This window comes from Talpa occidentalis, unplaced genomic scaffold, assembly GCF_014898055.3.
Source record: "Talpa occidentalis isolate TD23 unplaced genomic scaffold, MPIMG_talOcc4v2.1 talOcc4.3, whole genome shotgun sequence".
NCBI lineage: Eukaryota > Metazoa > Chordata > Mammalia > Eulipotyphla > Talpidae > Talpa > Talpa occidentalis.
Window position 1 is genome coordinate 134,767,236 of NW_023603184.1, and position 144,179 is coordinate 134,911,414.

General features: G+C 40.8%; 1 long non-coding RNA gene across 1 annotated transcript; it reads right to left on the reverse strand.

The window, feature by feature from the left end:
* Positions 1–26,304: 26,304 nt before the first annotated feature.
* Positions 26,305–81,784, reverse strand: LOC119254836 (uncharacterized). The gene is made up of 4 exons (XR_005127375.2): positions 81,714–81,784; positions 30,248–30,406; positions 28,457–28,581; positions 26,305–26,485 (listed from the first exon to the last, which is right to left on the reverse strand). It is a non-coding gene; the product is annotated as an uncharacterized LOC119254836 (long non-coding RNA).
* Positions 81,785–144,179: the final 62,395 nt, after the last annotated feature.

The following is a 144,179-nucleotide window of genomic DNA, read 5'->3' on the forward strand; positions in this document are numbered from 1 at the left end:
ATCCATCAGTCAGCTGAGGAAAGGCTGGTTCTTCTGGATAAAGAAAAGGACAAAGGTGTTCACCTTGGTATACAACTTGTTTCATTCTGGAATTTAACAGTTGTTTTTTTCAGGGCATGAGAAAAATGCTATAAAAACCTGGTTTTTGATTATGCAGAAAGAGGGTTTTTGCCTGCTCAGGACAAAGCTGGGGAGAATTGTTGCTTCATTACATGTACCCTGCTGGTTTGTATGAAGGAGTTTTAAAAATAGGAAAACCAAAGAGTTTAGGAAATAATGGACATAACAGTTCAGCTCGCTGAAAGTAAATTGGAAAAAGATATTAATAAGGATTTTTTTTATGCAGGCCTGGCAAAAAAGTAAAAGCGTATGAGTGACTTCTTTATTTTTTAAGGCCTAACTTCTCTGACATTCATATAGAACACACCGATCTTCAGGAAAATTTTATTTTTTAGTATTATGTATACGATGGACTATGTGGAGGTGTAGGGGTGTTTTGGTGGTGGGAGAGCTATAGTGACTAACCCGAGGGGAGAAATCCCATACTGTCAAAAAATTAACAAGGATATAAAATAATAGTACTTCATTAAAATAAATAAAAAACCCTAAAATAAAATAAGGGATTATATAAAGTATATATTATTTCTGTCCTCAGCTATCACAATATGAGCATTTAGAATCATTTATCACTAATAGAAATTAGCTAAGAGCAAACATCTGTATCTTCCTGAGTTCACTTTTATAAAGTATATCAGAAAGCTTGAACACCTAGAGTTATGTCCTTTGGAAAGATAAAAAAAGATCATCATTATAAAATCATGAATGGAAATTAAGTCATTTGCATTATGTGGACCATAAGAAGAAAAATTTTGGAAATTGATGATTCTGAAAGAAATGACTGATGATAGTTTTTAAAATAAAGGACTGATCACAAAAATCTGCAAAGAGCTGATGAGACTCAGCAACAACAAAGAAAATAACCCAGTCAAAAAATGGGCAGAAGAGCTAAAAAGAAACTTCTCTGAAGAGGAAATGCAAATGGCCAACAGACATATGAAAAAATGTTCAACATCACTTGTAATCAGGGAAATGCAAATCAAAACTACCATGAGATACCATCTCACACCAGTGAGAATGGCACATATTAAAAAAACTAGCAACAACAAATGTTGGCGAGGATGTGGAGAAAAAGGAACTCTTGTGCACTGTTGGTGGGAGTGCAAACTGGTCCAACCACTATGGAGAGCTGTGTGGAGATTTCTGGACCTACTAAACATAGAGCTTCCATATGATCCAGCAATTCCACTCCTAGGTATTTACCCAAAGGACACAGAAACATCAATTCCAAAGAGCACCTGCACTCCTATGTTTATAGCAGCACTGTTTACAATAGCTAAGCTTTGGAAACAACCCAAATGCCCAAAAATAGATGACTGGATCAAGAAGATGTGGTACATATATACCATGGAATATTACTCAGCATTCAAAAAAGATAAACACATGCAATTTGCAGCAACATGGATGGCGCTGGAAGGGATCATGCTCAGCGAAATAAGCCAAAAAGAAAAAGAAAAATACCGGATGGTCTCACTCATAGCAGGAATCTAGAAAACTTAAATAAGGGACCAGGAAAATGAATATAAGAAAGTGAAAATCAAAATCAACAAAAAACTATGAACCAGAGACACTTTTTGGGGGGTGGGGGGCGGGAGGGAAAGGATTGGGGTCAGAATGGGGCGTTTGCAATTGTATGGGGGAATATAAAAATAAAATTTAATATTTAAAAAAAAAAAAATATATATATTTTTACATGATTAAGTACCTTTAAAAATTGGTCAAATCATTCAAAGAGTAAAATAGTCAAGTGCTTAAATATTGTGAAGACCCTATCTAAAGTCTAAGTAAATGTTCAGTCATCCCAACAGGAGCAAATCATAAAGAAAATTTATAAAGAAAATAAGAGATAGGTTAAATGTGTTCCTTATTTATGGTTTACTCACTGGAACTTCATTCATGGTTTCCTTACTGATTCTTACAGTCTACATATTTCTTTTTAATTTTTTCTTTTTATGTTTCCCCAGTTCACAATTCACACAAAACACCCATTGAAGCAGACAGAAAAATGATGTGACTATTTCAGAGCTCTTTGGGGATTCAAATAAATTTTTTACCATAAAACCTTACCACACGAAGAGCACAGAAGTGCTTGAAACTTGATGCAGGAAGAGGGGGAGGCGATTCTAATATGTTATAGGAGATCGGGGGCTTGTAGGGTTGATTCCATGAGCCTTCAACCTTGACACCCAGGCCAAGCACTATACCAGAAAAAAGCCCGCACTGGACATGGGTCTGGCTATGGCAGGGTGCTGGGGTCAGGGGGAGACACTTAGCAAAACTATACTAAGCTGTGGTTTCCTTATAAATTAACATGACATAGTACCACAAAGCTTGCTTAATTATATTATTGTGAAATCTGCATTCAAATAGAGTGAGGCAAACCCACAAGTTAAAGTGTTTTTAAAGTGGTTTAATAATCACTTATCAAACAGAACAGAGCACCCTTTGAGCAGTTGATGGTAACTCTGATCAACAAACACCCAAGGACACAACCAATCTTTTGTGCACAAACATAGGAAGTATCACTGTGGGAAGAGGGGGGAGTTTGGAGTGTGCTACCCCCAGAAAGATGCTTTTCTTCTTTAATTATGAAATCTGTTGGTAGTGTTATATGATATAATGTTCTTCAGAGATTCTTTAGGAAACTTGCCGTCAGTGAAGGATTTGCAAAGGTTAGAAGAGATAACACAAAGAGATTCAATCTCTTTTAAAAATTTAAAGGTATTAAATTTTTTAGATTTCCCTATTTTGTTTCCTCATTGAAGAACCAATGCCAAAAACACCAAACCCCACAAGGGCAGGTGGCCAATTGAAATAGATTTTTCTTCTCAATTTTCATATTCTGGATTCCTTGATGACTTGATTCCCTATCATTTCATCTACAGAGGTAAGGATGTTTGGCTAGAAATCAGGGCTTTCTGTAGAGTGTGGTGACAGAGGAAGACAAGTAGGGAAGAAGGAGGAAGTTCATATTATTGGTAAATTTCAATCTAGATATAAACTCATCTTACACTTGTCATTTGGACAAGACCATTGATTCTCATGAAGGACCCAGAACACATCTTCGAATCATTTATTTATCACAGTGTCACATGACTTCAGATGAGTATTAAGGACTACCTGCCAGGTGTTGGTTTTTAGCTCTTTCTTGGAATTCCTAATCTATTTCTTTAGCAACTACTATTTCTAGTACCTTTTCAACAATTATTCATGCATTTGTCTGTATATTCAGAACAGATTTTTTTTTTAGTTCCTGCCATATGTAAAAACCTCTGCCATTAGGAATACACACCAAAATCACTGGTTTCATGGTGTTTACATTTCCAGGTATTAGAACAGAAGCGCATCTCATGAAGCTGTAACATAGTAAGTGGAAGTGTTCTAACCAAGATTGGACCATGGTGTACCATGAACTTCTTGCACTGTGAGTAATTAATACTTATTAAAAGCACTTCACATGCGCCAGGTGCTGTGGAAAGTAATATCCATTTTCTTCTTCATTGAATAGAACCTTAAACTGACTCCTTTATACAATGCCTATTAAAACTTAACTAATTTGGGTTGGTCACTTGAGTTTATGGTAGGCTTTCTATATATTTTGGCCTAGAGATCACTTAAGAGGTGACAAGAAAAGATATCTATACTTAGGCCCTTAAAATGACTGGAATTGTTGTGGGAGAATTTTAATAAGTCATATAAGGGTAAGATCTCCATCTAGGTTCAAATCCCAGTTCTTTGCACTAACCTGTGCAAACTTCCTCATAAGTTGAAGTTAATTCATGTCTCTCAGTATTTTTGTGAGGATTAAATTTACTTGATGTAACAACTATTGATGACATGCCTATTGTGTTCTAAGCACTCAGGACATAGTAAGTACCAAGACACAGGAAGTCACTGGTCCCGTGTGCTGCTGCCTCTCCTTGCTCCTTTTCTTTGTCTTCTTTATTTGGGGAAGAGGGAGACCATCTGGGGATCAGTTGAATCACTGGTGGGTAGAAGACATGGTTCAGTTTTGTGTGAAAGCTTTAGGCTGTCTCCAGGTAACGTTTGACAAATTCGGATCTGATCTGGTGGACCCAGCTCTGAGCTAGGTGGGTGCTCACCACATGGAGAGCAGAGACTTCAGTTCAGAGTTCAGCTAGACCTATCTTTTCCTTGGAGGAACCATCATTGGAGTTTCCAGATCCTGGCTGAAAAGCCAAAACATCACCTTATATTCAAACGGTTCCTTGATAATCTTTTTTTTTTTTAAAGATTTATTTATTTATACAAGCACTGGGTACAGTCAGAAGCGCAGGAGGGTGAGAGAGAATTCACCAGAGCCAGAGTAGGAAACAAAGCAGGCAGACTGACTCAGAAATACACTGCTGAGGGGAGCAGTGGACGGCAGGAGAGGTCTGCACGCCATGTGGGACTCTCTCCAGTTGCTAGGAATCGAACCGGTGCTGCAGAGGCTGCGGGCAGCTTCGCAGCCCAGCGCTCAACCACTGCGCCACCGGGGAGGCCCGGTTCCTTGATAATCTTAATGTGTTTTTCCTTAAAAAGTCCTAAATATTAAAAATCACTAGGCTGGGCCTCCCTGGTGGTGCAGGGGATTAAGACGCAATCTATGAAGATAACCGCAGCCACTGCAGTACGAGTTTGATCCCCGGCCAGGGAACAACCCACATGGTGCAGCAGACCTCTCCTGACTCACCCGCTGCTCCCCTCAGCAGTGTATTTCAATCAGTCTGCCTGTTCTGTTCCCCACTCTGTCTCTGGTAAATCCTCTCACCCCCCCACACCTCTGGCTTGTACCCCAGTTATTGTATGAATAAATAAATAAATCTTAAAAAAATCACTAGGCTCACCTTGCCACTCCATTTTTCTCCTCCTCACCGTAATGACAATACTGCTCCAACCACTGAATAATGTTCAATATCACATCTATCTTTAAGAAAATCTTAAGCAGGAGAAAAGAAGTGGCAGCTGATTCTTAAATGAGATGGGTTGAGCCAAGCATTTTTTTTTTTCAAATGAGCTAGGGCACATGTAAATCTTGAAAAAAGTTAATGAATAAAACACAATACAGCCCAATTTCTATGTTATTAGAGAACAAAGTGAGATCATCCGTAACATACAGAAGTGACAGTAAAGATGACGCAGCTCGTACGGCTCAATGGCTTCTTCAATGAATGAACACCAGATGAATCCGTCACTTCCTTTATTTGTATTCCAAGTTTTTTATTTACCACTCAGCACCCTCTGTCTTAGCAGCTTTCAGTGCTCTGGGATAATGCTTTGCTGAAATCTCTCTGCAATTTTTTTTTTTAGAAACAAGAATGTTTCTAAAAAAATTTAGTTAAAGATAAAAGAAAAAGAGAGAATCAGAGGAGAGACAGAGACAGAGATACAGAGAACACATGTGCTTTGGGCTAAGAATCTGTTTAATTCCCTCCTGAATGTAATCTAATGATAATCAAGCTCTCACAAAAACGATCAAGTCTGGCAACTCAGGTAGTGTTGGTAAACATCTTTTTTTTTTCATTTTATATATTTTTTACATCATTTTTCATTTTTGCAAAATGTATGCATTTTCATCTTGGTTATATTCCCCATATAATTCCCACCCCCCTTATTTTGACCCTAATCCCTCTCCTCCCCCTACCCGCTCCCCCCATAGTGTGTCTCTGGTTTATAGTTGCTTGTTGAATTTGATTTTTACTTTATTATAATTAGTCTTTTTCCTGGTCATCTTTATTACTATTTCCAACAGAACCTAGAGGACAGGGTAAGGAACTGAAATGGAGAGCAAGTGGGTGATGTGACTTTCCTTTGAAATAACTAATCTGAATACAATGAAGTTAAACAGCTGCCCGTAGTTTCAGGTTTCTGGCTTTTATCTTTTTTTTTTTTTTTTTTTGGTGGGACCCTCGCCAGTGGCCAGGGATCGAACTGGTACTGCAGAGGCTGCGGGCAGCCTGGCAGCCCAGCACTCAACCGCTGCGCCACCAGGGGAGGCCCCTTTTATCAGTTTTTATAGTCCTGCTAGGGATGGGTGTGATTTAGAAATCTGATAGATTTGCAAATATAATTTTTACTTGTTAGTGTAAGGATTGAACATAGAAGCTTTGGATGGGAGAGCAGATGAGTAACTTTGAGATAGGAGTTGGGTTGTGCTTCTTCGCATTATTTTTTTGAAAGTGACTAAGGGAAAATGGATAGGCTGAATTTTTTATCTGTGCAAGTTTCAATGTGCTGTTTCAGGAAAAACTCTTTGGTTTACATCATATTCTCAGTCTTTTTCAGCAGCAATGAATCAAGGTGAATCCGAGAAATGTGAGTTGAATATTTCCAAGGAAACAGGCAAGAATCTGTGTCAGTGTTTTGTCGGGGGTTCTATATTGATGGTAATTGGAGCTGTGTTCTAGAATTCAGAGGAAGTCACTCTGCCCGGATCCCTTTCTGTGGCATTCCTATCCAATCCCATTTCCCCACCACTGACCCACCCTGCCAACCTCTCCATTTCCACAAGTGTCATTTCTTTTTCTCTGACGGCAGGCAGAGAAAAATATACAGATCAGTATATTACTGATCAGGGCCTATCACAAAGTTATCCAGCTCGAAATGCCAGTGGTGCTGAGGTTGAGGAACTCTATTTTAGAGATTTTTAAACTGTGCCTGCCTGGATCTTCAGTTTAGGCACTAAGGTCGCAAAGCATATGAGCCAATCTAAGTAATCATCATCCCTAGCATTCATTATTAGTATAGCACTCACTACATTGCAGGTGTTATTCTAAATATTTTGAATTGTCATATGTAGGGTAAAGAAAATATCAGGCTTTTCTGCCCTTCCGCCATCAGGATAGATGATGGATCCTTGTCCTGAATGCATGCCTGATGGCGGGCACCTGGAATAGGGTGTGGGCATAGGTAGATGGGATTCAGCTGAGTTAAGACTGTGCTTTTAAGGGCGGCGTCACGGGGACGTCAGCAGCAGCAGCAGCAGCAGCAGCAGCAGCAGCAGCAGCAGCAGCAGCAGCAGCAGCAGCAGCAGCAGCAGCAGCAGCAGTAGAAGCAGTAGAAGCCGAAGCCGAAGCCGAAGCCGAAGCCGAAGCCGAAGCCGAAGCCGAAGCCGAAGCCGAAAGAGAAGCCAAGAAGCAGCAGAGAGAACCCCAGAGAGCCCAGATAGAGTGAAGACTTGCCTCCCAGCCCCCCAGCCAGCACCCCTGCCTGCCATATGCCTGGTGAACCCCAATAAAAGACCTGCAAAAAAACCACTGAGGACTCTGACTTCTCCTTTACCCGGTCTGCATGGGATCAGAAAACCTGCACTGTGGCCAGTCCTGCCTCTTACATCATAATATTTCTATGAAGCAGATAGCAATAGACTCTGGTCAGGAATATAAAAACAATGCAAGTAGAGTACTTTAATATTCTGCTTCGCTGCAGAATGAAGAACGATTCTCTTATGTGAGGTGCTGGAGGGGCCACATATTCAGGCACTAGGCTGAAAACAATGGCTTTGTCTTTCTTATGCAGGACCTTGCCCTGTGACCTAAGTTGCCCAAATAGACACTGCGCAGGGATCCTCTTGGCCTCTTCGAGAGTAGAAACAAGGAGTTGTCCCCCTGACTTAGGGATTTTTTATCCCCATGGGCCTTAAAGTTAATAAAAACAGAATGAAAATGCATTGTGGTTTTAGTGGAATTATCATTGCTATTATATTTAACAATAGAAAAGAATTCATAATTTGTAATCATTTCCATTTTTCATGTTGAGAATTTTAGAGTTTAGGGGAAATATTTGCATTAATTTTTTTCCTGTAGACTAACATTGCCTTCTTCAAGTATAACTATAATTTATCACTAAATTAATAGTAAACAGGGGTGCTGTGAGTTCAATATAAACATTCAGTTATGTAACTGAATATTTCCACACATATAGTGGTTAAAAAGGTAATTTTGTCCTTCCAAGATGATGACTTTCAGAGTCAGAGGTGACAATTTACACAAACACCCCAGACCCTCCAAGACCTCCCCTTTGTGTCTCCCCACCCTCCTTAAGGTTGGAATCTTGTGTTATTTACCAAAAAAAAAGGCAACAGAGCATAATAGCTGTAAGTAGAGCATTCAACCTTTACAATTTTCCTGGACTGCAATTCTCAATACATCAGTGTTCCTTGGCAAGTTACTTATTTTCTTCTTTCTTTAGTTATCTCACCCGTAAGATGCAGCTAGCCATATCTGCTTCTTAGAAATATTATGACAATTCAAAATATTTAGAATAACACCTGCAATGTAGTGAGTGCTATATTAATAATGAATGTTAGTGATGATGATTACTTAGATTGGCTCATATGCTTTGGGAACTTAGTGCCTAAACTGAGGGCAGGCACAGTTTAAAAATCTCTAAAACAGAGTTCCTCAACCTCAGCACCACTGGCATTTCGAGCTGGATAACTTTGTGATAGGCCCTGATCTGTATATTATGGGACATTCAGTGACATCCTTGGCCCTTACATATTACCTGCCAATGCCTCCTCCCCCTAGTAATTGTTAGAGGTATCTCCATGAAAAGGGGGAGTACCACATTCCCTTGCCCCTCTTAATGATGGGCGGAGCTGAGGGACCAGGTGAAGCTATGTAACACAGGAGGCAGGTGGGCTCAGGGAGAGACAAGTGGAAAAGAAGGACTCTCTTGCTTCTCGGCTTTGAACTTGCACCAGGGACTTAGGAGACACGTGCAGAAGAGACATGTAGAGACACTTGGAAGACACATGTGAGTAAGAGACACTTGGGGAGGCTGTCAATGCCATTACCTTGATACATGTTTTAATTTTGCTCCTTTATTTTTTAAATTTATTTATTCATATGAGAACTGGGTTACAGGCAAGAGGTGGGGAGGGTGGGGGGGGGGCAAGAGGATTAACCAGAGACAGAGCCAGGAACAGAACAGGCAGGCTGACTGAAATACAATGCTGAGGGGAGCAGTGGGTGAGTCAGGAGAGGTCTGCTGCACCATGTGGGAAGCTCCTTGGCTGGCTGCGGATGGAACTCATGCTGCAGAGTCTGTGGATAGCTTCACTGTGCTGTGCTTAAGCCGTTGTACCACCGGGGAGGCCCTAATTTTGCTCCTTTTGTCCTGGCTTTCTGGGACCTGCTTCAGAGCCTCTTTCCAATAGTTCCCCACCAGAAGGTGCCTTAGATTTGTAGCAAGCTTTTGGGTCTTAGATGCTCTCCTTTGTGCTGACCCTGCTTGAGTCAGCATTTACACTTGAAGGGCAGGGTATTGGGGTATTTTATTGAGAAACTATTATCTGCTCTTCTCCTCTTTCTATGCACACTATCTTATTTAAGTTCTTTCACACTTAGAGTCTCTTTTGTCTTTGTGTGCGTGGATGACAGGAACACTTTAAAGGGTACAAATCTGGGGTTTCTGGGGTACCCCTTGGTCACATGTTAATAGCACAACAAACAAAAATGTGTCCAGACATGGTCAAATGTCACTTGGTAGAAGGAGGGGACAGCAAAAAAGATCATCCCCCTGCAAACCAAGACTAGACTATATTCAACAATACAAAGCACAGGTCTGAGAGCAGGTATTCTGTCAATGGAATTGTCCAAGGACTCAAACAGCATCTATTTCCCTTTTAAAATGTAAAGTTAACTGGAATCATTTAGTTACAATTTGAAAAAAAAAAAAAAAGAGTAAATGGAGGAAGGAAGGAAGGTAGGTAGGAAGGAAGGGGGAAGCTATTTTATGATACAAGAATTCTTTACCATTTAACAGAGATCAGTTCTGCTTGCCCTGTAAGCTATAGCACTTCCAGTTTTGTTAGCTAAAGCACAATAAATGAAACCTAGAAACTTTCTCTAAAAAACTATTTACAATAGCTAAGCTCTGGAAACAACCCAGATGCCCAAAAATAGATGACTGGATCAAGAAGATGTGGTACATATACACCATGGAATATTACTCAGCATTCAAAAAAGATAAACACATGCAATTTGCAGCAACATGGATGGTGCTGGAAGGGATCATGCTCAGCGAAATAAGCCAGAAAGAAAAGAAAAATACTGGACAGTCTCACTGTAAAGGCAGGACAGGACACGGGGCAGGTTTTCTGATCCCATGCAGACCGGGTAAAGGAGGAGTCAGAGTCCTCAGTGATTTTGCAGGTTTTTTATTGGGGTTCACCAGGCATATGGCATGCAGGGGTGCTGGCTGGGGGGCTGGGAGGCAAGTCTTCACTCTATCTGGGCTCTCTGGCATTCGTTCTGCCGCTTCTCGGCTTCTCTTTCGGCTTCTGCTTCGGCTTCTACTGCTGCTCCTGGCGTCCCCATGACGCCGCCCTTAAAAGCACAGTCTTAGCTCAGCTGAATTCCATCTACCTATGCCCACACCCTACTCCAGGTGCCCGCTATCAGGCATGCATTCAGGACAAGGAGCCATCATCTATCCTCATGGCGGAAGGGCAGGAAAGCCTGACATTTTCTTTACCCTACACTCACTCATAGCAGGAATCTAGAAAACCTAAATAAGGGACCAGAAAAAAGAATAACTATAAGAAAGAAAATATCAAAATTGACAAACAACTATGAACAAGAGACACACTATGGGGGCGGGCAGGGAAAGGAGGGATGGGGTCAAAATAAGGTGGTTGCAATTGTATGGGGAATATAAAAATAAAATTAAAAAAATAATAATAAAAACTTTTTCTTTAAAAGAATAAGGGAAATCCCTTTCAGTGGCTAATGATCTGTGATGCTTTCTTATGTATTACATGTGGGTTAACACAAGGACTTCCTTTTCTCACCTCTGAAATGAATTTTATCAGAGGGAAGAAAAGATGGATAAAAGGAACTGGAAAAAAATCTATGCACCCTCTTTATAAAAATTGATTTTATTGTTTATTTACATGCAGTACTTTGCTAGATGGGACATTCATTGTTATCATGCTCATTCCTTTTTATTCCTTTCACAAAACTCCACGTTTTCTTCTAGTCACAAAAAAACCAATTAAAACTAACCTCAGTAGGGCTCAGAATGATGATAATAAAGCTAACACAGCAGTTTGAAGACTGGGGAGGAGGAAGTACTGGTCAACCAAGTAATAATCAGACTGTAACATAGTCAAAAAAGTGCTTATTTGAAAATAAGGATCTTGATTCAATTCCACAACCAGGGGATGGTCCCAAATGTGTGGCAGGGAACAGGGAATTTTAAAATGGTCCAGCTGGCAAGGGGACTGAGCACATGTGGGGTCGCTAGTTTTGAAGATGTTGGATTGGTTTAAGTTAATGATTGGTCATCACAAGTCTTCAGACAAAAAGTTGCCCTTGGGGGCTTTTATAATAATCAGCAGATGGTCTCCTGTTTCTTTCATAGTCACTGAAAAGGAGAAAACAGACTTACTGAATCAAGTTATACTTAACAACTCACCCATTCTCACCATGGCAAGCTGGAATCTGTTTGATTCAAAGTAGGTTCCAAAAACTTATACTTAATCTCACCCGCAAAATGTAATTCTGATCCCAATATGGAATCATTAAGTCCTTGAAGCAAATATAAAACACATATGTATCATTAAATGTATTAAATGGTCCAGTCCAAATTCAGTGCTACAGTTAAGAACATCGACCTAACATCCAATAAATCAGTACAAATTTCCCCTTCACTTTCCTGGAAATTATGATCATAGTGAAAGCAAACCTCTTTGCAATCAGTTTTGTGCATTTCCTCATTGACAGTGCTACCCACATGTAGCAATGCCACCCCCCTCCCCAATTTGTCTCCTCTCTCCAAAACTCCCCTAGCACTCGACTTCCAATTCAACCCACGTAGTCCTCTCATCCTTCCTCTTTGCTAGTGTATTTTTCTTGTCACGGTAGTCCTCAGTGTTGTCTGTGTCTTCCCGGCTGTGAATCCATAACCTTCTAATATGGCCTCAGGAATCTTTTAAGTAAGAATGACTAAATGTCCACCATTTGTTAAAAAAAAAAAAAAAGGAGCAGAAACTGCGAATACTCTGTTAATATGTCTACACGTATAACAAATATGTAATATGTCACAAATTAAAGCGAGGGAGCTGTCTGAATTATTGAATACTGAAACATGGAACTAATCCTGGAGTGAAGTAAGTATGTGAAATATTTATCAAAATGAAGATAATTCTAATGAACTTCTCAGGAAGTGGCTTGGCTAACATATGTTCTATCTGTAATTTTATGACTATTTATTTGCACCAAGATAAAAATAAAAATCAAAGCGGCTAACTCTTCCATTCAATGCTCTGACTTCAATTTACTTGTAAAGCATCAGGAGATGCCAACCTTTAATTGATATCGTTTATACAGTGGCTTCCAAAATTGCATGAATGGTTATGTCCTGAAGGAGTTTAGATTGCGGTTCACCACTTTCAAGCCTTTAAAATATTCTCCCACATATGCTTTGTGCTTTGAAATATTTGTCATAAGAAAACAACTGCTTTACCACTGAAGATTTATAAGAATGATCAAAATTTGGAACAGTGACAACACCAAATACTATGGAAATGTGAAGCAACAGGAATTCATTGCTGATGGAATACAAAATGATACAGGCATTCCAAAAGATGATTTGGCAGTTTCTTATAAAACTAAGCACACTGTTAACATATGAGCAGAACTATTATATAGACAAAATTATAATATAAAGCCAGACAAAACCAGATGGGTTAACAATATACTCTCTATGCAGGATGGCTGTGTAGTCATCTAAAAATCAGAGATTCCATCACTGATTTTAAAAAAGGCACATTAATACAAATAACAAGTCAGAAGTGTCTGCTATTACCGTTTCAAACAAATGACTAGAATTAAGAGTGTCTTTACTTGAAGATTCATTTGACCTTGAAATGTTTTCCTTCTAGCTAGAAAAGTAGAGGCTTCAGGGTCCCAGTGCCTGAAGAAGAGTATGAATCAGAATCTACATGACCAGTCTACACACAGAGGTCGGCATTCTTCTACCTGAATGCTCAGTCAAACCAAACAAGCACAATTTACAGACACATTTGCATCATCAGACAACAAGGAGTCTCAAAGTCTGTTAATTGCATAACTATACATAGAGAAGGACACATTAAACTGATTAATCAAGTAAAATGGTTGGACCTCTGTCATATGATTTTTTCAGACACATAAATGGCATTTTTGGAGAAATCAGATTTTAAATACCAAGATAATAAAATCTCAAGTCAGCTTTCTAATAAAGACGTGAGAACATGAATTCATCTAACTATAGCAAAATTTCACATATTCATAAAGGAGATGATCCATGTGAAAATCTATAGAACATTAACCAAAAATTAAGTATTATTATTGTTTGAGGTTCTAATAAGTCAGAGCAATATTAAATATCCAGAGGAGATAAATCCACATACACAGAAAGGAGGGAGAGAGCCCCAGGGGCTACAGAGAGTGCTGCAGCCTGGTTAATGGGTATGTGGTGTCCTTTTGGCATGATGAAGATGTTTTGGAATTAGATAGAGATGAGGGTTGTTCAAAATTGTGAATATACTAAATGTTGCTGCACCGTACTCTTTAAAATGGTTAATTCTATATTGTTTGAATTTTACCTCAATCTAAAAAAATAAATTAGGACAACAGGTACCTGTCATATTTTAGAAAACTTTATATAAAATGTGTGGCATGTGTATACATACTGTAAATATATAAATAAAGAAGAGTCAGTGCTAGAAGGGCCAGTTGTTCAAAACTGTTTCATTCTCAAACATTTCAAACAGCAATGGAGACACCATCCAACTTAAAAGAGAGAATTTATGCTTGGACATATAATGTGATTGGGGAGTTTTTGGATCTAAGAATTCAACTATATAGCTAGAACTAAATTGGTACAATGTGACCCAGAAAAGTGAGGTGAAGTCGACAAAACAAAACAATTAGTTTAACTATCAGGAGATGCTGCCTAATGGTGAAGCTGACTGTAATCTTAAAAGAGCTGCCAACAGAAATTGTCCAAATCCCATAATTTGGATCATTAAAAATGGATTCGAGAAAAAGAAAAAGGATCTGGAACAAGGGATGGAAAAATTCTGAGCACTAATTTTACATTGGCAAGGGTGAGATGCAATGACATAATGGGTGTTTTAGTTTCTAGATCCAGTCTCCAATGGCTTTTGCTTTCTTATGCCTTGTACATAAAACCTTAGATTTGTTTTAGTCCTTTCTACTGAAGCGTATACTCATGGCAGGATTTGAATCATGAAGGGTGAAAAACACTTCAGGAAAAAAAAAAGAACACAAACCTTGAATTCAATGCTTAAACAAATCATGTTTATAAAACTACTAGGTATTTCTTTGGTTCTCTCATCTCAACATAAATAGATTCTATTTTTTAACTTTTTCCTCCCATCATTTTTAATAAAAAGCCCAAATAATGATGTTATATAGGACGCATGACATTTCAGGTCACACAAACATATGAAGCCACCACTCTCCCTATGGAGAGAAGCAGGAAAACCAACCTGGATAAACACACAGAGGGCAAAGAATGAGTCCCTGTGTCCATTCCCCCAGCCCCCAGAATACTTAGCTTAGGTTGCAGTAATGAGACAGAGAAACTGTCTCATTGCTTCCTCATTCAGATACTTCTGCCGTTGTTGGTTTCTGAAGATACTAATCAATCTAGAGCACAGTGAAGTCCTTATAAACTCTTTCCAAAGATTGCTGGAATAGGATGTGGACTGTGAATTTGCACTGGAGAGGAAGACTTAGTGATAATAATAGTATGCGCTAACACTTACTGAGTAATATCTGAGGCAGAGAGAGAGATTAGTGAAGTACTTTGCCCAGCGTTGTAGAGGTGGTTAGTTGTGATTCTGGGCTAGGTACCTGGCAGACTGGGCACCACCCCGCAGGCATTTCTACCTTCCAGAATACAGCAAACACATAGTATCTCTTCAGACCAAGAGGATCAGAAAAGGCTTCCTGGTAGAAGTTATACCTGACACAAATCGTGTAGGATAAATAGAAGTTCAAAGAGGTAAAAGTCTGGCCCAGACCAGGAATCATCATGAGCAAATGTTTCAAGCTATGACATAACATGGTAAATTTCATTGCTCTCAAGGTGTGCTGCTGTATTTTTGGACATTGAAGATAGAGAATAAATGGGTTTCAATTTATGAAGAAGTGTCAGGTCATAGATGACTTTTATTTGCACAATGAAGCTTCCATCTTATAAATGACAGAGAAAGATGCTGATAGAGTTTAAACAGAGGAAATTAAAATGGTTTTGGTAAATCCCCTTGATGACAGTATAGAGAATGTGAGGTTGAGGGAGGCATGATTGGAATTTAGAACATTTTGTGATTACTGTGGTAGTTATTGTCAAGGAAGGTATAAATGTGAATCATGACGCTGGAAAAGTGGGAAAAAATTCAAGTAACATTTAGGAGATAATTAGTGAAACTAAATGATATAAGCAATGAGCAAATATAATGAAAAGTTGTCAGATCTCTGATGATGGTAAATGGGATAAGAGTGCAAAAGAAGAGCTAAGGTTAGTTCTGTTTGGGATACAGAGGTTTGAGAGTCTTGTGGAACAGCTACCTGGAGCAGTTTGGCAAGTTCTGAGTCAATGAGTTTAAAAACCAAGGGAATATTCAGGGTTAGAGACACAGACTTGTGACTTATCTACATACCCATTTACTCACTGAGTAGTTGTTGAAAGAAGCATGCTTCTTCAAGAACATGGAGGGTCTATAAGTCATGATAAGGAATTCCAACTTTGCCTATAGTGATCAAGGGATGAGTGATGAGATTAAGCAGCAAGACAAATAGGCTCAAACTCAAATTTTAGAATGAACCCATTGACAAATACATAGAACTAGACAAGTAAGCAGAAAAGAGACCAGGAAAAGTACATAGACTCATGAGCAACCATTCTAGGAGAGAACTTCAGGGATCATCAACATCAACATAAGGAGTGGGCAAAGGAAGGAAAATCCCCAGATGTAACCAAACCAGAAAGATTGGAGAGGGTGCTACCTCCACTCTGAACTTTTGGGAGCAGATACCAAGGGCAAAGTTGTTAACAAATCAAATAAGCCCAGTGAGATAAATACTGAGACATGTCATTGGTGCCTAATAATAAAGATTTTCATGATGACTTTTGTCAGGCCACAATGAAGACGAGATCTACAAATAAGGAAGTGAATATAAACAACTCTTTAAAGCTTAGTTTTAATAGAAAGGACAGAGATCAAGGACCAAAGGGTATTTTCCTCAAGATGGCAAAGAGTGGAACATTTATATAGGCTGAGAAATAAGCATGAAAGAGTGGATAAAGGTAAATATAGAAGAATTATAAGGAAGCAGAAAAGGGGGCTGTTTTTGAGAAAGTTGACTTCTTGTCTGATAGCATCCTTATCCTCTTTTATGAGTATAAAAAAATTTTAGATTACTTGAGCTAAATGGGTTTAGTAGACATCAGACATATAGACATCAGACTTATCCTTGCTTTGGATTATAATTCCAAATATCTTCTTTAAAGTTCTCCTGTATGATTGCTAGATATTTGTGGCCTGCCTCTGTATAGAAGTGTTTGTGGGTTTGCTGGATATATTGCTAATCCATCTTCCAGACATTTTCCTTCTCAAAATCACTCCAAATCCACTCTGCTTGGCCACAACCTGCTTTCCACTACTTGAAACTTTGTTTTACATTAATTTTGCATGTAGTTACCAGAAAATACTAATATTGACTGCCAGCACCATGGAAGAATGTTTTATGAGAAAAACATTCAGAGAGGAAGAACCATACTTTCCCAAAGGCCCCACGAACTTCTTTCTGTGAAGATAAAGGGATTTCTGAGGGCAGGAAAACCTGTCTTCTATAGGTCCTGGAAAATCTGGATGTGGTGATGATGAGAATAGAAATGGTAGTCTTAGTAGTCACTTTGCTCAGGGAGGTTGTTATTTTGTCCATGAAGGAGAATAGAAAGGCTCAGAAGCAGTGTGGGATATGAAAAAAAAAAAAGAAAGAGACCTAATAAGGATTTATTTTTAAACAGGAGCCATTGTTAGACATGGACTGAATTCTTGGTGGCTTTAAAGAAACACAAATTCTATTAAAATTATTTTTGTTTCATTTGGTTTGCTTGGCAATATGGTTTTAACTGTTATATTAATGTGAGGCTTGGGTATGTGCAGCCTCAGGATTATTTAATAATTTTACCTCATAAAAATAAAAGAGCAAATTTGTCTTATTATTTCTTTAAAAAAAAAAAAAGCATGGATAGATGCTAGAGTCTCAATAATGGCCAACTTAGGAGTTAGAAAGTAAGAAACCACTGATCAAGTCTGAGAGGAGTTACTGAACTCTTGGGTTCTCTTCCAACATTGGAGATCAGCAATCCAAATTAAAAATACTAAGGTATCCAGGAAAACATGGGTCAATGAGAAACATAATGTCAATCTGGTGCAAAACAGTTGAATTTTCCAAGGGTGTTCCATGATGTGTGTCTATCTGGACTGGCACTTAACCATAGTCAATGAATGGAGACTAAGTAACAAGTTGTAGCTCCCAGGGCCTGGCAAGAGTGGGGAAAGGAAAAGTCTGCAGAAAAACAAGTAGTTAAAGACAGGGTTTTCTCCTAGAGGGAGCAGAAGGGAGGGATGCAGATAGGTCCATTCAGGGACAGGGCAAATACGCTAGTGATTAGAGAAGTCTGCCATCTCAATCCTTCTATCTCCTACGTAGATGTTGCTACAAACCTAGTTCCGATTGGTTTGGCAATTAGGTGGGGATACACAGACACTGAAATGTACGTGTCTCCCTGCTGTTTGTACCCTCCTATCCATGTGCCACGTCTTCACCTCTAAACAGCATCCTATTTGCAGAACTGCACACCAAATTCTGGATCTATGCCATCTCCTCTTGGACACAAACTATTGTTTTTTTTTTAATAATAAATTTTATTTTTATATTCCCCATAAAATTGCAACCCCCCCATTCTGACCCCAATCCCTCCCCTCCCGCCCCTTACCCCCAAAAAGTGTCTCTGGTTCATAGTTTTTTGTTGATTTTGATTTTCGCTTTCTTATAGTTATTCATTTTCCTGGTCCCTTATTTAAGTTTTCTAGATTCCTGCTATGAGTGAGACCATCCTGTATTTTTCTTTTTCTTTTTGGCTTATTTCGCTGAGCATGATCCCTTCCAGCGCCATCCATGTTGCTGCAAATTGCATGTGTTTATCTTTTTTGAATGCTGAGTAATATTCCATGGTATATATGTACCACATCTTCTTGATCCAGTCATCTATTTTTGGGCATTTGGGCTGTTTCCAAAGCTTAGCTATTGTAAATAGTGCTGCTATAAACATAGGGGTGCAGGTGCTCTTTGGAATTGATGTTTCTGTGTCCTTTGGGTAAATACCTAGGAGTGGAATTGCTGGATCATATGGAAGCTCTATGTTTAGTAGGTCCAGAAATCTCCACACAGCTCTCCATAGTGGTTGGACCAGTTTGCACTCCCACCAACAGTGCAGAAGAGTTCCTTTTTCTCCACACCCTCGCCAACACTTGTTGTTGCTAGTTTTTTTAATATGTGCCATTCTCACTGGTGTAAGATGGTATCTCATGGTAGTTTTGATTTGCATTTCCCTGATGACAAGTGATGTTGAACATTTTTTCATATGCCTGTTGGCCATTTGCATTTCCTCTTCAGAGAAGTTTCTTTTTAGCTCTTCTGCCCATTTTTTGACGGGATTATTTTCTTTGTTGTTGAGTCTCATCAGCTCTTTGCAGATTTTTGTGATCAGTCCTTTATCATTAGTGTTGGGTGCAAAAATGTTCTCCTAGTTGGTGGGGTTTCTCTTTGTTTTTGTTATTGTCTCTTTTGCTGTACAGAAGCTCTTTAATTTGATGTAGTCCCAGCTGTTTATCTTTGCCTTCACTATCACTGCTTTGGGTGATGTGTCTGTAAAAATGTCTTTGATGTGCAAATCACGTAGTGTTTCGCCTATATTTCCTTCTATGTATTTTATGGTTTCAGGTCTTATGTCTAGTTCTTTAATCCATTTTGAGTTGATTTTTGTGTATGGTGTGAGGTAGTGGTCAAGCTTCATTCTTTTGCATGTAGCGACCCAGTTTTCCCAGCACCATTTATTGAACAAACTTTCTTTGCTCCAATGCATAGTCTTTGCTCCTTTGTCAAAGATTAGTTGACCATAAATCTGTGGGTTTATTTCTGGATTTTCTATTCGATTCCATTGGTCTGTGTGTCTGTTCTTGTTCCAATACCATGCAGTTTTGATGATTATGGCTTTGTAGTATAGTTTGAAGTCTGGGAGTGTGATGCCTCCATTCCCTTCTTTTTTTTCAGGAGAGCTTTGGCTATTCGGGGTTTTTTGTGATTCCATATGAATTTCATCAATAATTGTTCTATTTCTTTGAAGAATGACATTGAAATTTTGATTGGAATAGCATTGAATCTGTAGATTGCTTTTGGTAGGATGGCCATTTTAATAATGTTATTCTTCCAATCCATGAGCAGGGGATGTCTTTCCATTTCTTTGTGTCTTCTTCTATTTCTTTTAACAGTGTTTTATAGTTTTCTTTGTATAGGTCCTTTACCTCTTTTCAAACTATTGTTTTTTATTCCCCATTGTTTTCCTCACGTTCCTGCCAGAAACCTGGTTAAGCCATAGAGGGAAAAAAAAAAAAAGAATCTCAAGACTGGTAGTCTGATATGTCTGTGGGTTAGTCCTCCCAAACAATACTGACATTTCAACAATTGTTCAACTGTTTTTGGTGCTAAATAGGGAATATGATGGGATAGTTTTTAAGCACAGGCAGAGTAAGTGGGATATCTGTTTCTTGAAACATTTGCTTTTCAGATATTTGTACTTCTTAATTAGAGTCATATTAGCTAAGTTGTTACTTGATTTGCTTATATGTAGATTGGGCCTATGGATTCACTCTTAAAATCTTTCTCTCTTTGTCTCCCTCTCTCCCTTCCTCCACTCCTTCTTCTTCCCCCTCCCCTTAGTATTTCTTTCTGTGAAATGTACCCCCTAGATATATGAAAGTGTTAAATTACTATATAGTTTCAGCATTCCCTTTTAGATTTCATAATAACAATTCTCTCAAATGTGTAAACTTGCTTTATTTTTGTATTTGGTCAAATTTTTATAAATATTTCATACTTGCTTAAAAAGAATAGGTATTCCCCCCATTGATGGTAGATCAAGTATGTTGCTTGTGTTTTCAAATCCTCTTGATCCCTTTCACTTTTTGCTCTTTGATAAATAAATTATTGAAAAGTATGGTGAAATCTCCTATTACAATGGATTTTGAAATTTATCCCTATATTTCTATTTTTGCTTTATATATTTTGAAGTTATATTATTAAGTACATACAGATCTATAACTTCAATTTCTTTCATGTGAACCTAGATCTCTAATCATTTTGTAGTTATCCTCTTAATTTGTAGTAATACTGTCTTATCTAATAATAATAATAGTAATAGTAATAATATATACCAGGTATATTTTTACATCATTTACCTAATATATTGTTTATTACTACATAATGACTTCACTCCAAATGTAATAGCTTAAAGCAACAGTTTGCATTTACTATCCTTTTAGATATTGAAAGACCTGCTTTCAGTATGACTAACCTGTGTGGTTGGATAGTTGCTGGTAGAACATTTTAGTTTCTCCATAGGTTGCTTGAATGTTCTCATAACATGGTAGTTGAATTCTCCCAGAGAAAGTGATTTAAAACAGAGGATCAAATAGAATAATACTTCATGATCTAATCTTAGAAACCACATAGTTCCAGTCCCACCACATTTTACTCAATAAATCAATCTAGATTGAAGAATAAAGGAATTAGACTCACCAAGTGAAAAGAAACATGTTAGTAATTTGCAGATGTATTTGATAACCACCATCACTGGTATATCTCTTCTTATTCTTTTACTTTCTATCTTGTTGCATTCTCATATTTTAGGCATGCCTTTCCTAAATAAATATAGCTAAATTTGTATTATAATTTCATAATCTTTATCACTTAGTTGGCTAATATAATCCATTGCTATTATTTACTATCTGGTTAATTTTAAATTAGGATTTATTTCTGCCATTTTATCTTGTACTTTCAATTTGCTTCACATTTTCCATATTTTGTTTTTCCTTTCCTTTCCATCTTTTCAAGTTATTTTCTTCCGGATTTCAAATCTTTCTTACTCTCATTGAAGTTGTGCATTTTATTGACATTCCCTTGCTAGCTACTCTATAAACCTGCATAGGAACATGTGTCTTCATTTCTAAGGAAAATCAATTATCTTTTTGTGAATCTATGTTCACTTGAACACTATGAGGTTTCCTTAAAGACTGGGTTTAAAGTGAAGTTTTCTAGAGATTTGTATTTGATTCTCTAGGACACTACCAGTGTCAGACCCCTTAGAACTTGGAAATTCAACATGCAAATCTACATTATTGATTAGCAATTCTCTGAATATACTTGTTTCCCTCTTGGTACAACATTTGATTGCTTGTTTGATTTTTACTTTTGTTTGATTTTGTTTTATTTTATTTCATCTTTTAATGAAAGGTGCTCTTTGGATGTAAGTAATTTAGGCAAGCTTTAGTCTTGTCTGTCTCTCATCCCAAAAAATAAACGACCTGTTACGATCTGTGGACTAACAGACATTGTCATTGCTTTCTTCTCCAGACTCATGACTTTTCGTAACCTTTCTTTTTTAATTTCTGAGAATTTCATTGCCAGTAATTCAAGTCTAACCCTTGTTTCAGTAATGGACTTTTACCTCCTAAACTACCCTTTCACAATTCCCTTAAACAATATGACTCCCTCTTGCAAGGCCCCATATTCTTTATTTCTACCCTATATGTGTGAAACTTTTATATTGTACATATATGTCCTGTCAAACTAAGTGATTTGAAACTCATTAATGGGTTCATAACTTACTATAAATCATGCAGAAAATGAAAAATTACCACTTAAAACCACATTTCCTTCTGAGGGGAATTAGCATCTATAAGAAGAAATATGAAGGATTCCTCCACACTTTTGTGGTTTGTGGAATAGAAAATTCAAGCAGAGTGGTGCGTTTGGGGCATGCACAAGTGGACTAGAAACCAAGCTTCACTCATATCTCAACAAATATTACATATCTCAACAAATATTACATAATGTAATATTGGGAATCAAGACTGAAAGGAGCAAAATCATTGTTCATAATAGAGCAAGAATTTGGAGTTCTTGAAAGCAACTTTGGAGGAAAGAGTGAGGAAAAGAAAAACAGAATGAAGCAGGGAAGGAATGCCAAGATGCCACCTAATCTGCCCTTGCTAATAACAAAATTCCTGGTGGAGGGATGGCTAGAAGCTATCTAAGAGTAGCAACATTGCATTTTAAGTTGCTTGCATTAAGAGAACTCCCCTATCTCAGCAAACTTTAGCTGAAACCCTTTATTTTTGGTTTCAGTGTGTGCATAAATCAAGGAAAGGGGCTGAATTTTATGCCTCATTTGAATCCTTTTGGAAGAGGGACAATTTGATCAGCATGGTGGAATGATTTTCCAAATAGAGCCTTGCCAGGATATTGAATCAGTAGAAGCAACATACTGGAATCAGTAGTAAGCATGAAAGCATAAGATACTTAAGAATTCACAAAATTTTGAAGAATCAGACATTTAAAAAATCCATCACAAAAATTTAATTCATGTCAAAAAATATATAAAGTTGAACACAATGACTATTCACATATATTCCAGCCAGTCTAAGAGACACATTATCAATATATTTGAAGTTCCATTTGTATTTTCTCCAATAACATCCACTCTAGACATAACTTCCATCTTAGGTTTGATTTTATCATCCCCAAGGCATTGGATTTTCCACAAATGGCAAAATATTGTTTCATTCAATCTTGTCTACATCTAAAGAGGAAAGGCAAATCTGACATGTGGGCTATAAACCTAATCCCTAAGTGCAACCCCAATGCTAAGAAGACTGTCATACAATATATGCAAATCATACACTAAACAAACACACACACCAACACATGCACACACACACACACACATACAACATTTATACATAAAAGTCAAGTATTTAGAGGCATACCAATATAATGTACATGGGCACCTCAAATATTTGTTCCCCACCTCTTAACTCTTCATTTTAACAAATATATACAAATCAATACATTCATTAAAATAGTTCTTCTTGGGGTTTAAAAACACTTAAATATGTAATATATTTTGTGATTTCCCTGAAAACCACTAAACCAATTTTCTTTTTGGCACTAAGCACCCAATTACAGCACTTAAAATTAAAAGTTCAAATTGCTTTGGGTTTTCTGCTCAGTTGCAATTAATTTTGAAACTCACATTCACTAGGACATGTTTTTCTCACATCTCAGCATCTACTAAACACCATTAAGTGCCATTATCCATTGTTGGAGATCATCTAAGACACTATTTTTTGTGTGTGAACACTGAATATTTTATTAGCAGATATCACATTTAGATTATTAGGCAGTAGCCCTGAAAACATGCAAAAGTCATTTATCTTCAAGTTTGTCCACTGTATATGGGGAAGAATACTAAATTCTCTTTCTTTTAAAAGATGCTGCCAGCAGCTAGTGAAAATATCTTAAGCACTGAAGCAGAAAATAGGCAGTATCCTTATCTAAGGAGCTTGTATTCTACGATTTCTGATAAAAACAGTGCTGTTTCTGAAGGTGATTTTCAAAGTTGGAGCTACAGGCATCCATAAAGAATTGGTGTGTCCAAATGAATCTTAAGATCCAAACTCCAGAGGAAAAGAAAACTTCCCCTTCACTGTCTCTGTGCAACACGATGACTTTCAGGAGTCTTAGAAACTTACCCCAGTGAGTAAAGAAGTACACACTTGGGGAGTTGTGGGGTGTGGAGTTACCACGCTCATTAAGGACCAAAGCTACTTTAAGTAGGCAACATCTTTTCAGAAGACACTCAGACCCCAGGGAGGAAATAAGGCACCTAATGAGGAGGGAGTCCATTCCATGGGTTTGGGTTTGAAGCCTCAGAATTTTAAAGGAGAAAAAGGGACTCTAATCCGGATTTTCAGCATGGGAAATTTTTAGGTGGTGAAGACAGGTACTGTGCACTAAAGCCTAAATGCTGTGTCAGGAGGAATGTAATAAACTGGCATAGCTGAAGTGAAAGGTGCTTGTAACAATGGAGCAGTGAGCAGGAGGGAGGACAGGAAAAGTAGGCTGGAGCAGAGACCTGGGACTTGAAGGCCAACTTTAAAGCAAATAGAGAATTTTTTTTCCTTTTGGTTAGGAGAGGAACAGGATGAAAATAGCATATTAGTGGAATACAGATAAACTGTTGTAGAAAGAAGATCCATAAGTCAGTTTTTCATATGCCTTTCTTACGTTTCCATTCTTGGAGAATGGTGTCAGCTCTTTATGATAAACTGGGCCTCAAATTCATCATCTTTAATTCCTCCTTAGAACTCCTGCTCCCCAACCTCGTCCTCACAATCTGATTTTCGGGCACTTTGCACTGTGCCTCACCACCCAGCAGAGAGCAGTCACTTAAGGAGAGACTGTTTAATAACTGAGTATATGAGTGAGAACAAATAGAACTGTGAACGAGAGAATATGCTTCTCATTTCCTTCCCTTCCTTTCCTTTCCCTTAGGTCCCTTCTCTAGCCTTTGCATTTGGTCTTTTTTTTTTTTCTTAATTTTTTTTTTTTTTTAAGATTTATTTATTTATTTATACAAGCACTGGGTACAGTCAAAGCGCGGGAGGGTGAGAAAATTCACCAGAGCCAGAGCGGGGAGCAGAGCAGGCAGAAGGACCGAAGTACACTCTGAGGGGAGCAGCGGGCGGCAGGAGAGGTCTGCGCGGCATGTGGGACCCTCCTCCGGTGGCCGGGGAGCAGCCGGGGATCGAACTGGCGCTGCAGAGGCTGCAGGCAGCTTCGCAACCCAGCACTCAACCGCTGCGCCACCGGGGAGGCCCTGTATTTGGTCTTTTATCCCCTCCAATTCATTCTTCGTATGACAACCAGAATAACCATGCTTGAGCACAATGACAATCATGGCACCACCATGATACAAACTAAAACTAAGACGTAAGAAGCCTATGAATTCTTACAGGAAAAGCAAAGCAATAACAGGACAAGGTTTTCTGAGCTACGGCTCCTCTTAACCTCATTTCTTGATACCTCCCTTTGCTTCCTCTGCTACAGTTGGTCAAATAACATCTTCCCTAACTGCATTGCTATTGTCTTGAGAGTATGTTTAAACATAAAGTGTTTACAAAGTCCCTAATATACTTAAGTTCTTAATAAGTACAAGTTGTGTTGCTGTTATAATTATTACTAATGTATATTATTATTCTTGTTTCTGGATATTTTTCTTCCTTATTTCCTAACTACTACTCCTGCCAACTACTTACCATCTCATCGCTTTCTGATAAAATCTACCTCTTGAATAAAGCCAAGTTCTAATGTTGCCCTCAAAGGCTGAGTCCCTTTCCTAATTGCCTCATCAGGGTCTCTCTTCTCTTCTATCTGCTCATACTTCTACACAGCTCATGAGGCATTTAAAACATTCTAGTGAACAGAGGCAACAAGGTGAGAGACTGCTTGTATACACATAAATTCTATGCAGGGCAAGATTCAGGCATTGTGAACCTACCTGGTAGCCTAGGGGTTAAGTCTTGGTGCTATCACCGCTATGGCTTGAGTTCGATCCCTCGCCAGGGAGCTGACCCATATATGCTGCAGCAGACCTCTCCTGTCTCGCCAGCTTCTCCCCTCAGTGGTGTATTTCAGTAGATCTGCCTCTTCTGCTCCCCACCTTGTCTCTGGGAAATCCTCTGTCACACACCTCCCCCCCCCACACACACCCTGCACCTCTGGCCTACACCCCAGTTCTTCTATGCACAAATAAATAAATCATAAAAAAAAATTCAGGCATCATAAAGTGTCTACTTGAAACTGATGCCACTGGTTCAAACAGCCATGAAGCCCACTCTGGATCATGGGCTCACCTCGCAGGGTGTCCAGGAAGGGGCCAGATAAAAACTGAATAAACAATACAGGCAACATTATTTCATAAGGAATAATGTTGAAGTCATCTGCTTCAGAGGAAGGAAAAGCTTTTCTCACCTGCAACTAATCTGCACTCACCTCAGAAGGAAACAAATAATGAGTGTGGTGAGATGTGCTTGCTTTTACATAATTCACCAGCAAATCAGATGAATCTGAGCTTCCCACATCAATGATGGAAAATTGAACCATCTCGCTCTCTCACCACACCAGTAGCTCTCAGGTCATCCGCATTTCCTTTGGCGCTAGGAAAGTTGAGGTAGAACCAAATAGTTTTTAAGCCAAACTTGAAGTCTGGAGTTTTATTTAAAAAAAAAAAAAAAAAGGTTTTTTTTTTCCTTGTTGGAAATGAAGGGGAACAGGATACAGAACCATAAGAGGAAGGCTGGGGGTGAGGAAGAGTTAGGACTGGGATGTGTTCCAGCTCCTGCAAGGCCCTCCCCACCCCACATGCATGGTCCCAGGGGACTATACGAGTCAATCAGAGGAAAGAAGAATTCCCACCCTGGTCTTCATCGCTCTGTGGTATCTATTCAACTGCTCAGTAAAAGAACTATAAGAATCTTCCTTAGCTTACTGAGTGTCTGGTCTGAGGAGGGGCAAAAGGAGTGGACAGACTCTAGCCTCTAGCCTCTGACCCTCCTCTGGGACTCCTGAGAAGTTGACCTGAGGCAGCATGTAAGGCCCACCCCATGAGAATTCTAAGTTGCCCCACATGCCACACAGAAGAACCAGTGAACAACACAAATCATGGGCTTCACTCTGAGAAGTCTTCCCTGAAAAGAGCTGGGGTAGATGATCAGTAGAGATGAAAAAAAAAAAAAAAAGTAACTTTTTAGCTTCACATTCCTCATACCCAGGTGGCCATACGTCTTGGGGTCTTCACTAGTAAATGTTTTTTGAGTTGAGTTGACGCTCGGCAGCCAGCAAAGAGCTAACCAGTTGAGAAAGGATTAGCTGGTGTCAGGAAGTATCCATGAAATACCTCTGAATGAACCTTTGGGAGTAAAAGCAGTTCTGGGTTTTTGCGTGATGATCCAGATTTCCATTTCATCTTCCCATTCCAGGAGAAAAAGGGTCAGTCTAAGTGGACTTCCTGTTGAATGTATTATGGTGCCTCATTCCTTTGGAATCACCTCAATTTCCAAACATGAGGGGATGGGAAATTCACCCAGTGAAGCAGAAACCTACACCTCCTGAAACTATCATAAATTTCTTAAGTCCCCTTAGAATTCACAACCAGAGTTTCTCCATGGGGTGGCCAAGCATGTCCTTGAAAATGAAGCTAGACACAAGAAGTTTGCTGAGTCCTTTTTTCCACCATATTTTGTATTCCTTGAAGACAAGATCCATGTTTTGGCGATGCCTACAATATCTGTATGTCATATATGCCTGATCATTTGGTTGGTGCTGCTAAGATTTTCTAAAGATATCTGTCAATATACTCAGGTAATCCTTTATGATCTCCACAGGAAGAGGTGTGAGGCTCATTCAGTAGCTTTCAGTTGAATAAGTAAAAAACTCTTCAACCCCAAATTATCCACCCCTTGATGCAGCTATAGGATTTAAAATTCAAATAATATTCACACTTTTCTGATCTGGTAAATGTAAAATATTTGTCCTAAATCACATAGCAAATTTCATTCAATTTAATTAATGAACATTTTTTTATCCCTCTCCACTTACAAAGAACATGTAAGATTTGAGGATGAGAGGACCACCTACAAATCTTGAGTTTATTTCCTAAAAAACCTAAGGTCTGGGCTGTGTATCCCTGCTGAGCAGTTGACTGAAGTCTGACTTCAGTCAGGTCAGCGTGTCTCCCCCATATGTAAAATGAAAGTAATAATAATCTTTACTCACAGGACTGCTCAAAGGATTAATTGAATGATGTCTGGACTTTGCACAGACTTTAACCCACGGTCAGGACTTGATGAATAGCACAACTATTACGGTTTACATGGTTCTGGTTTTAGCATTTGCTCTTTTTACCATAATGACTGTTGAAAAACTTTTCCTGAGATATTAGCAGTGATTAATTCTCTGGGTCAAATACTTTTAGCAGAGTAGTCAGTCAGTCATCTCTCTGGGTTCTCAGGAACATAAGACAGAGGACTTTTGACACTGTGGTATGACCTTGTAAGGGAAAAATGTCAGTGGAGGTTTATACACTGGTCATTAGGAAGCACCTGGGCATTGGGGCAGAGCAGACTCACCCAGAAAGAGCCAATGATAACCTGAGATATGATCTGTAGATTTCATTGCTCACTTGGGTTCAACAGTAATCACTCCAGAGCCAACATTATCATCCACGAATCTTCCTGTTCTTCTCCATGGAACTCTGCAGGTTTGAGAAGTGGAGAGAATTGCTTTGTATGGTTTCTTCCACTTTTTATGACTTAAAGGGAATTCTGTAGGAGTGAACGTTGAGGTCAAAACCTTTAAGATTTTAAGACATTGCTTTTCTTCAAATCCTTGAACAAATATTCACTCATTCATCATCTCATTCCCCCTGAGAATTGAGAAAGCAGAGCCCAAATAGAAGTCAGAATGTTCTAATCCCATCTATAAATTACAGTGCTCATGATATTTATTAACTGAAGGGTTTAAGACTTTAGGAAGCCTTTCTAAATGTGATCTCTCAATTCCTGTCATAGGATTTGCTCAAAATGTAGTTACAAAGAGGAAAAAAAATCTGCCACATTGTTATGATAAAGGAACCATCTTATAGATCAAAGGAGATAAGCAAGTTGGAAGAGGAAGAGGAGCGAAGGCAGGAGGACCCCAAGGAGGAGAAGCCCATTCTTATTCCAGATTTATTTACGTTCAATGAAAAAATGGTTGTCAACCACAAATATTTGAAAGTAAAACATTTCAAAGGGTCACACCCTGGAGGTGCGATTGCAACTGTGTGCAATTGAGTTGTGCAATTGAAATGGTTTCAAAACTCAGCAGTGAAACAGATTAGATAAAGTGAGGACAGAACAGAAAGTGGAAAGTTAGCAGTTAGCCAATGTCCATGTAGGATTGCTCGGATGTGTCTGGGCTCAGAACATTTTATAAAATGTGTCCTATGCATTTATACAGAAAAAGACATCATGCTCTTGGGGTGTCATTGTGGGCACCTCTCTAGGAATTCCCCAGCAGGTTCTCTGCCATGATGTGGCATCATGTCTTCTCGTTCCAAAAGACCCACACACCAGGTGCCTTGCCATCCTGCCTTACAAACTTTGTTTCACGATTTCTCTGTTGTCCTAGGCAGCCTAGCAATGGCCTGGGCCTCCAGATTTCATTCTTTTGTTCTATTCTTTCAATAACCCTCTCTCATTCTCAACTCCTTTCGTTTTTAGGATTTTGCTAATAACTACAGAAAAACAGAGTGGAAATAACAAACCTGGGGAGACATGTGGTTGACATGTCACAATGTGAAGACACATTGTCATTGTCCTGAGTTTAGTGATAACTCTTTTATTACAGGTCATGAAGTCCATGATGAGCCTCTGCTGGAAAACCAATAAAAACCTTTACCCTTACTTGACAGCAAAAGAAAGTTCAGGTCTCGGAGTAATAAAAGAATGGATAATGGCAAATTCATATATCTTTAAGGTTAATGAGCATAATTAAGGAAATTCCAGAGAGCTGCTCCCCAACTTAGGGTGTCTCTTTGGCTACTGGAGTTAAATCTTAGGCTGGAGATAATGATGATGGTGGTGGTAGTGGTTATGTAACCTATACTATGTTACACTGTTTCTCCAACTGGGTAGATGAGCACAAATGTAGTGTCCATGTTGTCTACTGGCTTACAAGATGATACTGTCCATCTTGTGATACACTGGACTTTAGGGAAGTTTCAGACATTCAGAATAGAGCCCCCAAACTGTCAAGGGAAAAGAAGATGTAACTTGAAGACTCCATGTCAAAAGAGAACCCTCTAGAAGGCTATACTATTCTCCCCAGTATCCTAATTTTCCCCTTTCTTGTCCCACATTTCACCCTTCAATCCCTACCTCATTTGGTGCTCCTGATTATATCCCAGTGTCCTTGGATTTCCAGTGACTGGTTCTTTTTACATATATTGCAAATTCTAGAGGCTCAGGCTGAAAGCCACTGGCTTTCATGTCTACTTCATCAGAGAGAGGGATGGGATCCAGGCTCAAAGAAGGGTTCTGTGATGGGAGAGACAGTAATGGGCAACAATGAGGTTGGATTTCTCCCAAGCCCAAAGTCATCCACAATTTATCAACATGAGGTATCATTTCCTAGTAAAGACTATGCTATTAACTCCACCTGAGAAATCCATATTTTTGCTGTTAACATGACTTAATTCTATGTGAAGGAAGTGATAATCTTTGCTTTATTATGCTGAGTCTGAAATAAGTCCCTCCATAATTTGGTTCTCCTAACAAAGTCTCTTCATACTGAGGAAAAATGAGTGATGTAAGCCCAAACCACATCCCTCTAACCTTGAGATTCCTTGCCTGACAAAAGTTACCTTTCACCAGTTGCAATGATAAGAAAGTACACATGAATTATCCTGCTTAGATCTAATCAAAAACACCCCCCCAAAGAAGGCATCTGCATTTCTAGAGAAAGGCACTAAATTCAGAGAAGTGTAGCCATTTGTTCAAAGGCACACAACTTTCCCTAGAGAAATCAGAGGCATCTGACCATGTTATCTCTGCTGTGTTCCATAACAGCATGTCCCTCTGCCCCTGTCAGGGGCATCAAAAGCAGATCATGACACTTCCCTGTAGAGCTAGTCTGTGTTCATGGCAGAGCCTTTCTCAGTATCTCCCCAGCAGCCACTGCGGTTGATCAGGATTGTTATATGAGGTAGTTATCTAGTTTGTTATCCTTATCTTAGGCCATTCTTCCACCAGATGATTTCAGCGGCAACACCACTTCTTCCTCCTAGTGGAGACACATCATCCTACGAAACTGAACAGACATATCTGAGAGAATGGTTTTCCTGGGGAAAATCCCCCAATATGGTAGCCAAAAAAAAAAAACAAAAAAAAAAAAACCCACACAAAACCACTTCTCTGCATCTTAGCAATAGTCTTGGCAATCTCCCTGCCAGATTTGGCAGCAGGCGCTTTCTAACTGAAGAGAAACTTATAGTAGGTCCCCTGTCCTTAACCAATTTTGGTTACACACACACACACTCCATTTCTTCTCCTCTGCTCACATTTTGCACGTAACATTCAGAGAGTAGGGAAGTCTTATTAAAGCCCCCTCCATGCCCACAATGACATCACTTTTATAGGATTCCAGTGAGGTCAGGAAGGGTCAATCCCCACTAGTCCTGCCTGACATAAAAAAACCTGAGGCCCAGGGAGGCAGGGGAGTCCAGTATCACCACACTAAATCCCCGAGTGAGGCCACAGTCAGACATGACTCCCAGCGCTGGCCAGCTGCTTCTTCCATAAGAGGCATGAGCTTGGACAGTCCAAAGCAGTCATCTATCTTCTCGTTTTCTCAGAAATATTAAAATATGACCCTCTTATTTGCTAATCCAAGAAAAAGTAAAAATCTGTCCTCTTCTGAATTGGAAGATAACATAGTTAAAACAAAGGTCAAAACATCCAAGATTTTCCTCCTTGATATTTTACAGTTCATGGATTTTTCTAGCAAAGTTAATTCCATATATTTCTCACTCACATATTTTAAAAGCTCATCAATACATTGTTTGTTTAACATTTACTTGATGCCCCCCCCCAAAAAAAAAAAATTTGAGTCTTTCTTAAGTAAGTTTCTGAAGCATTTTCCTCTTACAAACAGGAAGGCAAGTTTGGCCTGGGCTAAGTATCCTTGGATACCAAGCACTGGAATAATCTCACACATGGATGGCAAATAGGGATTAAATATGGCCATGTTGACTATTCCCACTCTGTGTTCCAGCTGCCATACCACACCACCTCACCTCTGTCCATCCACCCCAGCTCAGTGGTGGTGAGGGCCGGGAAGAAGGGTGAGCTCATGTGTCTACCCGGCATGTTACTCATAAACACCCTCATAATTCCCAGATGCGCTCATACTCTCCGTGGAATAATCAGCTCTGTCTCTTTTGAGCCAACACCCTAAAACTGCATTGATAGTGGCTAGTGACTTGACAAGGGGCAAGGAGACCCTATAAAACACCTCTAAGGCCAAAACTTTAGGTCCAAGGGGAGCAAACAAACCCTTTCAACTGACGCTGAAATCTTCTCACACCCCGAGTCCTTTCTCAGAAAAGCCTGAGAAACTCTCTCCTAGGCTGACTCAGGTAGAAGACCCCTCCCTTGTTAAAAAACAAAACAAAACAAAACAAAAACCTGTAAACCCCTTTTTAATAAGATGTTAATCAAGATCCAAAGCAGATGAGTGGGCAACGAACCAGCCTCGGATTGCCAAGTTCATTCTGAAAGTGGGATTCATTTCAGTTCTGGGGCAGATAAGGTTGTTTTGGAAGAGAATTTGGCCCATTGGAAAGAGTTTAATGATGTCTTCTTCTGAGTCTAGACAAGCTGATGGACCAGTCTAAAAAAAGTTTTTGTTTTTATGCCTCGAGAGATCTTTATCTACATCATAGGGTCTTTGGAACAAAGAAAGAGCGATTCCCCTTTCTCCATGGTTTGGCATCATTACTATTTTGAGAGATAATCAAGTTCTGATCACCCTCACGGAGGACTGCTGAGTTACACTCTCTCTATTTTTTAAAGAAATTTTGAACGAAAGGTTGTGGGGACTGGCGGGGGTAATGTGTGGTCCAGATCCTCTCGCCCACTCCCTTACTGGCTGTGAGAAAGCTGTGGGTCTGGGAATTGAGAGTGAGCTTTCTATAATTCCATCTAGTTTGAAACCAAATAGGATTTATTTCTGGAGAACAGACCACGAAGAGAGAACGGCTGAGGGGGTGGAGGCCTAAAAATCTGATAGGTCAGCAGTTGGCTCCAAAGGAGCTGAAGGAGCAAGGATTCCACAGCTTGTGAGCTTTCTCTTTCAAGTCTTTCTTTTGTTCTCTGCCATCAGGAAACAGAGTAGACGTTTGTCACCAGCAGCTCTTTGGAGACTTCAGTGTTCCTTCCTCCCAGGGTCCAAAGGGGACTTCAGAGACAAAAGAGTCACATTTTGCAAACCAGCGATATTTTTGTGCAGTGTTTATCAGGCAGGCTAGAGGCAGTGAAGGCAGATTTTGGGAAATAGTTTAAGCAGTTCATAAATCAGATGGAATTGAAAAGGATAGAGCTTCTTTTCTGAACGTCCTACTAACCTTTCTTTTATAATCACTGTACTGGGGCAAAACTGTTAATGTGTATAAGGACCAAGGGTCTCATGAAGTCAGGTTGCCTTGGGTCACTCCATGTAATTTGTTTTTTTCCTGGCCAAACCACGAAACAGAACTGCGTTCTGCTCCCTGTAACATTTATACTGATACCATCTCTTTTGATATTGTCAAGTGTGTTATGCCAGGCTGCATAGCATTACTGATAACAAAATACTTTGGAAAAATCTTGTGGGTTTATTTTTCTTTCTTTCTTTCTTCTATTTATTACACTCACCAAAGAGCAGCTGAAATCAGCTGGAGTTCTTGGCTGGCCAGCAAGTAAAAAGTGCTTTTCATATGAAATTTCTAAGAAGCCCTAGAAACATGATGCGAGGCATTTTTACCTCCTTTGCTTTTTATAAGGCTTTTAAAAATCATGTCTAGTATACTGATCAAAATGCAGTTTCATATAAGGAACCTAAAAATTTGCCTGAAAGTTTCTTTTAAATTTCATATATTATCAATTGTCAGAGTCAAAAGAGCAGGTATAGGTTTTGAGAGTTCTTTTTTGGTGGCCTGATCACCAAATTCAATATGTGTGTGGCTGTTTCCCATTCATCACCAAGCAATTCTGACTGTCTATCCAGACTCTACTGCAGAATGCATCTCAGTGAGGGCTGGGGTGGGGGGGGGGCACCACAGTGCAGTGAATGGAGCCATTTTCCCTATCCCCATCACATGCAGCTGCCTTGGATTGAAGTCCCAACATGCCCTGACCCAGACTTCCTGAATGGGGGCAGCTGGGCATGATCCGGATGAATATACAAATGGAGATGGCACAAGGAGAAACACTTAGAAGGAAAGACATGTGAAGAGACGCTTGGAGAAGAGACACTGTTAGGGGGAAAGGATGTCCTGAGCTAATCCCATACAGGCTTTGTGGACTCCACCCCCACTCCAGACTAAAGCCATCAGGACATTGGGAAAGACAAATCCCATCACCACCAAGGGGAAGGTGGCTGGGACCTGAGGGTGGAGTTGGGCAGCCAGGTTGGATATAAAAACCAAACACGTGGGCCTTGGGGGGCTCGCTATCGCTCGCCTCCTGGCTTCACCGCTCCTGGCTGGCGGCCAGCTCTCAGAGCACCATTTTGGGATTCCTGATCGGCGGATCGGGTAGGACTCATTTAAAACTTTGTCTCCCACTTTTCTCCCTGAGCTGTACATTTCCTCATTTCCCCTTCCCTTGTAAATAAACCTTTTATTAACCTTTCGCGTGTGCCTGCAGTAGAGCATTGATAACTCCTTTTAAGCGCGTGGGTGAGGACCCACAGTCAGGCACCCCGTTTTGTATCGGGGTTGCTCTACAACAACACGTGGGTGACAGACATGTGGGGAGGTGACCCTGGTCTTTGGCAGAGACAATGGCAGCTGTTATCTTCACCTTGTTTTGGATTATATGGTACATTTTGAATTTTGTCTCTCTCCTTCATCCTAGTTCTCTGGGACCAAATTAAACCCTTTCTTGTGGATCCCTGCCAGGTGACTTATACTTGTGGCAAGCTTTTGGGCCTCCACTGCGCCACTATGGGATGAGAATGTTTGGCTAGACAATTTACGGAGTTTTATTGGGAACCTGTCATTTAAAATCCTTTCTCCATTCTCTCACTCACCCTCTTCCTCTCCCTCCACCCCCAACAATTAAATATCTTTCATATTAAGTGTCTGATTTCCTTGCCTTTGTGCACAGGGATGGTCTAACAATTTTAATGCGTACACCCATTAACAGTTTGAGTTTCCTGGGTTTTTCTCAGTTGTGTGATTAATTTTTTCTACTTTTCTTGCAACAGCATCTTTTCCTTAAAATTTAGTCTTAGCAGATTGTCAACTATATAATGTGCCCTATTCTCCAGAAACAATGAAGATCACAAACTACCTGATATAGACTAGGGAAGATTGCAATTGACATATGCACATGTAAAAGAACAAAAAACCCAAAACCTGTCTTTGGCTAGAGATTTTTCATGGGAGGGACTCTGAAGGCTGGGTGAAAGTTGCTTTTGATATTTTATCTATAAACTTCTCTTTGTAAGGGCCTCGCCCAGGAAGATCTAATCTTATCTTGCTTTCCTGGAGAACGCAGAATTATATCTGTGTTCCTTTGTCCCCAACGCACACACCCACCCCCCCACCCTCCCTAACCTTTCTTGTCTTAGCTATTTAAGATGGCATCTGAAGCCATGTGGACTAGCGCTCAATCATACTGTCTCTCACCATTTATACAGGAGGTATCCATGTTATTATTAAATTTCTATATGGCTTTTTCTCTTATCAATCTGTCTGATGCTTATTTTTTGTTTGTTTGTTTTCCCAGCCTAGAAGAACTTGGAGGATGCAATGGGATGATTTCCTTTATGTCCCAACAAACATCACAGTCTATTGATAGTAGGAATTCTCAAAGTTTTTGAGATCCTTCTTGGACATGAAGCTAGCACATGTTCTGGTGTATGACAGACTGACACAGGACCACTGTTTACAAATCTGGATTCTCCATAGACCTGGTTGTTTGGGGTTGGTCTAGGGCATCAAGAAAAGATAACCCCTGCTTAACAATATCTTGCCTTGACCACTAGAGCCTTTGCTTCTGGGCAGGCACTGACTGGGGACTAGGCTGATCACATAATGACTTCTACTGTAGTTGTCCCAAACCTTACTGCTCCAGAAGCTTACCCTCATCTTGACTATGTCAACTTCTGAATGAACTTGACCTTTGGCTTGGTGAAACAGAATCAGTTGCTCAGAATATATTTTAAGTCAAATTTAATGTCTTACAGGCTTGTATGATTTATCTGGTCCTTGGGGACTCCTATTGAATGTACTAAAATGTCATACTGACATTTCACTTCAGACTTACAACCACCTACAACTGAAGCAGGATTTATCTCTGACAAGAGATTTTCTCCTATTAAAAATCCAAGTATGCAATGCCTTTACCTGCTGAATAATCTTCTGTGCTATAATGGGAGCAGTGGGGGTGGCAGAGGAGTGAGTGTAGGAAGGAGTCAAAGCTGAGTCCACACCCATGGGGAAAGAGAAATTATACCAGACAAGTTTAGTGGAGAATTTCTAATGAATCCATCATATCTTTAGTTTTTGTCCCTCGAGTTAGGAGAATAATTTAAATAGGAGAAACACAAAGGGAGGTTCAGAGGTGAGTCCTCTGAAACAGCAGCTGGGAGGATTCTGTAACGATTCTGGTTCGACCCCCACAATTCAGCCACCCTTACTCCCCAGCTTCCACTTAGCCATTATCAAATGTCACAAGATCCCTATTTCTGAAAATTTTGTAAGCTCCTGACATGGAAGGCCAAAAAAACCAATGAAGTTTAGGGCTACCTCTTATTCCACCCCAGGTTCTGACCCAGGTATTGGTTGGTAGGGGAAATGTTTATATTCCTGTCTTGCTTTAAGTGTGAGTTTTCCAACATGTATCCACTAGTGTTATATGGCACCATGGCTTGTCCACTAAAAAGACCATTCAGGGGGCCTCCCTGGTGGTGCAAAGGGTTAAGCACAGCACTGTAAAGCTATCCGTAATCACTGCAGCATGAGTTTGATCCCTGGCCAGGAAGGTGACCCACATGGCGCAGCAGACCTCTCCTGTCTCACCCACTGCTTCCTTCAGCAGTGTATTTCAGTAGATCTGCCTGTTCTGCTCCCCATTCTGTCTCTAGTGATTTCTCTCATTCCCACACCTCTGACCTGCACCCCAACTCTTTTTTTTTGTGTTCTTTTTTAATTTTTATATTCCCCATACAATTGCAACCCCCTGATTTTGACCCCACTCCCTCCTTTCCCCACCCCCCCAAAGTGTGGCTCTCGTTCATAGTAGTTTGTTGATTTTTACTTTTTCTTTCTTATAGTTATTCTTTTTCCTGGTCCCTTATTTAGGTTTTCTAGATTCCTGCTATGAGTGAGACCATCTGGTATTTTTCTTTTTCTTTCTGGCTTATTTCACTGAGCATGATCCCTTCCAGCGCCATCCATGTTGCTGCAAATTGCATGTGTTTATCTTTTTTGAATGCTGAGTAATATTCCATGGTGTATATGTACCACAGTTTCTTGATCCAGTCATCTGTTTTGGGGCATTTGGGTTGTTTCCAAAGCTTAGCTATTGTAAATTGTGCTGCTATAAACATAGGGTGCACCCCAACTCTTGCATACATAAATAAATCTTTTTTAAAAAAAATATTGAATAGGGGGATAGGGGGGCCATACCAGAGCAATGCCAGACTCCAAAAGTCACAGGGCAATAGCTATGCATGATAGCGTTAAGTCAGTAAAAAGTTTCTCTCTCTTCTCCTACCAACTCAGTTCTTGATGGCAAAGTCTCTAGAGATTGAGACTGCATCCTCACATGCCTGTGGGCACAAAACTACATTGAAGTGGGTAGAGTCAACACTGCTGATTGATCGGGGGTGCAGCACCAGGCCACATTGGAGGGGTAGGGAGGAGCAAAGAAGCTATTCTTCCTGTTCAAGACACATTATTCTCAAGCACTGGAAGACTTAGGAAAACACACACAGTGGCTCTGTACCAGGCCACTGCAGGAGAACAAATGTCACAACAAATTCATACAAATGTTCTGGTTTCCCAGAGCATTACAAAAAAAGTAAGGTTTATATTCTACTTAAGTGTGCAATAGCATTCTATCTAAAAAAATAAATAAAACTTCATTAAAAAATACCATGTTGCTAAAAAATGCTATCCATCTTTTATGACTTCAGTGAGTCCTCCTCTTTGCTGGTGGATGGTCTTTAAGGAACAGGCACTAAAGCAATGTGCAATAAAATGAGGTGAGCCTATAGTGTAGTGAGTAATTTTCTTTGAAATCAATGCCTAACTCAAGATCTCCGATATTCAGCGTTCCAGAGTGAAGTGTACAGAGTTCTGCATGGTTCTTGCTTCAAGAATAATCTACAAAGGAAGAGACACGAAGACACAGAGACAAGTTTGAATTGAATTGTTTTATTCCTAGCCTTTGTTCTAAGGGAGAAAGTTATGATAGGACTATAATAATGATCTTTCCATAAGTACATAATTCTTGCTATACATACATAAAAAGATAAGAAAAGAATAATTTCACTATCAAGATTTGGTGGCAAGTATCCTGATATCCTTCATTTTCAATGATTTTACAAAAGAAAAATGATTTAACATTTTGAAAATCAAGATCTGTTGAGTAAATTAGATAATAGGGCAGACAGCAGCTAGAAAGTGAAATAATTGCTGTTCCAGGGAACCACCAGATTTGTAAATAACACCTCCTGGAGGGATCCTGAGCTCTCAATCAGAAAACACTGTGGTTGTTGGTTTAGAATGAGCTTTTGCAAATCCAAAATATTTGAATGAGTTGTGTTGTGTTTTTTTTTTTTTTTTTTTTTTTTTTTTTTACTGAAACCTTAGTTGATAACAACTCAGTCTTTATGGTGCTTTAAAAAGGAATCTATTACAGAATCCTCTTAGAGCCCTCCTTCTGCCTCCTATGCCTTACATGGCATGGTGAGTCAGCGATGTTTTGTAATTCCAAAGCATTAGAGGCTGAAGGAAATTGTCTGTAACTACTCAGCACAGGCTCTGTAGCCTTCTGCCAAACACTGGGCTGCCAGCTGGCAAGTCCTGGTGCTCTTTAGTCCTCCAAAGAATCATGTATGTGTCCCTGAAGATAGACATAAGTTGTTTTGTTTCAACCTGAATCATCTGCAGGAATAAACGGCAAAATATTTCACCCCCTCTTAAGATGACTTGCAATATGAGCTAGGGGCAAAAAGGAAGTAGTTTCCCTCTTTATCTCTCCACTAAGAAAGTAGCGTGTAGTGCGGTTCCCAAAGCTTCTTAACCAATTCCACTCCTGTTCTGATCCACCACCACTCCTAACTCAGATTTTCTATCTGCTCTTTCTGGACAGAGGCTCATGTCCCAAAGCAGTGACTCATAGATTTGACCCATCCATCACTATTTTTGTTCCTAACACATCTATTATCATTTCCCAGTATCTTACTATCTTAAAATTCCAATATAATTTTTCATAGTTAAGAGGGCAGTGGTACAAATAAACCTAATAAAATCAAGAAAATGTTACTAAAATTTAACTAGAAGCTCAGAGTATAAAACCTATTGTGTCTTTGTTAAAAGGGAGGTTTGTATGCATACAAAAGACATTAAAGTCAGATTAGCATCAACCTAAGACTTCCCCTTCTTACTTTGAGGATTGCAAGAGAATGGAGAAAGGAAATCTCTCATCTTGTATGATACCAGTTAATCCAATGTCATGTCAATTTTATTTAATCCCACTCAAGATCACTCAGGGTACCACTTAGAATTATATTGCAAATCCTGCACTTTGGAAAAGAAGATACAGCAACAGATTAAAATACAAATTCTTTGGCTCCACCCACAGACTCTTCTGAGATATAGGTTTTAGGAATTTATTTTTTAACAAGTTTCCTGGTGGATACTTATATGCGTAAATATTTGAAAACTGTTAGATTTGTCGTTTGCAAGCATTTATTAGCCAAGGGATCTTTTTTCCCCAATAAAATCCTGATTAAAAAGCAGAGATGATTAGGATCCTTCTAATTGAATCAAGAAAGTGGACAGAGAGACAGAGGTACAACTCCTCTGGCCCCTGGTCGACCCCACCTCCACGGTACCCCCAGAGTTCTGCGGAACAGGGTGAGGGAACTTGTATTCTCTCTCCTTTCCTCTCTTCCTCTTGTGACCTCCACCCCCTCAATACACAGTCAAATATTGTCTGATATTTATTTGCCTTCAGATTGAGAAATCTATGTCTCCCATGTTACCTAGCAAGGACACATGAAAGCTGAATACAAATATATCAAATTGAATTGAATTGAATCTGACTCATTTCATTACCAAAATAAATACAAACACCCTAAGAGCTAAATGGTGAAAAAAAAATAGCTAATTAGCACATTTTAAATAGTAATCAAACAAATACAAAGAAATATGAAAATCTTATTTTTTATTTATTGAGCAAAGATGTTTCAGATGATGCTCAATGCAAATGAAGACATAAGACCAAGATTCCTATTCACTGGAAAGCTAATGAGAACACCTTTCTGGATGCACTTAAAAATATTTAAATATTTTTTCCTTTAATATAATATTTTACTTTCTATCAGTATATTATCAAAACAATCTGAAATTCCGGCAAATTTTGTAATAAAGATTTATTTAGTTCTGCATATAAGAACCTGGGTACAACCTGGAGGTTCAAGGGGGTGAGAGGATTCACCAGAGACAGAGTGGGGAGCAGAACAGGCAGACTGACTGAAATACACTGCTGAGGGGAGCAGCAGGCGAGACAGGAGAGGTCTGCTGCACCATGTGGGTAGCTCACTCGCTGCCCTGGGATCGAACTCGTGCTGCAGTGACTATGGATAGCTTCACAGCGCTGTGCTCAACCCCTTGTGCCACAAGGGAGTCCCAGGCAAATATTTTTACACAGTTCTGGAACTAGCTGGTAGTGATAGTTGTGAATATACTTAATACCACTGAATTACATACTTTGAAGTGGTTATTAGGATAAATTTATATTATGTGTATTCTACCACAGTAAAAAAAATTATGCACAAAAATATTCATTTTATCATTCTGTATGATAATGAGAATTTAAAACTGCTGAATCCCAACATTAGAGTTATTGCTACATTGTGGTTCTCTGAAAAATGCCTGAAGCAAAAGATAAGGAGGTGGGGAGAAAAGGGGAAAGTTGTTTTGGTGATAGGTATGGTGGCACCACACATCCGAAGAGTTTCCCTCAATGAAAAAATGATGAAAAATAGAAAATGCTAATGATATTAACTTACGTGGAAAATATAGGCTACGAAGTGACACTATTATCTCAACCATTTCCTCAAATATAGAAAATGTAGAAAGAAATGTCAAAAATTACTCTCATGTTGGATTCTAGGAAAGTAGTGGGATTAGTAACACTTTCTTTATACACTGAAAAGCTTTTCAACTTTTTCTAAAATTAGCATGTTATCTTAAAAATAAGCAGAAAAAAATGAAGTAAATTATTTCAAAATACACTATGGTCCATAGCTAACCTCCATTAAGACTCTACTAACTAATAAAATAGAAAATTCTAATCTCTAATTATAAATAATTTTAATTATTAATTAGGTATGCATGAAGATACAAAATAATAGCCAGCAAGAGTATAGTACAGGTGTTGTTTTATGCATTTAGCACGTATTAACTCAGAACACTTTAAGATGAATATTATTTTTACTTTCATTTACAGCTGACTTAAAGAAGCTTAGACAAGTGGGTTAGCCAGGACAGATAACACAGCAGGTGAAACTAGGATTTAAACACTGACATTTTGGCTCCAGAATTTATGATCTTAGTCACTCTATTAAACAAACTCTTGAAGAAGTTTTTTTAAGAATAATAACTGAGGGGCAAATCTGTTTTCCAATTTGTTGAAGCAAATTACTACAAACTTAGTGACTTAAACACAAAATTACTGTTTATAGACCTGGAAGTCAGAGTCTAAAATGGTTCTGCAAGGTTATATTCCATCTGGAGACTCCAGGGGAGAGTCTGGATTCTAGAGTCATGTCAACATTAATTGGCTAATGACTTCTTTCTCCTATCTTCAAAACCAGTAGCCTACCTTCTCTTCTCTCTGATCTCTACTTCTATTCATCTTCTCATCCTCCTGCCTGCCTCTTTTAAAAGAATTTGGTGGTTACATTAGGTCTCCCTGAATCCAGGATAATCTCCCAATCTCAAAATATTTCATTTAACACGATCTGCAATATGTTACCATATTAGGTAACATAGTCACAGATTCCCAGCACTGAGCAATGAATATCTCTGGGCCTACCACAGGAAGGATGGAGGAAGCAAATCCTTTTCTGGACAAGCAAATCTCTAAGAATAAGCCAAATTCAAATGGAAAGGAATTAGTCTCCCTTTCAACAGGAAGAAGAGCAAAAAGATTGATGGCATAATTAATCTTCCATGTTGTCTAAGCACATAATTTCAGCTAACAATGAGTGTGTGACAAACGCCATCTAAGTTGGAGATGTGGGAAGGGGTTAGTTCTAACATTAGAACATTCTTGTATTTAGTTCGGGAGATCACTTTAAAATCCCTCTGATTTAAATATTATGAGTCTTTCCTAGACATGCATTCTTTCATCTTTTCTTCAATTTTTCAGTGTCAGAATCCATGGAAACAACCATCACGATAAAAAATCATCCAAAGACACCAGTTTGTGTTTTATGTGTTTTACGTACAAGTTTGTCCTTAGAATCATGTCCTCTATCACAGACTCGTGTCCTCTGCACTGATGACTAGGTTAAAACCAATTTCCTCATCACTATACCTGAAAAGCAGTCTTTCATTTTTTTCTTCATCTTAATAAAATGCATAACTTATTGAGATTGTACTTGCTTTATGTTGTGTGTTTATGTTTTTTTTTTTAATTCAAGAACTGGGGTACAGGACAGAAGCGCGAGATGGTGAGAGAATTCACCAGAGACAGAGCAGGGAGCAGAACAGGCAGATGGACTGAAGACACTGCTGAGGGGAGCAGCAGGAGAGACAGGAGAGGTCTGCCCCACCATGTGGGTTGCTCCCTGGCCTGCCGGGAATTGAACTGGCCCTGCACAGGCTGCAGACATCTTCGCAGTGTGGTGTTCAACTGCTATGCTACCGGGGAGGCCCTATGTTGTGTGTTTATGAATGTGATTTTATATATGCATATATATAAGTGTATATATATATATCTCTTCTATTCCATCCTAATTCATTCAAACTTTTTGATTTACTGTAAGAAACAATATGGTAGAATGCTGGTGACATTATAAACATTTTCATCATTGAATTTCAAGAAATACAACAAGAATTACATAATTCTTACTCCCATGTACTTCAACTTTGGAGCGCATTCTCTGATAAGAATAATACTAAAAGCAATGGATTTCAGTTGAGTAGGTATATGTATGTACATGGGTGAATTGATTGAGTCAATAAATACATATTCTGTACCTCAAGCAGCAAGTAGCCTGGTGGGAGAGACAGACTTGATGGTATGCTGGGGTTTACATTGACTCCCAAGAATAGATTTTATGTATATCTTCTCAATCTCACTTCAGTGACATCAAATTAGTAGCTTGAAATCAGCTATGCTGAGAGAATTTACACCATGGAAATTGGCAACCTACAAATCTGGGCTTTTTGTTAAATATTTGTGAGTGCATCCCTGCAATACAAAAATATTGCTTACAGTGTGATAAGTGCTAAAACTAAACATATGCATAAGATGTAATGAGACCAGTAAGAGGAAAATTGAACCTACTTAGTAAGGTTGTGGCTAAGTGCAAGTGTCTTCTGCTCTGACTGCTGACAACTCAGCCCTGTTCCCAAACATGTTCTATCATACTACACTATTCATTTCTTTCAGAGCAGTTGTCACGATTTATTGTTTTACTTATTTTTGTTTATTTATATATGCCTCCTACTGCAATGTTATGGTCTTATCTATCTTGTATCCCTGGTAAGTAATAGGCACACAAAAATTAAAAAAAAATCAGTAGTAGATTTGCAGTAGAATCTTGAAGAGTGAGTTAGAGGTGGCCAGGTAATGAATTGGAACTCAAATGATCTGAGCACAAGAAAAAGGAATAGAAAGAATGCTGTAGTCAGGGAAAGATAGTGAGCACAGGAAATTTGAGGTCCTAATTAGGGAGTGTCCAGGGTGATGCTGAAAGACATTCTGGCCATGTGGAGCCCCTAAACCATACCATGTCAGACCCAGGGACTTGGGAGGTCACGAGTAAGCTCCTATTCAACAAAAAATCAGCTTATGGGGCCTCCCCAGTGGTGCAGTGCATTGAGCGCAGCACTGTGAAGCTGTCCACAACCTCTGCAGCACTGGTTCGATTCCTGGTCAGCCAGGGAGATACCCACATGGCGCGGCAGACCTCTCCTGTCGTACCCACTGCTCCCCTCAGCAGGATATTTCAGTCCTTCTGCCTGTTCTGCCCCCTGCTCTGTCTCTGGTGAATTCTCTCACCCTCCTGCGCCTCTGGCCTGTACCCCATCTCTTGTATGAATAAAATAAATAAATATTTTTTTAAAAATGAGTATATGCGTGGTTATAATTCCAACTGGGACAGAGTTGTTTTTAATTTAGAAAATAATAGACACTAACACCTCTCCTCAAGCTATTATGACTGATAAATTGAAGTTCTTTTGCTCCCTCCCATCAAAGGGGTCACCCCTGAAAAGAACCAGTGGATCTCTTCAAAATTAGAGTATTCACAGTGTGAAGCACTTGGTACCATTTAAACTGAAACAAAGAATAAGGTGAAAGGGACATGCTGGCTTCTACAATGTGCATTATTAAAATCCTTCTGTAGATAATAGTCATCCCTTGGCAATACTGCATATATTAGATATTCTCAGAAATGTATTAAGGGGATTTCCTCTATAAATGAGGAAGCAGAGGATTCAATTCCTAAGGATATAAGCCAATTTGATTACAGATATTAAGAAGTCACTCTACAGAGAGCTTTGGGATATTGCCTCCCCCACTTTCCTATCCTACTCACAGCATATTAGTTGAGGATAAAGACTCTCCAATGAGATGAAGAAAGGATTAGAGAGTCCAAATGACAGAGTGACTAATTCCACTGGGTGGAATTGAAGATTCCAGGAGAAGGTAATATTTGGTTGGCCTTTCAGATGAGTAGGACATCAATAGGCAAAGGAATAGCAAAGGGGAACTCAGACAGGAAGAGCTTTTGATCCAAGCCACAGAACCCTGAAGTCAGGGTGTATATATATTTAAGGGCTCATCGGACAGCCACACATAGAGCAACTTACACAACTCTGAATAGAACAACTGCCAATGGGTTTTTGCAAAACAGCATTCTAATTTTACTTTGGTTTTCATAATGACAAAATGATTCATTAGTTCCTATAAAACACAGCAATTTCAAAATGATAAAATACTGAGAACCCTTTCTTAATTATAAAAGTTTAAAAAAGGGAACTTGAACCAAATCCATTCTTTCTACTCAGCAAATATGTGACCACAAGAGCTTCCAGGCCACCCTGCACCCAGCACCCGTCCAGCCTTGTTTAAACAAGCTTAAAAATAAGATAAGAACATTTCTGCTTTATAGATTGAAGTCTCCTATGTTCACCATAGCTTATTTTATAAACTTGTTCTTCCCCCCAACCAAGTCCTCTTATACTTGTCAAATCACAAATTGCTAAAACTGATTTCCAAAGTTATATTCAAAGAAATAGTGTCTGGAATTTAAAAATTCATGTGGAAGAAGGTGCACAGAGATCAGAAGGGGAGAATATAATAAATCTACATTTATTTGCACTGGAGCAAATCTGTAGAACATAAAAAAAAGAGAAAATCTTACAACCAATAAAAAAGGAAATTAGTTGGAAGAGAGAATAGTAACAGGAAGGACTGTTGAGCAAAGATGCTGGTGAATATGTGTAATTATAAACATGGAATGAAAAAAATTGCAAGATTTAATTTGGAGAGTTGAAAAATAAAGTGGAGGTCCTCTCTGGTGGCATAGGGGTTAAGGTCTCAGCACTTTAACTCAGTATCAGCACAGGGGTTAAAGAACTCAGCCACTGCAGCCTGAGTTCGACACCCAGCCAGGGAGTTAACCTACATGGCGCAGCAGACCTCTCCTGTCTGGCCCGCTGCTCCCTTCAGCAGTGTTTTTCAGTCAATCCACTTCTCCTGTTCCCCACTCTGTCTCTGGTGAATACTCTCACCCCCCATATCTCTGGCGTATGCCCCAGTTCTTGTATGCATAAAGAAATAAATCTTTAAAAAAATAAAAATAGAGTGGAACTAAAATACTAGATGTGAAAAATATCACTATTTGCAGTCAAAAGTTACTAAAGTTTTTTATTGGTTAAGAGGATTAACTTTAAGCCATGTAACTTGAGTATGTATATCAAAAATGGATTGCCAACCACTAAAAAAATCATTAAAATAGAAGTCAAATACAAAACAATGTAAAACATCTAAACCCATATAAGAGAAAAGCCGAAATAAAGAAAAATTGATCAAGTCAATCAAAGGATGGAGAGGAAAGGAAAGTAAAAATATATAAAATTCATGTTTTTTTCTCTAAACTTTTATTGAGGTAACACTGATTTTTAGCACCCTATATGATTTAGGGACATAGGTTCACACCTCTACAGATACATGTAACCACACCACACCTCCCACCAAGCACTTATGACCAAAGGTACTAGGTCTTCTCCCCAGTTTGTTCCCACCCTCTTCCTTAGTAGTCTCAATTCCACATATTTCTAGGGTTTGTTTAGCTTTGTCTATTCCTATTTTTTGATTTTTTTTTTACATTCCACCTATGAGTGAAATAATCTAGTATTTGTCTATCTCTTTCTGATTTATTTCTCTTAGCATAATCCCCTTTAGTTCCATTGAAGTTGCTGCAAGTGGCAAGATTTCATCTTTTTTATAGCTGTGTAGTATTCCACTGTGTGTATATACCACATCTTCTTTATCCACTCATCTATCATTTGGCACTTTGGTGATTTATATAACTTATCTATTGTAAATAGTGCTGCAATGAACATAGGAATGCATATATCTTCTTGAATTAGTGTTTTTTGCATTTTTTTTGATAAATACCAAGGGGCTGAATTGAAGGATCATATGATATGTCTATTTTTAGTATTTTGAGGAATCTCCATACTGTTTTCCATAGTGAGTGGACCAATTTACAATCCCACCAACAGTAGGAGGGCTCCTTTCTCTCCGTACTGTCACTAACACTTGTTTCTGATTTTTTTACCTTTAAATCAAATATGTACTGTATCTATGAAATGTGACTAGAGCCATACCTGTAGGTTAAAAAAAAATTCCTTTACAGAAAAATATGAAGAGATCATAAAATAGGCTACTTAAGTAAAAATAAAAAATGTGATATGTTAACCACATATTAAGAGATAAAAGCCTCTATGATTGGATTTAAAATGAACAGACAAAATAATAATCAAGATGAATGCTTTTTCCAGGAATCATGCTAGAAAACAATGCTGAAAGGCAGAAATAAAGGGCTGGAACAATATATACCAGGAAAATTCTGGCAAGAGAAGGCTAGTACATTGATATGTACAGTAGAAAAAACAAATATTTTGAGAAATAAAGAAGATCATTACCTAAATATTAAAATGAAAAATTCTTCAGGAGCATTCCTTAATCCTGTGCATATTTCACCCATTTTTAGCTAAAAAAATATAAAACAATAGTTAAAATACAAAGAAAATTGATTAATATGCAACCACAATAGAATATTTTAATATATTTCTCAGAAATAGATCAAAGGACCAAAAGTTAATGAGTATATTGATGATTTGACCAACACAATGAATAGGACTGAACTAATGTAAATATCTGGAACTCTCCCTCAACAACTAGATTATAAACTTATTGTCAAGAACAGGTAAATGTTTAAATTGAGTAGGCAAGAAAACAAGTATGAGGAACTATCAAAGAATTGGTATCACAAGGAATACATTCTCTGACCACAATGCAGTCAAGAGTTAGTCCACAGGATCCAAAGCATTTGGAATACATGAAATTCTCGAAATAATTAATGGATCAAAGAACTCTAATGGAAATTTAATATGTAAAGAAATGCTTAATAATGAACACTGGGGGGGCCTCCCTGGTGGCACAAGGGGTTAAGTCTCAGCAAATCTGTCCATAACCACTGTAGCACGAGTTCGATCCCTGGCTAGGGAGTTACCCACATGGCACAGCAAACAGATCTCTCCTGTCTCGCCCACTGCTCCCCTCAGCAGTGTATTTCAGTAGATCCACCTGTTCTGCTCCCCACTGTCTCTGGTGAATCCTCTCACCCACCATACTTCTGGCCTACACCTCAGCTCTTGCATGCATAAATAAATAAATCTTTAAAAAAACTAATGAACACTGGGGCTTCAGGTGTATCTGTAACATGCATATACTATAAATAGATTAACTTTAAAGAAAGAGAAAGAAATCTGAAATGAATATAACAAAACAGTACTTTTTAAAATGTGGTGCCAGATACATGAAGTCTGGTTATGTTATTTTTTCTTCATGCATGAAATATTCTTGCTTATTTTTAACTTAAAAATAAGATATGTATTCTGGTTCACAGAAATGTTGTTTATACCTCAATCCATAGAGAAATGGGTGGGTTTGTTTGGTTTGGAGTTTGTTTTCTGTATGAGAGGCAGATCCCAGACAAAAGGCTCCATTCCTGAGCACAAGACATGCCCCAGGCTGGAGCACCTCTCTGTTCCTCATCTCCATGTCTCATCATCAGTAAGGACAAAGCCAGCTGCTCCCAGACTGGACTCTGAGGTCACCTTCAGATCTGTCAAAAATAATTCCTGCTGATGAGCAGAAAAGGCTGCAAAGCCCATCATTTGAAAAGCGAACATATTGCAAAAATCGCCCACGTACACTCAACCCTAAGGGTAGACCATGTGGTTGACCACATTTATACTGACCCCTCTGAAAAATATTTTATTAGATACTTCTGATATGAAAGCAAAATCTGTCTATGAGTTGGAGTTTTGGTAAATAGCCACCCCCTTTTTAAAGAATATATCTGAAAAAGTTGTCCTAAGTAAAACTGAGAACTCCCTCTGTGACTCAAATATTAGGCAACCTTCAGATCCTCCTTCCTGGTTCCCCCTGGGTCATTCCTGCTGTCAGAATTTTATACCATTATTGTCAAACTTGAGTAATGTATACCCTTTTTTTGGAGGAAAAATATTCTCACAAGTCCCTAATGTTGACAAATGACTTTCATTAGGAAGTTATTTGAATATATATACAAATGTAAAACTGGATATAAACTCATTATGCCAAACAACTATAACACCAAAACAAATTTACAAATTAGAAATAAAACTACCAACCAATACAGTTCAAATTAACAAGATTAATTTCATGTGACAATTTGTGGTGGTGTGCTAAAATTGCACAGCAATTAGGAGCAATTGGCTTATTAGGTTCAGCCAATGCAAGGCACTTGAGGCAGAATGGGAGGCAGCAGAAAGGAGCAAGACCACTATCTCTGTGCCTTCCTTTTCAGGATGCGAGACCAGCTCAAAGACCCTCCCTCCATGGTCCCAGCTCTGCTGGGAGCTCCCATCACAGTTACTGTCTATATCCAGAAGCCCTGATTTCCAGCCTCTACTAATGCTACCTTCCCTTGCTCTCAATGAGGAAGAGCGCTGGAGTGTTTAAAATTTCCCACAGAAACTCACACACTTATCTCGGGCCAGCAGGACATGGGAGGTTGAGTTTTTAAGGGTCCAGACCAGTTAGTGGTCCTCAACCCCACAAGAGTCACAGAAGGAACTTTTGAGAAATGCTGATGCCAGATGCCATCCCCAACATTTCAAAAGGAATATCTGGGGACTGGTCCCAAGCACAAGGGGTCTTTTTTTTTTTGAAATCTCCCCATATGATTCTAATGACCAGGCAAGACAGAGAGCCACTGGTCTAGACAGAGAATTAGGCGTTAACCCTAATATACATAATTATGTGTAAATATAAACTTAATATATGTAATTGTGTTATAGCAAGTGGTTATATATGACTGTATATAATGCTTTCATTGAGCTCAGCTCTTTCTATTATACAGAGGGGTCTTGTCCATTTTTCTTCCTCACTCTTTATTCTCTTGAATGACACTGACATAGTGATACCAAACCGATGATGAACTTGAGATTTTGTTTTGTTCGCCTTTGATAAAAGAAGAAACAGAAGGAAGAGAGCAAATTCTCTCAGTGTTGGCGAGGGCAGAGTGCTGATTATGCCAAACCTGGCAGAATCTCTGCAAGCCTGGATTTTATGCCCGTCACCCCAAAGTGACTTTCAAGAGACTATCAAATCGGTCTACCCATCAGTCATTCATTCTGGGCAACCACTTTTCCTGATGTCTCAGGCTGTTGCTATGTGATATCAGACACACCAGGTCTTTCTAGACCATGTAGAAATGCCCTGGTGCAGGTTCTGAAGAGGCCAAGGCTCTCACGTTGTTGAAATCTTGATCAGATACCACAGTGCAGCACATCTTATAAATGTAACTCCCGAGACAAACACCTAGCATGGAAGAGATGATGCCTAGTCAGGGGTCCCCTAAACATTTTTAATAGCACACCTAAAAGAAGTTTCAGCACACCTGAAAGAAGTTTACTGTCTTCCTCACAACCCCCTGCATCATATTACATGCTGCCTCCCTCTAGATGCTCAAACTTCACTGTAGAGATGACAGATCTTGTCTGCTGTGTGATGTGGCCTGACCCAAAGCTTTTGGGGTGTGAGTTGTCCCTGAACATAAATATTTCACCTGAAATTCTTACTGAGGAATGGACAGCAATCCATACAAAGTAAACAGCTAATTCTTCACCATCGCAAGTTCCTTCATGAAAGTCTAGGGAAGAGGGTTACAACCTACTGCTTCTCATCATCATCAGGGCCAGGCCTCTGGGGCATCCATGCTCCAGTCCAATGCTCTGAGTCACTCTTTGATCCCTTCATAAGCAGATCCATGACTGCTTTACTGGCCACGCTGAGCCAAACGGCAGCCTCTCAGGGATTCTGCTTAAGTGAGATGTTCTTCAAAATAAAGCACTGGGAAAACACTGGCCATAATTTCAAAGCAAATTTCCTCCCTACGACAAAGAGGTATGAGACAGTAAATGTTCTCAATGAGGCGTCGCTTATGAAAAGTTACCGTAGAGCAAGGCCTTTGGCAATGTATTGATTCTTCGAAAATAGACTCAGGAGGATTTCATCAGGGTCAGTGAAAGGAGGAAAGTTGCTGAAATGAGCAGGTGCAGGGATGCAAGTCATGGTCTGTCAAGATCACGCAGCTCTGTTCTGGGCTTGCAGCTGAGGGATCTCCTTACCCAAGATTATGCAGAAGTCTGGTGGCAGAACTGCAAACAGATGGCAAGCTCTGGCCCTTTCTCTAGCCTCTAGAATAATTTCTTCCTTAATGTCTTATCTCCACCCTCTTTTCTATCCATCTAAGACAAGAAGGTCAAAGCATTTCTTGTGTTTTCTTGTGTCTGATCCTCACTTCCCCTGGGGTGATTCTCTTTCCCCTCTTGTTCTCTTCCCAAAGGAGAAGGCCCAGTTTCCCAGCTGCTGGGGTCCTGTCTGTCTCAAAGAGTCCTTTTATCACTGCAATGGGGGTCGGCCAGTCTCCAAAAATAAAACTCAATTTGTTTGTTTGGTCCAGGAAAAATGAATTATGGTACAGTTCTCACTGTGGCGATATTCTCAGACAATTTTAACTGACTCCCAAGTTCTATTTTAAAACCATCATAACCACAGATGTGCAGAATTCTGGAGATGAATAGTGCTGCAGCGTTCATTCTAGTGTAGTTCTTTACCATTTGGGGGCTGTGAAACTCTCTTTTAGAAAATATGATGACTGCTGTGAAAATGCTCCCCGGGGGGAAAAAAAAATGTCATACAAAGTCCTATCACATGCAAAAGTCTGCATATAAAATTATGCACTAGCCCTGAGGTCAGCCACTGGGTCCCCAAGCTTTGCTTAACTGAGAAGGAAACTGAGTCACTAAGAGAAAAATAATGTGCCATGATCACAGAGCTATTTAGTTGAAAAACAGTTGTAGAAACCAGGTCTCCTCTTCCCAGCTCAGAGCCTCACTAGACATGTGTCAAGGGTGACCATGTCACTTGCCATATAAACCAGAACCTTTTTGCAAATGAAGAGGCGAACTATTGATAATTAGGCTAAAATGACAGATGTAAACTTCAGCCTTTGGGGCAAACCAGGACATATGGTCACTCCATCACACCTACAAGCCGAAAAATTCTTGAGCCTGAAGTTTTTTTATACCAGAAGGTCAAAGGAAAAAAAGAAAATGTGAGCTTGCAGTCAAGCCTCTAGATTTTCATTCTGCAGCACTTTGAAAACCCCAAGCATCTACCTTCTTATGAGTCTTCATTAAATACACATCACACATCTCATGGATGTGACATACAAAGGAAATTATCGTAATGCTTCATTATAACAAGATTGAGGATTTTCTTGAGATCTCTCAAGAGACATCTCAATCAATTTTAGTTTTATCAGCAACACAGTAGCAAACATCAGAACTTTCTGGTTGTTGCTGTTGGTAGAGTCAGTTTTACTCCAGGGGTTTGACAATTTCAGCCTGACTATGCAGAGAAAGGAGAAGGAAAATTGATTCCGTTGCAAAGATTCTCCCTTAAGGTCTAAATAATTCGTATCAGTCTCAACCTTCAGACATTATCGTGAGCAGTAAGCTTATTCCAAAGACTCCAAGCTTCCAGCATGTCCCTTCGTCAAACAAAGCTCCTCACCCCTCACTCATTGGCTGGCCTTCTTCCTGGGTCAGTTGCCTGTGCTCACTCATCTCCTTGTTCCTAGAATGTTAATTTCAAAACTTAAGGGAAAAAAAGCATCTGTTTTTCAACTTAGTGGTGGTTAAGTATCTCAGCAGAATCTCTAGTTGTGAATTACCTCACCAGTGATTACCTTGGGGTCCCAGACCTGGAGGTTTCTCTGGTTATATATTAAATTATGTAGGGAACTTTTCAAAAACGTCCAGGCATGGGCTCCACCCCCAGAGATTCTGATTCATTGATTGGGGTGGAGCACAGCCATGGCCATTTTTTCCAAATCTAGCTAGGTGAAGGGAATGTGATATGGGAATTGAGAGCTGAGTTCATAAGCCATACCTAGCAGCTTGCTCTAGGCAGCTTTCACAGGACTTTCGTCTTAGATAGGTTGGGACTTATACCTACAGGCACAAGAAATTTCCATGCCACGCTAGAACTTGACCCATTGTACAAGGAAATTTCAATGGAAGGTCTAAATTGCTAAAAAGAGCCCCTTGCTCACTCGATTTGGGGAAAATTCAGGTTACACAGAGTTCAACAAGTCCCTGTTATATATCTCCTCAAGTCCATCTTCTAGAACTGTGCGTTCTGTATCTACAAAAGGAAACTGCAGCAGGCAATGTTAAGAAAATGTATTCAACCATAGCACTCTTTCCAAGAGCTTCATGGAATTTGTATTAAATAAAGAGTTCAATAAAGCCAAGTGCAAATGCCTACCCATGCAGCTTGGCAGACCACCCACGCATCATCAGTGTGTGCTGACTCTGAACCAGGTCATTACACAGTAGTCATGGCAGCAAGCCACACTGGTACAGGCCAGGCCCACACTCGCAGAGGCCCTAGCTTTTGAGTAACAGGCAAAATCTCCTGCCACTGCATGTGCCTCTCCCGTGGGTAAATGGTGGAGTCACATGTGAGTGGTCTATAGACCGTACTATGAGACCATGAGGCCACCACACTTCTAGAAGAGAAGCTAGTCTCTGTACCACTCCTCTTGGAAAAGCCAGGAAAATGGCATTCTGGAAAAAGTCTTTAGAGGAAAGGAGCATGGCTTGCCTTTCTGTGCCTCGCTCTGAACTTTGAATTGGCTTAGTTGCCTTGCCGACACTCCTTGTTTAAGGCTTAAAATGGATCTTAACACATGGACTCAGCACTGAGAAGAAGACTAGAGTTCTCCCATTTTGAAGACAAATGAGACTTAGTTTACAAAGTAGATTTTTAGTTATATAGTCCTCTTTTACTTGATGTTTTTTATTAAAAAAATCTAGACTTTAGTGACAGCCTTCGCTCCAGCTGTGTGGGAAGAAACTGAGATGTATTCTGGACTCACGTGGAAGGGAGGCCTGGTGTCAAGTGAGGCCAGCAGATTGTGCCTGGTATGAAGTGTGGGGTGCATTCCCAGGTCACAACCTTGCCTATTCCTGGGGACTGGTCTTGATTCACAGGGGTAAGCCCCAATAGTAATATCTTTGCTTGGTGAGATGAACTAGGGCTGATTACTTGAGTTGACTAGTAAGTAAAGCTCGGGTAAAAGATCGTATCTCCAGGAATATGAATAGAAATAGCCACTGAGGGTCATGGAGTTGAGTCATAGTGTGTCCTGGAGTTCCTGGGGTTCTCCAGTTTGGATCCTTAGGGTGTTCCTACTTTTCATCTCCCTTAAAAACAAAAAACAGGGCCTCCCCGGTGGCGCAGCGGTTGGGCGCTGGGTTGCGAAGCTGCCCGCGGCCTCGGAGGCGCCGGTTCGATCCCCAGCTGCTCCCCGGCCACCGGAGGAGGGTCCCACATGGCGCGCAGACCTCTCCTGCCGCCCGCTGCTCCCCTCCCCTCAGCAGTGTGCTTTGGTCCTTCTGCCTGCTCTGCTCCCAGCTCTGGCTCTGGTGAGTTCTCTCACCCTCCCGCACTTCTGACTGTGCCCAGTGCATATATGGACAAAAACAAACAAACAAATAAATAAATAAAACATGCCTCTATTAAAAAAAAAAAAAAAACCAAAAACCTCAAATCTTTTCAGTAAATTTTTCTTTTATCTTAAACTAGATAAGGTCTTCCCTCTAGCCAAATGAATCTTCATTAATACATGGTATTGGTAGTCTTATTTGGGGAGACTCCCAGAGGCAAGGAAAATGTAGAGTCTCTGAATTAGAATGAGTAGGCTTCACAGTCCTCCCCACTGGCAGGTTGACCATAGAATAATAGCTCTAGGGTATCACCTACATGAAATAGAGGTCTACTCACTAAGATCAGAGCAAATCCCACAGGTCACACAGTCTGGGGAGAGTTAGCCTCGGGAGACATGAGCCATGATGGATACACAACCACCCACCAAAGAGAAGACAAAACAAATTGATAAGCAACTAACATAACTAGTAGTAAAAATAGGACAGGCCTGGCAGCTACACAGTTCTAACCAAGGTGCTAAAGTTCAGAGAAATGAACGCAAGCTTAGACAAGCTGAAACTCAAAACAAAAACAAATCCAGGGTGATGAGACAAAGACCCATTTGGGTCACAGGTCAGAGCAGAGGCTGAGATACCAGAACTGAAGCATCACATCAGAGCTGGGGAATTCACTGGTGTATGACCTGTGCTGCTGGGCTCCTAAATTTCCTGACAAGGGTTAAAGTCTATTTCTAGGGTTGAGTTGCAGGGCAAAGGAGAAAGATCATGCATAAGCAAGGAGGGATCTGGGGACAAGGTGGCTCCCTTGACTCCCTGGCCTTCCTCTCCACACTGACTCGGACGTGAGGCGCTCTGTTCAGCCCAAAGCTGCCCAACAGAAAGGGCAGCAGGGAAGGATGAGGCAAGTTAGGGAAAGGGGTACTGCCATCATCCTGTCACACTTGTCCCACACGTACAAGCATGTGGGGGTGGAGACGAGAAGAAGGAGAACTACATTTGTTTGTCTATTTCTTCATGGCAACTCACAACGCCAGCCAAAACAGATAAACATGAAGTGCGTGGAGGCGTTCCAAGCTTCCTGACTCAGAAATGTTACTAAATATGTTGATCAGAAGGAGGCAGAATCCTGAAGTTGAACCAAACAGCTCTTACACTCCTCGGCCTGTGCCTTCCAGGTGGATAACTCTCCCCAGGCTCCCCAAGGAATGCTTGCCCTATTGCTCAGTATTTTCTAAAATGAGCCGAATGGAAACCCAGTATTCACCTCTGCCAGGTCTCCCCAGCCCATTTATAACTGAAGATGCTTGGTCAAAATTTATGACAGATTGACAGACCAATTATCCTACTCCCATCCTCTCTCTCGTACTGGCTTCCATTACCCTATCCTCTTTACTACTCCTCAGTTACCCCTGTGACAGGACATGGCTGTTTTGGTTAGTCCAGTGCTTGTCAAGGGGCCAAAACCCACCCCCTGACTTCTGGAACAGCCCCGACGGAGAGGATGAAGCCTATACAGTGCCCTGGTCTGCATCCCGCCCTGACGTCCTAAGCAGCCATCTTGCGAACCTCTAAAAGGCAGCCCTGCTTGTGGGCTCTCTCTCTCCTTTTCAGCACAGCTTCTGGGGAAGACAGCCACCCCACTAAGCAGGTCTTCATTTCCCCCCAACGCTGAGTGGGGGGAGCCCACCCCCTCAGCAGAAGGAGGCCTCTCTGTCATACCCTGCCAGCTTCGACAGCTCCAATTCGACTTTGGGCCACTGATCAGTAACTGGACCTTTTCCATGTCCCTTGGCCCTGCTAGTTCCCCCTCTCCCTTCACCCTTGCAATAAATTGTTTTTCCTTTTTTTACTGCACCAAAGGCCCTTTTGTTTGCATTTGTGATGGAAGGGGCCAGTCCTGTGAAAGATATTCTGACCAAGTCACAGTTTTTAGACTCTTTGCCTGGTAACAATGGGACTCTCCCAGTAAAAGGATAAAACTATGATTTCTATGAGCTTCATGCTGCTAATGTGATGAGGCCAAAGTTCAGAAAGGAGGACCCAGACAGGTTGGGCCATCTGCAGAAAGAGAATCCGAATCTGAGTCTGAAATTGATCTGCTATGGTTTTTAGAAGTTATTGGTTCTGGTGTATATTCTCTTGAGACTGGCTTATTCAGCAGTTAGCAAAGAGGCGAGCAATTCTTTAATTTTTATTTTAACTTGGGGGTTACATTTTGTTCTTCCATATGTGCACATGTTCCACTCACCCTGCACCAAACACCCATGCTCATACCCATCTGCTTCCACATCTCCTCGGGGAAGGGTATTATTAATGAGTGTTTCTATGAGGGCCTCAGGATTTGGTTTATCAATATTTGAATCCCTAAATTTTAGTTGTGTTTCAAGGAACTGGTTAAAGGGCAGATAGAAAGGATGGAGGCATTTGTAAAATTGAGGGGATTCCTGTCAGATAGTTTCAGGGAGCTCAGTGTAAGGCTCAAAAAAAAAAAAAAAAAAAGATTTAGTCCCCAAATTTCACAAAGGAAATCAAAACTTCTTGCTTCTTTCTTTTTTAAATTAATTATCTTTACTGAATGTGGTCTTCATAATTTTTTTAATTTTCATTTGATAAAGTTATGAGTTGATAGAAGATAAAAATCAAGTCTTTCCATCCCTTCAACCTCTTCCTATTGCATTTTCATGCCTACGAACTAAATCGTTACAGCTTTCACCTTCAAATCTGCCATGACAGGAGCACCTTACTTGACTGAGGCTTCTATAACCAAAATACAATAGAATTGGTGACTTTAACAAGAGCTATTTATTCCTCATAGTTCTGGAGACTGGGAAGCCTAAGATCAAAGTTCCAGCCTGGCTGAGTTCTCAGGAACATTATTTGAGAGATGGCCATTTTCTTGCAGAAAGCAGAGAGAAGTTCTCTTGTGTCTCTTTTTAGAAGGACACTCATCCAATTTATCCATTTATGAGGGCTCCATCCTCATGACACAGTTACCTTCCAAAGGTTCCTCTTCCTAGTGCCAACACATTAGGGGTCGGGATTTCAATGAATTTAGAGGGAGAGATACAGACATTCAGTCCATAAAGAGGACTATCTGTGACTTTCACCCAACTTTCCTCCTACAAAGACCTTAGAACTGGGCCTCCTTGGTGGCACAGGGGTAAAAGACACAGCACTATCAAGCTATCTGCAGCCACTGCAGCACTAGTTTGATATTGGCCAGACAGGGAGCTGACCCACATGGCACAGCAGACCTTTCCTGTCTCACCAGCTGCTCCCCTTAGCAGTGTATTTCAGTGGATCTGCCTATTCTGCTCCCCAACTCTGTGTCTGGTGAATCCTCTCACTTTCCCCGCCCCCGCACCTCTGGCCTACAACCCAGTTCTTTTATGCATAAATAATAAATCTTAAAAAAATAATAAAATAAAATAATAAAGACCTTAGAACAGTGCCTGGCAATAGCAAGGTTGTTTAGGTATTTGCAATTCACAGTAGTATTTACATTAGTATCTGTTTCTTTACTGTAGAATTCCTCTTCCGTCAGTGGGCCAACTCCCTACCTTTCATCATCACCTAGGGGCTTGAGGTCTACAGAAGTGTATTCAGAATGCTTTGATTCAAATCATTGTTTCCATAATTGAGAAAGTTAAAAAAGGATTCTCCACTTTATGCAGCTCATGGAGAGGAAATTTAGGCTTAAACTGCCTCAACTGTTAATAACAAGATAGAGAAAACTCTGCAGACAGTCCTCACTCCTGTTACCTCTTACATTCCATCCATCTGCTGGCCTGATGGAGCTGACAAACCCCCATATTTCACTTTTCACTTCATTGCTTCACTCTTTCAACAGCTTCCCTGCTGATTCATTGGTCTCAAAGTCAACTTGTCAACATTTTGCCTTACTAACTCAGGAACATCAGGTATAAAAAGAAGGTAAGAGCTGACTATGTCTGCTTGCAATGACATTTCAAGAAATGCAACATAGCTCGGCAAGGAGACAAGACGGCATGTGTTCAAAGGCATGTTTTTATGCTATTATATATCATAGAACCACAGGCCCTACGAAAGAGGCCTTTTCCCACGTAGGATTATCTATTCTCAATAATCACTAAACACAAACAACTGTGAAAGACAACTGTTAACAATGGAACAAAGGGAAAGCAAAGCACAGGGGTATCCTACAATGTATTTTGAGCTTGCATTATCAAACTTTATTCATTCCTGTAAGTCCAGATCTCCCAAGCCGGTAAACACAATTAAGGTCATTTTCCTATTATTTATAATGACTTCAAGACTCCCTTTCCAGGGAATCCTCAAAGGTGCTGGTATTCTATGTGTGTTCCTGAGTTAATTAGTCTCTGCCTCCATGGTCTCAGGCCATCAACTCCTCTATGTCCACAGGCCATTTAGGCCAACTGCCAGTTGTCCTTTATTCTGCTAGAACTGCTGACCTGCCTCTGGCAAATGCTGCTATTCCCATGCCTGCCTTTCTTGGCTGGAAGGGAAGGGAAGAGAGACATAGGCTCCCCTCCCTGTCCCCTGTCAGGTGGTCAAAGATGCTTCTTTCATCCAGGTGAGACCAGGCTGACTTTAGCTTAAGGTCCTGAGATAAAAGAAGGGAATTGGAGCCTTGTTACTTGAAATTTGGTCTCTGCACATGCAGCCTTAGCTGCAGGGAATTTGAGGGCAATCCAGAATCTCAGGTCCCAGCCCAGTCCTCTGAAACACAATCTGCACTTTTAACGGAGCAATCTGTATGTATATTAAAGTTTGAGAAGTGTGAATTTCATCTGCATGATCCACTTTCCACCTTTTTCTACCCTATTCTCTGCTGGGATGCTGACTTCTATGGAAAGCACCTCACTCTCAGTGCGCTGGGAGTTGGTTCGGTTTGGCTAATGAGAAGCTAGACCGGACTCAAGCTGGCTGTGACCCTCCTTTGCTAACTGCCTTGAGGCCTGTCCTGTTCTCTCCAAGACCTGCTATTAAGGATTCAGTTTCCTTCCCCAGAAACTGCTTGCTTTCATGGATGGTTAGTAGTGAGTATTCATTTTCAGCCACTTTTATTTTTTTCCTGTGCCCCCAAAAGTGCAGGGGTCCAAGATTTGTACATTCCAAGATGCAGGTAGCTCATCCTAGAGAGCTGTCCATGTCACACACAAAGGGCTCCCCTCGTACAGTGTTTCCTCCAGCCTGGGGCCAGCATGTCCACCTTGGCCCCAATCTCCTGCAAAATAGCTCAAACAAGAACAGACTCTTGTTCCTAGGAACACACCTCAAACCTTGTTGTTGTTGTTTTTTAAGGTTTATTTATTTATGCATACAAGAACTGGAGTACAGGCCAGAGGTGCGAGGAGTGGGGGTGGGGGAGTGAAAGGAGTCATCAGAGACAGAGCGGGGAGCAGAACAGGCAGATTGACTGAAATATACTGCTGAGGGGAGCAGTAGGCGAGACAGGAGGGGTCTGCTATGCCATGTGGGTTACCTCCCTGTCTGGGGATCAAACTCGTGTTGCAGTAGCTGTGGATAGCTTCATAGTGCTAACATTCAACCCCTTGCACCACCAGAGAAGCCCCACAGCCAAAACTTTGAAATTTAGATGCAGGGTCTCCACTCTTGCCCACTTAACAATCCTTTTGTTACCAGGCAAAGGATCTAAAAACTGACACTGGGTCAGAACCTCCCTTGCCAGTACTGGGTCCTGTCATTTGCCACCACAAATGCAAACAAAGGGGGTTTTAGTGCATTAAAAAAAAAAAAAAAAGTTATTCCAACCAACAGAGAGAGAGAGAACTAACAGGGCAGAGGGAGCAAGAGAAGGTCCAGTTGCTAACTAATGGTGTGAAGTGGGGAGCAGCTGCAGGAGCTGGCAGGGTAAGCAGAGCCTGCCACTGCTGAGGTTGGGGGCGCCCCCTCACTGCTATAGGCCTGTCCCCAGTGGGGTGGCCACTTCCCACGGCAGCTTTCACTGAAAAGAGCAAGCAGGCCCACACGCATCATTCCTTTTTAAAGGCTCACAACCCTGACGGCTCAACTCTGCCCCCTTCTCAACTGCTCCTTGCTGAATTATTTTTATACTTTCTTGCCTTTAGAGACAGGGTTTTCTCTGACAGAAGTGCATTGCTTTTCCTCCTAGCAAACTCCTGCCCGACTCAAATGTCAGGTTCTCTGTAAAATATTACATATCTAGTATATGATCCTCTTTGCATCCTTATCTTGCTACCCATCTTTTTAAATTGGTAATGGATAGGTCATAAAATTTAAAATTATTTTAGTGTCATTTTTAATTATCTCATTGCTTACCAATAACCATATATGGTCTTACACTCTTCCATTTGGTGCACTTCCCACGTTTAATGGAAAGCTCTGATTTTGAGTTTTACCCTGCCTGAAATTTTTTATACATAAAAATAAGAAAGCATTGGGTCACATTGTCTTCGCAGGGTTCTTTTCTTTCTAAGTGGTACATAAAATAGTAATTTGTTGTATAATTGATGCTATCTTAAATTTGATGTATTGTATTACTATACACCTAAGTTGTATGTGTGTATAAAAATGTAGCTATCATGCCATTTATATCAGTAGCACAAATGGGTTAGCAAATTAATATCAAGAATCTTAGATAAGCTTATAAATGTGGCCTATTTATTTATGTTTTCCTCTGACAACTATTTTTGAAGAACATTTTACTGAGAGCAAACATCACTTTGCTGATTGCTAAGAATACTACATAGAGTGTAAGACACACTCAGTGCCACTCTTAGAAACTTCAGTTTATCTTGGATATAAGCAATAAAAGAAATAATTAAGATAGCATTCCATGACAGTTGTAATAGGAAAAATTAGGGGCACAATAGGAATATAGAGCAGAAACACTTAGCCAAGAAATCCCTGTGAAAGGAAATAATACTTTGGGCTTAATCTAAAATCTAACTGAAGTTAGTCAATAAATGTGTGTGTGTGTGTGTGTGCGCGCACACATGCATGCATGCAAGCCTGTATATGTATGTGAGTGTGATGAGTGCTGAGATAGTCATAATACCATATTTACTGGTGACTTAGTGAGCCTCTTTTGAAAAACTTACATTTATATATTGCAATCCTTTTTTTTGCTAAGAGAAAAAAAAATTAGGAACTCATACAGTAACACCCAGTTCTGTCATGAGATATCTAAACATTTCATGAGATATCTAAACATTTCCTGCAAATAAAAAGGCAGTCTATTCTGAGACACCAATAGCAAAATCAGACAGGTACAAGCAGGATAAGTCAAATATGAGGTGCTGTTGATCCTTCTTCTAGAAAATACTCTGACATGGAGATTTAATTTTGCTCTTCAGTTTGACATAACAGTGATGGTCACAGTCAGCTCCATCTAGAAGTATTTGGCCCAGCTGAATTTTAGTGAAAGGAAACGTTGGAGAGGTTTTTTTTTTTTGCAATGAACACTGCTCTCAGACAGTGAGTTGGCCACCCATGCGGTCGGCTGGCCAAGTCTTCCTTGTTTGAGCTCTTTAATCACACAAAGGGTCCCTGGAGACCCCGCTCAGGGGAACCCAGAGTGGGGGAGAAAAGTTAGACTGCTCTTGGCAGGCGCAGGGCGGGTCAGTTGGCTCAGACAAGTCTATTGGGTTTTCACATCTCAGGACCACCTCCTGTGCTTTTAGATTTCATCATTTTACTCTCATTTTCAGAGCTGCCTTGTAAAGTCATGGGAAACTTTCAGAAGCCACTGAAAAACTAAGAAAAAAAATTACAGTAGATGTGTTCACAGTAGTTGTGAAGTAGGTTCATTTCTTTAACATTTATCATGAATTTTCTTCTTCAAGTGGAAAGAGTCAACATTTATGAGCAGCAAAATCATTTATGAGAGCTGTGGATACATTATCTCATAATGGAAGTGCATTTTTATGAGTTTTGACCAAACAATTTAGTGATAACAAAATTACTGATCCAATCTGTCATGGATAAATAGACCTATGATTTAAAAAGCCTAAGAGCTAATTAAAACTACAAAAAACTATGACTTGCTAGTTATTACTGGCAGAATGCATATGACCTTTTTTTCCCTTTAATAATCATATAGGTATGGAAATAAAATACAAAGAGAAGGAATTAGGACACAGAGTACCACGAATTTCCTTGGAATATAATTCCTTGGGTTTAATTAAGGGAAAGAGAAAAGAGTTGATAATGGGAAGATGTGAGAACTGGAAGGAGTTTGGACTGCCCTCTGTCGCACTCTGCCTTGATCCCCAGTTCACTTTCCGAGGTTTTGGTTACTGGAAGTCAGTTGCAATCTGAAAGCATTACGTACAATAATATATTTACAGACCACTCTCACATTACTTTTATTACAGCATGTTGCTATAATGGTTCTATTTTATTACTCTTGTTGTTCATCTCTTACTGTTTAATTAACATATAAATTAAACTTAATCATAGGTATGTATACATGCATAGGAAAAACCATTACAGCGGGCCTCCGATATTTAATCTACTCCAGATGGAAAATACGTACTATGTAGTTAGAGCTATAATACGACATGATAGTTATATATCAACATGTATAGACTCTTTTTCTTGCCATTATTTCCTACATACAGTATAACAACTGTCTCCACAGTATTCACATTATAAGTAGTCTAGAGACGATTAAGGTTTCCAGAAGGATGTGTATAAGTTATGTGCAAATCCTGTGTCATTTATAGAATGGCTTTGAGCACCGTGGATTTTAGCGTGCATGAGGGCCCTAGAACCAGAGCTCCATAGATATCTAGGGATGAATCTTTCACTCTGGGATTTCAGGTATCCACTAGCAGTCTTGGGACATTCTTCTGTGGCCAAGAGGGGGCTATCATAATTTAAGAAATGTTGATGCAGGTTAGATTATGTTGAGTGATACAAAGATGAGGGAGAAAAATATGACAATACAATACAGCATATGAGAAGCAGATAAAAATCAAGTGAGAGCAGATGAAACAGTATTCAATTCTCAGGGGCCAGGTAGCATAAAACTCAGTAAGAAAATGAAGATGGTGTAATCAGGGAGATGTAAGTAGGTGAGAAGTCCACAGGAGGGGAAATAGAGAAAGTATGGAGCGGGAAAAGGAAGTGATTATCACCAACTGATGTTTCAAATCACAGAATAAAACATTTTAAATGGCCTACTTAGTAAGCCTCAGAGAAACATTTCAAATGGGGTTTGAATAGTGGGGGTTTCCTCATTATTCATTTATGTGAATTTGCATTGAACCTCCTCGTTTATAGCAGCAATTGCAAATGGTGTCCTGTTTGCCAAATATGACTGACTGGTAGGTGTTATTTGTCCTGCTAAGTCATTTTGTATTTGTACATTTATGGTTTCTTTTGCCAACATTTAAAAATTGGTACCATTCACTTTCTTTTTAAACAACAGATTTCTAGTTTCTCTTGAAAAATTAGAAGATCTATAAATGCTAGAATTATTAGCCCAGTTTGCCCCAGTCAGCACCAGTCCATTTATTTTTGTCACCTACCCCTGTAGATAGTTCAGTCTGTGACCTTCTCACCTACATTTTTTTAATAAACATCAGGTATTTTCAAGACTCCTGGTCAGATATAACGGGGGCCTAAAATGCACAAAATTATTGACTCTATGACTTTTTTTCTTACCAGCACTATCTTTTTTAAGGCAATTAAGACATTCTGTCAAAGTTATTTATTTTCCTATCCTTGTTCTACTAGATTCCCAACTCAACCCATGGGCAAAAATAATCTCAACCAGGGGCTTAGCTATTATTTCCTTCCCAGCATTTAATATAATCAGTAAGTGATTCAATGAACCTTCAAGCCACAGACAATTTCATTATAAGCATGCACTGGAGCAGAGGCCCAAAATCCAACCCATGGAAACTGATGAATCACTAGAACATAGTGCATCTGCTTTGTGGAAACTAAGTGCTTATGTTTCAGCCCACCTGATACAAAATTTGAAAACTGGAAAGGAAAATGTGTCTGCTAATTTGGCCGAATATGTCTAGATGGAAAATGAAACTCCAGGATAAGTACGAAGGGAGATCAAAACAAGCTATATATAGCAGAGTCAAAAAATTTACTCACTGCAACACAAATGATTGGAAGAAGAGGGTTGGCATGGGGGGTGGGGGGAGTCAGATTTCCATAGTAAATTATTGCTTTCAAATCCCCAGTCTTGCTGATTCAAAGGAACAAACCTGATTACTTTGCCTTGCATTGCATTGTCTATTGTAACTACCCTATACAATTGCTCAGTTCTGAGATGGTCCTTCACCGCAGTTCAATGTTGATGCTAACCACCAAAGTTAGTGTCAGACTCTACACTTTTAAGGACACTTGCACCACTGAGACTGCCCTCACTTCAAATATCAGAGACTAATTTGGGGTTTCCTAAGTGATCACATTTCTGACTGATTAGCTACAAATCCTGGGGGTTCCAATGACCCTTACTCAGGTTTGACAGTGCACTGGCATGACTTACAGAACACAGGAAAGTACTATATTTACAACTGGTTTTATTATAAAGGCTACAAATCAGGACCAGTCAAATGAAGAGACACATACTGTGAGATCAGGGAGGGTTCCATTCCAAATGCAGAGTGCCTAGGATATCTTCCCACATAGTCAAGGTGTGTCCTCAGCTCAGTAGATCAATGAGCTCAACAACTAGGAATTTCCACTGAGCTTTGGTGTCCAGAGTTTTTACTGTGGTTTCATTACATAGGCATAGTGGAACCATTGAACCCAGCCCCTTTCCCCAGAGATCAGGAGGTTAGGCTGACATCATGTGGCTCAAAGGACTTAACCCCTAATCACATGATTGGTCTTTCTGGCATGGCATGTCCTGGTCCTAAGTCATCTCAATAGCATCAGCTGTCTTGGGGCCCACCAAGAAACTCTCAATAGCATCAACTATTATGGTCCACTATAAACAGCAAAGATACTTCTAACATTGGGGAAATTCTAAGAACTTAGCTCTATTCCAGGAACCAAGAACAAAGACCAGATAAATTCTCTATCATACAACAAACAGACACACTACTGACATCCAGGTTAGCGCCATAATCTCCCACCTTAATGGCCCTGCATGCCATGGTTTTCCAGTCTAGACTCCAGGCCTACCCATCTACAACTTCTCTCAAACTTTTGTAACAACTCCCAACCTGGGGCTCTGAAACTAGAGGTTGCTTCTCTGCAAACACTGGCTATGTGTGAGATTCACCAAGGCCACATCAAGGCACCATCTTCAATGTGAAATGGAAACTTGGCTCTTGCAAATAGTGAATCTGGGGAAATATAAAACATCCACAAATTGTTTTAGTTCCTTCAAAAGATAAATGATTAAAGTAAAAACCATATTGTAGGCTTTAGAATATACAGATATAGAAAATAATGTACGTTAATTATTAATGCTTTGAAATAGGGAGAAATGACTCTAAAGCAGAGGGAGATTCCTGTATTACACAGGACTTTTCCAACAACACATACCTCACTCATCTTGATATTCTATCTCCCTCTCTCCAATATCCCCGCCTATTCCCATTCAAATGGTAATAAACCACTGACTTAGAATAGGAAAGAGCTGAAACTATTACAGATACTTTTTCTGCCCAAACTGCTTAATTCTGATAAAGCTGGAAACTATAACTCATTTCCATATTAAGAAATCTATTTTATAAACTTGACCCTGAATAGCGAATTCCTGTTGGAGCAGGGAATGGAACTAGGGTAGAGGAACTTTCCCTTTTATACTCAATATAAAACATTTTTCATATTTTCTTCTATTTTATTTTAAAAATATTTTAAACAAAGGTACTGAATCAAAATGTATTCCTCCTTTTTTTCTTTTTCGAACAAGGCTATAGCTTTAAGAAGAGTAATGAAAAAAAGACACTATCTAGGGCCTCCCCGGTGGCACAGCGGTTGAGCGCTGGGTTGCGAAGCTGCCCGCAGCCTCTGCAGCGCTGGTTCGATCCCTGGCTGCTCCCCGGCCACTGGAGGAGGGTCCCACATGGCACACAGACCTCTCCTGCCGCCCGCTGCTCCCCTCAGCAGTGTACCTCGGTCCTTCTGCCTGCTCTGCTCCCCGCTCTGGCTCTGGTGAATTCTCTCACCCTCCCGCGCTTCTGACTGTACCCAGTGCTTGTATAAATAAATAAATAAATCTTTAAAAAAGAATCTATGAATCTTTAAAAAAAAAAAAAAAGAAAGAAAGAAAAAAAGACACTATCTAGGTGACCCAATCAGTTGCCCTGAGACTCGGGTCCCCTGTATCCACAGGATAATATGTGGGGAACACAATCAGATTTTGATGCCACCTTGAGACTGATGGATGATAGTGCCGTGCCACCCACCTGCTCCCCAGACCCACAGAACTGCTTTCTCTGAATGATCTCAGCCCTTCCAAGTTCTGCTGCACCATTTAGCGCTCAATCACTCTCACACAAGCCCAGTTTATGTTCTAAGAATTCCTCTCTTGGTTCAAGTGTTTGATTTCTCAGCACACACTTTCCCATAGACACTGTGTTAAAAATTATGACTAAATCCTCAAAACTGCCCACAAAGGGCTCCTCAAAGTTTAATGTATTTGAAATATGTACTACAAATGCTACCATATTAACTATGCTTATCCAGCATTTATAACCGTGTTTATAAGGAAGAAATGCATTCCATTTTGCAATGAGAGAAGCCACAGTTACACAGGGAGAGGGGGTTGCTGAGAGGAGGCTCTGGCGACAGGACACCCGGTACATCTTAACTGTGTGGAGATGAGAAGCTACTGAGGAAGACATCTGTTGCCCATAATCCATTGTCTTTATATCTGGAAATGAGAGCTCAATATTACTTTGGGGAACCACCTCTTATAAACTGTGCATGTGGGTGGGGGGGCTTATGCCCCACCCCCATTGCTCCAGGTGGGTGCGTGACCCGAACAGCCTGGTCACAGCGATTGTTCCAAGATGGCCATGGTCAGTCTTCCTGCTTAGGTTGCACACTAGCCAGGGCTCGAGGCCTGTCCCAAGCGCTCCTGGACCTTCCAGGTGGCCTAGCACCAGACTAGGCACTAATGACACAGCCACGCCCAAGTAAGAGGAGAAGAAGCTGTTCTGAGCGGGTCCCAGGTGCTCGTTTTTTTGCAGTTTTAAGTGTTCTGTAACTTTCTCCCACAGTACATGTCATCAACTAAGGCTGTGTTTTTCCAGAAACCTGTTACCTTCTGGATATGGAATCCTACTCATTTTATCCATCTAAAATATTTGACCTTGGGGCTCCCTGGTGGCGCAAGTGGCTAAACACAGCACTGTGAAGCTATCCTCAGCCTCTGCAGCATGAATTCCATCCTGGTCAGCCAGGGAGCTACCCATATGGCGCAGCAGACCTCTCCTGTCTCTCCCGCTGCTCCCCTCAGCAGTGTATTTCAGTACATCTTCCTGTTCTGCTTACCACTCTGTCTCTGGTGAATCCTCTCACCACCTCCTCCCCGCCCCCTGCACCTCTGGCCTGTACCCCAGTTCTTGTATGCATAAATAAATAAATCTTTTTAAAAAATTAAAAAATAAAAATATTTTACCTTAAATTTTAAAATACGACTATGAATTAAAAACAACTTCATTTCCCTTAACTATCTCAGAGTATTTTATAATTCATTGATCACAAGAAATAACAATAATAATGCCTAGCCTCCTGACTCAGAGGCCAAAGGTCTCTCTTGAGAATTTGAAAGGTTAAAAGATAAATTTTGTGAGTGAATGTTGCAAAGTATTATACAAATATTATTATTACTGTTGTTGTTATTGCCACCATTTTTATTCTCACCATTTAAGAGACTAAGACATATGAAAAATAGATCAGGACTGATTGAAACCACATTCCACCTAAGCTATAGATTTCTCTGTACTTTAAGATGAATGAATAAATTAAACCCTATTACACACACATGCACACACGCACTCATACCACCTGCAAATGAATCTTAAGTATGATTATTTTTAATATAAATAAAATAAATGCTAATTATCCCTCTAGGGAAGTTATGAATTTTCTATAACCTGGCAATAGAACTTTTTAATAAGAATTTGAATTCATGTTATTGGTTAATAGCTTTGCATTAACCCATGAAATTATTGTCTATTCTAAAGATGGGGATTGGCGGGATGAGGGGAGGGAGTTGATTAAAACAATCATCTAGTCTCTCATATTCTTACTTGAATATCACTTTTAAAAATTGGTTGTGATTAGCTCAGCCTTGAGCTTGTTTGGCAGGAAACGCAGAGGCCAGCTACCAAAAGTTTTACTTCATTGGCAGAAGTCTGTTCCTCATTATCTCAAATATTCCCTTACCTTGAAGTTCAGCCACATTCTTTCAAACAGCATCTAGCCTGATGAGTGTAATGAGGTACTCCATCTGAGGGCCCCGGGGGGCGGGGGGGTGGTGCAGCAGGCTAGACAAAATAACCCAGTGATCCCTTGTCCCTGACTAGTGCCCTGGGCATCCTGTCTCGTTATCCAGGAGACAGGGCGGGAGACATTGACACACCAGCAGGTTAAAAACCTCAGCTGAGGGTTGCTTTAGGTGAGACCTTGTCTTCCTTCCAAAAATACATGTGGCATCTGGGCATCAGTATGATCAAACCATGCATACTTTCAAACCAACATCTCGCTTCCGTGTCCGTTTATTTGAAAAGTGAATCAAGTGTTCCAAGTCCAGCAATCCATAGCAGAAAATTTCTGAAAGCGCTAAAAGAATCAGATATCATCTATTGCATTGGACAAGGAGATTATAATGAAATGCTTAGCAAATGCCTAGCAAAAAAGCAACCAGGCTAGGGCAGAACTCCAGGAGGGAAAGTCAGGATGAAATCAATTTCACCTGTAAGTGGGGCATCAACTCTGGCTGTTTCCACTCTTCAGCTCAGTCCTCACCCCCTGGAATGAGGAGTGTGTTAAGAAGCTTTTTTCTATAATTCTGGCGGCAACACAACCAACTCTAGATCTTTCTTAATGAACCAAGAAACCTTAAGCAGACCCCTCCACCTGCTGGAGACAGTGTCTGAGGCACATGGACAGGTGGCTAAGTCGATGCCTACCTCTCTGTCTTGAAGATTTCACATCTGGAAAATTGTTTAATTAATGGAGTAAATAAAGTGTCCATGCCTGCAAAGGAAGCATGGCTTAGAATGTATTCCATTACTTCATGCTCCATCATTCAAAAATTAGTTTCACTTTTATTCTCTCATGGAATATTCACAGTAACCATGGGACAGACATGAAACAAATACTATTATATCACACATCAGGGAAGTTTAGCTCCAGCATTGTAGGGTAAAGAAAATATCAGGCTTTTCTGCCCTTCCGCCATCAGGATAGATGATGGATCCTTGTCCTGAATGCATGCCTGATGGTGGGCACCTGGAGTAGGGTGTGGGCATAGGTAGATGGGATTCAGCTGAGCTAAGACTGCTTTTAAGGGCGGTGTCACGGGGGGACGCCAGCAGCACCAGCACCAGCAGCAGCAGCCACCGCAGCCGAAGCCGAAGCCGAGAAGCAGCAGAACGAACGCTAGAGAGCCCAGATAGAGTGAGGACTTGCTGGGGGCTGGGAGGCCTGCCAGCCTCCCAGCCCCCCAGCCAGCACCCCTGCCTGCCATATGCCTGGTGAACCCCAAATAAAAAACCTGCAAAACTACTGAGGACTCTGACTCCTCCTTTACCCGGTCTGCATGGGATCAGAAAACCTGCACTGTGGTCCTGTCCTGCCCTTTACAAGCATGTTAACTAGTAATCACACAGCTAGTAAGTTATGTAGCTATTTAAATTCTCATGGAGTTGTTAGATAATTCACAGAAGAATGTATCTAAAATTGCTTGGCAGGCAGTAATAACACCATAAATAGCAGTTACACGCCGAGGTAATAGAGCATGGCAATTAAATCACAAGCTTAGAGCTTGGTACCCAGGTTTCAGCACTTATCAGCTGTGTGAGATTGAGAAAGTTTCTAAGCCATCTCAGCTTTCTCACCTGTGAAATAGGAATAAGAATGCCTACCTCTTACAGTCATTGTGAAGAGGAAGTAGAAAACCACGTGCAAAGCACATAGCACGTAACCCAAATCCTCCACCACCCTTCACCACCTCTCTAAATGAGAAATTTGGAAATAAAGCAAGATAATTTATGTGATGGCAGAATGAGATTATGATAGGAAACACTTGAAAAGAAAGAGGCAAAATAGAACAGATGAGAAACAGGAGCAGAATTGGTTGAGCGTAAACATCACTGCTTCATCATACTAACTTTCTGAATATTTGTGTGATGCTAAATCCATACAATCACAAATAAGGGCAACTTCAAATATAACAATACAATAGGCCAATGACTGTGTTGGATATGAGTAGACAAAAACCTATTTTCATTCCTAAAATTCCTGAGTTTTAGAATTGTTTCAAAGAAATTAGGAACTTGAGCAGGAGGCAAAGACAACAGAGAAATTAGAAACGCTATGAGGAGTCTTTGAGAGGCTCTGGGGAGAAAACGTGGGCAAGAAATTAAAGGTTGAAAAGGGAAAGCGACTCACAGAATGAGTAATGCTGAAGGGTCCTGAAGGGTCAGAAATATGAAATTAAACCCACTACCTCCTCTTCCTCTCCTGGCCACTATCTTGTATTAAAAGTAACTTGGACATCTTCCACCATGAAATTGTCTTCACTAAAAGCTCTGCTCTCTCTCTACCCCGCCTTGTCTCCCACATTGGTACATGGGACTCAGCAGTCTTTGTTTCTTTAACAAGCTTCAAAGAGGCAATGGTGACTTTCATGAACTCTCTGCAGGGGGACAGATGGCTTTGAGAGGTCATGGCTATTTTTAAGAACTGCAATTCTCCTGGTGGTATTATAATGTGTATTTCTCTCCAAGGTCTCCTGGCACCTTCAGAGAATGTTTCATATTAATTTAAAAATGACCCATTTGGGGAAGAGACAGCAAACTTCCTTGTCTGTGCTATTTCTAGAAAATCTTTCAAGAATGCAAGATAGATAGATTTAGTATATTAATAAATGACTGAAAACAGTTCTCTTTTTATAATATATCATGGCAAGCTTGTAAAAGATGGCATTGACATATATCACGCATATATGTTTATGAGTGTGCTTGCATTAGATTCAGGTACTTCTATGAAAAATCATAAAAGGCAAATATGAAAAATGAAGCAGATTTAATTGGTTGATGCTCCCGTATCCAAATGGGCAAAGGTGATATTTAGGTAATTAAATTATATTAAATAACATCTAAGTTTTCAAAGTAAAAGCAGGAGGTTCCTAAGTACATTTGCCAAAGGAGAGCTAGAGATACCGGCTGACTTGGGGATCCAGCACCATAAACACTGGGCCTCCCAAAGCGTGTCCCCTCAAAGAAGGAGGTGACCTGAACAGGTGCTGACATCCATGTCTGTGCTCTGAATCGGCCTACATGACACATGATCTGCCAACGACATCAGCCAATGTCTAAAATGACCTCAGAGCGGTAGGCAGACATGGGCATCCAGCAGAGGAACTGGGAGGGTAAATACAAGAAGACTGAATCATGTTAATGACAAACCCCAGAGTAATCCTTCATGAGCCACTGCTCCTTGGAGGACAGTGGGCTTTGGAACTACCTGATCCTTGTGAGAAGTGGCTATTCCACATTTCCTGTGAAGCCTAGTAAGTGACTCGATTTCTTCTGAAGAAGAGGTCTCACCTCATGGCTAAAAGTCTTTATTTCCCAGAGTGTCCCCTGACCACTTAGGCCAGTTTCTCTCAAAGAGAAGGGAGTTAGGGCCTCCCCTGGTGGCACAGCAGTTGAGCGCTGGGCTGCGAAGCTGCCCGCAGCCTCTGCAGCGCCGGTTGGATGGTCCCACATGGCGCGCAGACCTCTCCTGCCACGCCCGCTGCTCCCCTCAGCAGTGTATTTAATCAGTCTTCCTGTTCTGTTCCCCGCTCTGGCTCTGGTGAATTCTCTCACCCTCCTGTACTTCTGACCGTACCCAGTGCTTGTATAAATAAATTAATTAAAAAAAAGAGAGAGAGAGAGAGAGAGAGAAGGGAGTTGGTATAAGGATTCTCTAAGTCTCCCTTTCTCTTCTCACAGGAATTCGTAATCAGAAAATCTTGACTATGTCAACACCTAGTAACCGAGAAACCCTCCAGAAGTGAGTATCTCAGCCACTCCCACAAATGTTTGGCCTGGACTGCATGCTTTTGAGAATCAGCTGTTTCATCTGTTTACAAGTCGCTTTCTAAAAGGATTTTGCATTTTCAGAGGAAAAAGAACTCTTTGTCTGCTATGTTCCTAGCCGTCTTCAAGAGGCTGAAAATTGCAGCTCTTCAGTTCTTTCTTCGGTGGGTGAACAACACCCTTTTCTCTGGAGATAAAATGACCCAAGCCTGTTGTTTCTTTCTTTTTTTGCTTTTTAACTTATTGCTCTCAACAACCGTACATTCACAAGTCATTTGTACAATGTGTTAAGTATGCTAAAGGATCAGAGAGCTTCCCAGATCAGCTAGGGGTGCATTGACCCAGGTCTGTTGCCCCCCACTTCTTAAAATCTTTTAATCCAATTATCTTAATCTCTCTCTGAAAATATACATTTATCATGTAGATCTTAAATCTTACAGCCTCATAAGAGATATCATACTTGAGACTGTTAGTCTGTCAATACCATTGCTTTGTGTAACTCCAACGGCTCTGTGCAATGTTTCAAATTTTCCCAGAAAAGCAGGAGATATGAAAGGACAGAATGAGTGAGATTCAAAGTCACACCACTCCCCTTCATCAACACTTTGATCTACTTCTACATGGGTGCAGTGAGATCAATTCTAGAGCCCAGAGCCCAACTAGAAACTTGCTTGTAAAGTGAGCAGCCTCTCTACCTTTAGATATTTAACCCTTTCTCCCCGACTCACCACCCCCCACCCTCCTGCCCTCAGATTTTTGTTTCTGTTTGTTTAACAGACAAGAGGCCCTGGGATTAATCCTGGATGCTTCATTATGCAGCCTCATCTCCCAGAACTTGTAAGGCTCAGGGACAGGTGTTGCACAAATGAGGCTGATCCCAAAGGTCTGCTGGTCTGCTGGGAGAAGATGTGAAAACTCTGGAGGTCCTGTCCTTAGAAAGTCTGACCAGCATTCCCAAGCAGCAGGCAGGAAACAGCCAGAGGATAAGGCAGCATGGGAGTGGGGTGAGAGAGGGGAAGAGATTTCATGCTGTTATCCATGCATGGGAGACAGGCCAGTAAGGGCAAACCTTGCAGCAACACTGCAGAATCCAGAGGTCCCCAGGATTCAACATTCACAAGCTTCTGAGCATATCTTATCTTGCCTTCTAGATGGAAAACAGCAGAGCTAGTTCACATTCTAACTGTTTATTCTCAACATTCACTCCTTCATTCTACAACCAATAGGCGTGAAATACTTTCTCATAACAATATTCCTCCATGAAAACAGATAATACTAGGCTTATAGAATAATCTAAGTGATAGAAAAGTGTAGATTAGAAATGGCTTGTTTCTACTTTTTCCTCAGAAACCACACTAGCCATTTAGTAAAATGTTGAGGATTAGGAAAACTCAGTCCTGATTAAAGGAAATGTAAATATATAGAGATAGATGCTTTATTTAGTTGATTGCTGTGTAAGTTTGTATACCAATGATGAATTGGAATTAGAGGTGGGAAATTTCTCACATACTCATGAAATATTCTTCTACCCCTTGTAGCCCAACTTCCTACTTCTGGTAGGGCAGGTGTTTGATTAGTGTCCTCTGGACTTAGGGAAACGCTAGGAGGAATGTGAGCTGGTCTGATCATTCTTACCTCCTGTCAGAAGCGCTCTTATTGTCCCAAAACACATGGGCCTTTTAGAGTGACAAGTTCCCCTCCTCTCTTACTTTAATATTTTTACTTTCTTTCCTGTCCCCATGCTCCAACCTCCATTTTCATCTTCTCTTTTAGTAAAATAATTTTACTTGCATCTTTTTCCATAAGGATCTGTATTTCTCTTATGTTTTCATTCTCCTAATGTTTAACAGGGCAAGTGCAGTTGACCTTATCAAAAAATATAAGCCACTTGTGAAAATGGCTTCACCCGGGGTCAAATCCTGACCTGAGTTCACTTTGACACCATAAACCTGCCCTCAATCGAAATGTCACATCCAATATAGAAGCAATTGCCATGCTGTTGAGATGTTCCTGACACCATATAAATCCATTACTTCATGGAGATATTTAGCTTGATGTCTTCTTCCTTCTATGGATGAATTAACTGTGCCTCGCACTGGTCATCCTCACTCCAGAGCCCAAGCCAGCTATGACGACCTGGTCAACAACTTCAAAACCAAGTCCTCCTCCCTCTTGATTTATGGAGGTTTGGGTAATCTGTACCAGCAGAAAAATAAAGATCCATTAAAGGAAAAAGAACACTGGGGCAGATTTTCCTCTTCTCTTATACGACATTAAGAAATTGATGTTTTCATAGGTCAAAAGTGGTCAAGCATCAATAATTTGTATGGTTCGGTCCAATATATGAAACAACACACAATTCAATGAACAAACTCTACTGCACACAATCAGAGCTCTGCTACTTAAACATTAAACACCACTCATATGAAAATGCTTTTTATGGGTTACTTACCCATAAATAACCCACTTACCCCCAATGTCATCTATATTTTTCAATACTGAACAAGAGTGACAGATCCCCAGCTCTTCAACTAAGGAAATGAAAACACCACACCCAGGCAAGTGAGATTGATGGAAAAACATGTGAATGAAGAGTAGTTTTCTTATTTTGCTCCACCATCCAAAGGGCTGATTCAAGAGGGTGCTTCATTGCGGTTGATAACTCATCCAAACATGAACCTCAGAGGGGGCACCACCCTCCCACAGGGTTATGGGGGAGGACCTGGTCCAGAGAGACATGACTAATGTAAGGTCATTCAGGGGTTCCCAGGCTCAACAAGTCGTGAACCTCAAACCTACCAGTTGCTTCACCAGTAGATGCATTTCCTCTTTAAAAGACACAACCAAGGAACACAAAACCACAGGTCTTCACTGTCCCAATCACCCATGTAAGGGAGGAACACAGAAACTCTTTCAACAGCTCTAACTCCCTTTAGAAATTCTGGCTTTTGGTGGGCAACTTTTTATCAATCCATTTTTTTTAAAGACTGATTTTATTTATGCATACAAGAACTGGGGTATAGGCCAGAGGTGCAGGGAGTGAGAGGATTTACCAGACACAGAGTGGGAAGCAGAATAGGCAGATCTACTGAAATACACTGCTGAGGGGAGCAGCAGGAGAGACAGGAGGGTCTGCCGCACCATGTGGGTAGCTCCCTGGCCGGGGCTCAAACTCGTGCTGCAGTGACTGCTGGTAGCTTCGTAGTGCTGAGACTTAACCAGGGAGGCCCCCATTTCTTTTTTTTTTCCTTCAAAGACCACCTTCTCCTTTATATTCCTCAAAGTTTTTAATGAAAAAATCTATCTTATAAAACAACATATACTTGTGAGCACACGTATATGGTATTTGGGCTCTATCTCAAGAATAAGAATCAAGTAAAACTTAAAAACAAATGTCTGTCATGAATTAAAACTGTGGTTTAAAAGTCATGCCGATAAATCAAACTTTATTTAGTACATCCAGAGAAAATACTACTATATGGTTGTAATTGTATGGTATTATATCATTTTGATCCCATTATTTCTAGACATTTGCCCCAATATATGGTCTTTAAATCAAAATAATATTCAATTTCCTCTTAAAAGAAAATCCACCTAAAGGATGAGCATGAGCTCGAAAGACGCTACACATCATATCTGAAAAATTTGCACACGCGCTTGCTCCCATAGCTGCGGCACTATCCTCAAGAACTTTTGAAACCATTTCAAGAACATTTTCCAAAAGGAAAGGAAAACAAATGTGACTCGGTAGGTATAATCTAACCAAATCTCTCAGCTCTAAATAAGTGGAACAAAAGAACAGCAAACTTCACTGAATGCCAGTGACACCCAAACCTCGTTTCAGGCAATCATTTACAGACCCATTTTTACCAGACTTCCACTAGAAGCCTTTACAAGAAGAGAAAAATGTGTTCAAACTCCTCTACCCCTCCACTCTCCAAACCTCATTTCATTTAACAAATATTTACTGAGCACCAAGGCGATCCATAGCACAGGGCTAAATGTTGATGGAAATACAAAAACATAAGCGGCAACCATCAGCTTCCAGAAAACTAATCCCCATTAAGAGAAAAAGCACAAAATCATTAAGTCGGTGTCCCTCAGTGTGCTCCTAGAAACACACATTTTGATTTAATAGTTTTTTATGATAAACCAGTTCCACGGTCAGATCTGAAAACTGTGGGGTGGATCAAAGCTAAATAACTTTTTCTTTTGTAGATTCATGCATGCGACTGGCAAATGTGAATTTTGAAGCTCCGGGACAAGAATGCAAGAGGCGGCACTTCCTGGTCTGCTTGCTCATGAATCCATTCTTATGTGCTTCATCTTCCACCAAGCACTTGTGAGAAAACACTGGGCTCACAGAGCCAAAGCTGGGTTTCTCTTCTATTTACTTGGGAAGTTGAGAGGACAGAGATCGGGTGGAATGTTGGCGAGACTTCCAGGGAGACTGAATTCAAACTGAACTTTGAGCTGGACTTTGAGAGAATAAAATTTGGATAGACACAGAAGGGAGAAGCAAAGAAAGAGAAAAGACAGACTTTCTATGAGAGAAGACAGGAAAGCACCTGAGGTTAGAGCCAGACAGGAGGATGGTACATTTAAAAGCCCGAGAAAGCAACAGTGTGACTGGAAGGAAGGGCTGGTGTTGGGGAATGGCAGCATAAAAATTTAAAGGCTAGAAGGACAGATCAGATGGTAGCTACTTTTTCTACTTCTCCTAACAACCCTGAAAAATCTGCGATCACTTTAAGAAAAGGCAACAGAAACTTGGAGAAATTAAGAAATTCACCCAGGATCTCATAGCCAGGAAATAGCCTGCCTGGTACCGGAATCCATCCTTGATCACTGACTGTTCACTCCAAGCATGTCTCTCATGAGAGCAATTAAAAAACAGTTCGTATAGATATAAAGGCACACCCAATAACAGTAAAACAGCTCTATTACTATGAAAGAGCAGAAATCAATTGGGTAGGATTTTAAAAGCCAAAAAGGGGGAGGGAGAAGGTGTCTTTCTATGAGAGAATGCAGAGGTTTCCAAGTCTAGATTTCTCAGAAAGAGACCGACGTGAAGCTGGTGTTTTTGCAAGATAAGCTCAACAATGGCACTCAGGATGGATTAAGGGAGGAAGGAAACAGAATCTGGGATGCCATCTGGAGGTTGTTTCTGCGATTGAACTTAAAGAGGCGACCAGCGGGACAAGCTTGGAGATGTAGGAAGTGAAGGGGGAGGAACGGATTTATGTGTATGTGGAGCCTGCCATGCCCCACTTGGTGACTAAGCGCAGGGAGTAGAGGAAAGGGGAGAGTCCAGGAAGTGTTTTCCACTTCTTTCCTGACTCTCTTCACCCCCAAGTGAAGGTGCAAATAATGAGTTATTGAAATGGCCACTGAGCAGAGGTGGGTGATCTTGGCTTCCAGCAGGGTTCCAGGATGCACAGCAGGGCTGGATTAACACCGACACACACTTGTGCTTCTTCCAGAGGTGTTGATAAAAACCATAACCTCTGTTCTTCAAAGACTCCAGAACTTTCTTTCACAGGGGGATCTTTATTCTCAAATTTGCTTGTGAACCCCTTATTCAAGGAGAATGTCGAGGTTTTAGTCTAAGTAGAATGACCTTGAACTAGTTCCTTCAACTTTTTCAGCTTTAGTCTCTCGTCCTCAAAATGGAAAATATGATTTCAGAAGTTCATTCAAGGCAGTAAATTCTATAATTCTTATAATCAGCACCAAATGACAGGTCTTTGGCTAGAACTAAATGTCTTTGGAAAAAACTTTTCTGGCCCTTGCCATCTTTCTTTTTTAACAGACTTGTGCGTATGTGAACTCTCAGAGTCTTGACACACAAATCCAGTCTTTACTGCAACGTCTGAGGCTCTTAGGCCACTGGGAATGATTAGGTTGTGACCAACAGCTACATTTCCTTCTTGCACAAAGGGAGCTTTGCAAAGTACTTCAGACATCTCCTAGATGAACCAGCCTTTATAAGAAGTCAAAACACTTGGCTTTCATGTAAATATGTGAGCAAAATGAGACCCAACACATAGTAAATACCTAAATCTTCATGATTATGTCTCCATTCCTTTTATTAGTAACAACCTGCCCATGAGTACTGATTACACTAAAGGAATATAAATTCTCCATGTATGTCATATAAGCATTGGAAAGTTCTGATCAAGTGGCATTGCTTTGTTTTCTGAGTTTACTTTTCTGCTCCTTTTAGAACTACAAGACCATGATTCAGGGTTGGATACAAACAGAATTCTTTGAGACCCCACTCTGAAGTTTATTTTTATATCCAAAATCCTACCAGCATTTCCAAACTTCTTCACCAATGCATGCCTTCACAAGATGTTCAAATAAAAGGTTAAAAAGCCTGAGATCAAGGAAACTATAAAATAACTCTAATAGGTCAGAGACCTCGGCTGGGGAGTCTGCAGGATGTGCATGGAGTGAGTACTGCCAGAGTAATGGAGCTAGATGGACATTTCTCTGGCTGTTTCCTCATGTCAGCCCAGCAAGTTGCTGCTTTGTGTCAACTGCATGAGTTGACTCCCACAGGAGTCTGCTCAGATAGAAAACAGACAGTGCCCAGGCCAGGTGAGAGCTGCCTCACACTCTTCTCTCCCTGGAGATGAGAATGGGACCGTGGCCAAAATGGGAACTGGAGGATGGGGGTGACCGGGAGCCAATTGATTTTAAAACAGTCAGTAATACTGGCGTCCATCTGTCAAAGTGGAATTCATGACTAGCACTAAGTGATGGCAAGTGCTATTAGGGGAGGTGGAGTAAGAATGCACTGGAAGGATCCTGGTATTTAAAACTGATTTCACCCAGAGCAGGTCCCAAGACAATAATTTGAGTACAAGTCCTGAAGTGAAAGGAGATCCTTGGAGGCACCAGAAGGAAAACAGGAAAGGTTGGGGGGGAGGTGTTGAGGGGGAAGGAAAGTATAGCACATATAGTACCAAGCACAAGGTGGGCAGCACCTGCTCCTATTACAAAGTACTGAGACTGTGGGTACATGAGGCTCAATCCCGCAGGTTACATCTGGGACAGAGGGTGGATAACATCTCAGCATTGTTCCACTCAAGGATAAGGAAATAGGGATTTGTGTCCTCTAACACCCTTTTAGCATTGATGAGGGCTGCTCCACAGACATTAACTCCCTGGCTTGCCCTGCCTGTCCTCTTGCAGCCCTAGAGAGTCCTCAGGCTATCACTTGCTTGTGGTGGAAGATAAGAATAGAAAAGTTAAAAAATCAAGAAGATGTGGTACATATATACCATGGAATATTACTCAGCATTCAAAAAAGATAAACACATGCAATTTGCAGCAACATGGATGGCACTGGAAGGGATCATGCTCAGCGAAATAAGCCAAAAAGAAAAAGAAAAATACTGGATGGTCTCACTCATAGCAGGAATCTAGAAAACTTAAATAAGGGACCAGGAAAATTAATATAAGAAAGTGAAAATCAAAATCAACAAAAAACTATGAACCAGAGACACTTTTTGGGGGGGGGGGGCGGGAGGGGAAGGATTGGGGTCAGAATGGGGCATTTGCAATTGTATGGGGGAATATAAAAATAAAATTTAATATTAAAAAAAAATAAAATAAAATGAATTTTCAAATAAAAAAAAAAAAAAAAGAATGGAAAGTTGGAAGGGAGGTGCCACAAGACTAGACAGCAGCTCACACAATGCTGGGAGCTGGAGGTGGGGGTAGAAGTGATTAACATAGTCACTAAACCAGCTATAGGACCTAAAAATCCTTAGGCATGAAGGCACAGAGCCAGCAAAGTGTCAGATGCTGTTAGTGTCCTAGGGCACAGCCCAGAGGTAAAGATATGGAGATTGAGGGCTTATAGATTCTCAGATCCATCCCCTTCAAATTCTACAGTTATCCAAAATCAGCAGCAAACAGACAGCTCCAAAAGGAATGAATCCCTCCCAAAAAGAAGATTCTATCAGTGCAGTCTCTGCACTGGCCCAGGCAGCAGCCCTTCTGCCCACCTGTGCCTATGCAGGTGCTTCTCTTCCCCAACTCTGTCCCTCCACAGGGCAGCAGCTTCCTACCTGCCCTGTGACCTGTACCAGGCCAAGACTTCTCATCACTGACCTCCCTCAGTGGAGGCGGCTCTCTTCAAGGCCACCCACAGGCAACTGTTACAGGACAGGGAGAGGGGCAGCCCAGACCCAGCAAACCTGCCTGCTCTAAATGGGTTCTGCCATCCGCACATCAACACAAAACATATGCAACTTTAATGGGAAGGAACTTTAATACAATTAGGAAACAATACAGGAAAGGCAAGGAATCTAGTTTCTAAATCAAGCACCCAAAGTTCCCGTCCCCTCGTGTGTAAAAGTCCACCCAAGCAGGATTGGCCCAGAGCAAGGCCCCAAAACCTGCCACCAGTCTAAAGCATCTTCCAGTGGGGACCCACAGAAAAGGATCAGAAACAAGAGGGAAAAGAGCAAAATCAAAATCAAGACAAAAACCGCCATTGTCACCTCCCCATGGGTCTGTCACCCACATCTGTGTCACCCAGTCCATGACCAAAAGGCAAGCGCAGTTTCTCACGTGTCTCTCGGCTCCATGTGCCTCCTCCAGGTCTCCTCCTGGCTCTTCACCCTGCTTCCTTCCTTCCTCAGTCTTCTCTGCAGCTTCTTCTCTCCCTGCTCAGCTCCACCCTCCTTTAGGGTGGGGCAGGAAACCTGGAACCTACCCCCTTTCTGGGGACCACCCTGTTACAATCCCCCCTGAGGCCTTTTTCCCCTATTTTTCTTAGAAACAATTTTTGTAGGTAGCAAACCATTGAAGTATACAATATTACAAGGTGAAAATTACCATTGGCAATTCCTATACATATCAGATACTGAGAGGTTTTATACACATTTTAGAAAACCAGTGTTAACATTTTTGTACATGTCAAAGTTTTACCATTTTCTAAGTGACGATATTTTTCTTTTAGTTTTACTTTACTAGGTAAACCAAATAGGACAAATTCATCTAATGCCTTTCCCAGGAGGAAAGGGAGAAATTGTGGAGTGTCTCAGGAGCTCTGCTGAGGTTCCACAAAATTTCCTTAGATCAACCAAATGACAAGCTACCAAATTTTTACTTGAATTTATATTTTTGGGAAGCTTTGCCATAAACAACAGAAAACCACAGCAACAACAATATTTCATCTTTATGAAGGTACCGGTTTAGTTTAGTGGTACAAAGTTGACAATCAAACCTTAACCTTTAGTTTTTTGGTGTTTTTTTTTTTTTTGTAACTGGAGACTCTTTTTTTAATGTCTATAGGCATGAGGCTTACCAATTTTTTAACCTCTCGAGGCCAAGACCAGGACACAAGGAAAAGACATGCAGACATACAACATGTAGACAGAGAGCTCTTTAGTTTTTTATTTATTATGCTGGGTATATTTTATGCAACTGCAGTTTTACTCCATAGGCTCAGACAAAAATCTCAAACTCCAAAAAATCGTGGAGTGTTGCTGGCAGAAATCACAGTTTCCAGCTATCATCCTACAAACCTAAGACTTTGGAAATAGGAAAAAAATTTTACTAATCACAAGAGTTATATGACCTTGTTTATCACTTTAGGGTTTTCAGTGTTCAAGACTTTTTATTAGAAGCCAATCCTGGGGTATCCTGTACAGCAGCTGAAAGAGCAAAATCAACAGTTAACTTTTAGGCAAAAGTCATCTCTTGTTAGCCACCAAGCAGGCAATCCTTGGGTTTTCTGGAACAGAACCTGAAAAAGCAAAATCAAAATATTAGCAATTAACTTTCAATTAAAAGGAGTCATGTCATTACTTCTGTTAGCAACTCTGGAACAGAAGCTGAAAGAGCAGATTCAACATCAAAGCACGGATTACACTTCCCCCACACTAGGGAGGGACAGCAACAACACAGGTATGAAAACCTGGTACAGTTACATGATGAACCATAGAGTGCTTTTCACAACAGACCTTCCTCAGTAGGAAGCAGAAACTTAGAAGCTTGTCTTACACCAGCAATTAAATCCAGAATTCAAATGGCAAACATGCCCAAAACAAATTGTGCAGACAAAATTTACAGCAGCAAATCCTTTCAGACTCAGACAAAATCTTTTTAATTTTTCTGATCCAGACTTTGCAAAAATTTAAGTTATCTCCAAGAATCCATCAAGGCTACCAGCAATTACTAGTTACTGCTTAAGGCTACTCTTTCCTTAACACCCAGGCATACATTCGCTAATTTAAACACCACTGTTCCACAGTTGGCTTGCAAAACCCCTCAGGCAGAGGTCAGGAAGTAGTCCAAGAAAAAGCAACATATCACTGAAGAGTCATTATTGCCTTTAGAAATGCTAATGAGATAGCAGACATCACAAAAAGAAAAAAAAAGGTCCAAAGTCCTAGCAACAAGAACATCTGAATTTTATAAGAGCCTGCCAAGTGGCATCAGACGCCATATTTGATCTGGCCACATGGTCCAATGTACTACCTAATATTTTGAGTAAAACTCTTGCACAGAACAATTTCCACAAATCAAATCTCTTAGCAAGTCACTACAAACAAACTACACACAGACACACAGAATCTTCACAAAGCCCAAACCAGTTTTTTAACAGCAAATCTACATATGAAACAAACACACTAGAGAAACCAAAAATCACATCTGTGGGGCTGACTAACCACAGATGGCTCTGTCCTAAATCTGTACAGGGCAGGGAGAGGGACAGCCCAGACCCCGCAAACCTGCCTACTCTAAGTAGGTTCTGCCATCCGCCACATCAACACAAAATATATGAGACTTTAATGGGAAGAAACTTTAATACAATTAGGAAACAATACAGGAAAGGCAAAGAATCTAGTTTCTAAATTGAGCACCCAAAGTTACCAGTGCCCTCATGGGTAAAACTCCATCCAAATGGGATTGGCCCAGAGCAAGGCCCCAAAGCCTGCCACCAGTCTAAAGCATCTTAGAGAGGGGACCCAAAGAAAAGGATCAGAAACTGTAACAGGATTGTCCCCAGGAAAGGGGTAGGTTCCAGGTTTCCTGTCCCACCCAAAAGGAGGGTGGAGCTGAGCAGAGAGAGAAGAAGCTTCAGAGGAGACTGAAAAGGAAGGAAGCAGGGTGGAGAGCCAGGAGGAGACCTGGAGGAGGCACATGGAGAGAGAGACATGTGAAGAAACTGCGCTTGCCTTTTGGTCGTGGACTGGGTGACACAGACGTGGGTGAGAGACCCGTGGGGAGGTGACAATGGCAATTTTTGCCTTGATTTTGATTTTGCTCTTTTCCTTCCAGACTTGTCTGGTTGTTTTGATCCTTTTCTGTGGGTCCCCACTGGAAAATGCTTTAGACTTGTGACAGGCTTTGGGGTCTTGCTCTGGGCCAATTCTGCTTGGGCGGACTTTTGCCACGAGGGGATGGGTACCTTTGGGGGCTTGATTTAGAAACTAGATTCTTTGCCTTTCTGTATTGTTTCCTAATTGTATTAAAGTCCCTTCTCATTAAAGTCTCATATGTTTTGTGTTGATGTGGCGGACGGCAGAACCCATTTAGAGCAGGCAGGTTTGCGGGGTCTGGGCTGCTCCTCTTCCTGCCCTGTAACAAAACAACCAGACAAGTCTTTACTGATGTGGTTATGATGTGCCATCCTCCCCACCACAGCAGTAGGCCGTTTAAAGACCCTTCCTGTTTCCAGGCCTGCCTGTCTCCCACCTTTCCTATACAAAAAATCCTGTAGGCAATTGTGTGACCATTATGTAAATATAAACCAAATGCACATTCAGCTACATGCTTAATTAAATGCACTATTGTGTTCTTACAAGGCTCTTTTGTAAAAGTAAATCTACAAATCAGAAAGAATCTTTTGCCACACCCTCCATTCAATTCTGATGTAATGGACCATGAACACAGTAAGAAAAAATTGTCAGGATAAATTAAGTGACACACAAACACAAACAATAACATCAAAAACCAAGATACAGGTTGTATAAGGTTTGCTGCCACTTGTATAAAGAGAAGACTAAAGATCAGGAGATGGATGGATGGACAGACCAATAGGTAGGTAGATACACAGAAATATATAGGGGCATTCAACTATACGTGTTTAGATAGATTATCTCTAAAAGATGCATAAGAAATTAGATAGAAGAATTACCTCTGGGGGAGGAAAATGAAAAATAATGTGGGAGGGAGGCTTTTCATCATTTACCACTGTAAATTATTTGAATTGTTACCATGCATATGTTCTATTTTTTCCTTCATATTGTGTGAGGTAAATGGAAGGCAAAGGAATAGTAGTTTCAGTCTATATCTTCTGCTCCTGTCAGACTTTCTCCATCCAGACCTCTAATGAATATTTATTCCAAATATTTTCAGACTGCACCTGGTAAAAGCTTTCTTTATTCCTGCCATGTCTTCAAATTTTGCCCAACTCAACTCTCACTTGCTTCCAGAAATTTTCAGCTAGTAATTCCAGGCCAATTCGACCACCACCCACCACCATGATGAAATCCTACAACCTTTATTTATTTCACTGCAAGTACTCTGAATCCGGACATTAGGGTCAAGGCTACTGTTTGTGTTCCCTGTGTTATGTGCCCCAGGTACAGGCACCATGGAAAAAAATCATTCTAGAGCAATACCTATCGCTTATAAAAACTGAAGCTTGAGGCATCTTAGGTTAAAGTGGGCAACTTTCAATATCTGAAGAAGAATATTTTCTAGGGCAACATAAACCATATAAAGTGCCTTCTTAGTAATTTCCTTCTCCAGTTTGTCAGTGACATTTTGCAAAATATTATCCTTTGCACTTTAATAGAATAACTGCAGATCCAGGGCATTTTACCAAGTAATAAAAATAAGAGAACTACAGTCCAGGGAAGGGGGAGAGGTTGGATGGATTTGTACATAACAGCACAGCATTTGGCCCAGAGTAAACCATCAGCAGTGTTTATTGAATCTAACATAATGACAAGAACGTCAAAAAGAATATGAGAAAATGAGTTGAAAAATAAAGAAATAATCTCTTAAAAGAAACTGGCTAAACATATGAGGATGTCCCCTGCTTTTTCTGACTTCAAAAGTTAAAACAGGGTTCTATTTTTATATTGGGTTCTAGTTTCTAGGGTTCTAGTTTTATACTGATGATGTACCCTTGCTCTTACCAGTCCAAAATCCACTCTGGTCAGCAGTGGGAACTCGGGTGCAAGGCAGAAATAAACAGAATGGCCAGTGAGGTACAATGATGTAGTTAGTGATAGGGAGTGGATCAAAATAGGGCATGGAAAATCTTAGGGTATGGCAAGTCTTTTCATTCCATTTAAAACATACTCTAGAATTCAGTCCAGTTGAATAGACACCTCATTCTCAAATTAAAAAGGAAAAATTAAATAACAGAAATTCTATCCTCTCCTTCATTCCTTGAGCCCAGATCAATTCTAAATTGTGACTCAGAGAAGAAAAAGTAAAGTCACTAAATAAGAACCAGGAATGAGTAGATGGGTAGGAAATTAGAGACGAAATCTTTTTTCAGACTCAAGAGATATCCCTAAAATGCCCTTTGAGCTGTTCCCGCTTATCATAATAAAAGCAACAACAAAAGACAACACTAAAAATTCACACATTGAGCATATACTATGTTCTAGGCTCTGTGACAATTGCTTCATATGTGAATGCTGACTGAGCCTTCAACCACTAAGTCTAATAGGTACCAGGACCTCACTTACAGCCGAGAGAATTAAGCATCAGAGAGGCTCAGGAACTTACTTAAGGTTAAGTTTATTTAGCTATAAAGTGGTGAAGCAGGATTCAAACACAGGCTTAAAGATTTCAGAATATACTTTCACCGTCATGGGGGTACTTCCTTACAACTGTCTCAGACAGGGGTCACTTGGATTCTTCCATTGACCCCAACATATTTGCATGGAAACTCCTTTCTTAGGTAGTCAGGGGTCTTCTTGAGTTTAAGAGTTCTAAGGATCACAGGGAGATGTCCTCTTAAGGCCTCTGATGACATGGTTTGAGGTAGAACAGATATTATAACTACCCAACCACTAACTGGATGGTCAACATGAAAGATATCTTGGAGACGAGCATCTATGTCTTCTTGCGTATGAAAACAGGAAGGCCAGCTGGGGAGTGTCAGGTTGAGCGCATCTGTCAAGTGTTCAAAGCACCCCTCACAACAGGGTTTCCCCAGCCCAGGGCAATTAACCTGGCAACAGATTCACTTTTAGAAAACTCTCTAGACTTAGGACTTGGATTTTATTTAGGTAACAAGATTCTCTGATCCAGAGTCTCCCCTGATGGTTTTGGGATCTCCTCCCATATACTCTTTATTCCTTGCGACTGAACCTCTGATGGGGCGCTTCATTGGAAAGTGTTTATCCTACTAGCCTAAAACCAAGCCATTAGTAACCTGCACATTCCCAAGCTAGGATATAGGGAGGGTTTTGTGTTTAAAAATAAAGACATACCCCCCCCCATGGGAAGGAGAAAACTTTCATTTCCAAAGAAGGGGTTAGGAGGAAAGAAAAAAGAGAAAGAAGGATTCATAGGAAAAACATAACCACTGGTTGTACTTCCCTCCCAGTAGCCTGATTACACTGATGTGAGCAAGATGAGAGCAAAACTCCAACCCCCCAAAATCTATCTACATGCACCTCTGTGCTCTCATAGCCCAACTAGCTGCCTCCCTTCACAGTACTTACTGCAATCTGTTATGTGACTATATCTTTCTATTTGACTGCACAGAGACTGAGCAAAATAGACACTCAGTAAATGTTGTGGAACAGATGAATAATTGTGCAAATTCACAAGATACCTCAATGGGAGAGCAGCAAAATTTTACTTAAATTTCTGACCTCTTGCATAGAATCATTCCTTTAATTGCCATACCACACTTTCATTGATGTTCATGCCTTCTGTATGAACATTTAGTCATCCAGCCAGCCATCGAGCCATCCAGCCAGCCAGCCAGCCATCCAATCCATCTATCCATGCATATTGAATAAATATTTTGAGTGCCTACCACATATGCAAGGCACTGTGCTAGGCACCAGGAAACTAAGGACAAGCAAAAGCATGCCAAACTGAGGATATAACAGCAAGCTCTCCTACTATATTTTTCACAAAGATGAAAGAAAAAAGTGGAAGAATTCAGGGAGATGTTGAATAACGAATAATAACCGCCAGAGGGAGGACAAGAGATAAGCTCAAGGGAGACGTCAGTGGCCTTCTAAGGTGATTAGAAAGGAAGGGCACTGCCAAGACACAGGAAGAAGCCCCAGGAAAGACTCTGGAAGGCAGAGTTATAAAGTAGTCACTAAGCAGCGAGAACACCGAAGTCTGCCAACTCACTTCCATATTGCCGAGGGCAAGGGAACAGGGTGCCTTCCTCGCCTATGTACTCTCTGAAAAAGTCCAGCTGTTCTCTGGACAGCAGAACTCCAGCCTCGGGAATGGACCTGCGCATTGCAGGCTGTTTAATAAAACATGTAGAGTTAGAAAATAAGCAAAAAGCTCAAGAACCCCCTACTGTCTCTGTGCTCAGCAGAGAACTGCTGCTCCATTCATAGGAAGCTATTATCCACAGTGCTGACACGCACCCCTAAACTCCACAGATGTCACCCATTTTGATTTTGTGATGCTCTTCTAATGGGCTCTCTCTCCTTGTGGATATTTGCTCTGATTTCCTACCAGAATGTTAAGTGACAGTCAGAGATTCTTCATAAAAGACTAAGACCTGAAGAACCACTCCTGCTCTAAAACTTACTCTCCATTAAAATGAGCTTGGGTTGACCCATATAACTTTTGTGTAATCACGTACCCTATCTGACCTCCCAAGTTTCAAGCAAAATTGTTTCTTTGTATTCTCTTTGTTTACCACTTAATTTAAATGGAGCGAATACCAATTGGATGGTTCTAATTATCAAAGCATATTTTGAACCCAAATTCTTTTTTTTTAAAGATTTATTTATTTATACAAGCACTGGGGTACAAGCCAGAGGCACGGGAGGGTGAGAAGATTCGCCACAGACAGAGCAGGGAACAGAACAGGCAGAAGGACCAAAATACACTGCTGAGGGGAGCAGCGGGTGAGACAGGAGAGGTCTGCTGCGCCATGTGGGCCTCTCCCTGGCAGGCTGGGAATTGAACTGGCACTGAGGAGGCTGCAGACAGCTTTACAGCACTGCACCTCCACCTGCTGCACCATCAGGATGGCCCTGAACCAAAATTCTTATAATAGGATTCTGAGTGGGTAGAAAGAACAAGAGTGAATGGCAAGGAGGTTGATATTTGGGGTATTTCAAAATGTGCTCCTGGTGTGTAGGTGTCTAGATGTAAGTATGACTTGGTATGGATTTGATCCTTAAGTCTTTTTTTCTTTTTTTTTTAAAGATTTATTTATTTATTTTATACAAGAACCGGGGTATAGGCCAGATGTGCGGGAGGGTGAGAGGATTCACCAGAGACAGAGCGGAGAACAGAACAGGCAGACTGACGAAATACAGAGGCTGTGGACAGATTCACAGCGCGGAGCTCAACTGCCTGTGCCACCAGGGGAGGCCCTGATCCTTAAGTCTTAATTAAACAACTTGTTTATGAAAGTGCTCCCTGAAAACTCTTCCAGAGAAAAGAAACAAAGCAGTAGCTGCTTTGACTTTTAGATGTTTGATCAACTCTTTCTGGATCAATCAAGTCACAGGTGAAAAATTGTGATAATAAGACCCACTATGTGCCTATAATAAAGGGTTATATATAATGAATTTTTATCCTATTTGTTTATTTAATAGCCACGTCATTTTGAGTCAAAACCTCCTGGGTAAGTTAGACTACATAAAGATTCCTTGAGACACGTTTAGAGGACAGAAAAGGATTTAAAACTTGAAAATTTAACCTAAAATCTATGTTTTGATTTAGATTTAAAAATTTTATTTTATTTATTTATTTTTTAAAGATTTATTTATTTATTTATGCAAACACTGGGTATAGTCATTCACCAGAGCCAGAGCGGGGAGCAGAGCAGGCAGAAGGACCGAAGTACGCTGCTGAGGGGAGCAGCGGGTGGCAGGAGAGGTTTGCACACCATGTGGGACCCTCCTCCAGTGGCCGGGGAGCAGCTGGGGATTGAACCGGCGACACAGAGGCTGTGGGCAGCTTCGCAACCCAGCGCTCAACCGCTGCGCCAGCGGGGAGGCCCTAGATTTAAAAATTTTAAAACCCAAAACACAACATTCCCACATGGCACTAATTTGCAAAGGACAAACATTCGCAGTTTGACCATAGTTTCTACCATTTCTTATTGTCTCCACCTGTTACATTTTTTCCTTGACCTTCCAAGTCTCTATTGTCACTGGAATTTAAATCTCCTAGTTGTGTTGCTAAACTCCATTCCAATGATGACATTTTAAAACTCCATGGAATATTTTATACATAATATATGTAGGGTAAGGAAAAAGTGTCAGGTTTTTCTGCCCTCCCGCCATTAGGATAGATGAGGGAACCCTGTGGTCCTGAATGCATGCCTGATGGCGGGCACCTGAAGTGGGTCCACCTGGGCTGAGAGACGGTTTATAAGGGCGGCGTCACAGGGACGCCAGCAGAAACCAAGAACAAGCGGAAGCTGGGAGAAGAAGACGAGAAGCAGAGAGAACACCACAGAGAGCCCAGATACAGTGAGGATTTGCTGGGGGCTGAGAGGACTGCCAGCCTCCCAGCCCCCCAGCACCCCTGCCAGCCATATGCCTGGTAAATCCCAATAAAAGACCTGCAAAGGCCACTGAGGACTCTGACTCCTCCTTTACCTGGTCTGCTGGATCAGAAAACCTGCTCAGTGTCCTGTCCTGCCCTTTACAATATATATGACTTGATAGGAGAAAGACAGACAACTATTTACCAGTGACCTAGAAATGTAGTGGAGAAATACTGTAGGTCAGTATTTAGAAAATACAGAAAAAAGCATTAGTGATACAAAAATTTCCGAACAAGTTAGTAATCAGCCTAGAACTCCCCAACACACATTTGTTTAAGTTCATTATAAGGCTTGCCTAAGGATTTCCCTTTTTAAAAATGTTGCGGGGGGCCTCCCCTGGTGGCACAGCAGTTGAGCGCTGGGCTGCGAAGCTGCAGGCAGCCTCTGCAGCGCCGGTTCAATCCCCAGCCCCCAGCGAGAGTCCCACATGGTGCGCAGACCTCTCCTGCTGCACCTGCTGCTCCCCTCAGCAGTGTATTTCGTTGATCTGCCTGCTCTGCTCCCCGCTCTGGCTCTGGTGAATTCTCTCACCCTCCCGCGCTTCTGACTGTACCCAGTGCTTGTATGAATAAATAAATAAATCTTTAAAAAAAAAATGTTGCGGGGGAAGAAATGGGAGGGGGATATTTTGTTCAACTATTCTGTTATAATAGTTAACATTCCTGAAATAAAATTAAATATATGGAGATGGGTGTAGGGTAAGGAAAAATGTCAGGCTTTTCTGCCCTCCCACCATCAGGATAGATGATGGATCCTTGTCCTGAATGCATGCCTGATGGCGGGCACCTGGAGTAGGGTGTGGGCATAGGTAGAAGGGATTCATTCACCTGGGCTAAGACTGGGCCTTTAAGGGCGGCGTCACGGGGACGCCAGCAGCAGCAGAAGCTGAAAGAGAAGCCGAAGAGAAGCCAAGAGAGAAGCAAAGAAGCAGAAGCAGAGAACGCCAGTGAGCCCAGATAGAATGAAGACTCGCTGGGGGCTGGGAGGCCTGCCAGCCTCCCGGCCCCCCTGCCTGCTGTGTGCCTGGTAATCCCAATAAAAGCCTGCAAAACCACTGAGGACTCTGACTCCTCCTTTACCCGGTCTGCATGGGATCAGAAAACCTGCACTGTGTCCAGTCCTGCCCTTTACAATGGGGGAAGCTGCTAGTTTATATTATATCATTTTTTAATGGGGATGAACTGGGTACAGCCAATTCTAGTTTAATAGCTTTAAAAACAAAAAAAAGAGAAGAAACATTTTCAATGTGAATTGAGGGAAGTGGGGCAAACCAGAGGAAGATGGGTTAGGGTAAGTAATTGTTAAGCTTTTCTGCCCTCCCGCCATTAGTATTGATGATGGATCCTTGTGGTCCTGAAAGCATGCCTGATGGTGGGCACCTGGAGTGGGGTGTGGGCATAGGTAGGTGGGTACACCTGGGCTGAGAGACTGGTCTTATAAAGGTGGCATCACAGGGATAAAGGTAGCATCATGGGGATGCCAGCAGAGCAAAAGAGAGAAGGAGAACAAGCAAAAGAGCAGCAGAGAACCAGCAGAGAAGCAGAGGCCACGAGAGAACGCTGCAGGGCCCAGTTAGAGCAAAGACTCGCTGGGGCCTGGGAAGACTGCCAGCCTCCTGGCCCCCTGGAACCTCTGCCTGCCATGTACCTGGTAAAATCCCAATAAAACTCTGAAAAAGCCATGGAGGGCTCCAGGGCTCCTTCTTTACCCGTCTGCATAGGGTCATAGAGATCCTACACTGTGCCACTGTGCCACTACACTACAGGAAAGTATGGCAAACAGGGGAAGATAGTGTCCAGAGTCATATAGGCAAAATCTGTCACCAAGGGCAGTGGACCTGACACTATTTCAAAACCCAAACCCTAGTGGCGCAAAGGGTTAAGCATAGCACTGTGAAGCTATCCTCAGCCTCTGCAGCACGAGTTCAATCCCTAGCCAGGGAGCTGACCCACATGGTGCAGCAGACCTCTCCTGTCTCCCCTGCAGCTCCTCTCAGCAGTGTATTTCATCAGTCTGCCTGTTCTGTTCCCCGCTCTGTCTCTGGTGAATCCTCTCACCCTCCCGCGTATGTTGTCTGTACCCCGGTTCTTGTGTAAATGAATAACTAAATTTAAAAAAAAAAAAGAAGAGGAATATAACAAAGGAATAATCTTTCTTTTTCCATGGTATCCAAGCTCTGCCCTACAACAGAATGTATTACATCTTCAGAGTCAGGAAGACAGAGAAAGTAAAATACTCTGTTTTCTGTGGCTTCCAAATGGGGTTATGATGTGATGGTTGGAGGGAGGCTTAGGGAACTTTCTCATTCTCTCTTCGGCCAAATAAAAGTAGCCTAATTCCTTTCCAGGCACAGATACCATCTTTCCTGATGTCCGTCTGGTGTGGATCTTAGATCCAAAGAAGTGAGAGCAATTATTCTGTGAATTGCCTGGTTTCATCATGCACAAACTTGGAGCAACACAAATTCAAAATGGATTTGCCTGGAGCTGCACATAGGAGAACCCAGAGCAAAGGTAACTAAAGACACTACATCACATTCTCACTGTGTTCTCATGGAGCTGAAATTCAAAAATAACCACAATTTTTAATTTTTATTTTTTTAAAGATTTATTTATTTATACAAGAACTGGGGTAGAGGTCAGATTCATGGGAGGGTGAGAGGATTCACCAGAGACAGAGCGGGGAACAGAACAGGCAGACTGACGAAATACACTGCTGAGGGGAGCAGCGGGCAAGACAGAAGAGGTCTGCCGAGCCATTTGGGACCCTCGCCAGGTGATCAGGATCAAACCTGCGCTGCAGAGGCTGCAAACAGCTTCACTGCGTGGTGCTCAACTGCCTGCACCACCAGGGAGGCCCATCCCAGTAATTTTTAAGTTAAAGGAGACTATGGAAATTATAAAAAAAAAAAACCCTTTATTCATTAGAAGGCACTAAATATAAAATTGAAAAGACAGCTCACAAACTGGGAGATGCATAACTGACAAAGGAGTAGTATCCATAATATATAGTGAATCCCTAAAAATTAATAAGACTGAGTCAAACAATCTAACAGAACATCAGGCAAAAGATGTAAACAGACCTTTCACTTAAGTAGAAAGCACAAATGACCATAAATATTTGTTTGAAACTTGACCTCATTTGCAATTAGGGAAATACAAACCACTTTGGAAATATTTTGGCATCATCTTCAGAAGTTGAGGATGTGCATAACTTTCCATCAGACAAGTCCACTCCTTGGTATGTATCCTAAAATTATGGCTGCACATGCACCGGGAGAAAATTATAAGAACAACAAAGTAAATCAAAGTAGCCAAAGACACGGCACACGATCTAAATGTCCATTGACAAGAAAGCAAAGAGATGTGATGTGTTTAGGCAACTGAACACAAAACAGTCCTGCAATTTACAAGTACAGACATCAATGTGAATAAATCTGTGGAACATAATGCTGAGCAGAAAAACCAAGTTCCAGGAGAATATTGTATCTATAAGGCTCAAAACTTTGTGAAACAAAATATGTTCATATGTTAAAATGCTAAAGAAAAGCAAGGAAATCATAAATACAAAATTCAGAAGACTCTGACAAAGGGTAGGGGAATTTGTAACCAGAAGAGGGTTTCAGATTGGTCACTGATTTCTCTGTCTTTATGTAGGTTGTGAGAACACAGGATATTTTGTGTCTTTGAACTTCACATATATACCATCTATACTGACATATACATGATGCATTCTAAATTTTTTTTCCTTATGCTACTATGGCAGACAGTTATTTGCTTATCCAATCTCCATCCTCCCTCTTCCTCCTTGCTAAAAGAACCTCTGTTGTGCTTGGCACAGCTCCCCAGCAACAGACCATCTGTGATCAAAAGTGCTTCTTACCTTTCCAGCTTCTATTTCAGTGACGGGTGACTATGTCGTCACCAGGAAGTTCTGCAGGCGAGTCAGCAGCTGGGGGTCTCCTAGAAAGTTTTTATTTTTTTAGTCGGGGACAGATGTTCTTGGCACGACCTTTCTCCTTGTTCTGGACTTCCATGGCTGCCTAACAACCCACCCCAAACTTAGTGGTGGAAAACAACTGTCACTTTAGTGGGCTTGCAAATTAATTCTGTGGGCCAGGAATTTCTTTTTTTTTTTTTCCTGTTTATTTTTATTTATTTATGCATACAAGAACTGAGGGCTAGGCCAGAGGTGCAGGGACTGGGCGGTGGTGGGCAGTTGAGAGGATTCACCAGAGTCAGAGTGGGGAGCAGAAGAGGTGGATCTACTGGAATAGGGAATCAGGGGTGAGCCAGGAGAGGTCTGATGTGCCATGTGGGTTAGCTCCCAACTGGAGATTAAACTTAAGCCACAGTGGCTGGCAATAGCTTCGTAGAACTGAGACTTTAACCTCTGCACCACCAGGGAGGCCCAGGGTCAGGAATGTCTATGGAGCTTCATTGCAATGGCTTGTCTTCTCTCACAAAGTCTAAAGCCTTATCTACGGATGTTTCCAAGGTGGAGGTATTGGAATCATCTGACAGCTTCTTGGGCTTAGTTAGGACTGCTAACTGCAGCCCCGAGAACAGGCTTCCCATACAGCTTGGGCTTCTCACAACAAGCTCGGCGTTTTTAAGGGAGAAAATCAAAAGAAGAGTTTCAAGAGGATCATCCTGAGGAGAAGGGTTCCAAGAGAAGCAGGCAGAAGTTGCCTGGTATTTTTTTGATCTAGCCTCAGAACGTTACTCCTGCCATGTTGTTTTGGTTAAAGTAGCCAAAACTCACTCACAGTTAGAAGTTGGTTGGCCCCACTTCTCAATGGCAGATGTATCAAAACTTGGAGGCCATGTTTTAAAACCAGCACACTATCAACTTTTCTTTTTTTTTTTTTTAAAGATTTATTTTTTATTTATAAAAGAGCTGGGGTACAGGCCAGAAGTGCGGGAGGGCGAGAGGATTCACCAGAGACAGAGGGGGGAACAGAACAGGCAGACTGACAAAATACACTGCTGAGGGGAGCAGCAGGGGTGACAGGAGAGGTCTGTTCGTCATGTGGGTTGCTCTGAGGCTGGCAGGGATTGAACTGGCGCTGCAGAGGTTGCGGACAGCTCCACAGCACTGTGCTCAACTGCCTGCACCACCAGGTAGGCCCCACACTATCAACTTTTCTTTTGACTAAAGGACCTGCTGACAGGAGCCGCAACAGCCTTTTTACAATCCTGAGGGGAAAAAAAAACAAGATAATCACAGAGACACAATACGTCCTGGCAACAATGAGCTAACAAGCCCATCAGAAAACCGTCACCTCCAGACTGTAGATGATGTGAGAAAAATTAACTCCTGTTTGTTTAAAACATTTTTAAATTCTTATATATTTGCAGGCACAAGCATTTTTAATCAGTATGTTATCTTTCCCAGCAATAGACTCAGAATGATAGTAATAGATCTCAATTTGGAGTAAGCTGAGAGATAGTGTTCAGAAAATTCTACATAGAATATAAATTTCTATATAGTTTAGTATACAAAGCTATATGCAAGTGTTTTGGTCTTCCATTGGTATATTTGAGTTTTCATCAGCTCTGACTAAGCCTCAGAGAATTTTAGAGTGAAGCACATTTGTAACTAGTTGACATAAATTTTGTGTATAAAACTGACATGAAAATGCATTATCCTTAAAAATTGGTGGCACACTTAATGGTAGCACAAAGCACTTTATGGTCTTCAGCTGCACAATTGAAATAGATGATTTACACTCTTACTCCTGTTCAAGGTCAACCCTCAGTAGTATAGGAAATGAAGATATTTAACTCTTCCAAGAAATTGTACCCTTGGAAAACGAAGTCTGGAAGAGACATTAGGGGTTCCAGAAGAAGAAAAGTCAAGTCCTCTTCCATGTGGAAATTTGAGGAGAAGCACGTAGGCCTATTCCACCTACAGGGAGACCCATTTCTGCCCTGGTGTCTAGATGAGGAAACTAAGGCATAGAGAACCCTCATCCCACTCCATACACCAGTCCACTCTAAGAATTGTTTCCTGAAATCACCAATCTGAGTTTACTGTAGCATCTAGTTAACACATAGACTGTGCACATTTCCTGTTACAACATGAGCTCATTTTTTATGGAAATGAAGTTCAGGAAATGATACTTCTCACCTTTCAGAGAATATTACCCCAGGGTCTGTCTCCCAGCTCTAGATGCTGTGTCTGACAGGACTCACTATAGAATTGCTATAGAGTTGAAGTTGAATCCAACTCTAATATATGCCACTTGCCTCTGAGACAAACAGAATGCTTTGAGCTTGGTGGTCAACTAAAGAAAATGCAGGAATTGTTCTCAGAACAGCTTCTCCTTCCCAGCAGAGACTGCAATTCATTATCCCCTCGGACATGTCAGCGTGTGCTCAGACCTCACACCACAGCATCCTCCTGTGGGTGGAGGAGTTTCCCATATTGACTTAGTGAGGCCAGTTTTTCAGATTGTGCCAGATCCTCAGGAAGACACAGCTCCGAACATGTGGATTCTGTCCTGGCTGCCTTCCTTCCCAGCGTGTAGTGCCACAAGCATCCTGCTTGTAGGGGACCTTCAGCATTGAGTCACTACGGAAACCCTCCTTCCCTGTCTCCAAGACTCCCAGCCACCCCCACAGGTCTTCCCAGCCCAAAGGGGACCTCACATTCTGTAAATTTACTACAGGCTTTAAAAGTCCTTCAGAAAGGGCCTCCCCTGGTGGTGCAGCGGTTGAGCGCTGGGTTGCGAGGCTGCCCGCAGCCTCTGCAGCGCCAGTTCGATCCCCGGCCACTGGCAAGGGTCCCACAAAAAAAAAAAAAAAAGAAGTCCTTCAGAAGTCCCAGTCTGCAGGTCCTCAACTCAACTCAACTCCCTCCTGTGTGTACCAGCGCTTTGTAATACACTGGGCTCTGTAAATCCTCGGGTGGTTGTTCTGAGCATTGTAACAAAATAGAATGACCTCAACATAAGGCAAATTCTTGTTTTTGCAAGTAAATAGGGAAACAAAATTGGAGTTTTTCTAAAGCTTCCAGTTTCCTCAAATTTTCCATTTGGATGGTATGCATTAAGCCCATCCTTAGTGACCCCGGCTAGTCATTATCATTACTAATGACAAAATGTAGCAGATGTTTATTTGGATAATGATGCTGACTCAGTCGTCTAGAGGGAACACTCATAGGGAGGAAGGAATTGCAGTCAACACTGCAATCAGCTGCTAGCCCTGAGAGAGGCAGAGCCGGGCTCACTGGAGAAATGTCACCAGCTCCATTTTAAGGTCATGGTGTGTGTGTGTGTGCACCTGGGTGCAAGTGCTGTGTGTGCATATGGGCACAAACATACAACTTAGAAGAAACAGAATTTATTTTGTAATGCATTGTTTTGCTGTTTTTCTAGCAAATGTAAACCAGTCATATTCTAAGAAAGCCAAAGCATCCACTGACATGCAGCAGGCCATGAAAAAGGCTAGAGAAGTCAGCATGGGCAGCTGTTATTGCTTCCAGAACCAGCTTCCCATTGCAATCTCTAAAAGAGTTCTCCAAAGATAACCAAAGCACTCCATCCACCCCTAGCTCACAAATGCTCAAAGTAGACTCGTAGGTGAAAGTTCAAGGAAAGAGGTTTCTTAGTTTCTAATTCCTGCCATCTGGTCTGACTCTTACTCCAGGGAAAAGTAGGCTGGCAGGTGACAGCTTAGAGCATGGCTGGTCTTTACAAATGCCACCCAATCCTCTTCTGCATAATTGGTGTCTGGATTTGCATGAATTTGCATAAATTATGCATCATTGGAATCCTTTTGGTGCCTGTTTAGGATTAAAATAAATTTGCTATTTTTAAGGTGTCAATTCCAGGTGACTTTTTTCTCTCTTTTTATATGGCTGTGTTGTCTATGCACCCTCAGACTTCATCAGTCATGTCTCTCTACCAGCCCCCCCCCCATGGTAAATGCTCTGTTGAAGCAAAGTCATTAATTTCATAAATATGTGTTAAATAAATGAATGAAGGCCCCAAGTATCAATCAAAGAAAACAGCAACACCTGCAAACCCACAGCATGTCTGACACCCACCGGTCAGTGGAAGGGGGAGGCTGGTAGCCCTGAGGCCATTGGTGCCTCTATTTCTAAGGGCACAGAGTGATTTGAACACACTTAGCTGTGTGCTGTGCATCTGTCTCTTCCTTGAGGACGGGCGGAAGAGAATGTGAAGGAGCTGCAAGTGGGATAAAGGCAAAGTCGGAATTTGCCCACACAGGGCCTGGCCCCTTTTCCAGTTCTTAGAGGGCGTAGCTGATAGTGTCTCATGTGGAGACTGCTCTTCCTCTGACAACTTTGCTCTCTTCTGTCTGAAGGCTTCTGGGAAGAAGCAGTGTGAGTTTTCTCAAATCCACAGTTAAATGAGAACTTTGTGCCTACAGGAGCTTCTTCTTTCTCCAACTCTGGTGCTGGGATCTCTAAAGGGCTCTCAGGTCACGAGGCCTTTGATTCTCTCCCTGACTGGACATCAGCTCCCTTCAGAGAGGGTGAGGTCTAGGGGGTCATATTAAACAGGTCTGAGTGGATTCCAGACATCCAGACCTGGGGGTTTAAAAGTCACCTCCAGTTAATACCGATGGACAGCAGAGCTGAGAACTCCTGACACCTCTTTGGTTTTTCTGTGAAGGAAATTTAGTTTAGAGAGAAGAGACTTAGTGGAAAGCCAAGCCCCAGAACCAGAACTCTCTCATTTCAAGAGATTCACCTAAGGTAGGATGAGAAGAAACGAGGTCTGTTTTTAAGGAGGTGGCATCTGGTGAGAATGGGATCCTTTTGAGGGCAAGCTGAACTTTGTTCCAAAGAATCTGAAACTAGGTGCCCCGGAAGCCATTAAGGCAATGGATCCATCTAGCAACACAGAATCCCGCTCAGCAGACACTCCCCACTACTCCAACCTTGTCTGGCTTCTCTGCTCAGGTTTCTGGTAAATTCCAGAGGTGATTTCTAGGGATAAGAAATGGATGCTAGGGCCTCCCCTGGTGGCGCAGCGGTTGAGCTCTGGGCTGTGAAGCTGCCTGCAGCCTCTGCAGCGCCGGTTCCATCCCTGGCTGCCAGCGAGGGTCCCACATGGCGCGCAGACCTCTCCTGCCACCCGCTGCTCCCCCTCAGCAGTGTATTTCGTCAGTCTGCCTGTTCTGTTCCCCGCTCTGGCTCTGGTGGATTCTCTCACCCTCCCACACTTCTGACTGTACCCAGTGTGTGTATAAATAAATAAATAAATCTTCAAAAAAAAAAAAAAATCGATGCTTCTTAATCTTATGCTTCTAGGAAGCCAAACACTTTCCCAGGGGTCATAGAACCTGAGTCCAAAGTCATCAAGGATTTCTATTCAGCCTGATAAAAAAGCCTATTAAAAATGTTAAGAGTTTATTTGAGCAAAACTTGATTCAAATGAGGCAGCATCAAACCAGAAGTGGTTAGGAGAATACTGTCAGCCGGGGCCAAGGGAAGGACTTAAATAGAGAAAGTGTGTGCAGAAGTAAAGAATGGAAATCACTTGATTGGCTGTAGTTTCAAGCCTACTGGGCTGTTTGTGACTGGTTGTCCTTTACATTTTGATTTTGAAACCTTAAGGTATTTAAAGGTATTTATAGGCTTATACGGGGGTTACTTATGGCTTTAAAGTCACATTAGTTTCATGGCCTCCTTGTTTAATTAACTTAACAAGCCAATAGCAGTTTGGCCCTCCTTGAGACATTTCCTGGCTTCCCTGTGCCATATGTTCTTTGCAGGAAAAAAGTACTACAGCCCTAATCCCAGGCCCTTGGAGTTCTCAAAACTCAGGGTGTCATCAGAATGCCAGACTGTGATGGTCAAGAATCCTCCCAGTTGCCCTTAACTCTCTGTGTTCCCCCAAATGAACGCTATAAAAATGTACCTCAGAGTCAATGCTAACCTAAAGGTGCATCCCAGCTGAAGACCTGGCTGGATCAAGCCTGGACTCTCAATCCCACACTGAGATAATGTGCTGTGTCCACACTGCATAGCTTCCTTTACAGTGTGTAACACTTGGGGCTTTGTGGGCTTCCCAATCTACTTTGCAAAAAATATATATATTAAAAAAAATACACAATGAGCACCTATTTTGCATGATGCTTCTCCTGTGTTGTCTCATCTCATGATCACAAATTACATAAGGCAGATGTCTCCATCCCTCACTGAAGAAGAAATTCCTCCAGGTAACTCAGGAAGCAGCAGTGCCAGGATTTGAGCTCATGTCTGTTCAACCGCAAAGGTTCTGTTCATTCCATTAATTATGCAACCTTCCCAAAACAGCAGGTGGGGTGTGAGCCGCCCTCCCCTGCTCTAGAATGGCAGGGCCCTAGTCTGTTTCAAAGGGCAAACTTAGCCTCAAAACCCTGAGGAATCCAGGAACGGAGGGAAGGTGAAGTGCATCTCCCCAGCTCCACAAAGCTTTTTCTGAACTCCCCTGATGCTAAAGGCAGCTCTGTGAGGCAACTTAAATGCACACATTTCCAGGAAGAACATTCCTTAGTTAAAACCTGCTGTTTTGATTTCCAAACAGCTCCGTAGTTAACTTCCTACAGCAAGCAGATGCTTTTAAAGAACTGGCCTTGCAAGCCGAGGGGGCTGGGAACAGAGTTCCCTTCTCCTGAAGGCTCAGTCTGGTTTTGTTGTTTTTGTTTTGTTCTCCATGTTCTTTCGTTGTTTTTCTGAGTCTGAAGGATGCAAAATCACCGTGAGATATTTAGCTGTCTTCCCAATAACGTTGCCACAGATTTGAAATACACCGTACTCATGTGTCTTTAGTGTGAGAAGGAGCCATTTAACTTTTCCTGGAGAGATGTCACACTTAATACCAGCCCACATGCCAACGGGAGTCTCCCATTTGTTTTGTTTTCTACTGGTCCTTTTCTAGGCAACTGAAAATGTTATATACCAGTGGAGAGTTTGAATGAGAGAAGACATGTTTCTCCTCAGTGTGGCAACTCAGAGACTTTATTTGGAATATTTTGCCCCTCAAAATCCCTGGCACTGCTGCCCTGGCACTTTCCACGCACAAACTCAGTGAATCTTCACCTCTGTCCTGTAAGGTAATAGAATGTTTCTCACCAATGAGGAAGCCGGTGCTGAGTGGGCTTACACCATTTGTCCTAGTCTTAAGGCTGCGAGGACCAGCACAAACTGTACAATCACTCTTCTGCCCCTCGCTTGTTACCACCTCAAGACAGTGGAAAACTGAATCCATCAGGAATGGAATTTTGCTTTTTGGCTCACTGTCAGATTAACTGCATTGCAGACCCAGTAAGAGGTTCTCACAGCAAAGTGTGATAAGCTGAGAGTGGTCCTAAGTCCCAGCTGCCTCCAGCATCATTTCTGAGCAATAAAGACTCACAGCGCTGGGCTGGCTCACCGACCCCACCGCCTCTCTAGCAGAGCAGAGGAGGTGATGACAAATGGGGAGCCCAGGGCTTTTTGATTTACTCCAAACTCTCCAGAAAGACACACATGTGCTAATCAACTTCCAGCTTCTCAAGACTTCTCTTTTCTTTGGTGCAGGTCACATCCGCCCCTTCCTGCCTTGGGTTGAGCTGATGTTCTCTGAAGGAAAAATCTGAATATTTATGGATAAGGCCATAGCAGTGTTTTTTCCCCCCTCACAACCAAAAGCAGTTCCTCCATTAATCTCTCCCACGGCCTGTTACAGGGATAGACGCTAAATACTCTCCCTTCAAGCTGGGCTTTTTTTTTTCTCACCCAGTAGAATACAGAAATCCCAGGAGAATACCATCAGCCATCCCTTAAAATAGAAAGCAATGACCAAAATGTCACATTCCCACAAGTAATCACCAACCCCTGTCATTTTCACTATAGCCCATCTCCAAAGAGAAATGATTCACTGGTCATTGCGCCCTGAGACCCGATCTGAGGCAAAATGGGGTAATTTAGAATCTCTTTTTAGTGCTTATGAGAGTTGCTTTTACAATTAAAATAATACAATTTTACAATATTTTATAAATGAAATTAGAAAATTAAAACATGAAATTCAAATGTTTAATTATGAGAATTTTTAAAAGTTGAATCCAGATGTGAGATGGTTCTTGAGGAAATTTGTGGGAACCCTAATCTCAAATTCCCTGGAATCCATCCTTTGCTGTGCTATTTTTCTGGTCTTCTTCTTCCCAAATATGCATGTTTTCCAGATTAAAACTCTTCCTAGTTATATTGGCAGGAATCGTTGCACTAAAGCATATAGCTATATTGAATGCCAATATCAGCATCAGAGTTGACAGAGGATGGGGGAAAAAAAATCAATAGGGCTGGTAAGTCTTCCAAAGCTCATTTATAATTCTTTTCTTGACTTTCAATTTGTTCATTTGAATGTAGAGGAAGTGGACTAGATGATACCTGGAGCTCCTTCTCATGTTGGTGACTTAATGCTAATCATAGACAGTACTTCAAAAGCTCTAAGTAGAGCCTTTTAGAAATTTTTTTAATAATTTAGGTTAAATAATTTTATCATATCAACATAATTAAAATAGAATGGATCTGGGGCCTCCCTTGGTGGTGCAAGGGGTTAAGATGCAACCTATGAAGGTATCCACAGCCACTGCAGCACAGTTTTGATCCCCAGCCAGGGAGCTGACCCACATGACACAGCAGACCTCTCCTGTCTCACCCACTGCTCCCCTCAACAGTGTTTCAGTCAATCTGCCTGTTCTGTTACCCACTCAGTCTCTGGTGAATCCACTTACTCCCGCATCTCTGGCCTGCACCCCAGCTCTAGTATGCATAAATAAAATCTTTAAAGAATATATTAAAAAAAATAGAATGGATCATTTTTCTTTTTGCTAAAATATTAAGCCAGTTTTGTTGAAATGAATGTACAGATTTCTTGCCTTTTCTTTCTTCCTTTCTTTTATTCTAGATATGTTTGCTAACCTAGAAAAGTTAAATAATAAAAAAGCTTGTCTCTACCAATATAATCCTTGTCAGTTTACTTACTTTCTTTATGTGCATTGTGACCAGAAAATTGACGGCAGGAAGACCAGCTTTCCTGGTCTTCCATGTAAATTATCGTCTCTTCTGTTGAAGCCAAGCCATCTCCACCTAGTAGAGACTGCGACTTAGATACTGAGCAGCAAATGAGTTCAGAGCTCCCCACTTGTGTCATCCCTGGTTTGGCTTAACACCAAGTCACACATGGGAAGCTTAAGTTACACCATACCCTGAGTTTGTGTGTGCAAACAAATCTCCAGCCTGGTTTGCTGTGTCACTTAGCATCATCCAAAGATCCTAGCTACTACATCCCTATTTCAAACATTATTTTTTTTTTTTTAATTTTCTAGAGGCATGTCTTATTTATTTATCTATTTGTTTGTTTGGTTTATACATGCACTGGGCATAGTCAGAAGCCGGGAGGGTGAGAGAATTCACCAGAGCCAGAGCGGGGAGCAGAGCAGGCAGAAGGACCGAAGTACACCGCTGAGGGGAGCAGCGGGCGGCAGGAGAGGTCTGCGCGCCATGTGGGACCCTCCTCTGGTGGCCGGGGAGCAGCCGGGGATCGAACCGGCGCCGCAGAGGCCCGGGCAGCTTCGCAACCCAGCGCTCAACCGCTGCGCCACCTGGGAGGCCTGAAACATTATTTTGAGAGCCCACAGTACACACATCAGAATCTTAGTGCCCATAATGCAATAATGCATTTGCTTCCAGGAAAGCCAGAGGATACTGATGTGCTGATAGTCTCACAATCACCAACATGCCACTGGAGTCTGCAACACACACTCTGGTCTTCTTCAGGAGTCACATGTTCAGTGCATTAAGAAAGCCAAAGGCAACATTCAGCAGCATATTAAGGCAAGGCAGTAACTACAAAGGTGTTAGCAGGGTTTGCAGAGAAATTGTGTGGTGTAGAGGAATGCTACCTTTCTTTTGTAGAGCCGACTTGCTGTCAAATGTGTCTAACAACTCCCTGCACTTAAAAGGAAAAAAAAGAGAAAATTTGTGGAAGACCTCATTACATTTAGTGACAGTAAAAAAAGATCCTGCAATGATTCATCCCCACCACTATGATACTTAAAAGCTTGAATAATAGCCCATAAAATAAGCTGAGTAACTAACTCACGCCACTTGTATGTGTGTTCCTGAGGAACAGGCAAGTCACAGATTTCTAGTTCTCTCTTCCATAAGCTTGGAGAGAACCTGTGGCCCACAGGAATGGATGGGGTACAACAGCATCATCAATAGCCCCTTAGTGGGGTTTTTCGCAGGCCTTCGCTAGATTTCTGCCAGAAATTACCCTGAGATGCAAAGCTCCTACTTTCCCTCCTTATTCTTCTAAGTCCTTTTTTCCTTAATTATTTATTCCTCTTTGCTCTCCCTCTGGTTTTCTTCTAATGCCTCAATAAGGATGCTGCTAGCTGCTTTCTTTCCAATGACCCATAAAACCCTATCCTGGTGTCTGGTCATACTTCCCTGGCTCCTACCCAGTTACCAAAACTACCTTCCACCTGGCATAGAAGGGCCTGCTCCTGGCAAGTGAACCCCCAACTTTCCCTTTTTGTGATCCAAAGCTGACCCTCACCCCAAGCATCCAGCCCCACTCCCCTGGAAAGTTTTCCTGCTAATAGTGGTTTTAAGTTAAGTCACAACTTTTCTTTTTCCAGGAAGAGGCAACTGGAGAGAGGGAGGATTAAATACAATTGCAATCAGGCTTTGGATTCTTTGGGCCCAGGCAACAGGTCACATTTTAATACCTGTGACTGAAATTGAATTATAAAACTTGGTGAAGACTGCAAGTGTTTTGCTTTACAATTCACAAATAGGCTGAGTGTTCAGCTTCCTGTTTAGGAGAAAATGATTCTAACACTTGTTAAAATGATGAGTAAGGAAGACTACACTCAGGACGATTGTGAGGTGTCAGGACTATCACAATAGCAGAGAGAAACAGGGCCTTCTTGGTGGTGCAAGGGGTTAAGTCTCAGCACTATGAAGCTATCAGCAGTTACTACAGCATGAGTTCAATCCCTGGTCAGGGAGCTGACCCACATAGAGCAGACTGGGGCTCCCCTCAGCAGTGTATTTCAGTAGAATCGCCAGTTCTGCTCCCTATTCTGTCTCTGGTGAATCTTTTCAACTCCCACCCCCACACCTCTGGTCTACACACCAGCTCTTGTATGCATAAATAAAGAAAATAAATCTTAAAAAAAAAAAGAAGTAGAAGAAGAGAGAAACACAGAATGGCAGTGGAGGTGGATTTGTGGCCAGTGAGCAAAAAAATCATGCCCCTTAAAACAGTGCCAAGTGTTTAGTTTTTAAGATGCTTTCACAATGAATTAAAATATATCAGCGAGAAAAGGACAGAGTAGGATGATAAGATCACTTACTCCCCTTCAAAACAGCAATGTCTGTTCCTTTGGGAGCCAGTGAATAGAAATGTGCTATTCTCTTGCCTTCCAACAGATGCAACACCTGGAAAATTCAGGGCTCCGGGTTGAGCAGTTTTCTTCTAGTTGTAATCTGAAACTCAAGGTAAAATTCCCAAATGAAGAAAAGGCCTACCAGAATATGATCCCATTGGAAAAGAAGGCACAATATTCTTCCAAAGCTCTTGTAGCAAACTTAAATTGTGCAAGAGAGTAGTCAGGAGTTTTACTATCTTCCCTACCTGCTTGTGACCGCCAGGCCTTGCATCTCAGCTTAGATCCAGCACATAAACCTTTACCAGATCTATAAGTTATCTAATTCCCCCACATTTTGCCACAATATTTTCCTCTTAGTTTTAAGAAATAACTTGCAAATAAGTTGGAAGAATTTTCTATTTTCAAGAGCTAGAACTTCAGTTTAAACTGTAAGAAGGGCAAATTTGGGGGATGGTCCTCTGCACAAATTCATTTATCCATTTGATATGAAAGGATGAAAAGAGTAGGGAAAATAAGCTCTTCAGTATATTTTTGGCATTCATTTAGTCACATTAACAGTGCCCCAGAGGCAAATGTGGCCAAATCTAAAAGGTTTACTGTATGTTCTAAAGTTAAACTTAATTCAAGTTACTTTTATGCCCCGCGGGTGTGCAGCCAACGTTCTACATCCAAAAGCTGGTTCAAGGGAAAGAAATGCAAGAAATGGAAACTGTCCAATGAAGAGGTTAACGACACTGAGGAAGGGTGGTAAAACCACACGAATATTAATTGGGCCAAATCAAACCTTGGCCCTTCATTAAAACAAAAATAGTTTTAAGCTTCAGGAGAAAATAAAGGAGGTTACTCTCCCCAAACTATTTGTCATCTCATTCCTCTCTCCTGGTTCTCAGGCTTGCAAGACTCTATAAAGAGAAACTGCACTTCCAATATTTCTTGATTAAACATCCCAATGCAAGAAAAATGAATGACCTAATGCAGAGCTACGCTATACGAAGAGCCATTCTCCTCCCCAAGAGCTTAGAAGTAGCTTTGTCATTTCCTTCCACACACTCCAGCAGCCATGGCTGGATAAAGAGTTTTGAGCCCTGAGTCTTTAGCCATATGGAGAAGTCTTTTCTCAATTTTGTCATTTCTGCTTCTCACTTAATGCTTTTCCTTCCTTTCCTATTCTTTCATTTCCCTGTGCACCTCCTAAAGAAATTTATTTACAAATCCATTAACTAACTTCCTTTGCAGTATTACATGTTGAACTGCAAATGAAAGGCAAAGCTGTATAGAGGTGATGTTGAACGACACTTGAAAATACTTGAAGGGCTAGGATGACATTTTCAGAGTTCTGGTACTCACCTCTATGCTAGTTTAAAAACACTAACCGGACTGTATGTTGAAAACTCCTGGAGAAAGTGTCTATGGATTTGTATAATGAAAACCTGGTTTAACTCATTTTCATTTTATTACTTTCACTCTCAAAAGGAGAAATGGTCACTAATTTTGTTATACTCTATTTTGAAGATATGTTTATGTGCCTTGCACTAGAATTTGAACCCAGAAAGCATCTATTTAAAGCACAATTATTTACAATGCAAAAGTATTAACAGCTTCACAAAAGGGGTCATCACTGGTTTCATTTAGAGTAGTCAAGTTTTTCAATATAATTAAAATCACCTGATTATATATTAATATTTACACATGTCTTCACATTTTAAAATTTACAACTATGTTCTTTGTCTATGTAGAAAGATTATAAATTTCAGTATTAATTTTCTTCCCATTATACTTTGAACAGTCTATTGTTAATTACAATATTACGAATTGTTATATCCTGTTCAAAATATGTATCTCAAATATATTTCTTTAATCATTACTAATTTTTTTAATAAGTCATTCATCAACTAAATACTTACTAAATACGCTTCAGGGTTTTTATCCTGCACAGCCAATGGCTAATACCACTTTATACCCCATCCTGTGTGCTGGGCAACATAGGACCTGCTGGTTCATTTAATTAAAGCTTGAACTTCAGGGGCCTCCCATGTAGTGCAGCAAGTTGGGTGCAGCACTGTGGAGCTGTCAGCAGCCTCTGTCTGAAGCCTCTGCAATGCGGGTTCGATTCCTGGCCGGCCAGGGAGATAACCACATGGCGTGGCAGACCTCTCCTGTCTCGCCCACTGCTCCCCTCAGCATTGTTTTCTGTCGTCTGCCTATTCTGCTCCCCACTCTGTCTCTGGTGAATCCTTTCACCCTCTCGCACCTCTGTCCTATACCCCAGTTCTTGTTAAGTAAATAAATCTTAAAAATTTTTTTTTAAATAAATAAATATAGCTTGAACTTCAGAAAAAATCTCTAGTGGGCATCTTCGGGACAGTAAGTCCTGCAATGAATACAACTGCATCTCAAATTAGTGGGAAAGATGAATTTTTAAGTAAGTGGTATTGGCATAGTCAGAAAAACATATTTTTAAAAGAAGAAAAAATGGGCCTATTTCTCAGACTGTAAAGTGGGACAAATACCAAGTGGATCAAAAATTTCATAAGCTGAAACCGTGCAATGATGAGATGAAAGCATGAGCAATTTCAAAAGAAAATAATGCACATGTCCATACAAAGACATGTACACAAAAGTTCATATGAATCTATATTAACTTTCTATCATTGCATTAACAATTCCCACAAATTTAACTGTTAAAAAACTACAGACATTTGGGACTCCCCTGTTGGCGCAGCGGTTGAGCCCTGGGCTGCGAGGCTGCCTGCAGCCTCTGCAGTGCTGTTTCGTTCCCTGGCTGCCAGCCAGGGTCCCACACCAAAAAAAAAAAAAAAAAAAAAACCCCAAAAAACTATTATCTCATAGTTTCCATGGGTCAGGAGTCCAGGTATGTCTCAGGGACTCAGGATCTTCACGAAGTGGCAATCTAGATGCTGGCCATACTGTTCTGGAACTCAAATATTTTCTAAGCTCACATGGCTGTTGACAGAATTTAACTTCATGTGATTATAGGACCAGGGCCCCTATTTTCTTGCTGAGCTGCTTTCAGCTCCTTAAGGCTGTGAGTCATTCCTAGCTATTTGGCTTTATTATAATGTGACAACTTCCTTACTCAAAGTTAGCAGGATTATCTCTCTCCAGTTTGCTAAAGTGTCTTTTATAAAACACATTGACAGATATGACTGTTCCCCCAAAAAACTGAAAGAAAGAAATTTGAGAAATTGCTTTAGTACATGAGAGTGGGAAATTTTTCCATAATAACTACTCAAAATCCAGAAGCAAAAAGAGAAAGTGCTGATTGAACAATGATGCAAAAAATAGAGAAAAAATCCTTAATATGTGAAAAGAATCATAAAGTTTGTAAATAAAGACAAAAGACAAACTAAGAAAAATACATGCAAGTGATATCACAAGAATAAATATTCTTAACATGTGAAGGGCTTACAAAATTTGAGAAGACCTGTGTCTTTTCTTCCATATATTGTTAAAAGAAACTACAAACAGTACAGAAGCAAAAATTTAAAAATGTAAGTGACCTATGAAAAGCTCAATATTGTTAGTAAGAGAAGTGTAATTTCAAACTTCACTGAGCTAGTAGTTTTCAATTGTCAGATTGTGGAAAACAAAATGTTTGACAACATACACTTTTGAGAAGGCTGTAGGGAAATAGGCACTTTTACCGAGCTGGTGAGAGAACAAAAGTATACATCTTTCTTGCAGGAAAATTTGCTGATATCTTCCGTAGAGGCCTTGCCAGTTATTGATCCCAAAGATTTTTACTAATCTTACCCAAAGATAAATTGGTAAAAATACAAAAGATGCACAAAGTCATTCATGGCAACATAACTTATAATAATAAAGGATTTGGAAGTACCCCAGATGTTAATAATAGAGGACTAATCAAGCTATAGCCATACAATGGAGTACAAGGCAGCTGTAAAAAAGGAATAATTACCTCTGCACACTTATGGGGTGATCTCTGGATAAATGAATATTTAAGAAGACAATTGTTTAAAAGGTCTGTATTATTGAAAAGAGGAGCATGTATCTGTAAGTACTTGCTCATTCAGAAATATTGGAAGGATTAACATAATTCTGGTTTAGATGGTTACCTATGAGAAAAGAATGAAGCAAGACCTCTTTGAATTTACCTTGACTTGTAGATTTGAAATTGGCACAATATAAATATTATGTTTAATGATTATTGAACATAATAAAATGTAATACTAAAATTTGAAAGCAAAATTAATCATTAGATGAAATGATTTATCAGGTAAGGTATGTGCACTACCACCTAGAGAAATGATTCTAAATGGCTTTGAAAGGATATAAACCGACTCTCCATTCCTATTAAGACATACTATGAGAATGAAAAAGACTGAAAACAAATCTTCAACTGCCTTCAGTGATCAAATCCATAATGTTAATGGTAGGTATTATTATCCTGAGCCCCTTTTATGTATTATGTGACTAAACAAATGAGTAATTGTATTATATAAAAAAATAAGATTTTTGACATGAGTGGAGCTAGTACTATCATCACAAATTCACAAGTATTTTTAATACATACTCCATAATTCTATCTTCTAAAAGGTCTAGGAATAATGACTCACCCAAGAACAATGAACAGCTCTAGGTCCCATACTACTGTTTCTAGAAATAATTTCCATCTTAAGGGCTTATGTTTCCCTGGGAAAATGGCTGATGCCTAGTCTGAGAAAATAAATGTAGGGGATGAGTCTGGAATATCTTGAAATATCATGCTCGAAGAACACAGAAGACAACTTGACTAGGTTCTTAGTGGTCAAAGATGGCACCTTCCACACAGCATGGCAGGTGATGAGTATCATTACAAACCATTGAGGTATCGAAGGCATCCTCACCCAGACAATCCCATGCTCACTAGAATTGCTCTCTTTTAAACAAAACAATCAAAAACTGCCATGTCATTTCTATGTCCAGAAATCTCCCATTTGGCACTGTGTTGCCACAGAACAATATCCCAAAGACTTACCATGGAACTCCAGGCCCGTGACCACACACAATCCAGTCGCTAGCCTCTGGATCTGAGTTGCCTTCTCACCCTTTCACAGTATGGGGTCTTTGTGTGTGTCTACAATGCCCTTTCCTCCTCCCCAGCTTTCCCAAGCCTCCAAAGTCAGTTTCACTGATGCTCCCTCAAAACACTCTCTCAGAGCAGAATTAGGTGCCTGCTGTGTGCTCTCCAGGTCCCTGAATCATACTCACATGGTGTTTATTGTTATTCCAGATTTCGCTGTGCCCCCTGTGGAACACAGGGCTCATTGCATAACCTTGCGATGATCTTTTTACCAGTTACTCTGTCACTTTAAGGTAGAGACCAAGAGTTACTCATCTCAATTCCTGGTCTTGCCATTGCTTAGCAAGTGCAAGGGCATTCATTTATAGGTGTTGGGTTGGGTGGAAGAGTCAGGGGGAAAAGGGGGCAAGAAATGAAAGCTGGCGGTTGGACCTGGTGGTTTCATTTGCAATTCCAATTTGAAAACTCCAATAATTGTAAACATACTAAAATTCAAAAATAGTAATAATTTGAATTCACTTTTATTTACAAACAGAAGGTAGGTAGGGAGGAGGGTGAGGTGAAAGTAACTGGAAAGCAGAGAACAGTGGAAAGTAGCTATGGTAGAAAATTGTAAAAGTCACCTTTGTGGCTTTGTCTTCCTTCCTCCCTTAGCCCAACCATAGCCCCCACAAAATATGCATTTCCCCCAACCCCTCTGCGGTCAGGTGCACAGTGAGTCAACACTATGATTACATCAATATTAGGAAAGTGTATGAAAATGCACAAAGACAGGAAGGAAAACACAAAGGTGAACTTTTTCTCTTAGAACAGTACAAATTATAATTTATTTACTCTTTTATTATTTCCTTTAATATTGTGATTAAAAATAGTGTTCTTAGACTGGACAATAGACATTCTAACAATAGCTCTTACCTGAAAATGGTAAAGCAGCTGATACACAAATTAGCACTAAGGGTTAAGTGATTGACAAAAGATTTTTGAGCCTGTTCTTTCCAGAATGCTGCTTAAACGGGAATAGTAGCTCTCTTACTAGATTTCATGATGATAGTAAAACTACTTGGGTTAAGGCTTTTTCCAAAAACCCTTCAAAATCTCTAGGGAAATGCTTACTCTCTAGTTTTGCAGGAAAATAAAATACACTTTTTCCCCCTGCATATTTCAGTCACTAGCTACAGTAAGTTTTTTGTTGGAAACAATATAAAATGGAAACTTTCCTTCAAAGGAAATGACTGTAATGTTTTGACTTTACTATTAATTTGATCCCTTTTGTAAAGAAAGCACATGAGTTCTGAGTCACAGCTGGATGCTGTAGACATTAAAGCAACAACGTATAAATAATTGTCCACAGCTTGGACCATTGTTCAAATCCACACTAATTCCTCTCTAGGAAATCCTCTGACTGAAAATAAATAAATCAATAAATAATTCTATTAAATTTTGCAGTTCCTCTTTAAGGAATATAGTTTATTATACAATAGGACAAACTTGCATATTTAAGAATTGAAAGTTATCTGCAAAGGTGACTTGTCTACTGTCAGCAAATAGCTCCGCAAAATTAGAATATCTTTTGTAAAGAAACATCTAAAGGAGCTTATCTTACCCCAAACTGCAAACTAGAAAGCAGCTCTAAAAGTATTCTTTGTACTCAATGTCACCCTTCGGGTCTCCAACTTGCCCACCAAGCCACTTACGTACAAGCACAGATAGTACTCAGCACAACTGCAGGGAGATTGGAAAAGTGTTCCGGCCTGAAAAATGTATTCCTGCCCACATAACCAGCCCACCAAATCCATCACATATCTGGGCAAGTGATCAGAAGAGAGCGGGAGAGAAAAAAAAAGAGAAAAAAAAAAACAACTTCCCCACTGACTTCCTAAAAGGACTAGAATTTGACTGTAGAAACTACTTTGGCCTAACCCACTGCTTCTCAGCTTGTCATCCAAGAATCCCTGATGGGAGAAGGAAGTGAAAATAAATCCCAGGGTGGCTACAGACCTAGGCCAGTGTAGTTAACCAAAAGTAAAACTTTACTGTTTCCGCATATCTTATTTTTAAGATATGGGGAATTTGGGGTTCTACTATAATAGAAAGCACTCTGTTGGAATATGAAAATAGTGTGGGTTTTCCCCCCAAAAAAATTTTTTAAGTAAATTTAAAGGTCTGGGAAAAATGTGTTGTGCATATCCTGTGAAATTTTCCCTAAACACAGGCCAGATTGGGAGGCCTGGAGGTCATTAAGGCATTTAAGAGCCCAGTTAGATAAAATGGAAATAGGTTCTTGGGAAGGAATGTATATTTGGGGTTGATTCTTATCAGCTTGGTATGACCTGATTTATGAGAACTGGCCAGTCTTCTGAGAAGTCCCTGAAGTAATGAACCCAAACAGAGTAAGTTTATGCAGAGAGGTGTGGGAAAACAGCTAAGAAGCCTGGACCCCACCCACGGGCATGGGCCAGATGAAAGGGGAAGGGAGAGCTGCGCTGGTGAGAAGCAGCAGCTAAGAGTTTGATGAAACAGACATGAAGGGGAGAAAGGGTCTGCAAGTGGGATGGAAGACGGGGGGAGAAAGGCTCCCCACACCTTCTGTTTATCAAGAGCACCCCGACCCATCACCGGGAGTGAAAACTTAAACATGTGCTTAAAGCATCATCGCGGGCGTGGACTGGACAGTGGCTGGTGGAGGTTCCTTCTCAGGGTTCTCTGGAGCCCATGAAGGAAGGAACAAGAGATCAGGAGGCACAGACTCCTCAGCCATCGTGCAGTCACATTTTCTCTTGGCCATTCCCATCACTGATCTCCAGAAGCCACTGATCTCCAGAAGCCACTTCCTGGGCAGCAACCTGCAAATTGTCAGGTAATGGGTATGAAGGAAGGAAAGAAACCACACAGATGCCATTTGTTTCAATTATAAACTAGAATAAAGGGACACAGAGTAGAGTCCCCTGAGTCAACAGTGATTTACCCTAAACCTACCCCTGAGCCCTAACCCAATCCCTACCCCTACCCTTTAACAGAGTCAACCCCAGACTCTGGACAAGTCAGTGTCAGGACTATGAGTGAAGGGATGATGCCTGGACCTCAACTTACAGACGCCTCTCAGATATGCAACACACGCACAAGCCAAAGACCGCGAGGACTAAATAAACAAGAAGCAATATTTAAAGACCTGAGATCTCCCAGGAGTTGTATCGAATCGCACACTGACTCACTCTGAACAGCTATGCCATCCATCTTTCTAGGTATGGCAGGAAAGATGTATCTGTCCTCTCCTATCCACATCCCCTGAATGTCTCCATATTTAGGAGAAGGCTTTTCTTACAAGGAGATCCTCCCTGACTTTAGGAATAGCTCCACTTAGCTTTTCTAAATTGAATTATAATCTTCTTGAAAGCAAGGGCCACAGTGTTTACTTTGGTGTCTCCTGAAGAGAGAATCAAAAAATTCCCAATCGCTTTTGGCCACAGCACTTACCCAGTTGGCTCAAAACATGTTACAAAACCCTTAAAATTACAAACCCCTTAATATAAAAATTAATAAGCACAATCAATTCTATTTGGTATCAGAAATAATTGCCTAACATCCAGCACTATTTTGTAGGAAATGCAAAATGCTAAACATTTTTTAAAAAGTAGTAGGTAACATTGATTCGTCCTCCCTGCCCCAAAAAAGTTGGCTTGTTCCACTCCAAAAATGTTGGGAACTTCCACAGTGATCTCTGTCTGCTTATTTGTGGGGAACCCCCAGGGTAGGAAGGGTAACTTCACCCTAGATCCTTATGTTCAGCCTCAGGGCAGGGCTGCCAGCACAGAAGAGCCCAGCCTGAGCCCCTTGGCCCTCACCCCTCCCCTCTCTCTCACAGAGCCCTTCCCAGTGCAGCTCCCTGGCCACCCTCCAACTCCCACAGCTCCCAGTCAGCTGAATTCCCTCACAGATCACCCTTCCTGACCCGAGATACCCACATGTACACAAACACACGCTTTCCTCTTGTCTTTAATTCTTACCTGGCTACCCCAGGAAAAGAAATCTGACTGTCGTCGATGCTGTGATCACAGGACTGAGGACCACCCTCATGCCACTCTCCTTAACTGGAGCTGCAAGTGGCCCCTCAAATCACGAGTCACGGCTGTTCTCTTCCAAGAAGGCCTCTCAGCTGGAGTGTCACCCCCTCGCCAGCGTGGCCCACATCCAGAGACCCATCAAAGACCAGCGAGAAATCCTGGCCCCTTGCCTCAGACAGGACAAGCCTGCAGGACGTGCATGCTCCAGACCCTTGTTGTGGCTGCATCTCAGCACAGCTGCCCCTTCCCCAGTGCCCTTCACACCCCTCAGGGGTCCATCCCTAATGTGCCCCCCAATAAACTTGTCCCACACAAATCTCTATCCCAGACTCCAAATTCCAGGAATCTGACCTAAGATACAACCCCGCTTTTTTCTCTGCATTCCTTCTTTGTGACCAAAAATAAATCTTATGGTGGCTAATTGTTGCTAGTAAAACCTAGGTATCAAAGTTTTATAGGAAAATTATTCTTTAACTTCTAAAGCCTCTAAATGTCCTGAGAATTTCCCCTGGAAAATATCTACAAGACTCCAACTTTCTTCTCAACTTTCCAACTTTCTTCCCATCTCCTTAAAAGTGTCATTGTCAGAGCCATGTCATATAAATAAGACATGATTTTTATCAATTCGGTTAATTTCTGCTATAATTAATGGGTTTGCAAACACAATTGTAATTTCTACACTGCAGTATTTGATGTCTCGACTGCTTGTCATGATTTCATTGAAGTTTGAATTTAAATAGATTTCTATGGGCTGGTCCTTTTATGATTTTGTTCCTTTTATGATTTTTTAATAGGAAAATTACTTTCATATTCCAAACAACTTACTCTGAAAAAAACTGTTGGAACCCAGCCCCTCTGTAAGTAGGAGCTCATGGTCACCTCAGATAATTGGCACTGAAAATAGCACAAAAAGCCTGCCATCATTTCAGGGATTGAAACAAGCCTCTGGCTGCCCCCCCATGATGTGGCTGCCCAGTTGCCTAACTGGATAATAGCAGAAGGGTCCCAGCTGGGGCACAGCAGTTTTATTTCCCGATCGGTGCCTGGCCCACACCCACACTGACCATCAGCGGCTGGCTGCTTGCAGGGCACCGAGACACCACAGTCACGTGCACGATCCCTTCCTCCTCACCAGGCATGTGAGGTCATCTAAGGCATTGATACAAAAGCTTCACTCCAGATCTTATTTTTTCTTTTGGAGGTGAACCAAGGCTGAAGATTTCTTTGACTATCTTCAGTGATTTTTTTTAAACCAAGTACTGGCTGTGGGGGCTGTCATTACCAAAGAGCAAGCCCAAAGGGAACAAAGACTCAAAATAATAGCCATAGGCAGGCACAAGCCAGCCATGCTGAAAGGGAAGAAAACACTGGGGTAGACAAGACAGGAAAGGTGATTTCTGGATCATCAAAGTTGCTTTTTGCGAATATTCAAAAGATTAATGTTAGCACAAAAGCATCCAATGGGATCAGTAAGTGACATGATGACTTAGTTGGTTGCTAATGAAGTCTCAGGAGCTTTCACAGCAAAGTGGAAGGCACCCTGGCCAAGAGAGGGAGCAGCCCACATGGCAGCCTGGGGAGACCTGTGACAGTCTTGATCCTGGCCTGAGCTGGGGCTGGGCCAAAGTGCTGCGGGTTAACAGGTCCTCTTCAGCCAGGGGGAGGCAGGGCCCCATCTCCGCTGAAGAATGGGCCCTTTCTGCTCATTCTGTGTGATTCCTGGGGCAGGGAATTAAGTCATTTGTTTCAAACCAGAACACTGGCAGGAAAGGTAGGATTGGAGGCAGCTCAGAGCAGAAGGGCCTCTTAAGTATGTGGGAGAAGCAGTCCGGGCAGGGCAGCCGGAAGCACTCCATCCACCCCAGGTACTTTGCATCATTGCGCTGATTGCTCTACCCATAAGACAGTGTTTCTCAACCTTTGTTTTCATCAGCACTCCCCTGAGGAAAAACATTAAGTTAAATTTAAATTATCTCCAGTGAGAGAAAATAAATACTAAAAATTAAGACTTTGTTGGGTAGGGTTGAGTTTGGGAAAGTCACAAACCATTTTAATTTCTATGACTTTTTGCCCCTCCCCCTAAAAAGCACGTTTATCCTCTTGATGGTGATATGTTTCTCAATAACCCATCAGTAAAGTAGATCCTAGATTAGTGTATCTAAGAGACAAAGGTATTACCAGATCTGCTAAACACTTAATAATTTAAGTTGACTTTAGTAGAATTAACTGGATTTTAATTGAACTGTTTAATCATGCAAGTAATTACCAAACAGGGCCTTCCTGGTGGCGCAAGGGGTTAGGCACAGCACTATGAGGCTATCTGCAGCATGAGTTGGATCCCCAGCAAGCCAGGGCGCTGCCCATATGGCGCCTCAGACCTCTCCTGTCTTGCCTGCTACTCCCCTCAGCAGTGTATTTCAGTCAATCTGCCTGTTCTTGTTCCCTACTCTCTCTGGTGAATCCTCTCACTGGCCCCCAGCCCCCACCTCTAGCCTGTACCCCAGTTCTTGTATGGATAAACAATACATCTTTAAAAAAAAATAGAAAGAAATTACCGAACACCTCTGCTGTGTTTCACGAAAATCATCTCTTCTATGTAGTTTTGATTCATCCCTATGGTTTTAGCAGAAAAGTTCTCTATGCCTCCCAAACATACAGACTTTCTACCATTTGTAAATGGCACTTGCTATTTATTCTGTTGTGCCACCAAGCCAGGTTTCTTTGGCATGGAAAGAAATCTGTTGAACATATTCTCTTGAGAATCACTCATGAAATGAAGGTTCCAGAGAGGCAAACTCTAATGTTTCCACTTAAATATTCTGTGGTTCTCTCTTATATTGACACAGTGACAAAGTTATATAGAAAAAAAAAAAAAAACGTTGCTATAGAAACTTGTCATAATACAAAGTAAGGTCATGGAAAGACATTCCCTCCTTTGTCTTTAGCTGAAGGTACAGCATTTAAGCCGGAGTTCTAAGCCACCTCAGGGAGTTATTAATTTTTTTCTCCAATATGTCCCATGTATACATGAGGTATACCTGTTAATAAACTTCTGTTTGCTTTTTTTTATTTTATCTTTTATTACAGAGATCCCTACTAAGAACCTAAAAGAGTATTTTTCCTTCCTTACACTTTGAGTTCACATCCTGTTATTAGATCACGACTTCTTTTTATCAGAACTGATATTCCCTTGTTCATTCATTCAACATATATTGGTGAGGGCCTGCCATGTTCTAGGGTACTGTTTTAAGTGCTGGAGGCACAAAGATGAAGAAAAAACAGTTTCTTCCCATTCTTCCAAAGACCAGATAGTAGGAACAGCTAAAAGAAGGAATGACACACATATTAAATTTTTTCGAAATGCAAACTATTTTATTGTCTTTGTGTTTGTGTTCAAGATCACCGTGCCATCAAGTATTTTATTGATGTAAACCAATCAGAAAAAAAACAGGAATAAACTCATGAAATAAAAATTTGTTTATGCCAAATAAAAGTAAATAATGTCAAGGTCCAAAGTTTTTCAGTAGTTTAGAGAAATGGGGAAAGAATTGGGACCACTCCAGTGTGCAATTGCACAGGCGTGTGGGCAAACATGCCTGAATCTTGCATCTTGGTGATAAGAAACATATTTGTACTGTGAGTAGCAATTTAACCTCAACAAAACACATCATCTGTCACATCAAATTAATGTTAGTTTGAGTTTTATTGGTTTTAGAGTTATACCTAGTTTGTAAATTTGAGTATTATAACTAGAAAAGCAACAAGCATCACGAATTTCTACTTAGCTTTATGTTTGTGCATGTAAGTAATGCTGTCATTAATTTAAATTAACAACATTGAGTAAAACTGCTCTTTGGGTTCATATAGCTTTGGAAAAGGATTTATTTATTATATTAACTATGGTTGTTCTTAGCAATGGATTTTCAGCTCTTACTGGTGGAGCTCTTTCCTTTTTTCAGTTGTTTAATTGGTCCTGGAGTTGAAAGAAACCATCCCTTTTTGTTATCTAGAGGCTTGTGGGGGACACTTCTGATCTCTGTGTATAGGGACTGTAATTTCCTTCAGATTTATCAGTGAAAGAAAATGGTCAGTGGCAAGCTGGCAAACATCTGAAGACAATAAGGCGGAAAAGAAAGCCCAATCAGTCTATTGCCTTAAGGAATGGGGAAAAGGCTGTGTTTTCTGATAACACAGGGCAACTCCTGGGAGATACTGAAGGACTATGTCAGTCCCAATAGGCTTTGGGAGGAGCTGTCTTTTACATGATAGATCTAGAAGGTGATATTGAAAGTATGTACCTGGCAATCCTTCTATCTTCCTCTCTCCAAAACATAGGTAAGGAAAGCTCTGTTTTGTTCTATATGGTTTCCAAATACTTGTCCTCACACCTTCACTGGGCCAAGCTATTTTTCACCACTTTTTCACAAAATGAGCTAGATAAGGTCCACTAGTGTTTATACAAGTTTCTAGGTGTAAGGTTATCAATTGTTATTTCCCAGGAAGAATTGTTCTTTTTTCTAAGATGTGTTCTTCTTGCCTTTTTTTTTTGATTGAAAGTCTCAGCATGCTTTCGCTACATGCTTATTCAAAGAATGCTTTTCCTCCAGATAAGGAATCAGACATGTTCATGATTTCTGGTGTTCCAGAAACACAAATAATATGAAATAATATGACATGCTACTCTTTTAAATATAGTGAATATAATTAAATAAGCTTTCTTTTACAAAATTCTGTTCAGAATGAATGATGGTTCTTCCTCTTTATTTTTATTTAATATTTATTTGGACATACAAATATAATCAACATTTTAATTTAGTTCTAAGGATTTTTTGGTGTTGCTCTTTGAAGTCTTACTGGTTTGAGAAATCTACAAGATCAAAGAGAACTGAGTAGTTACAAGAATGGGATATGAACCTCAGTTGTACCACTGACTCCGCAAACTTGAATTGCTTAACCTTTAAATTGCAGAGTACTGTGCCTCCCTGGTGGCACAAGGGGTTAAGTGTTAGCATCCTGAAGCAATCTGCAGCTACTGCAACAGGAGTTCAATCCCTGGCAGGCCAGGGAACTACCCACATGGTGCAGCAGACCTCTCCTGACTTGCCCTCTGCTCCCCTCAGCAGTGTATTTCAGTCAGTCTACCTATTCTCCTCCCCACTCTGTCTCTGGTGAATCCTCTCACCACCACACCCATACCTCTGGCCTATACCCCAGTTCTTATATGCATAAATAAATGAATCTTAAAAAAAATTGCAGAGTCGTCATACACAAAACAGAGATGATAGCCTCTTTCTTCATAGAGTTACTTGTGGGTATTAATGAAAAACTGTATGAGCATCTGAGAGTTTAATAAATGGCAGTTTTCATTCATCAGTAACTACAAGCCCTTGGTTACATTCAATTTAAATTCAAAGTTCAAAATGTTGAATTGGGAATACTCAACATCCTTTAAAATCAGAAACAAAACACAAGACCATAATTTCTAATCTGATTGGTTACTTTATTTTTTCTGGCCTAAACCAGATTTCATCACCAAAAGTATCAAAGAAAATTAAAGAGAAAGAATTTAGAATACCTAATGGTTTTATTGCCCACAGAATATCAAACAACCAGTTAAATTAATGCTTTTGAACTTAATTTGACATCACTTCAGACAGTTCTCAGCATCCTTTGATGAGAACTCATCTAACCAGGCATACACACACAGAAACAAAACAATACACTATGTTTAAAAAAATAAATTTGAACATTCAAAGAAAAACAAATTTTAGAGAACCAAAGGAAACAGGAATTAGGATACTTGCCCAGAACAACAAGAACTGCTTACCAAAAATCAGATTATTTTATGTCATCAAAATTTAATACATGAAGCCTGCTCATTAATATAAATCATTGGAAATTCTCATAAAGATAGTGTTGATGGGCATGTACTCTTCACTGGTCTTATTTACTAAAGTCTTTGTTTTCTTTTAATGATGAATAGGTCTAAACATAAGCTAACTTCTTAAGAAAATATAGACTTTAATAGATTTAAGTTGACAAGACTACATGTTTTTCCTTGTTTGAATAATGCTCAATGACTGTTTTTTAGCCATTGGGGAAATAGCTCAATTTTATTCTAAACAAACTCCAACTGAGAAAATAACACAAGACACTCTTTTGTTTACCTGGGGATTTGAGAGCTCTGGAAGTTCATGTAGGTTTCATGTGGGAAAGAATCAACATTCTTCTTTTCATCAACATGTCAGATTGGCCGCTCCCTAAATCAAAACATGGCATGGTACAAATTGGGGTCTTGATGTGGCACATCTTTGACATATTCTTCATGAATGTATGTTTTTAATTCAGCAAGTTATTTTTTAGACTTAGCAAATAAGCCTCGTACCTGTTTCTTAACTCTTTCTACTGAGCTGTATTTTCCTTTTCTCCTCGAAAATTGCTGTGACTTAGCAACCAATAAATGAGCCCTTGAGAGAACACATTTGATCATTAAATAATGCCCAGAGTACCATATTAGGAAAAAAAACATGGAATTTAGATAGAGAAGGCCAGAACAGTCAAAGGGCTGGCTAGATAATTTCAAAACAAAAGTATAAGACAGCAGAATCTCCACTGCTTAGAGCCCACTCAACTTGGTTCTGCTTGTCCCTAACCCAAACCTAGAATAATAAAGCATCATTCCCCTAACTCAACTGCAGGGAACTGTTTTGATCTCAAGCATTCCTTGATCATAAATCCTGAAAACATATGTTAATCCAGAAAAGTAGAATCTTGCCTTGAATCTACCCATTTTTTTTCCTTTGAAGGGAATTAAACAGTTGAGATTGTAAGTTCCTTTTTCTTTTTCAACTTTGTTTAATAACTCTAGTGACCTGATTATTTCTTGGAAATCTGGAAGAAATCTGGCAGAGAAATAGCCATACTCCTCTCCATTTGAGAAGTAGGAATTCCCCCTGTGCATGTCGTCAATCCTATAAGCATAAATATTCCTTTGAAATGAGCACATAAGTATCCAGAAAACTCCATTCTTAGCGATAACTCTATTCTCACAACCCAAATGAACTTAAAAATTGAAATTTTCAGAGTAAGCATAAAGAGATAGAATAATCAAAATCAATTTTACTTTCTTTATACCTTGAGAGTGCAAGATGGTAATTGTATATTTCTGTGTTGCAAAATCACATGGATCAATCTTTTTATATGAAGAATAATAAATTACAGTTATTGCAAGCTTTTACTCATTAAGTTGCTTTCTTTTATTTATTTTATTCTTAGTTTGATAATACTATAAATTAAAATACTACCTGCTCTGTTTAGGAATCTATAGACTTTTGAGTGGTTTCCATTTTGGATAAAAGTCAATACATTACAGAAACAGAGCTCATTAGTGGCAAAAAGTCAAAAGTAGATTCTATCGACATTATCCAAATCCTATCACTCCCTAAGAATAAACTTAAATCTTGGCTCCACCATAGAAATTCTTTTTGACTACCCAGTCTGAAAGATGTCCCACATTTCTGAACTTCCAAGCAATCCAATATTTATAATTAGTCATAGACTAAGAACATTATGATATTGCTGTCTTGAGTTTTTTCTATATCTTGAATGCCATGTTACTTTTAATTGATTTTTACTTTGTCCCTTTGCCTAATTCATAAACATATTACCTACATTCAAGCACTATGAGTTACAATTTTTTTCTATCTCCTTTTCATCCAATCTTTTTATTCAAAAAGAAAATTTTTTTTATTATTATATCATATCAGTTAGTATGTTTTATAAAAGAAACACAGTGACATCTTAAAATTCAGCCTTTAACTTCATAGGCTTACATATTGATAGAGTAGGGGGGGGAAAACAAATACAATACCAGTTAAAGAAAATAATATATCAAAGAATCCTGAAGGTGATATATAAGGAACAGCACAGAGGTGGAAGTTCTATAGTATGTTGTCTGTAAGTACTTGTTTATTTAAATGATAACGTATTTTAATATCATACGATGCATTTCAGTTTTATTTTGACTTTTATATTTCTCCATTTACATTTAAGATAGACATTTACAACACTTTTCCTTCAATGGTTCCATAATTATTTCTTGAGTATTTAAAATGTGTCACCCATTGTGCTTAATGTTGGGAATATAAGAAGAAACAAGGCCTATATGCTCTCTGAACTTCTGAAACATGCATTTAGGGGCATTTAGACAAAATACAAATAGGCAAACAAAACAATTATAAATTCCAATTGTTTTTGAAAGACACCCACAGGAAATTGAAAAGGACATTAGGGAGCAAAATCTTTTAGTCAGATTGGTCAAGGAGTGTCTTTCTGAGAAGGCAGCTTACAAAAAATGGAGGGAAAAGTATTCTAACATTAGCTAAAGCATATGCAAAGGCCCTAGGGCAAGAAATAACCGAAAGAAAAAATTTAACTGAAATATAATGTGTGAAAAGGGTAAGGGGTTCATATTAATGTTGTTGATGTAGGCAGGGATCAGACCTTTGCAAGTTTTGTAAACCATAATAAATATACTTACCTTTTATAATAAGAGTAGTGTGAAGCACCTGGAGATTTTAGCAATAAAATGGCATGACATTTAGAGAGAATACTCAGTCTGTTAGCAGTGCTGAATTGTGTATGGTTAAGAACATGGCTTCTGTAATCACATCTGTGTGAACTTGAACACAATTCAAGTTGGCAGTCCTTATCTTCTTTTTGCCTTGATCTCTCATCTGTCAAATGGGAATAATAGCAAATGGCTCCAAAGATTTTTATTTGTATAGAATAAGCTAATACACATACAAAGTCTTAAATAGTGTTGCAACATAAGAATTGCTATTGAAATGTTCATTTCTTTTCAATTTCATGGGCAAAATGAATTATTCAATGGCTAGAAATGGAAAAATTTAGTAAACATCTACTATCAAAATGTATTATTAATACCTTATATCTAAATTTCAGGTAGTTGTGCTGTAAAACATAAAACAATAAAAATATTAAGGAAATAAGATAATTTAAAAAATAATTTAGAGCCATTATTTCTGTAAGACAAGCTAGGTGCAATAAAAATGTATTGATAAATGTAAAGAAATAAAATATAGGAAAAATACTTGCTACTCATATCACAAAGAGTTAACTTCTCTTATATAAAAGAACTTCTACTCATCAATAAGAAAAACAAACAAACAACAACAAAAAAAAACCCAAATACTAAATAGAAAAATAACTGACAGTTCATAGAAAAAGAAATAGGTGTTTTGCAAAAATGTGAAAATGTACCACCCACTGATAATAAAAAAGGCATACATTAAAATCACAAGAAAATATTTCTTACCTACCAAAATGGTGAAGAATATAGCTGGATGTTACCTGTGTTTGCTGGTGTGTGGAAAAAGGGCATTGATTTACTGATGGTGGGAATGTAAATTGCTTCACTCAAATAATTGATGTCTAGGAAAATTATAAATGCATAAACTCACGGGCCTCCCTGGTGGCGCAAGGGGTTAAGATGAAACCTATGAAACTGTCCACAACCACTGCAGCACGAGTTCTATCCCCTGCCAGGGAGCAACCAACATGGCATAGCAGACCTCCCCTGTCTCGCCCACTGCTCTCCTCAGCAGTGTATTTCAGTCAATCTGCCTGTTCTGTTCCCCACACTGTCTCTGGTGAATCCTCTCACTCACCACACCACTGGCCTATACCCCAGTACTTGCATGCATGCATAAATAAATCTTTTAAAAAAATAAATACATATACTCAGAATTTCACTCAGGGGCAATTATCCTATAGCTATAACCTGACATGATTAAAGTGTCCAATCTACACATTGTATATTGCAGAATTGTTTGAATAAGTTTAACAACTAGAACAATACAAATATTCCTTAATAAGGGGTTAGTAAAACATACCATGATCCACATGTTTGTTGGAATACTATATAACCATAAAAAAGAATAACAAGTCACTTTAACTACAAATATGAAAAGATATCCAATATGTGTTTATATATACATAAAGGTTAAGAACAGGGCACCAATAGATATCATCTATGGAAATATAGAACTATTTGTACATGTATAAACTATATAAAAATATTGATTGCAAGTGAACAGGGAACTGGGCAGCTGTGAAACAAGGATGAAGGGAATACTCTTCATGAAGTACCATTCTTTTTTTTTTACTTTTTGAAGTTGACGTTATGTGTAAGACTTCCATGTATAAAATTAATTATATTTGAGGATTATTCTATATGAAATTATATATACACATAGTCATGTATATTTGTATATATGTGTATATATATCCTAAAGACCATTCATGGGGAGAATGAATTTGAGGAAGACAAAAAGCAAGGAGAAGAGGTCAGAAGTTATAGTCATTCAAGACATGATGATGGCCTGAATAACGGCAAAGAAAATAAAAAAACATGAACAGATTCTATATGGGGGCCTAAGGCAAGTTTATCTCTAGAGCTGACTTCCTGTGTAAACAGCTTATTTGATGTTATTCTGGTGCAGAGTGGGTAGGGCCACATCTAAACTTTAAGCTTAATATTCTACACTAATATCTTACTTTTAATGCCAACTGGGATACTTATACTTTCATTGCAGTGTGTGTGTGTGTGTGTGTGTGTGTGTGTGTGTGTGTGTGAAATCAGCGTTGATGATTCACTTACATATTGTTCGAAAGCAAGTTTTCTTTCTTACCTACAGTGTTAAAATGAACTATCTCCATCATCTGTTAATGATATCCTCTTTTGGTTAATTTTCTATATTAACTCTAGGGGGATTCAACTCAGAGGAATTTTGGTGATAGGAAGAAAAGAAAAGAAAGAAACCAAATGGATTATTTGGATAGTCCACTCTTGTGATGTTTATTCTCTTTATGACATGCTGGCTGATGACAGAACAACATGCTTTCTTCGGACTAGCAGACTTGAGGCTGCATTCCGTTTTGAGATTAAAAAAAATTAACTCAGGGTTTTGGTAAGGGATAGGAGAACTGCTCCTTTGCTCTCTTTTGCTTTCGTCTCAGAAGCTGGGCAAGGTCTTGTTATCTGCCAGGGACTGGGCCAGAAGTGGAGCGGCAGGGCTGGCAGGGTTTGGGCTCAGGGGAGGAGCTGGCAGGGCCCTGGCTGGAAGTCAAGCTCAGCAAAGCCTATTAGCAGCCTGGGTGCCAGCTGTCTCATGAGCTGGGTGACTGGCTGTAGCGTCAACAATCAGATTTAGGCAGCCTCAACCTGAGGACAGCTGACATATGGACAGATTATCAGACAAGGATTTAAGCATAAAAATCAAGGTTTCAGAATTGAGTCATAAGACTGGGATTGAACAGTAGCAAGGGAGATTTATTACGAAGCCCCAGAATGTAGGATGATGTTCTATAAACTCTAGACTGATATTCTCCTGGAATATTCTGATTAATGTATTGAAATAAAACCATCCTGGCTGGTAGTTACTTTTTTTTTTTTTTTAAAGATTTTTTTACTTATTTATACAAGCTCTGGGTACAGTCAGAAGCGTGGGAGGGTGAGAGAATTCACCAGAGCCAGAGCAGGGAGCAGAGCAGGCAGAAGGACCGAAGTACACTGCTGAGGGGAGCAGAGGGCGGCAGGAGAGGTCTGCGCGCCATGTGGGACCCTCCTCTGGTGGCCGGGGAGCAGCCGGGGATCGAACCGGCGCTGCAGAGGCTGTGGGCAGCTTTGCAACCCAGCGCTCAACCGCTGCGCCATGGGGGAGGCCTGCTGGTAGTTACTTTTGCAGCATCCCTGGTCCCCACCACCCCTACAACCAATGCCTCCTTCTCCTCTTCCGACCACCTAGACCTCCCCTCCTCCCAGAGGCCCTGGTCCAAGAGCCAACCAGTCCCTTCCTCCACCCACTCCATAGAGAGGTCTTGTGGTATCATTGGCTTCCCAGTGGCAAATACTGGCACCTATGTGTCCCTGCTCTTGATGTGGTGAGTCTCCACTAGCCTTGCCCTGGAGCTGTCCTTATGTGGCCAGGTGTTGGAATGACAGCCTCTATTGAAGACTCCTGCCACCTGCCAGTTGCTAAGTATATTTAATATTGTCTCAACTTAAATCTCTTCTATTAAGCCAGGATTAGTGTCCTCTTTCCACCACCCCCACCCCTGCACATAGCAAAACGTACAGTTAAAAGTGATGGACAAGATGAGGACAATAGTAACAGCTGTGGGACCAAAGAAATGAAATAATTGAAATCCAAGCAAAGTTTAATTAAAAAAAAATAGCATGTAGCTCTCAAACATAGGTAATCAGGATTCACATGGGAGGGGTGTCCAAGTACAGATTTCCAGGCTGACCCCAGAAGAATCAAGATTCAAGATCTCTAGGGGTAGAATCCAGTCTGTCTGGATTTTGGTGTTAAATCAGCGCCTCATGGAATCCCTGTGCTCAGCAAATTTGGCAGCTCTGAGCTAATCTCTTTCCAAATAATACCAACCCTAGGTGGGTTTCTGGAAAACTACTGCTAACTATCTCCACCTTCACCAGATCGTTTTGCTGATTACTATGGCTGCCAAGTGTTGAGAAGAAACTGACAAAGATAAGAATAAAAATAGCTGCAAAAATAAAAATTGAGAAAGATAACAAATGAATGGATATGGTATTGAGAAAAGTATAAAGTAATTGATCTGCTAGATCATTTTAATACTGTCTTTACATTAATTCTAATATTGAAAAAAATTGTAGATTTGGGTGTTGGTGTTTTTTTTAACAAAGCTAAGAAAGAATGAAATATTATTTTCCAAATGTACTTTCCTTGAGTCCATTTGGCTATTTATTATTCAAGATAACATCATGTAGAACAAATGAAAAAGAGCTGATTGTGAAAAATTATCTATGAGAATCCTACTGGGAAGAAAAGTCAGTTGAAGAAAAATTGTAAAGGATTTAGAGTTCATGAAGAATCAGCTAAAATAATGTTCAGGGCAAAATTTATCATGAGGGAATAAAAGTTTATTACCATGTGTAATACTCAAAATAAATGGAAAAGTCAACATAGGTATACCTGTTTTTCTTCCTTTTGTAAGGGAGTCTGCATTTTGTTCTCATCAGTCCCACTATACTTTGCATGGCCCATGACCTCATGACCTTGGCAGAGATCCTCTGCCTTCCTCCAGTTCCTTCCTGTCCTGTCTGTCTATACATGTTGCTGTCTGGATCCATCCTTAGGCCAAGCAATGACTAGGCGAGGCTTTCAGTACCAAGGGCTGGATTCCATAATGATGGGACTCGGGAGGGTCTCTGGCCCGCTACAGGAAGTCCCCAAGAGAGGGTTCAAAGCAAGTCTTTATACCTTAATATAAGTCATGTCATGTCCATAGCTTACCTGCTCCAAATCTTCTTTTGGTTTTCCATCTCATTCAAAATGGGGCCTCTAGAACTATACCTCATTGTGGTTTTGATTTGTTGTTAATCATTTTGAATAAAGAACTATTTCTTCTCCTTCCAATATCTGGAATTGGTAATATCACATTGCACATATTCATCTTTAGTCTCATCTTAAATGTAATCTCCTCAAAAAGTTTTAATTGACCCACCCTAGAGAATGAGCTTCATCTGGTATCTGTTCACTGGACTTCATTTCTTGAATTAATAAATGAATGAAAATGAATGGAACGGGGGGGGGGAATTCCAGTAGCCCTCCTTCTACCACTGTTTTATATTTACACTAATCATGTTTTTCCAACAGCCAATGACCAAGCCAAGTTACATAGCCAAATTGCTTTCAGAACAAAAAAGTTCTACTCCAGCTCTCAGTTACTATGGAATCTTCCCCGGCACACATCCCAACCTCTACTGCCCCTCACTCCTCCCGGCCCCAGGCAGGGGCGTCCTTCCATAGCTCTTTCCTATACCCCGACATCCCCCCACCTTCCATAGTCCTTTCCCATGAATATCTTTTCCCATGACCCCTCCCCACCTTCCATAGTCCTTTCCCATGAATATCTTAAGTAAAACATAATTAGGCTGTTGTTTACTGTATTAGCTTTCTTATATACATTTTAGAAAATATATTGCACAGGCTAGTATACTCAGATGTGTACAACATGACAATTGCAGTCTTCCTACCAAATCCCTCCTGATCCTTCACATAATCCAATGTGACCCAAGACTTTGACCTCCATCCAGTTGTTTTTTTCCAAAAACAGCATATCGAAAGTTTAAGAACAGCCAATTATTCTTAAAACCCATTTTCCTACGGCCGCCCCTGGTGGCGCAGTGGTTGAGCGCTGGGATGCAAAGCTGCCCACAGGCTCTGCAGTACCGGTTCGATCCCCGGCCACCGGCGAGGGTCCCACATGGTGTGCAGACCTCTCCTGCCGCCCGCTGCTCCCCTCAGCAGTGTCCTTCGGTCCTTCTGCCTGTTCTGCTCCCCACTCTGGCTCTGGTGAATTCTTTCACCCTCCCGAGCTTCTGCTTGTACCCAGTACTTGTATAAATAAATAAATAAATCTTTAAAAAAATTTAAAAAATAAAAAAAACCCAAAAACCCATTTTCCTAAAAGAATATTTCATCGACTAATTAATCAGCATCTAATATGTGCCAAATAACTGTGTTACTAGAAAGAGGCAAAAAGCAATTTATTCAAAAATATGAACAATGGAGTGAAAATCAAATGTTTCATTATGCCCAGAGTCTATTTTCCATTCTAACTTTTCTTTGGGAAGACACACCTTTCATCCACTCACAGATCACTTGTTTGTGAGCAATTGAGCCAGGAGTAGATGGTGATCCCCTGGCCAGAGTGTTCTAGCCATGACCATAGCAACTGGCTGAAGAATAGACACATGATTCGAGTCAGGCCTATAGAAGCCTGTTGTAATATGGTATAGAGGTTCAGCCACTAAGCTCTGGAGCAGACTGTCTGGGGTTCATACCCCAGTTTTACCAATTACCACGTTACAGGTATGAGAACAAGGCAAGTTACCTCTTCTCTTGTGGCTCTGGTTTCTTGTGTGGAAGATGGAGAAGCAATTTTTAGCCATAGTATTATGAGGCAGTTTAAATAAGTGTCAAGTGCTGAAAATCATGCCTAGTATATATTTTTAAAAATTTAAATGCTAATGAATTCTATTTTGGGAATTCTTTGGAAAGAGAATTTCTCTGCCAGGACCATCTTGCTGACACATGGTGAGAGGCTGCCTGAATCAAGTGGAACGAGAGGAGAGCAAAACAGAGTTTAGGAGAGAAGTAGCCTAACTAAGTCTCAGGATGTACATGACGTCAGCTGACACCAGGGCATTTTGGTTCCGAGACTCATTAATTCTCTTTTCCAGGTGGGTTGAGTTGGGTTTCTATCTATTTCACCTAATATATAGACAGTGGTTCCAGGAAGCACGTAATTAACTGCTAAACAGATGTCACAGGCCAGGAGAGCACAGGGCAAGGCGAGTCGAATGTAGACTCCAGTGCTGGGGAGGAGAGAGGAGGGTCACCCACCCTAAATCCTGCCAGCTCTGGTAGTGGTGTCAGGACATGTGTGAGGTATCACTGTCCCAGAGGCATCAGACTGCTAATCAGAGAAGTCACCTTCTAGAAAAATAAGGCCATTTCCAAGCTTTTTAAGCAAATATCTCTCCTCTCCCACAGCCAGGATCAAAGACTCTACCCTTTGCCAGCGTCCAAAATAGCAAAGATGGTGTCTTCAGATGGGGGCCTCCAGCAAGGCCTCTGGTTTTATATCTGATAAAGATGTTAGCTAGGTCTAGCTGGCATTTAAAGGAAGAACAACTTCAGATGTTTCCTTTCAGGAAATGAGAAGGCACAGAATTCATTGCCTTCTCCTGAAGTTTCCATCTGGAGCCCAGGGAGGTCCTGAGTCCAGGGAGTCAGCCCTCATCGGAGCGGTGCATGGCCACTCCAACCCCTAGAGCTTCCTGGGAGGAAATCCATTTAACATGTCTCCCTTGACCATTTCTTGAGCAATTCAGCTTTTCCACCTCTTTCCTTCAAGACGTCCAGCTATTTTTCTTTTTTTCCCTCTAAGGTGAATTTAAAAGAGAATCTGGCTTTTGACAATACAGGGAGCAGGTTATGTACAGCATGACAAAAACATCATTTCATAGGGCCAGGTTTTGGCATTCCTAAGAAGTTTTCAGGAACAAAAGGTTATTGGCAGCCTAACTAAGAGGTCGAGAGTGAGAGTGAGCGTGAAAGAGGCCGCAGCCAGTCTCAATTCTTCCAAATTACTTCCACTGTTTCTCCTGGAGCAGTTAGCAAAAGCATCTTCACTTAGAAAGTTCATTACAATTTTATTACCTTGAAATTGCTCAACACATACCAACAAACACAAAGGAAAAATTGGAAGTGGAAGTGTCCACTGTTACTTTTAAGGTTAGTAGATGTTGCCGAGTTCACCCTTGCTACTTTATCATTATGATGCTTGGTTTTGCTAAACAAAAGAAAGAAAATACCAAGAACACTAAAATATTTTGGAAAATGCCTTCTAAGAAGAGGCTGTAAAATAAGAGGTCAGAATAGCAGCAGTAACTAAGATTTCAATGTGTGTGGCTCTTACCAGTATTTAAAAAAACAAAAAAAAACATGCCCCCAACTAATTCACACGCATAATCCTCCACCAACACAAGCATTGTTAATGTCTGAAGCTGCCCGCAAAGATGGTGCAAAGGGCTAGTCCATCATGGATGCCCTAGAGAGTCAATGGTTTCTCTCTAGCATCAGTGCCAGCAACAAAGGCCCTGATCTGCTCCTTGACTTCCATCGGGACTGACCCCCTTCTCATGAGGATTGCTGTCACTGCTGTTTTTCTGAACAGAGACTAAATGATTTTCTCCGGGTCTTGCTGGGTCAGGGTATGGGGTAAATTGGGAAGGTAGGAAAGCAGGTGTGGTGCTGACATGAAGGCTCTCAATGTCAGGCACTGATTTCCTTTGGAATCTCTCATTTGGGGCTACAGGTTGTTACTGAAATTTTGGACCAGGCAGAAGTTGTCTGGATCATCCCAAAGTCTTCCTACTCTGTGACTATTGGCAGCCTTCAAAACAGCCCTGTGAGGTTGATATGGGTATTTCCTTCACAACTAAGGTCCTGAGAGATAAGGAAATTTGTCCAAGTTTATACAGGAAGTGAAAGCCCAGAATTTTAGCCCAAGTCCCCTTATCTCCATGCTCTTATACATATAACCCTTCAACTACTCTATGCTTCCTGTCTCAAGAAATATCAGGTCCCTTTCCTTTATTTTCTTTTCCTACCTGAGTTAATGTTCTCTTTGTTCTATTTCTCATTTTTTGGGCAAACAAGGAAAAGAATGTTAGCATTTCTACATGTCTGCAAGGTAAAGGTATTACTAATCAGTACAGTAATTGTTTGATTAAGAGTTCACAATCCGGGCCTCCCCGATGGCGCAGCGGTTGAGTGCTGGGTTGCAAAGCTGTCCACAGCCTCTGCAGCTCTGCTTCGATCCCCGGCTGCCAGGCGAGGGTCCCACATGGCGCGCAGACCTCTCTTGACGCCCACTCCTCCCCTCAGCAGTGTACGTCAGTCTGCCTGCTCTGCTCTCCGCTCTGGCTCTGGTGAATTCTCTCACCCTCCCGTGCTTCTGACTGTAACCAGTGCTTGTATAAATAAATAAACATATTCTTTAAAGAAAAAAAAAGAGCTCACAATCTATTTTTGTTGGGAAAACAATACACAACGTTTTTGGTAGCCATTGCATAGACTAGCCAAAATGTTGATCAACTGCATTTTTTTCATTTATGATCAGATCAGAACTTGATCAAAGTCTTTAGTGCTATTGAAAATGTGACTATTGCATTACTTAAGAAATTAACTCTAAATAATTTAAAAAAATAATAGAGAAGTCATCAAAACACATTGGGATATCTCATGGAACTTGAAGAAGAATGGCCCAGCCAATTCTCAGAGATGGGGAAACCAGAGAACCAAGAACTCATCAGCAATGCACCCTAGGCTGGTTTTTTTTTTTTTTTGGGGGGGGGGGTTGTTTGTTTGTTTTCTGCAATCTGGGGTTTTGTTTTGTTTTTTGTTTTGTTTTGTTTTTTGCAATCTGGGGTTGCTGCTGGTATGACCCCACTATCAACCCCTCCTGTTTTCTATGTCTCTCATTTCAAGTTGGCTTCCTGATAAGCATCAATCTGAATTATCCTGCTTGAGATCTATTCAGGACCAATAGGTAAGATCACATAAAAAATGGTGGAGGCTAGGAGTCCTTTCTAATAGAACACTGGATGATTCTCAGAGGAAAGGGGCAGGTCAGCCCAATTAATAAGTGTCCATTACAAGAGGAAAGGGAAACAAACAAGCGAAAATCAGCAAGACTTGATGAAAGATCAGCTATAAGGATAAATGTACACAGTGTAAAACTCTGAGTTAGTCAATTAGATCAGATCAGACACTGAAAGACAAAACAAAAAGCTCAGTTTCCTTATCTGTTCCTCTACTAAGACCTCTACTAAGACCTATGGATTCAATTTAAGTGTGATCTAAACAAAATGAAATCTGTGGCCCAGAGTGATGCTGAGTCCTCAGCCAATCCCCTGGTGCTTGGTCTGCGCTGATTTTTACTGTCTCCACCATCCACACACACACACACCTGCCTCCCCTGCACACCCCCCTCTGCCCATTCTGCACTACCATGAAACTGAAGAAACACCAATTGATTGTTTAAGAGTTCACCATCGATTTTTTTTTTTGGTTGGGAAAACAACATGCAAAGTTATTTGTAACCATTGTATAGACTAGCCAAAATGTTGATCAACTGCATTTTTCATTTATGATCTAATTGCTTTGGCATTACCTAGTCACAGACACAGACATTTCAACCTTGCAAATGCCTTCATTAAATTTTCTTATTTCTAGGGGTAGAATGCCAGTATGTCTACAAAGCTTATGAATATTAATGTGTGGGATCACACTTCCCCTTCTAAATCTCTCTCTCCCTATTGCTATCACTGAAAGACTAATGACAATGCCTAACAGTTTGTAATTACTTTTTTGTTTTTCAAAGGAAAGCTACCAGTTCAGGTATCCTCGCTGGAAGCAAGTATCTAATTTATAACGGTAGACTTATATCACACAGCTCCACACATTAGTGCAAAGAACAAGCTCAAGCCTGCATTTAATAACTCCAAATGAGTTGTCTGGCACCTTTAAATAAGAAATTGGCATGTAAAAGACCCCAAGGGCAGACAAAGGCGAAAAACAGCCATAGATTTTTCTCTTCCTGCCGTCCTCTTCAGAATAAATTACAGCCCTTTATTTGACTCATTAACCTACTAGTGCTACTGCTGTAACAATAAGCTTATCATTTATCCTTGAAATATGTATCCGACTCAGAGACATTCTTCATACAATCAGCAAGAGTCAGAATATCCCTCAAAGAAACTAGATGATCTCCATTTTCAGTCTTGATATCACCTTCTAAAGCTTCAAGGGGCTTGGACGGCTGCTTCAGAACCATGAATCCCTTTATAACATTCCCAGAAACATCATATGTGTTGGTTAGAAATTATACACATGTCTGCCTCTTTTTCCTTGCCCTACACAAACGCCCACTGATCTTCGAGTCCTATAGAAGAAAGAGGTTTAACTTGCAGGAGAAATAATACAGTTCTGTAAGATAATGGATGCACAGTAAGAGTATTTCCATCTCTCCTCTTCCCAGTACTCCCAGCTTCTGTGTTCTCTCTCCTCCCAGCCTTTTTCTACCACATCCTCTGTCTTTCTGGGGCAAAAGTGCTTGCACCTGCCCACTGAGTATGCCTGCTATCACCAGAGTGCCCCACAGGGTGCCCGGGCTCTAGAATATTGGAGGCTGAAGTGCTCAATGTGCAGAGCAGCACACTCCTCTCTGAGAAGTGCACCCACCAGTGGTGCTTAGCCCTTTCTGACCAGGATGTGTCTAAGGGAATTTCTACGCCCGTCTGTCACTCCCTCATCCAACATCCTTGTCTGTTTCCCTCAGCTTAGGACATCAAGGATTCCAGCTATGATTTTGGGGCAGTTATCCACTAGCTAGCTCTACTGCTACCTTCTTCTTGCCTATTGACTCAAGGAGCCATGATGGTGTGGACCATGAGAAGAACAGGACCCAAATAAGGAAATACACATCCATTCTAAATGATGGCAATTCTAAATCAATATTGGCATTTAGAGCCAGATAAATAGGAATAGAGCAGCAGGGGAAAATAGGTAAAGCTACACACTGACTCCAGAAAACCCCAATTGGAAGGAAAAAGGAACATGTTCATATATGCCAAAGGAAATATTATTCCAACACTTGTTCAGGAGCACCTTATTCAAGAAAACTATAGCAGCAGAGCTTTGCAACAGGGGAGAGAGATTGGGCTTAACTCAGCAATGGGGAATAAAAAAAGGAGATGGGCAGCGGTGAAATTGGGAGAGACTGGCAAAATGCTTCAAACTTTTAGAAAATAAAAATAAATAAGATAATGAAACAAATTCAATGGATTAGTAGAACAAAAGTAGGGGGGAATTAGGCAAGCACAGGCCAGGTCAGCGGATGGAAAACTACTGAGTGGAAACAGGAGGGGTAGGAGGGATTCAGGGTATAGTAACTTGACAAGATTCTTGCTGAAGGCAGGTTGGGGTGATCCTAGATCATGGTGGGGGGTTAAGGGGGAGGGGGGCGGAGGATGAGGATCCCGATGGGCTCTCAAGTGTGATCAGATATTGAGAATGGGAGAGGTGGCTAAAGTGACTTAGCAATTCTTGCCCTTGAGGACAAGACCCAGAGATGGAAGCCTGGCTAAAGTCGTGTTGAGGAGAGTCACTAATCACCGCGTCTCATGGAGGGTTTCTCTCTAAAACCCTCCTGTGTTCAAGCTTAGAAAGGTTTGTTCTATATTTTGTGACACCCTAGGAGGAATTTCTGGACAGCTGTGGGCACATTTCTCCTGTAGCAGGGCCAATAAAAGCTGCAGTGGGAACCCGGCTCTGGCAGTCGCGGGGTTAATATTGCCATTCTAAGGCTGCCCTCAAAACAGCACACTTAATCAGTCATCTATTTTTCCTGCTCCTACCACGTGAACTGAGGGGAACGCACACATGTTTCAACTTAGGCCAGGCTGGGCCAGCTCTTGCAAATGCATCACAATAAAGGGGGTTTTGTATGAAAATATTTGAAACTATTTAAAGTAACTGCAAACATATGCATACTTGTTTTGTTGCATTTCTCCTGATGTTACCCAGGGCCATGTCTGTCTTTTCTTTCTCCCTTGTTTTCCCCCTCCAGTTAAGCATGAGAGGTGAGTGTTTATTGCGTTTTGATTTCTTCCTCACCTCCAAACTATTCGAGTTGTATTCAGCAGCGTGCGCTGGGCACCATAGAGCTTCTCAAAATGCATCCTGTGTATGGGTCTCTCTGGTGGCGCATGGGGTTAAGTCTCAGAGCTATCAAGCTATTGGCAGCCACTGCAGCACAAGTTGGATCCCTGGCCAGGGAGGTGACCCACATGGCGCAGCAGAGCTCTCCTGTCTCCCCAGCTGCTCCCCTCAGCAGTGTATTTCAGTCGATCTGTCTGTTCTGCTCCCCACTCTGACTCTGGTGAATCCTCTCACTCCCCACACCTCTGGCCTACACCCCAGCTATTGTATGCATAAATAAATCTTTAAAAAAAAAAAAAACGCAGCCTGTGGATTGGAGCTTCACGTGGATGCAGGGAGATGCCGTTTTCATGAACTCTTTCAAAAGCTTGATTTAGAATAATCAGCTTACCCCAACCCCCTGATCCATGTTAGCACATACTAAAGGGGGTGAATGTAACAGGGTATTGATTTGGCACTGGAGCTTTGGGTGAAGGTGAATGAAGCATGTGCCCATGTCAAGGGGTACTCCCAATTATAAAGTTTTAAATAAACAGCAAATCAATATAATTTTTTTTAAAAATTTATTTTATTTATTTATGCAAGCACTGGGTATAGTCAGAAGCGCGGGAGGGTGAGAGAATTCACCAGAGCCAGAGCAGGGAGCAGAGCAGGCAGACTGACGAAGTACACTGCTGAGGGGAGGAGCGGACACAACAGGAGAGGTCTGCTCTGCCATGTGGGACTCTCACCAGCTGGCTGGGATCGAACCAGTGCTGCAGAGGCTATGGACAGCCTCGCTGCGCGGCACTCAACTGCCTGCACCACAAGGGGAGGCCCCAAATCTCCCCTGAGGAGTGGATAAGAAAAATGAAAGTTCTTTCTACATGAAGCTCTGTTGTATTTGAAAAGGAAAGTTTGGTTCCATGTGATTAATAAGTATTAAAACAATACATTGATAATGAAAAGATATGCAACATATAATTCACACATATAGGATGTTTGGGAAGCAGCTTTTCAGAAAACAGCTTATCTTGAATAGTTGTATAACAATCACTTATTATTTAAAAGGATTCACCTAATCAACCAAATATTGGATATATAAATCTTCAGAATGTTTTCAAAATTATTTGAAATTATTCAAAATTCTCTAATTATTTGCATTTGTGTCTTATATTTATGTTTCTTCCAAGTGCCGTGGGAATTGGTGAGCATTAATTACCCGTGGACACTAGCTATTAGGGAACACTTATCATAGTTAACGGTTAACATCTGCATTAATATTACATGTACCTATTAATTAACCCCCTTTGTGTGGAATGTTTATGGTGCATGAAATTTTCTAATATTTTCCTCGAGATAATACCAAAGTTAATGAGAACTGCACATGTGCATCAAGAGGAGAATAGAGCCTTTGTCCTAATTTTATTAAGTTTCTCCAGATGTGATAATATTGTCCTGTCTCCAAATGGCTTTTTTTATTATCACTTTAAACTAATAAGATTTAAAATTAGAAAACAAAGTAACACAGGCAAAGAACTTCCTGAACTAGCATTTATTTTTTATTTTCCTTAATAATCTTAAATTTCCTGCAGGCAAAAGAATGTGATTGCAGAGTCCATACACAGCTGATCATAGATACTGGGGCCTTTCTCTTGCACATAAACTTGAGTTATAAAGCCCAGAGTATTCTCAAACCATGAAGAGGGCTAGATACAGATTCTGTTGAGCATTACCTAACCCATTTTAAAACACCGTCTGCTGAATTCCTGCCATGTCCCTGTAATGTGCTAAAATCTTCCACTTCTACTGTCCCACTTGATCATTTATTCATTCAATGTGTGTTTATTGAACACCTCCTTATAAAGCATTAGAAATATAACAGTGAGCAAAACAAGCATATTTACTTTTTTGTGGATCTTTTAATTTAGTGGGGAGGCATATACAAGATAATTCCATCAGTCATCTGCTGCAACATAACAATCTTAATGCAGCTGGCAAAAATAAGTCCTTATTATCACATTCACTTGTGTGGAGGTCTGCTGGGGTGGCTCAGCGCTATGTGCCTTACTCATTCTTCCAGGACCAGCAAATGACCAAGCACATGTCCCTCTCTAGGCAATGGCATTTGTGCAAGAGAACAAGTGCCACCACAAAACACACTTCAAGCCCTTACTTATGTCACATCTACCAACATCAAGGCACAATGACCCGATCCAAAATAAATGGGCTGGGAAGTATACCTTGCCCACAGTAGGATGGTGTGTGCTAAACAATAATTCAAAGTATCACAGTAGTTAATTACAAGTGATTGAACAATGTGCAACTCTGGAGTGCAATGGTAGAAGGCTGAACATTGTTCCGGAGGACTTCACAGAACTGGATCCCACGTGGAGGTTAGGAAGATTGCTCAGAAGACAAGGGAAGAAGAGATGAGCTGAAAGTGGAAAAGAGGGTCAAATTACTGAAGTGAAGGGGAAAGTGAGGAATCACCCAAGTAGGGAAGTTGTGATTAACATGGCAATTTTGAAGACGAAATGGGAGCCCTGGGAGTAACATTCAGGGTATGAGAAGGGAGGTTAAAATCATCAGGCTGGAAAAGAGAGTAAAGTGAGATCTTGTGGGACCTTGCAGACTTAGGATTTCATCTTCATCTTGAGACCAATGGAAAGCACTGAAATGTTTTAAACAAGTGACAGGCATAATCCCATTCAGTTTTGAAAATGATTGCTGTTGCCTCTAAGGGCATGCTGAGCATAGACTTAAAGTCATCAGCAGATACATGGAAATAATGATATTAGCATAGTCTACTGCCTACTAAACCTGTGTTTATAAAGTTTTATCAGACACACCCATGCTCGTTCCTTTATAGATTGTCTATTCCTTTATAGATTGTCTATGCTTTTATGTTACAATGTGGAGCTGTGACAAAGACATCATATCCCACAGAGATGGAAATATTACCTATCTGGGCTTTTACATAAAATGTTTGCCACTGCCTGCATACATGAGATAGCTGTAAGACAAGATAGCAGGGAGAAGGAACAGAGGACCTTGTACATTACCTGACAGAGAGTAACAAGGAGAAATTTGAGCTACTAAAAAAAAAACTGGGACTCCTAATATGTTTGACAATTTTTAGCCCCATTTTCCAGACTTACTTATAAACAGGTTCAGAGTGTAGATTGTAATATATACATATATTATATAGAAATCAATTACTTCCCTTTCCACATGCATATCCCTTTGCAAGATGATATTGCTGCTTCTCCCAGCAAGAGAGAGAGTACACTTCCCAAGGCCCTGATGACTGACTTTGACCAACAAAATGTTGCATTGTAAGAGTTCAAGCCTTGGCTTCAGGAGTTCTTAGAGTTCCCACTGTCAATGACATGTTCCCCTGAGATTACCCCAGGAGGAGACCAGGGCTAGTGAGGACAAGAATTCAAGTGAGCCAGTAGCCAACAACATACAGACATGTAGGTGAGACCATGAGGACAATCCCAGACCATGAGCAGCAGCTGAACAACTCTGCTGTCGCCTGAGCGAACGGAGCAGAAGAGCCACCCCAATTGCTGATTCATGTGGTCCTCAGCTTTGGGGTAGCTTGTTACAAAGTGAGAAATAACAGAAACAAAAGTATTGAGTGCCTTTCTTGAGATAATGGGACCAGGCAGCTATTCAGTGGCAAAGCCAGGATTCAAATTCTGTTTTAGGACTCCAATCAATGATGTTCCCTCTACTCATGTTGGAACATGGCAAATAACAACAAACGTGCTGTTATGGTACTCTGTCCTCCTATTCCCCTGTTTTAATGCACTGACTTGGCTGATTCTAGAGTTGGATAATTTTCTGTTAATTGAAAGGGTCTGGGAGTGCCTTATTCTATAAAATAGAGATACAGAATTTAGAATTTTGTGCCAGCTTGCCAAGTGTCTGAAAAATTCAATTACATGCATCTAATTAGCTTGTTTTCTTCTTTCTTTTTTCTTTACTTTTTTTTTTTTTTTTTTTGGCCCTCATCTTATTCTAGAAAAGATTTTATTCAGTCTCAGTTTCATTGTTTTGGTTTAGCATGTTGTCCTTGTTGGAATGCAAATACTATTCCTGGCAAGAGAGTTAGTACTATCAACTCTGCAAAGAGCATCTTGTCTACGAATGGTTTCCCTCAAGGTGAGGCATAAAGTATCTAAGTCTTACTTAAAATTAAGGTAGTCCAGACAATGTCCAGACATAATTTAAGTAAGAGAGAAATACAGAGGAGGGGCGGAGCAACATGGCGGCGAGGAGACGCTGCGAGTAAGATCTCCCATTAAAAAAAGTGAATAGGGAGGAAAAGCGGCAGGTCCCAGTGAGAAGTGGGACACGGAAGATAAACGGGTGATGCCAGCGAACTGCCCGAAGAAGAAAGTGGCCATAAAAGAGGACTAGAAGGGAGGGAAGCGCAGAACCCTGCTCCCCTCCCCCGCCCACAGAGGCGGCACTCTCCGACCAGCAGAGAGGAGGAAACAACAAACCAAAACGGCCCACAAGAACAAAGGACGCAGCAAGCGGGACTGTGAGTGGAAAGGAACTATTGCAGCCAACACACCCCGTGAACGGGAGCTGAGGCGAACCCTGCAGGATCCGCCGCGGCGGTGAGCGAACGGCTCCGGGCGCCATTAGAGAAGAACAAAGACCCGGGGAGACGCGCACACAGCCCGGGCTGCCGGTAAGCTGTAAGCTGGCACGGAAACGCGGCGCGCTCGGGGAGCTTGAAAAGCAAGTGCAGACCGGGATCGCGGCTGCCCAGGTCCCCGCGCCTGCGACCTAGGCTTGCGGGGAGACGACCTAGGCTTGCGGGGAGACGCGCGGAGGTCCTCACTGAGGTGAAGGTCCCTCCCTGAGTGAGCAGGAACCAGGCGCCCAGGCACGGGAGCTGTGCAAAAGGCGCCATTCCCGCGCCACTGAACTGGGCTACAGCCCGCGTCCTGGAACTGAGGGCTTTGAACTGAGACCCGGGGCACGAAAATTCGGGGCGTGGGTTCTCCACGACGGTGGGGCACAAGGCAGACACAGCACCCCAAAGCTGTTGAGGTGTACCCTAATATTCCCGCTCTGTTCTCTGTCCCACGGGGTGGGGGGAGGCGAAAAACAGCCCCCCAAGGACAATAGGAGAGATCTCTGGCGCCACCTAGCGATCAGGAAAAAAAAAGTCACTAACACCCTATAAAACAGGACATTTCTTAAGACTGCTTGAAAAGGGCAGAAGGTTTCTGGAGGACCCAGTGGCCAGCCGGGAAGTTATTCCACGGCAGGCCCCTTCCGACCAGCAGTCTGAGCCCACAGAGGGAGCAGGCACCCACGTCCGGGGCAGACCGGGTGCGCAGAAGAGTGTGCCTGAAACCGGAGGCGCAGGGACTGCATCCCGCTTCGCCATTTGAGAACAGGGACATTTCTTCAGTAAAAACTGCCTAAAACCAGCAGAAAGCTCCCCCAGAAGACAGAGATGGCTCCTGGAAGAGCCAGAGGGGAGCGGAGAAGTTCACCCAAGATGTCAGTCAGTCCGAGCAACACAGTGTCCCAACGCATACGACAAATTAGAAAACAGACAGTAGGGAGTAGAAGAACCACACGCAACCTAACAACTCCTCAGGAAAGAAGCACACCACGAAAAGAAAACCACTCCCCAGATTGCAACGACAGCAACTTGGAAGAACTTCTGAGCCTTCCAGAAAGAGAATTTAAAATTGCCATGATTAAAAAAGTGATAGATCAGAAGAAGGAAATTGAGTCCCTAAAGAGGGAAGTAAGAGAAATGCAGGAGATCAAAGAATTAATGGAGGAACTAAAGAACTCTGGGAAAAGCAATGAAAGCAGAATAGATGAAATGGAAGAACGAATAAGTAATCTTGAAGACACAGAAATAAAAAGAACCAAAACAGAAAAGGAAAGAGAAGTACGAAGGAAAAAGAATGAAGAAAGACTTCGGGAACTATCTGACTCCATGAGGAAAGGAAATATAAGAGTTATAGGAATTCCAGAAGGAGAGGAGAGAGATGTAGGAACAGAGAAAATATTCATGGATATAATTGAAGAGAACTTCCCAAATGAGAAGAAGGAGCTGAAAATTGATATACAAGAAGCAAGAAGAACACCAAACTTCCACGACGAAAGGAAAAACACAGCAAGACACATAATAGTAAAGCTCCCAAGAATCCAGGACAAGGAAAAAATAATGAAGCTGACAAGAGGGAAGAAACAGATAACATTCAAAGGAAAACCAATCAGACTGACATCAGACTTCTCTGAAGAAACACTACGGGCAAGGAGAGAGTGGAGGGACATAGTCAACAGACTCCAAGAAAACAGATGCCAACCAAGAATACTCTATCCCGCAAAGCTCTCTTTCCTCCATGAAGAAAGAATATGGACCTTCCCAGACAAAGAGAAACTCCGGAATTTCATTGCAACTAAACCCCCACTCCAAAAAATACTACAAGGAATCCTAAAGCCAGAACCTCAGAGGGACGAATAACAACGAAAGAAGACCAAAAAAAAAAAAAAAAGTTATTAAAAGAATAAATAAATAAAATCAAAGGAAAGACAAACATAATGGCAAATACAGATGCTAACATATCAATATTAACTCTAAATGTAAATGGACTAAACTCTTCAATAAAAAGACACAGAGTTGCAGCCTGGATTAAGAAACAAAACCCAACCTTTTGCTGTCTCCAGGAAACACATTTAGCTACAAAAGATAAAAATAGGCTCAAAGTCAAAGGATGGAAAACAATCCTACAAGCAAATGGGCCAAAAAAGAAAGCAGGAACAGCTATACTTATATCAGATAAAACAGACTTCAAACTCAAAAAAAAAAAAAAAAAAAAAAAAAATAAAAAGAGACCCCAATGGTCACTACATTATGATTAAGGGGACAATACTTCAAGAAGAAATAACACTCATTAACATATACTCACCAAACGAAAGAGCACCAAAATATATCAGACAACTGTTGTCCTCTCTGAAAACAGACATCAGAGAAAACACATATGTAGTGGGAGACTTCAACACACCACTATCAACAATGGATAGATCAACAAGACAAAAAATAAGTAAAGAAACTAAAGCTCTAAATAAGGACCTAGAGCATTTGGGCTTAACAGACATCTATAGAACACTAAACCCAAAAAAAACGGAGTACACATTTTTCTCAAGCGCACACGGATCATTCTCCAGGATCGATCACATACTGGGGCACAAGACAAACATCAACAGATACACCAAGATTGAAATCATACCAACCATCTTTTCTGACCACGAAGGCATCAAACTAGAAATAAATCATAAAAAGAAGGCAAGGAACTATCCTACCTCATGGAGATTAAAAGCCACACTACTGGAAGACCACTGGACTAACGAGGAGATCAAAGAAGAAATTAAAAAATTCTTTGAATTGAATGAC